The sequence below is a fragment of the Pezoporus flaviventris genome, unplaced genomic scaffold (genome assembly GCF_033815535.1).
Source record: "Pezoporus flaviventris isolate CSIRO_AGI_PZ_B2104156 unplaced genomic scaffold, CSIRO_AGI_Pfla_v1 ptg000002l, whole genome shotgun sequence".
NCBI classification, from domain to species: domain Eukaryota; kingdom Metazoa; phylum Chordata; class Aves; order Psittaciformes; family Psittacidae; genus Pezoporus; species Pezoporus flaviventris.
Window position 1 is genome coordinate 72,882,211 of NW_026892550.1, and position 144,179 is coordinate 73,026,389.

General features: G+C 42.8%; 2 protein-coding genes across 2 annotated transcripts; both read left to right on the forward strand.

Annotated features, from left to right (window-relative positions):
• Positions 1 to 5,107: 5,107 nt before the first annotated feature.
• TNIP3 (TNFAIP3 interacting protein 3) lies at positions 5,108 to 94,761 on the forward strand. Its single transcript, XM_061464543.1, is given in 9 exon segments — positions 5,108 to 5,333; positions 22,313 to 22,398; positions 48,449 to 48,581; positions 70,536 to 70,622; positions 72,042 to 72,242; positions 75,770 to 75,898; positions 80,325 to 80,524; positions 85,872 to 85,981; positions 93,936 to 94,761. Coding segments are annotated over 8 exon segments (900 nt in total). The 5' UTR covers positions 5,108 to 5,333; positions 22,313 to 22,390; the 3' UTR covers positions 93,968 to 94,761.
• A 35,621-nt stretch (positions 94,762 to 130,382) lies between these two features.
• NDNF (neuron derived neurotrophic factor) lies at positions 130,383 to 134,533 on the forward strand. Its single transcript, XM_061443661.1, has 3 exons — positions 130,383 to 130,568; positions 131,589 to 131,713; positions 132,482 to 134,533. Exons 1-3 carry the CDS (start codon positions 130,384 to 130,386, stop codon positions 133,873 to 133,875), a joined length of 1,704 nt encoding a protein of 567 aa, XP_061299645.1. The 5' UTR covers position 130,383; the 3' UTR covers positions 133,876 to 134,533.
• The last annotated feature ends 9,646 nt before the right edge of the window (positions 134,534 to 144,179 follow it).

The following is a 144,179-nucleotide window of genomic DNA, read 5'->3' on the forward strand; positions in this document are numbered from 1 at the left end:
TAGATAGTAGTAGCCTGGGGAACATAAAGAAGGACTACAGAGCCCTAGGGGAGGTGGTTAGGGGCTCTGGAGCGCAGATAGTCTTTTCATCAATTCTTCAGGATACAGGGGAGGACCTAAAAAAAGCTAGGATGATCAGCCAGGTTAATAAATGGTTAAAAGGGTGGTGTCATAGTCAGGGGTTTTGGTGTCTTGAACACGGGGACCCAAGTTTGTAGGCCAGGTCTAGTGGGGGCTGGAGAAGCTGGTCTAATGGTAAAGAAGGGAAAGAGCAGTTTTGGTAGGAAGCTTGTCAGACTGGTCAAGGAGGCTTTAAACTAGATGTGTTGGGGGAGGGGGGCATCATTCCATCCCAACACACCCAGTCAGTTGCCAGCACCTATAATAAATTCTCGGAGCAATGCAGAGATATTCCAGCTGCTCCAGCCAATGAGCCGGCTTCATTTGGAGCTCGGCTCAGATGCCTCTATACAAATGCCCTTAGCATGGGGAACACAAGGGGAATTAGAGATGTGTGCACGTCTACAGGGGTATGATATAATAGGCATTGCAGAAACATGGTGGGATGGCTCCTATGACTGGAGTGTTGGAATAGAAGGTTACAGGCTTCTTAGAAAAGACAGGCCTGGCAGGCGGGGAGGGGAAATTGCCCTTTATATTAGGGATAGGCTGGAGAGTATGGAACTCTGTCTGGGGACAGGTGAGCAGTCCACAGAGAGTTTGTGGGTCAGGGTTAAAGGGAAAACAGCTATGGGAGACATTACTGTTACAGACTGCCTGATCAAGGGAAACCTGCGGATGAAGCACTCTATAGACAGATAGGAAAAGCCTTACGCTCACAGGCCCTTGTTCTCATGGGGGACTTCAATCAGCCTGACATCTGTTGGAAGGATGGTACGGCCTGTCACAAGCAATCCAAGATGTTCCTTGATTGTGTGTAAGACAACTTCCTTCTGCATGTAATAGAGGAGCTGACAAGGAGAGGTGCCATGCTTGACCTGGGGCTCACCAACAGGGAAGGGCTGGTTGGAAACATGACGCTGCAGGGCAGCCTTGGATGCAGCGATCACGAGATGCTCGAATTAGAGATCCTCAGGACAGTGAGAAGAGCATGCAGGAAGCTTACTGCCCTGGACTTCAAAAGAACAGACTTTGGCCTATTCAGGAACCTGCTTAGTAAAGGTCCATGGGATATAGCCCTAGAGGGCAGGGGGGCCCCAGACTCTCGGTTGATATTCAAGGTTCCAATGCCACAAGCTCAGGAGTGTTGCCTCCCAACTAGAAAGAAGTGCAGCAGGAGGGCCAGGAGACCTCCTTGGATGGATAAGAAGCTCCTGAGGAAAATTCAAAATAAAAAAGAAGCTTATAATAAGTGGAAGCAAGGACAGGCAGCCTGAGAAGTGTACAGGGGTGCTGTCCAGGAAGCTAGGGACCAGGTTAGGAAAGCTAAAGCCCAGATAGAATTAAACTTGGCTAGGGATATTAAGGATAACAGGAAGGGATTCTACAGGTACACAGCAAATAAAACCAGACTAGGAAGAACACAGGCCCCCTCAGGAAGCTCTCGGGAGAAGTGACTACATAGGATTTGGAGAAGGCTGAGGTTCTGTATGACTTCTTTGCCTCAGTCTTCACTGGCAAAAGCTGTGACCAAACCACCCAAGTCTTGGAAGGCAGACACAGGGACTGTGAGAATGAAGACCTTGTGCCCACTGTAGGAGAGGATCTGGTTTGAGACCATCTTAAAAATCTGAAAGTGCACAAGTCCATGGGTCCTGATGAAATTCATCTGCGGGTCGTGAAGGAGCTGGCAAATGAAGTTGCTAAGCCACTGGCCATCATATTTGAGAAATCATAGCAGTCAGGTGAAGATTCCCAACGACTAGAAAAAGGGAAATATAACCCCCATTTTCAAGAAGGGGAAAATGGATGACCCAGGGGATTACAGACCAGTCAGTCTCACCTCTGTGCCTGGCAAAATCTTGGAGCAGATTCTCCTGGAAGGCATGCTAGGGCACATGAAAATCAACAACATGCTTGGTGACAGCCAGCATGGCTTCACTAAGGGGAAATCCTGCCTGATGAATTTGGTGGCCTTCTATGATGGGGCTACAGAACTGATGGACGGGGGTAGAGCAGTTGATGTCATTTACCTGGACTTGTGTAAAGTGTTCGACAGTGTCCCACACAGTATCCTTGCCTCTAAATTGGAGAGGCATCAATTTGATGGATGGACCACTCGGTGGATAAAGAACTGGCTGGATGGCTGAACACAAAGAGCTGTTGTCAATGGCTCGATGTCCAGCTGGAGACCAGTAACGAGTGGCGTCCCTCAGAGATTGGTGTTGGGACCGGTCTTGTTTAACATCTTCGTCACTGACATGGACAGTGGGATTGAGTGCGCCCTCAGCAAGTTTGCCGATGACACCAAGCTGTGTGGTTAGGTTGATACGCTGGAGGGAAGGAATGCCATCCAGAGGGACCTGGACACACTTGTGAGGTGGGATGATGCCAACCTTATGAAGTTTAACCATGACAAGTGCAAGGTCCTACACCTGTGTCAGAGCAATCCCAGGCACAGCTACAGGTTGGGCAAAGAAGAGATTCAGAGCAGCCCTGCAGAGAAGGACTTGGGGGTGCTGGTTGATGAAAAAATGAACATGAGCAGGCAGTGTGCTCTTGCAGGCCAGAAAGCCAATGTATCCTGGGCTGCATCAAGAGGAGCATGACCATCAGGTCGAGGGAGGTGATCCTGCCCCTCTACTCTGCTCTTGTGAGACCTCACTTGGAGTATTGTGTGCAGTTCTGGGTCCTCAACATAAAAAGGACATGGAACTGTTGGAAGAAGTCCAGAGAAGGGCCACGAGGATGATCAGGGGACTGGAGCACCTCCTGTATGAAGATAGACTGAGAAAGTTGGGGCTGTTGAGCATGGAGAAGAGAAGGCTGTGTGGAGACCTCATAGCGGCCTTCCAGTATCTGAAGGGGGCGTATAGGGATGCTGGGGAGGGACTCTTCATTAGGGACTGTAGTGATAGGACAAGGGGTAACGGGTTAAAACTTAAACAGGGGAGGTTTAGATTGGATATAAGGAGGAAATTCTTTCCTGTTAGGGTGGTGAGGCACTGGAATAGGTTGCCCAGAGAGGTTGTGAATGCTCCATCCCTGGCAGTGTTCAAGACCAGGTTGGACGAGGCCTTGAGTGATACGGTTTAGTGTGAGATGTCCCTGCCCATGGCAGGGGGGTTGAAACTAGATGATCTTAAGGTCTTTTCCAACCCTAACTATTCTGTGATTCTATGATTCTAATAAGTAGTTGATCACATCAGTCAAGCAGAAATGTAGCAATTCTTAGGACTTTTAGAGATACAGAAATTCCTTTTCTTTATAAGTTACAGGCAAAACATATTAGAGTATTTGGCCTAATCTTAAATGATTTCATTGTTGTTGTTGATAATATCTGTTGTTGTTTCTTGGAATAATCTATGCTCCAACTCAAGCGTAAAGACTCATTTTATACCTTTTAATTGGAGTGCTGGAAGGAGACAGCCATACTGATTTGCTTTTTGGATGTAAACAAAACTAAACTATTTGCATGTTGCTTTCTAATTTTTAACCAGTTCAGCTTAAAGTCTAATGCTGCCTTACCAAGACATCCTTAAATATCAAAGTGATTTCTCCATTTTCCTCAACATATAATATTGCTTAGACCAGAAAGTTCATGTTTCCTCCTACAGTCCAGAAATGGATTTGAGTTTCCTCAAGTACTAATCAGGGCTCTGCAATTTGTTACGCACTGACAATGTACAGACATCTAGGAGCTTACTCCTCCCTTCAATTGTTTGCTCTTGTTCTTGGGCCTTCTGGCAGACAGGTTACCATACTCTGTGGGTGTTCTGGCTAAATTGCATTGTAAGAAATGTTTTGTTGTTCCTACAGAGGCAGTTTGGATGAAGATTCTGTAGCCTGGTAAATAAGACTTTTGCCTTTAATGGTGAAAGTCTGTAGGTGCTCTTCTGGCATGACAACATAATGTCTCAGAGCTCATATGGCCTTTAGCTAGCTTTTGCTGTGGATGTTGCTTAATAGGTAGGCAATTTTTTATTCCTCACATATGTGCACTGTGCTCTACAAAAACTACTTATATAAGTATCAGAATCTATATTTAATCATTTAATGAAGGGTAACCCTTTATCTGAGTTAAGGCTGGGGTCAACTGTGTTGTAATTTAAATCTTGTAGCTAACTAGGAGAGAACTGTCTGTGTCAGAAAAACATAAATATAACCCAGCGTTATGACGTCATAATATCATAACATCATAATAACATCAGAGGTATAACATCAGCGAAGAACTTGGGATGCTAATGATAAGCGGCTGTACCCTCCTGGTGTTTCAGCATGGAGATGGCTGCTGCTGCTGCCCCCTTCAGGACTCAGAGGGATAGTGAGAGTGAGTATAATGCTAGACCGGAAAAAAAAGAAGTACTAGGAAGCTCGTATATGTAGATTTTTAAAGGTATTATTAACCATAAGTGTAAATGGACTAATAACAATATGTGTTTTACTTAGATTGCCAAGGTTTTAATTAGATTAACTGTTTCCCAGGAACAAAGCCTCCTGGCTTTGGGTTTTTGACACTGATTTTATTTATTTTTTTTCCCCCTCACCCATCCTTAAGGTGAAAGGATAAAGTCATTTGAAACAACTGTGCAATGGACCCAGCTACTAATTCAAGAAGACTTCATATTAGGTCTTTTCTTCTTCATGAAGAGGTAACGCATCTGAAATAAGTGAGTCCTGTGGACTGACACAAGCTTATATTTGACCTGAAACACTAAGCAAAATACAGGCCAGCACAAAAAAAAAATAGATGAAGACACATTTTACTGTTCAAAGCACTTTGGCATGCTGCTTCAGTCTTTGTTTCTTTGTATTCTGCTGCACTAAGGAAGAGTAATTTCCTTTCAACTTCTTCAGCTATGAAAACCTGGCAACTTCAAAAGTAGCAACTATCACAGCTTCATCTTCACTGGCTATGTGCCACTGAAGTTCTAGATTTGAGGACTACCTGTAGTTATAGATCATAACAAGACTGTAAATTGGAAGTTGCCGTTTTCCTCTGTAGGGGTATGTGAGTGATATGAAAAATAACTTAAAGATTGTTTCCACTCCAAGGAGGGTAATAGTGAACTCTACCTCTCAGTTCAGTGGTTTCAGGACTACGCTGTAGATGCAGGACAGATGAAGAGAGCTGGAGAAGACTATTCCCAAAGGTGCTCAAAATCCAAGTGCTCACAGCTGATGAGGCAAACCTGGGCAGTGGAGAGAACAATGTGGGTAGTAAAACCAATTGTTGTTTCTTCTGCAGGATAATATTTGAGAAAACATTTTGCTGGGCCAAGTCTGTTTCAGCCAGTCCTACGTGCATGTGGCATACATGCACACAAGAATAAGATATCTATTATAAGCCCCTAATAATAACTGTCAGTAAGCAATAAGATTACTTGTGGTAATAAAATAACCATTTGACAGTTTTCTGTTTCCATGTCTTTTCTTTTGATGCAAGCATTGGGCCATCTGAGCTTGAGAAAAGTGAAAAGGGGGTCTCTGAATTTAGGGGACCTGTTCTATTAAATAGCCACCCACAAAACTCTGGTGTAAAAGAATAACTGTTTTACAAAGGGGTGAGTTTGACCTCTTATAATTTGTATTGTTATTGAGATTGCACAAACAAGTTCGTGGGGATTGGCCAGATCTCCTATAGGAGCTGCTGTGGAGAAATGAAGCTGTTTGATACCCCTCATATTGCTTTCCTTTTCTCTGTAGTGAAAAAGTAGAACTTATGTAGCTGAAATCAGTACAAAGATGGTATCTAAATATGGCTATACTCAGTCAGCAATAATATCTTTGGTTGGAGGACAGAGTGTAGTACAAACATGAAGCTCTGTGACTTATTCCTCCTGGACAGAAGTAGACAGATGGTTTGGCTTGATGAGGTAACATAGTGGCAGAACAATCTCTGATTTCATTCTCTACCTGCTGATCTTCCCCCTGAAAACATGACACCACTGTGAATGTGCTGCCACCAATGCTCTGTGTGAACCTCACTGACTAGGCAGTCACCTAGTTACTAAAAATTCACACTGCTGGCATTTGTATTCAAGGCAGAAGATACGCCCTCTTTGTACAGCCTACGTGAGAAATATCCCACGTTGTTTGTAACCATCCTGCTTTCACCGTGTGTGGGAGTTTGTCTTTTACTAGAAACAGTAATTGTAAAAATGACCTTCATACCTACTGAAAGCAGCAGGCTGCTCCATTCTGACTCATGGAATGAGCCCAGGTATTGGGTAATGGCTTGCTGCTTGATAACAGGTTTCTCTATTGTCTTATGCAATAGTTACACTGAAGTCTAGTTCTGCGTCAAATACAATATTACATGTAAGCAATGAGTGTGACGGGTCTGTTTTTGCTGGAATCTAGAATGAAGGCAAAACTACAGAATCGCCGCAGACTGATGAAAGCAACCTTGTGTTGGCTCAGCTGGGTTTCAGAGTGAAGGGTCATAGTATTTCTTACAGTTTCGGTTTTAGAATAACAAATCCAGCTTGGATCATGCACCTCCAGCTGAAATAAAAACCTTGACTACTTTTTTTCTATATTTGTGTTGCAGTGGATCTTTGAGCTCCCTCTTTGCTGTCCTCTCACCTGATATTTTGTTTTCTCATATTCATATGTGTTTTAATTGAGTAGGAAATTCCCCTTATAAATACCTTATAAATGTGTCACTCCTGTGGTTTGCTTCAAACGGAAGGGGATTCCAACAATAAAATTGTATTATTACTAAAATATAATCCTGTTCCATTGTGCAGGTTGTATTTTCAAGCAGAGAAAGGCTTCTTGAGGGAGTTGTAGGGTAAGCAAGAGATGTTTTGTTTATTAAGTTGGGGGTTAATGCCAATTCTAGTAAGAAGTAAGCAGCTTAGAAGTTCAGAAGATCAAGACCAATCTCAAACTGAAAATATTATTCAGCAGTTACATATCTCAAGTTCTGTTAAAAAACAAAACAAACCCCAAAACCCAACCCCAAAAAACAACTCCAAACCGTAATAGTTTGTGTGTTTCTTGCAATGAGTATTAGGATCTGTTCATTTTGGTTTGGCCTTTTATTTGTGTGCATGCTCATTATGGATTCAAAACAGAATTGCTTTAAAAATGTTTGTTTCAGGCATTGAAGATGGCTTTGTATTTCCTTTCCTATAAATTTGACTAGCCTAAAATGCTACTGTTGGTTGAGCCTCTGTTGCTTTAAACTTCAGTCTTCTGAAACCATTGTCTATCAATTTCTTTTATCTGGAGTAACTGCTACAACAATCTGTCATGCTGGATTTCTGATCACATTTCAAATCTCCGTGTGTGCACTCAGGAGATGGAAATTCAATTTGCTTTTGGTCCTGCCTTCTCATGTCCTCAGAGATACACAGACAATCCAAGTGCATTCTCTGAACACTTACTTTGCTCCCCATTTCATCTCTGGATTTCCTTGCTTATTTTCAGAGTTTTCCTGAGAGCTTCACAGGCAATAATCCAGATTCCCCCATTCTGCTCGTAACAGCCACCTCTTTATTCAGCACTAGTTCTGAGCTGCTTTTGGATGTGGAAAGCCCTCCTGGAAATAATTTTTTTTTTCTCATCCTTTTCTGGTTCTAACAGTTCTTTAAACAGAACTCAGCAGTACCAATTTTATTCTAGGCTGTCCAGGAATGCAATAAAAAAACCAAACCCCAAACAACCACAAAAGGCACAATTTAAAAGCAAATTCTATCAATGTTTTGAATGTTAAGGTATGAAAGATGGTGGTTATATATTGAGGTATGGTGGTTATTGAGCCTTGAAAAGGACTGTGAGTTTGCTGAAGGACTCACAGTAACACTTGAGTTTTAAAAAGAGTCTCACTACTGGTTTTACAGCATACTGCTGTAGAGGAAATAATAAAAGCCACAAAGATGTGCAATTTCTTATGGCCTTTAACTAATACTGTAAGACAGAACATTTGAAAAAATACTCTTGACTGAAGGTGAGGGGATTTCCTTTGGAAGAATGCTTTTAAGGGGCCTTGCTCTGAACTGGTGACTTGGGAGGTAGTTGTTTCCTGGCAGCATGAAAAGTATGTTGATAAGTGGGAGGATATACACACCTCTATCCCTCAACCTGCAAAATGCTTTTGGGTTTACCTCTCCTCAAACGCCTTTAAGTGCTAACGACTCAGAATCTTATACCAATGCCCTATATAGTCTAATTTGATTAGGGGCCATCCTCCTAGGGTAGCAGGACCTGGGAGCTGGGCTGCCCCACAGATTCTGCCAGCCAGGGTGGTGTGGTGTGGAGGTGCTCAGGTGGCGACACTCTGGGTCTGGAATCTGATGGCGGCTTGGCTCACGTTATGCTGAGAAGAAACTGTTGACCCTCATCAAAGTGCAACACCCACATGGATCTGGGGGGGGTCAAGGCCAGGTTTGGGTGGAGTGATTTGTTTGATGTCTTCAGGGACCAGAGGCCTGTCTGTGGATCTCAGATGTTTGTGTGAACTGGCAGTGTGGTGGCTCAAGCTGGGTTTCTCATCTGACTTCTGTTAGGAATGTGTAGCTGTGGTCTGGCTTGAACTCAAGCTTGGATAAAATGTGGCTACTGGGAGCTGACTGGTTGAGTGTAATCTTGACAGTTTCATATAGTGCTTAGGTGCATAGCACAGAGTATGGTGTTTTTGGAAATTTGGACCTGGATGCTTTTGTCACTTCTGAAAAGTGAAAAGATTCCATGCATAGCATAGAAGCTTATGCACCCTATTTACATAGTGGGATCTATACATAGGCTATTAAGGGCACTGTGACATTTGGATTAGGCTGTAAACTGCTAATTGTCAAATATTTTCATTTCTATGATCATTCTTATTTTTCTCCCGTGGTAGAATGCCTCATCTGAATAATCCTCTCATGTATTCAATTGCTTTTCAATGTCCATCTTGGGTTTGCAAATGCTGAATATGTTTTTTTAGGGAAATGAAGTGGAACTGCGCTTGAATGCTTGCAAATGCTTGAAGGACAGGTATAAATGGGGTATTTACCAGATTCATTGGCTGTGATGCAATGCTTCCTTAAAAGTAGGATGAACAGAGAGATACTGCGAAAGTTTAGAGTAATGTTGTAATTAATAGGAAACTATGTATTTCTTACTTTATAAAATGATCTTCAGTACTTAATCTCTTTTCCTAGCCTGTAATTGCTGGGAAAGTACATAAGGGAAGTAAAACTATGTTTGCTACTGCATCCTAGCACTTGCCTTTCCCCTCCTCCCTTTCTTTTTAAGGGAGAACAATAAAGAAAAAAAGAACTTTATCTCCACTACAGCAAATGGCTTTTCCTTCCATTATTTATAAAAATTGTTTTAACAACATTTTTCTTTACTGTTCAAAGAATTTTTGCATTTTTCTCGATTGTTCCCCAGTGCCTATATACTGCTGCTGCCTATGTTTTATGAGTAAAACCTGAATTGCACAAAGATTCAGTTTCCATAAGATTAAGGTCATGTGAGGTGGAAATAGTCTAAGGTCAGCAGTCCCTTCATTTTTATTCCTTTCTTTTGGTCACAGGAAACAGCTCTAAGGCAGTTTTCTTGTAGGACAACATATAGGAATGTTTGTCTTTATGGATTCATTTTTGTGTGTGTGTAGGTGAGTTGGCATGCCTGCGTGATGGAGAGCTGCACTAGGAATATTTGGATCTGGCATCTAACAACAAGAAAGCTCTGTCCAATGTGGTAATTAGCTCTACCACACACTTGTATGTCTTGCACACCATGTAGTAAAATTATAAGCAGATATTCTTGATCTCACAGAAAAGGAAAATTAGATTCATACACTGGGGAGGGGGGGCATAAGGGGACGAAGCTGGTGGGAGGAATATGAGACAGGAAGGGAACTTCTGCTTCAGTGTTTTGAGGAGTATTACTGGTGTGGAAAGGTCATCAGATCCTCCAGAGAAGCTAAGTAAGACTACAAGTCTCAACTGAAGTGGTCACCAGCAGCCAAGATACCTCCTACAAGACCTTAATTTTCCCTTGGTCAGCAGCAAACCCAGGTGAAGGCATCTTCCTCTATTCAGCCACCTGTAGTGAGGGCAAAATTGAGCTTTCACTGGGTACATCAGGCCTTACTTCATTTTTCCGTTGATTTTTAACCCAGACTCTTGTAGCTTCTGTGCTCAGCTGAAAATTTACAGCCTGTAAGACTGGTGGTAGCTGACAAAAGCAGGCTAAGCTTACTTTTCAAACTTTTGTGTACTATACAGTTACGTATTACCATGCATTACCTTATTCAGTATCACCCTAGTGTTTCCTTACCATGATCGTCAACTTCCAATGATGCTTTAGTTAATGTGACCAAAAAGTGCTGTGCTTGAGTTTCACAGAGCTCTATACCGGGGGACAACCAAGGACAGTGAAGAGAGTGGTTAGTTTTAGTGTTTTTTTGACATACTTTGAAGCAGACATTTTTGTACAGTCTATCTTAGAAAGACGGGTTAGTGTCAAGAGAATGCGTCTTACAATTAGTGTGGGCAGCAACGGTGTTTATGGTAATCCTCCATTCTTTCCATGTACTCATGTGCTCAGCTTTGAACATCTTGAAGTCAGAGACCAAGAACTCATTTCGTGCTAGATCATCTTGTGGAGGAAACTCTCTGTACTATTTGGTAGTAGTTTAATGTGTGTACGTCCTCTGGACTCTTTGCCTGATCTTGTTGTAGCTCAGTCAAGAGAAAGCAAAAGCAGAGAAGTGTCTGCAACTTGCAGTTTTTAGCAGTCCCTGAATCTGGGTGAAAATCCTTAGCCTCATCTGAAAATACCATTTATCCATGAGGTAAAGGTCACATTTGTGTCAAACCATTAGATGTTGCTTTAAAATTTCACTGATGTACAGAGTAGGAAACTTAGTATGGCTTCAGAGTTGACTTTTCTGCCTTGTTTATTGGTGAGCAGGCTAAGCTATGTATAGATAGGAGACAAGTCTTTCTGAAGCTTATGCAGATAAAGAAATCCTTTTCATGGAGGATTGAGACATTGCCTAAAATTAATTGCATTCCAGTTTGGACCAGAGCTGGAACACTGCAGTATTTCATTAAAAAAAAGTGGTAGAAACCAATGGATGGGCAAGCAGCAGGAAGCAAGGTGACCTTATTGTCCAGAAAAAAGGTTTGTATTCAAACCTTCATGACACTATCTGTGTGCTTAAGATTTTGATCTTCACAAACATGATGGAAGTGATACACTGCTGGAACCAGCTGCTGGCATGCTGTAAAACCTGTTTTTATGCTTGCTATAATGTTAATTTCATTAATATCTTCAAGAAAATCTAGTGAAAAATCTAGCAAGAGAATGTATTTGAGTAATAATAAGGAATTGATTGAACTACCATCTAAGGAGTCATAAAGGGACTGTGACGTTTCCATTTTTTCTGTAAGGAAGGAAGAATTTGTTGTGGGTGGTCTTTAATTTGTGGCTAAGCATTTAGCTACACGGGGCGCAGGAACAAGATGGGTGGGAAATGCCTTGAGGTTTAGTGTATCTCGGGCAAATACTGCTTGAGTCCAAACTAAAAATCAAAGCAGTTCATTAAAATTTAGGGTATAACTGGGTTGCAGTATTTTCTTCCCTGGGAAAGTCACTGCTGTGAGCACAAAAATGTATTTCAGTTCTCTATCAAATGTGAATAAGAGGTACCATCACCTTTAACTGTTTGGTTTACCCCAAAAATTTGACAGCTGTGACTGACTCTCATACTGCTATTTCTTGATCTGGGGCATATGAACCTGTTTAAGAAACAAAAAAAAAAGAGGATAGCAATCAACCTATTTCTGACAGAAGCAGAAGAGAGTTTTTTTGCCTGATAGAAATGTAAGTGTGTGGGAGCAGTTCTCATTGGTGTACCTAAAGGAGGGGGACAGCTGTAGACAGCCAGTCAGTAGTGCTTGTGTTGAGAACAGCAAGCCATCTTGTTTCAGGAGGATGAATTCCAAATGCCAAAGCATAGTATCAAACTATAAACTTAAAACTAAATCTCAGTAACTTCCTGGACAGCAAATCTCTTTTCAGCTTCCTCCACAGAATACTGAAGTCCCAAAAATTTTGAGCACTTGGAATTTGCTTTTTTTCCTGTCTCCTTTCTTCCTCATAGCTGTCTTTTCTCTCCTGAATAACACTTACATGGCAATTAAGACCTTTACAAATCACCTAGGATCTCATACTTTAAGTTGCCGTCTTTGCATTATATTAAATTTTCTCTAACTCATTTCCTTATTTTTCCCCTATGGCAAGCAGTTCTTCAGTGGACAATAAAATAATTGAACAGCAGCCATCCAATCTGAACTTTAGATAAGTGGCTTGGGTATGCATAAGAAGCAATGAAGTTTTTATTATTCAGTTATGTATGGTGTAGCCAAAGGGGTTTTCCTCTCCTGTATGGGGGGAGTGGGGAGGTCAGATAAAAAGACGTTCATGTGGTTTCTGCTGTACCCCCTCAGTTTTCCACTGGAGGTAAAGAGAAAGTGTTCCCCTTTCAATTTTTCCATTGACTACTTTCTCTGCCTCCACAAAACATCCTGCTTTGCTGTGATGAAAATGTCATTACTTTCATATCACTAACATTTACAGAAGTTAAAAATGAAACAATAAAATTGTTTGAGCCAAGGTGGCTGTTAAGCTGGTGTTAACAGGATAGGAAGAGCCCACATTTTCACCTCCTTCTCTGGAAGCAACAATGAAGGGGAAGTTTGGGTAAGATACAAGGAAGAAGCTACTGTGAGGGTGGTGAGGCACTGGAACAGGTTGCCCAAAACAGCTGTGAATGCTCCATCCCTGGCAGTGTTCAAGGCCAGGTTGGACAAAGCCTTGGGAGACATGGTCTAGTGTGAGGCATCCGTGCCCACGGTGGTGGCGGTTGGAACTGGGTGATCTTAAGGCCCTATTCAGCCCTAGCAGTTGTTCTTCTGTGTTAGTATCTGCAGAAGGCAGCTGTTGCTGCAGCTGACAGAACACCTCATCCCTCCCCACATATGTTTTGGGCATGGCTGGTGAGAGGTGCTACAAGTAGGCCAGCGAGAGAGTAAACATATGGTGCTTGGAGTAAGTCCAGTTAAAATGTTTGTAAACACTTTGCATTTTATTCAGGGAATGCTTCCCAAAATAAATTGGTGCCTTGGTCACTTAACTCATGGAATGGTAGGCAGCCTTTCAGGTGAGAAGGCACCTGACCTTAAGGGCTTAACAGTCCTGGCTTTGCCTGGTCCTGGACGAGGAGAAACCTGATTGTTCCTGGTCTTCTAGCAGAAACCACAGTGGTTCATTTGAACAGGTGATGGATATTAAACCCACAAAAAGCACACATTGCAAGTTTCCATTTTAGTCCCATCATTGTCACTGAGGTGACAGATGATGACAAAATGACAATAACCCCTCAAACTACTTTTCCAGTCCTATAAAAATTAAGCTTGTTGGTCAGTTCACAGTTGGAAGCTGTGTTTGAGTGTAGTGAAAGCCAAAGCCATAAAAGGCTAAATTCACCATACTCTGAGTGAATGCGTCACCGAGGAAGAAGTAATGCTATTCCCTTGTTAGTCAGTCATCCAGTGGGAAAAAAAAAAAAAAGAAAAAGGCATTTCACCTCAGACATGTATCTCTTGGCTTTGATTTCTTTTGCTCCTTGGAAGGATTTGAGTACATGCCACTTACCTCCTGAGACAGTGCTCTAGAGAACTGCTACTGAGCTTTTGCTGTTGGATTGCTTTCAAACCTCCCTTGTGGAGGCTGTTATACTTTTTATAAATGCTTAAGTAAAACTAAATTAGAGATCAGAGTAAGAAAAAGAGACTGATGTGGAGCTGAGTGAATAGGATACTGCTCTGAGAAGTGGAAGTTGCCGGTACCATTGGGTTTTGGTGGAGTTTTTAAAATACTTTTTTTGTCTTCACTGTCAGACAGTAAATCTGAACTCTTGTTAAATGTCTGAACCATCAAACTGAAGTCATTAATGTTTTGTTTTTTTTTTAATATGTCGTAAACCTCCCCAAAACAGAAAAGCTTAAATCTTCCCAGTTCCTGAACTCATCACCTTTTAATAATTAGAGGTTGGCAGTTTTTTCTTTTAAATTTTGTGGCCTCTGGTGATTTTAGAGAGAGGGTGACTACAGGAATCCAGAGAAGCACTGAGGGTGTTTGGAGGTATGCTGTGCATGGCTTTGATGGCTTGATAATTTAAAGCTTCCTCTGGTCACTTCTTATGTGACTCTTATGAGTGTTGGAAGTATAGTCATGATATTTTTTATACTGAACTCATGTTTTGTAGCCTTTCAAATTAGCTTGTATGCTTTAAACTCGTCTGTGCGAATGACCATGTGGAATGACTGGTATAGTAAGTTCAAATGCAGGTCTGTGTCACGCGAGCCCTGGGCATGACTGTGGTTATTTTTTGATAACATTTATGCCACTAATTCCTGCTTGAAGAAGTGATTTATACTCGTTGGGGAGTAAGTTTCTCACTTTTAGATGATGGTTCTTGACAGCTTAAATACAAATGTGTTTTTCTGTCTGTTTCAACTTAGTAAAAAAAAGTAGTATATTGATTTTTAACAAGACTGTCTAGTTTAAAGAAGTGTTTTGTACCTGCTACTTCAACTAGTTTGTGTGTGTCAACAGAAGTGTTTTCACACAGCCATTGGTACAGGCCCACCACTGATAGAACTGAAGAGCTGTAAAGCAGACACTGTCTCTCTATGCAGTCACCCTGCTACATCCAGTACAACAAAGCAAATACAGAGATTACATTGCACATTTTCCTTCCCTGGACTGACTCCAGGGAACCCACAGTGCAGAGCTGCTCTGGAGTCCCATCTGCTCTATGCTGAAAGCCAGGCATTCAGTTCTGGATAGAAATAGTGTGTAGCAGTTAACAGTTCCTCTGTCTGGTCCACTTCAAGGGATTTCTCTTATCTTGAGTTTTAATTTACTTCGGTTGCTGCATAGTAACTCAAGAAACATAAATAGACTCCTTATGCAGCTGTGGACATCACAGCTTCATGGGAAGGCATCTGCGAATTAAGTTCCTTGGGGCAGTTGCTGTTCTGAACCTGCTGTTACCCTAACCAAGGGGAAGTGTACTTATTAGTGAGATCAGTTTTATGTATTTGACATTAAATCTTCCTGCATCACATAGGGCAGGTACAGTTTCATTTTATCTGAACAAAATAGGGTAAGGCAAAACTGAGCAACCTAACCACTCTTTATTTCTGGCGAAAATCAAGCTTTGGATATTAAATTTTGGTTATAGACTGCCTAATATTGAGGTTTCAGCACTTCATTAGGAAATAACAGGGGAAGGAGAGAACTGGCCAATCTTGCTGTATTTGTGGCTTTTGCTCATGCTGCATTTATATGACTGAAGCTGCATTTTCAACAAAGAGCACTGAATGCAAAAGCAGAAAGCCATGGAATGCAGTGGGTGTTTCAAAGTTGGCTTCACTGCTCAGTAGTGCTATTAGAGTATCAAACCTGGGAATATCTAGGTAGGAGGAGGTCACAGAGATGTTACAAGGTTTTATTTCTTAAGAGAAAAAAAAATCTTCAAGGCTTTATTCTTCTTTCAGACTAGCTTCAGTGAGTGGTGTTTAGGATCTCTTTTATCAAATGTTATTTCTTCAGTAGTTCTTCAATTTTGATCACGTTTACAGTAATAATCTGTTTCTTCCTCCCACTCCTCCTACACAACACCCACACACAATTAATGTATAACCTACTGGCTTGTTTTTCAACAGCATTTATGATTATATACGTTCCACTTTGTTTCAGGGGTATTTTGCAATATGGGTAGTACTTAAATGAGGTAAGTTTACTCAGTCTGGCTGTGACATGCTCTGGATATTTTGCAATACAAAAATGGGTATCACTGAAAGGCTAACTTGTTAATGGGTTTATTCTTTATGTATAATTTGCTGGTATATGCTTCCATTTATTAAATGTATTAGCTGTTTTCTGCTCTCTCCACTGTGACAGTATGTCCCTTTATGGTGCTGGTCTGTAAAATTGAATCATTGAGCTGATTTAGGTAGGAAAAGGCACATCAAAAATATCCTTTTCTTTCTCTGCCTCTGGCTGGCTTATTTCTGACACTTGTTTTATGTTGCATTCCAACAAAATATTGCTTTGGTACAGGTGAATAACAGGTAAATTACAGAGTGGGGCTGGGGAAATGAGCAAAGCTTTAGGAAAACAGAATGCTCTTAAGCTAGAACTGGACTTGGAGAAAGCAAAAGAGAATGGGTCAAGAGCGGTGCAGGATTTAACATTTCCAGTATGGATGTCTGTGAAATGCATTTTGCATAACATGCTGAAACTCCAGTGTGATGAGTGCCTGTCTGGCTGTGATTGCCTTTAGAATTAAGATTTCATTAGAATTCATGAGTCATCTAGTCATTCTTGAGCCATGTATTTTTATTCTTTTGAAATGTGTCTTTTATATGTGTAAGACCTGATCATTTTTAATGCAAGTTAATACACTAACCAAAAAGTGCTTTTTTTTGGCCTATTTGGGTATATATGTAGGAAGTACTTAGGGCTTGCACCACTGATAAAGTTAGTGGATGAGCACCAAGGAAATCTTGCACACTTTTTACTGAACCTTTTCAATTATTGTGAAACCCCATAAATATGTGAGCAAAACTGATACTGTTTTACTTCAGGTTGTTCATGTTCATAAAACCCTTGACAGAAAGCAGAAAATTTATGTAATGCTGATCAATCATTTACATGACCATTATAACCCCTTTCTTTTAGAGTCTTAATCTTTGAGGTAACTCAGTTTTATCCATCATGGTTTTAATTTGTCTGATCTAATAAAAACCTACAGCATTACATTGCATATTATAGTCTTGGTAACAAACACTTGCACATGTGTCCTTGGTTCAGCTGTAGCAGTCATTTTTCTCCTTCTTAGTAGCTGGTGCAGCGCTATGTTTTGACTTTCAGCCTGAGAATAGAGCCCGTAACAGTGATGTTTTAGTCTGACCAAGGACTTTCTGAGCCTCACGCTCTGCCAGGAAGGAGGGGAAGCCGGGAGGAAGCAGAGACAGGACACCTGACCCAAGCTAGCCAAATAAGTGTTCCATACCAAAGCACGTCATGCCCAGGATGTAACTGTTACCCGGAAGGGCGAGGGACTGCAGGGTTGGATGAGGTATGGGTCGGTGCTCATTTGGGAGGGGGTGGGGCGAGTTATCGGTCGGCTGGTGCTGAGGTGTTGTATTCCCTTCCCTTGTTATTTCCCTTATCATTATTATTATTGGTGGTAGCAGTAGTGATTTGTGTTATACCGTAGTTACTAAACTGTTCTTAACCCGTGGGAGTTGCATTCTTTTCAATTCTCCTCTCCATCCCTCCAGGAGTAGGGGCAGGACACGGGGAGGGGGGGGGAGTGGAGGAGCTGCGTGGCTGAGTTTAAACCACTACAGCACTACAGTTCTTTTTGGCACCCAACGTGGGGCACAAAGGGTTGAGAAAACGACAGATCTGACCAGATTAATAGTCATTCATCATAATGCTGATTTATTGGCTTTCAAAGTTCTTTCTCTTGATCTCACAGTTTCAGAATGTTGTAACTTACTTAGAGCCAGTATTTGCTGTGTTAGTGTTCATCAGGTGTTGGGCTTCGGCTAAGGTTCTTGTCTCACTGTACTTTATGGCAATGACTTGTAATACAGGCAGGCTCCAGCAGCAGGGCGGGACGACTGTGGCCGTGGACTTGTACCTGGCCGTCCCGATGTTCTTCACCATCCTGGCCCTCGTCCTTGCCCCCGTCTTCGTGAGGCTGCGGGGAGCCGAGGGGAAGCGGCACCGGGAGCAAGTGGCAGCCAAAGCGGCCCGCGAGAGCGGACCCTGGGACCAAGGAGGCTGGAGGCCGGCAGGGAGCGGCTGCAGGTGGAGGAGGTCGGGGCAGTCGAGGAGCAGAAGGAGGCGGCTGCCGAGCAGCGGGAGAAGGCGGCAGAGGAGCTGAGCCCTGCAGAGGAGCCGATCCCCGAGGCCGAGCACAGTCCCACGACAGCCGAGAGCATTCCCCGGAAGCCGTCTGCCGAGCGCCAGGAGGATGCAAGAGACCACACAGCATTTACCGGCAAGGCAGAGGAGGAAGATCTGGACTCCGAAAAAAGGAAGCTGGTGGTGGGAGAGCCGGCAAGCACAGCAGCTACACCAGCCCCAGTGACAAGTACAGCAGCATCGTTTGAGAGTTCTGAGGTTTTGAATGGCCTTTGGGTACCCTTGGGACCTTCCTGCTGATTGTGATGGGGATCAGCGTGTTGGCACACATACAAACTGTGTTTTACCCATGACCATTTTGTCTGATCTCAAAAGTTAAGCAGAGTCAGGTTTGGGTCTTGTCTAGGGTTAGATGACGATATAGGAGGACCAGGAGATTTTCCCCAAGGCTGGACAGTCATGAGTGGCAGGGTGTGTGGGACAGTGTGGGCGAGTATCTAGTCCGCTGGGCTCCTCCAGTGCTTTGGAAGCATCGGAGAAGGAAGGCAACTGTATAGAGTCCCCAGCAACAAGCTGCAAAAACTCCTGAAGGGGACAGTGAATTATTTTGAGTGGTGGGCCCATGGCACTTCAGGCCAGCAGAGCAGAGATGCAACATAGGGATGGACTCATGATCGAGGGGTGGACTTAGCAATGGACACTATTGCCCGGATGATTCACGAGTGTGAACACTGCACACAGCCTCTCCTGCTCTGAAAGACTGTTACAAGAGATGGAGCCTGACATCATGGACCAGATGGACTCAGCAGCTTTATAGGGACTGGTCCATGCACTAAGATAAGAGCGCACTGAGATAAGAGTAATGGTATATTGAAAATGTGGGATCTGAGCATGACGTGAATGGTATGGAGTAAGGGGTGGATACTGTCCTGGGTTCAGCAGTAGCAGTCATTTTTCTCCTTCTTAGTAGCTGGTGCAGCGCTGTGTTTTGACTTTCGGCCTGGGACCAGAGCTGATAACACTGATATTTTAGTCTGACCAAGGACTTTGTGAGCCTCATGCTCTGCCAGGGAGGAGGGGAAGCCGGGAGGAAGCAGAAACAGGACACCTGACCTAAGCTAGCCAAAGAGGTATTCCATACCAAAGCACGTCATGCCCAGATGTAACTGAGTGTTACCTGAAAGGGTGAGGGACTGCAGGGTTGGATGAGGTATCGGTCGGTGCTCGGCTAGGGGGAGTGGGGTGAGTTATTGGTCAGCTGGTGCTGAGGTGTTGTATTCCCTTCCCTTGTTATTTCCTTTATCATTATTATTATTGGTGGTAGCAGCAGTGATCTGTGTTATACCTTAGTTACTAAACTGTTCTTATCTCAACCCGTGGGAGTTGCATTCTTTTCGATTCTCCTCTCCGTCCCTCCGGGAGTAGGGGGAGGGCAAGAAGGGGGTGTGGGTGAGTGAATAAGCTGCGTGGCTGAGTTTAAACCACTACAACATGGTATGATAACCTGATTGCATCTCTTTCACTCAATTTCATAAGTGTAGATTTAGATTTAGCACAACCTGTGCTACCAACACAGGTCAGACTCATTGCGGAGAATTTTTTCTGTTGTGAAGAATTAGAAATTATTAAAAAAAAAAAGGCTCTTCAGAATTGGCATACTTTACCAAAAAGCCCATCAGAAAGGAAAGGCAAAGCCGTTACTCTCCAGTAGCACGCCCTTGTGCATCAGTTTGGGAAACAGTAAAGGCAAATCGAAGTGAGTGACAATGATGTTGAGCTGGCATTAGCCTGGCCATACTCCGCTGGGCCGATCTTGCTGGCTTTCAGTACAGACACTTTTTTACTACTTTGCCCCATATCTTAGGCTGGGTAGGAGAGGGTGGATGTACTCCCATGCTCTGACCATCTAATAGCTTCTGATAGCTGCGCTGGCTTGTATAGGCATGCATTAAATCAAGGTGCCCAGCACTGAGGGACACGCTGCAACATCTGCATATGACTAAGAGTCAGAAGATGTACAGCATTCTTTGTCAAGCAGCAGGGGCAGAGGGGATAACCCCACCCCAGCAGATGTTAGCGACAGGACTTCTGGAGAGCAGCTTGTTTGTGCTGGTTGGGTGTGCAGCTGGACCACAGAGAGATTTGGGAATTGCTGGCTTTAGCAGCTTCTTTCTGTGTGTTTTCCCAGCTCTGCAGAGCTGTGCCATGGAAAACCTGGAGTACGCACTACAGGTTTCCAGCAGGGGAGTGTGCAGCAATCTCACAGACCTGGTTCACCAGTCAGTGAACAGGAACAGACATATTTGATAAATAGCTTTCTCTGTATTCTTCACTACTTTCTTTTTTTTTTTCTTCCCTTTCAGTTTTCCAGAAGTTTCCTTGCTTCTTGCATGAATTTTAACAATACAGGTGTTGTCTTTTCAGCAACTGCTAACCTGTATCCCTTTCACATGACCTGTTTTCCAGCACATGGGCTGCAATGCTAGGTGTAACTTGTCAAATGCAGCTGAGACTGCCAAAATGTCTAAGCCCAGTGGGATGAATTAGAGGTGGGGGGCATTCTGAAATATGAAGGATTTTTGTTGTTTTTTTAATTCCGACAAGCATGGTCGGATTTCATTTAGTAATTTTATTTGTTCTTGTTTCAGTGGCTGCAGGGGGTGTTCGTTCTAGGTCAATGTTTTACAAATTTTGTTCTTCAGTTAGACACCTAAAACCCAAATTTAGGCACCAAGATAAGGCTTAATTCTCATTAGTACCCAGTATGTGCAGCTCCCATTGAAAGCAAACTAACACAGCTTTCCATACTTCAGCATGTTTTTGTTATGATTAAACAGACACTCATAAAACTTAGGCAAGATGGAGTCAAGTTTCACATGAAACTGAATTGACTTTTTTTGTTAATGGGATCCTTGTAATTAGTGATTACCAGATACATGTGAAATCTGTGAAATGCCTGCAGGAATGGGAGTTAGGAGGGGGGAGTGATGCCAAACACCTCAGTTCTTCTCCTGGCGACCTTTCATTTTAAATTTCTGCTCTGCCCATAGATGAAGCAGCATGGTTTCTATAAAATGTTCAGCTGTGTTTTCACATTAAGTTGATGTTACCAATAAAGACAGTGACTTGTAAGTGAACACTTACTTGCTTATAAATAGCAGGTTTCACTCTTTATGGCTCCCCACTTTTTTCCAGTGGTCACAATTGTAAGTATCCTTACAGTAGATCTTATGAAACCTGCCAGTCTTCTAATTCCAGCAACTATCATATGATACAGTTTGTAATTTTGATCTGAAGAGGAGAATAAGGCTTCTGGGCTCTTTTTCTATTGAGCTAGAGATGTCCCCCATAGCCTGCAGAAGCATACCCAGGGCTGTTACCCACCTGCAGCACAGGAGGATAATGATTCCTCTGCATGAGGGGGCATTGGCTCATTCATTCTGCCATCTGTTCTCCCACTTGTGATGGAGAGTGGGTGGTGCCTCATAAAATTAAAAACAAAACAACTAAACATTACTGTTTTCCCTGTTGGATTTTTCATCCAAAAAGGAATATCTGAATGTGGACTGCTTATTTTTTCCCTGGTGTGTGTCCTGTTCTCTGGGAGGGGTGTTTTATTTTCTTGTATCCTTTCTTTTTGGAAATGCAGTGCTAGACACTAAGTGGCTCTGACCAGAGGAAAGGTTATTAGGAGATTTTATCATTCTTGAGCAACATGCTTGTGCACAACAACTCCTTTTCTCTCCAAGTGATCTTAATCAGACATATTACTCAAATCCTTTTAGATTTGGAGCAGTAATTTTACTGGATGCTTTGATGAAGCATATGAATTTTCTCATTAGCATGAAAACACACTTAAACTCCAGAGCATGTAAGATAGTTGATTCTTGTAGGATAAATAATAAAAGTCCTTTTTTGCAAGACTTCCAATGTTCCTCTGACTGCTGACAGCTTTGTTCCTTGGGTAGACTCTTGCCACTGCACCCAGAGTTACTGTTCCTACCCTTGCAAGACTGTCCCTGACAGAGTGGTAGACTTGAGAAAGGATGACGCTGGGAAGTAGACTCTTGGCTTGCTTATCAGCCATTTATAATATATGAATAGAAAAACAGAAATGCAAGCAAGATACAGTTCTCTCTTCTTGTTGTAATCATGTACTTAAATTTTTCTTCCTAGACTGTTAGTCTTTTTTTTCTTGAAGTCTGATTTTTTTTTTTTCTCTCCCTGTTTTTAATAGGTTCCCTGTGAGCAGCTCAAGGGGAAGAATAAAGATGCAGAGGATTGACTAGAACTGTGCCCCCATCAGTGTATTGAGATGGAAAGGTATTAACTATCTTAATTTTACATAGACAAACTTTTATTTTTTAAAAAGTAATTTACATTGCATTACTAGAAATATATAGTTGTGTTTTGTGCATATGTCAATTATTTTCTCTTCCAGAGATCCAGGTTAGTACATTTTTTTTTTCTCATTCCTCTCCCCCCCTGGAGATCTGTATCAGTTCTGTTTAGATAAATGAAAGATGGAACTATACTGAGAAGAGCAAAATCATAGAGAATAGTGCAGGTTGGAAGGGATCTCTGGACATAATCTGGAATGACCACCTGCTCAAAACAGGGCGAGAGAATACAGGGCCTGTCTAGTTGACTTGTCAACATCTCCTAGTATGGAGATTGCACAACCTCTTTGAGCACCTGCATCTTTATGAACTAGTATCGGTTCTAATGGTAATGGCAATAAAAGAGATTGTTTGTGGTTCTACTGATAATGGCAGTAAAAGAGATTGTACTGTAGGATATAGAGATAAAGAGGTCACATTATGGTTGCAGCCTCTAATGAGGCTGGGATGATGGCAATGCCTTTCTAAGACTGTCAGTGACTAATAAGGAGCTTTAAGAAAAGTGATGGTGCCAAGTGTTTCCATGAATGCTGAATTCTGCAAGATGACCTCTGGCCAAAAACAAGTAAGTATTTTTGAGGTAGCTGAGAAGGATTAAAAAGCATTAAGTATAGTGTGTGGGTTTGAGAGAGAGATAAAAAGAGAAATTGTTTTAAGGTAACTGTAAATTGTTTGGGCAAGCCTAAGAAATAATACCTTAACCTCCTTTCTTCCTGTAAGAAGCATATTTCCCAGGTTAGTTTATTGTGAAATAACTGGATTTGACATCCCTTGTGGGCTGGGATTTCCCATTTATTTAGGACATTGTGAACTGCTGCCAGTGTAGTTTGACTCCAACCTGTGAAGAGAAGGAGGCCTCAGGTTCCCATCTGGCAATGGCACCCCTGGTGAAACTGTATGCCAGTTGCTGGCAGTTCAAGCCCCAGACCTATGCTGCAAACAGCTGTGCAGCAAGCTTTCTCTGCCTTTCAGCTCTGTTGCCTAACAGCTACCACCAGCAAGAAGTTGGCTTGACTTGACAGTCTTCCATCAGCTACTGTACATTAAATTTCTTGGCTGCATTTCCCAATGGTGTTCATCTGTTGATTTTGCTAGCATTGTTAGTACATCACTGAAAATACCTCAGGCCTGTGTGGGAGACAGACCCAAATGAATCATGGACTTGCTTTCCTCCAAGGGTGCAGCCCAGCTGTGAGCCCAGGTTGGAAAGGTGTTGGTGCTGCATCCAGATCCTGGCTGAGGCTGAACTAGGGGGTAAATGGGATTAGCATAAGTCTTGTTCTATTTGTGGTGATGCCCAATTCAGGAGAAGAAAGAATAGTAGTGGAAAGTAAAAACATCAGCCATGTAATTACATCAGAATCATAGCTTCCCACAGAAATCATTATATGTAAGACCTGAATCGACTCATCATGCTCAAGCTATATCTGCAGGGCAAGCATCTAGTCAGAAAGGGCTGTGGAAGGGAATCCTTTCAACAAGGTCCCTACTGAGGCTAAGAAAATGTCCTAGAAGGCATACCAGCTTTTCTGGTTATTTGACTTCATAGAAAAAGAGCAAGCACTGGGAAAAAAACAAAAACAAAAACAAACCCCAAAACAAATAAACAAGCAAACAAACAAAAACACACACCAAAAAAAAAAAAAAACAGCCAAACCCAGATTTGTCACTATTCTTGTTTTTTAAACTCTTAGTTTTCAGTTCTTTCAGTGCTTTCCTGCCGTCTCCCACCAACTTCCTGCATGTATGCGTTTCAGTGGGAGAATTCATCTGCTCAGAAAGCACCTGCTTGCTCTGCTTGTCTGAGCTTTCCATTTGATTGATTTTCATGACAACACTTCCCTTTCTGTTAGTGATCCACACGCAACTATGTGAGTCCTGGGTGATGAGTCTGGGTGACAGTGCTCCATTTACTTCTTCTTTAGAGAGACAGACATCTGTAACTTGCTCATGGCTCATGTAAAGCCTGAGAAAGTTGGTAAAAAAAAATTTAATTGGCTTTCCTGAGGTTGGAACTCAGCCTAACAGCAGTCCATCAGGAAGAAATTTGATTATGGTCTTGGTAGTATAATTAAGCAGAAGATCCCAATGAAGGGGAATGATACATTCCTGATGTACAGCCTGTATAGGGTACAGGAGTGATGTGGCAACATTGAAACCCTGTCCCAGAGAATAGGAACCTCCCAGCTCAGAGGGAAACAGCACCATGTGATAAGGAATGTGGCGTTTAATGTGAACCAGTTAGTTGTTGTCTTTTTACATGTTGCATATTTGTTGAGAGAAATAGTCAAAGGCTGGGAGACACTAAGTGCCTGTGTATCAGTTAGCTTTACTTCTCTACTGAGACGGGATGGATTAGGTGCGGCTTCACTTAACCACTGCCCTCCCCCGCTCCCCCTCTCCCCCCCGCCCCCCAATTTTTTATTTTTGCTTATTTTCAAAAAAACCAGATGTGTTTCCATTAAAAACACTCACCTCTTCTGTTGTTGTGATTTGTGTAATTCCTGAAATTAAGCAAAACTGTTAAATTGTTTCTGTTCACATTAACAGCACACAGCTTCTCCAGATGTGGCATTTGACAGCCAAACACCTGCTAGCTATTAAATGTGCCTTAAATGTACCTTCATTCCTTTGTTGTAAAGGGAACAGAAGTGTAGGGACGTTTATGAGGTGATAGGCAGATGTTTTGGCCACATCAGATTCGAGCAAAAGTTTAACTGGTTTCTCTGCTATAGTTGCAGTACGTACATGATTTAACCCCTATCATACACCTTGCCTTATGGAGCTCTCCTCTTGGGAATGGAGTAAGATTATTTCTAATCTTGCACCTCCCAAGCAACAGTACCAGCACTTTTTTTGCAAAATCTGGGACATCTCGCTCCAAGGGCGATGCAGTCCTTTTGCTAGGTGGCTGCTGCTGCTAGTGGCTGGCTTTCCAGCTCCCTCTCCCTTTGAAATACTGGATGAAATTTTTTGTTTTGTGAAACTTAAGTGAAAAATTAAGTTGGAAATAACTTGAAAAGATATATTGTTATTTTTTAAAAAGCTTGCTTTTAAAGTACTTTTTCCTAGTGGCAAAAGGCAGGTGTTCTTTTCTGTTTGTACCAATACGTTACACTTTTTGCCCAATAAAGTGTTTTTTATAGTGGTACATGTGAGGTGGGATGTAGAATGAATGGAGCTCAATTTCAAGAGATAGGGCTCAAATTCCTAAGCCTGAACTCTGAGTGGAGATATGCTTGCTGGGTGTTGACTATTGTAATAGCACCACTGATCCTTGGGGAGAAGCACCACACTGCAACTATTCTCTATCAGCTCAGAATCTACTAAACTTGTAAGAGCAAGTTTGTAAGATGCAAGTTTTTTTTCCTCTAACAAAAGTATTTTGTTTTCTTGGCAAAATTTTGTTCTTCACATTGCTTGTTGGACTGGAAATTCTTTGCTGTTTAGTCTTAACTGGATAAGATAATAATATAAAAATCCTAATGTTTACTTGAAGAAAATCTAGGAGTTCTACAAAAGTGGATTAAAAGAGAGTAAAAATCCTGTAAAATAATATGGAACATAAAAGAATAGACTTGTTCTACAGATAAACTGTTATTTTTAAGACTTATATGCCTAATTTTATTCTTAATTTAACTCTTTCTAGTACAAATTAGATTAAATATTATGTAATCCAGGTCTCATTCTCTCCCATATTCTAAAGGCTTCATTTCTGCAATGGAATGAATTGTTATAAATAAGGGGGGATACTACCTGGAATGGTTTGCCTTGAAATTTGCCATGTTTTTAAATCTATCCAAACGAGCTCATCCTCCATAATTCAAATGCAGAAACTAATTTCTTTTTGTGGATCTGCTCCTTAGGCTTAACCAGGCAAGAATCTGATGTCACAAATATCCACTCTCAGAGCTGAAACATGTGTTTAACCCCTAGACTCTGGAATTAATTTCCTGTCAAAACATGACTCTGTGGTATTGGCATCTGGCTGTAAATCTTGGTTTAAAACTTCTTTTTTTTTTTTTTCACAATTGTTTATGGTGTGTATTTGTGCTTTCACCAAACACAGAAGAATGACCCCAGCACACCAATGTTGAAACTATTTCAAATAGGATTGTATGTCTTCAGTATTAATATTTTGCAATAAATGCCTTGGGACAAGTTGTCAGTACATCCATTGTTGTCACATAACTGCTGTTAGTAACTAATAATACCAGTTCCCAATGAAAACCAGGGAGAGCCAAGGTCTCACAAATGGTACCAGCTGCAGACCTGGGACTCTTCATGGGGCTTTTTAGTTCCTGGCTATTTGATAAACATGAAACATATAAAAGCATGTATTAGTGGGAGTTGTTCTGTCTTCTGCTGCTTCTCCTGAGTGAAAAAGGTGGACTGCAAGGATGCCCTTGACATTACCAGAATCCGCTGGTGACCACACCTCACACTTTCTTTCTGGTGCCATCACATTCTGGCTTTAGTTTTGGACCAAATATAGTTTTTTGAATCAGTCACATGCCTTATTTAATAAAATTCCCTCTGCATGTACAATCAGCACTTCACTGCCTAACCCTCTGAGGACAGCACGGTTTATTTAGCTGGGTGGCATTGACCTATGTAGGAATTTAAGTCCCATTCACATAACAAAGCATGTGCTAGGCACAATTATTCTTATAGGTCCCAGCTGAAACACTGACTTTCTGTAAAAACTATGCAGCCATTGATAATTAATTACAAAAAGCCGATAGAGCCTATCGGTGAAAATGGTGAAAAGATGTACCAGAGAATAAAAAGTAAAAACAATTTTAAAGGCAGCTAAGTGAAAACATGGGAGAAATGAAAATATCTTTGATGTGGTGCAGTTAGTCTCTAGCAGTGAAAACTGCCCTGTTCTCTTTGATGATGAAAGAGAATAATAAGAAAATTCTTGGAGGATGTGACTAGAAGGATATTGGCTACTACTTTTCAGATATGACATGGAAATTATGAGCAAGCTGCTAAAAGTTATGCTGAGAGACCATCTTTCTTCATTACAGCTGTAGGTTCTGCTTCCCTGTGAAATGTCTTGATTTTCCCAAAAATGAAATTTAGCAACCAACTCAAAGTTTACGAAAAGCAGATTATATTCTAATGTTTTACTGGTTTCTACATTAATCATAGCATGCTAGGATGAATTGTGCATCTGCCTTCATATACTTTAGAGAGCTTTTGCATGTAGAAAGCAAATACTTTGTCCCCTATTATCACATGAAAATGCTTTTAACATTCTTTGAGGATTGATTTTACAAAGCAAATTAACTTCCAAATTTGAATGGATTTAATTTTTCTGATTGTTTTTAAAGATTACCTATTTGCATAATTTAATTATTAAAATCCAAACCATCTAAGTTTAGAAAATGTTGGCAACAGCACAGAGGTGTAATGGTATTAATGATGCAGAAATGTACCTGTGAACATCACAAAACCAAAAGCAGTTTTGAAAAAACTGCTTTCTGCAGAAGCTCAGTACTGTGTGCCCTCTAGAGCTCAACAGGGGAAGTTAGGGTAATCCTCAAGAATGTCTTCTTCTGGTATAACTCCTTACCACCAGCGTCTTGAAGACATATTCAAGCATTCATATCATCTCCATGCTCTGAAAGTCCAGGCTGTAAAATGGGTCTATACGCCAGATAAGTGTTTTGTATCTCAATAAATATATTCTTCCAGGTATGAGAGTGACTAATATTAAAATACAGATACTGTTACTCTGTAGTAAGTTTCTGGTCAGAAGACCTTAGTCTAGAAACTGAGGGGAAAATCTATGTACCAAATGCATGTACAATTGGAGAAATTCAGTCAGTTAAGGGAATTTTTTTACATTCATGATACCATTGAAACACATGGATATTGTGGAGCACCAATCAGTTTGTAGGTATTTGAGTCTTTTGTTTCTCCCTTGCTTTTAGAAGGCCCAGTGTCCTGGGTTCAGCAGTAGCAGTCATTTTCTCCTTCGTGGTAGCTGGTGCAGTGCTGTGTTTTGACTTCCAGCCTAGGAACCGTGTTGGTGATACCGATGTTTTCGGTTGTTGCTAAGTGATGTTTACCCTGAACAAGGTTTGTGAGGCTCATGCTCTGCCAGGGAGGAGGGGAAGCAGGAGGAAGCAGAGACATTGTACCTGACCCAGGCTAGCCAAAGAGGTATTCCATACCACAGCACGTCATGCCCGGGGTGGGGGGTAACTGGGAGTTACCCGGAAGGACAAAAGCTTCTGGGTCGGACTCGTTTCTTGGCCGGTGGTATTGCATTCTCTTCCCTTGTTATTTTCTCTTATCACTGTTGTCATTGGTGGTAGCAGTGGTGACTTGTGTTGTACACTGGTTGCTGGACTGTTCTTGTCTCAACCCATGGGAGTTGCACTCTTTCGATCCTCCTCCCCGTTCCTCTGGGAGTGGGGAAGGGGAGAGCCCCGGGGGGGGAACCTCGATTGCTTCCAGCCCGGCACCACTCACTGGGAGTGAGTGAACAAGCTGTCTGGCTATGGTTTAAACCATGACAGTTCTTTTGGCACCCAACGTGGGGCACGAGGGGTTGAGATAACGACAGATCTGTCCGGATTAGTAGTCACTCGTCACAATGCTGATTTATTGGCTCTCAAGTTTGTTCCTCTTGGTCTCGCAGTTTCAGTATATTGTATCTTACTTCCATCCGGTATTTGCTGTGTTAGTGTTTTTCAAGTGTGGGGCTTGGGCTAAGGTTTTTGTCTCATTGTACTTTATGGTAATGACTTGATCATGAAACTGATCTGGCTTATGTTCCCAGTGTGGTCACCACCTTTATACTTTGGGAGGTATAAAATAGAAGTGCTTAGCAATTACACATCTTTTTTCTCCTTCTCGGGTGGTCAACCTGTGAAGGAGACATTCTTTTACCCTCCCAGTCCTCCCCCCAGACCATTTACATTTGAGAGTTTTGAAGTTTTTGAATGGCCTTTTAATGTTGTTGAGACTTGTTTGCTGATCGTGATGGGGATCATCATGCTGGCACCCATACACAGTGTGTTTTGCCCACGACTGATTTCAAGAGTTAAGCAGAGTCAGGTTTGGGTCTTGTCTGGGGTCAAACGACGATGTAGGAGGACCAAGAGATTTTCCCGAGGCTGGACAGTCATGAGTGGCAGGGTGTGTGGGATAGTATGGGCAAGTATCTAGGTCAGCGGGCCCCTCCAGTACTTTGGAATTTCACCACTGAACAGCTGCAAAATCCAGAAGAATTAGTAAAACACTTAAATGAGGTGTGTGGTCATTCTGACCATACCAGAGACAGACAAATCATGGCAACGTGCTGGGGCTTGGCCTATGCTCACAGAGCCTTGTTCAACACTATCCAGCACCTTCAAAAAGAAAAGAATGTCGGCGGATCTGAGGGCAAAGCAACAGTCAGTGCAGCTACTCCAGCTCCAAGCACAGCAGCTTCACCACCCCAGTGACAAGTACAGTCGCTACGCAAACTTTGGCTGCAATGAACAGCGCAGCTACCCCTGTGGCAAGTACAGCAGCTGCTCAAACTTCGACTGCATCAGACAGCGCGGTTACCCCAGCTCCAAGCACAGCAGCTATACCACCCCCAGCAACAAGTACAGTCGCTACTCGAACCACAGTGATAATCACTGCAGCCAAATCAGAGGACCAATTCGTACCAGTATTGGTTGCCCATGTACCCAAGAGAAAAAGCAAAAAAGAGGCAAGAAGGGTGAAGCAAGATGAAGAAACAATGTATTCACCACCTGGTCTAGCATCTGATCAGGAGTCATCATCACATGATGAAGAAGAAGAAGAGGTAACTTCTCAACCTCGGACCTCAACCAAGCTATGAAAAGATTTTACCCGTCAACCAGGGGAGCACATAGTCACATGGTTGCTCTGATGCTGGGACAGTGGGGCCGATGGTCACGAACTAGAAGGTACAGAAGCCAAGCAGCTGGGATCACTTGCTAGAGAAGGGGGAATTGACAAAGCAATTGCAAGAGAGGAAAAGTCCCTCAGTCTCTGGAGGCGGGTCTTGGCAGCTGTGAAAGAAAGGTTTCCATACAAGGACAATGTTATGAGTCGTTTGGCCTAGTGGACTACTATAGACAACGGCATCCAGTCTCTGATGGAATCAGCCATCGTAGAGATGATCTATCACATCAAGCTGAATAATGGGGATATACCCATAGATCCAGATGAAGTTGAATGTACACGACCCATGTGGTGAAAAGTTACACGGAATGCACCGTCATCATATGCCCATTCATTGGCAACAGTAACCTGGAATGACATAGTACCACTAACAGTGGATGAAATGGTTCATAAACTCCGAGAGTTCGAAGACAATCTCACCCCTTCCATCATCTCAGCTGTGGAAAAACTGTCCCAGGACCTCAGACAATTGAGGGACGATCTATCTGATTTATCCAGCTCCTCACGTGTACCAACACACGTCTCAGCTATTAACAAAAGACGTCCTATTGTTCGAGAGAGGAGATACAGGAGGTATATGCCACGGGCTACCCTATGGTTTTACCTGCAGGACCACGGAGAAGACATGACAAAGTGGGATGGAAAACCTACTTCAGCTTTGGAGGAACAGATGAGTGAATTGAAGAGGGGAGCAAGGGCTAAGACTGATCGTCCCATGAGAGCTACGTCTTCAGTCTCTGGTGAGCAGTTTCCCAGATGGAGTGGAAGAGCTGATTTTACTCCAGCTCCTGTGATAACGGAGAATAATCCCTTTCACCACGACTTAAGTGTCCAACGCTGTGATGACCATTAGAGGGGCCCTGCCTCCAGCCAGGTGGAGGTAGGGGACAATCGGATTTACTGGACTGTGTGGATCAGATGGCCTGGCACATCAGTCCCACAGAAGTATAAGGCTCTAGTAGATACTGGTGCGCAGTGTACCCTGATGCCATCAAACTGTCAAGGGGTGGAACCCATCTATATTTCCGGAGTGACAGGAGGATCCCAAGAGTTGACTGTGCTGGAGGCTGAAATCAGCCTGACTGGGAGGGAATGGCAAAAGCACCCTATTGTGACTGGTCCAGAGGCTCCATGCATCCTCGGCATAGACTACCTCAAGAGAGGGTACTTCAAAGACTCAAAAGGGTACCGATGGGTTTTAGGTATTGCTGCTTTGGAGACTGAGGAAATTGAGCAGCTGTCCACCTTGCCTGGTCTCTCAGAGAATCCTTCTGTTTTGGGTTTGCTGAAAGTCGAAGAACAACAAGTGCCAGTTGCGACCACAACAGTGCACCGGCGGCAATATCGCACCAACCGAGACTCCCTGATTCCCATCCATCGGCTGATCCGTAGACTGGAGAGTCAGGGAGTGATCAGCAGGACCCGCTCGCCTTTTAATAGCCCCATATGGCCAGTGCGAAAGTCTAATGGAGAGTGGAGACTAACAGTAGACTCTCGTGGCCTGAATGAAGTCACACCACCATTGAGTGCTGCTGTTACGGACATGCTAGAACTTCAGTATGAGCTAGAGTCAAAGGCAGCCAAGTGGTATGCCACGATTGATATTGCCAATGCATTTTTCTCAATTCCAGCAGAGTGCAGGCCACAGTTTTCTTTTACTTGGAGGGGTGTCCAGTTCACTTGGAACTGACTGCCCCAGGGGTGGAAACACAGCCCTACCATTTGCCATGGACTGATCCAGACTTCACTGGAACAGGGGCAAGCTCCAGAACACCTGCAATACACTGATGACATTATTGTGTGGGGCGATACAGAGGAAGAAGTCTTTGAGAAAGGGAGGAAAATAATCCAAATCCTGCTGAGAGCTGGTTTTGCCATAAAACGGAGTAAGGTCAAGGGACCTGCACAGGAGATTCAATTTTTGGGAATAAAATGGCAAGATGGATGTAGACAGATCCCCACAGATGTGATCAACAAGATAACAGCAATGTCACCACCAACTAATAAGAAAGAAACACAAGCTTTCTTGGGTGCAGTGGGGTTCTGGAGAATGCACATCCCAAATTACAGTTCGATTGTAAGCCCTCTCTATCATGTGACCCGGAAGAAGAATGATTTTAAATGGGGCCCTGAGCAACAACAAGCCTTTGAGCAAATTAAACGCAAGATAGTTCACACAGTAGCCCTTGGACCTGTTCGGACCAGGTCAGATGTAAAAAAATGTACTGTACGCTGCAGCTGGGGAGAACGGTCCTACCTGGAGCCTCTGGCAGAAAGCTCCAGGGGAGACTCGAGGTCGACCCCTCGGCTTTTGGAGTCGGGCATACAAAGGATCTGAGGCCAGCTATACCCCGAGAAAGAGATACTGGCAGCCTATGAAGGGGTTCGAGCTGCTTCAGAAGTGACTGGCACTGAAGCACAGCTCCTCCTGGCACCCCGGCTTCCCGTGCTGGGCTGGATGTTCAAAGGCAGGGTCTCCTCTACACATCATGCAACTGATGCTCATGGAGTAAATGGGCTGCACTGGACATTGCTGAACGAGAAAAGTGGCCGGTACTTTATCTCTGTACTGACTCATGGATGGTGGCAAATGCCCTGTGGGGGTGGTTGAAGCAATGGAAGCAGAGCAACTGGCAACGCAGAGGTAAACCCATCTGGGCTGCTGCACTGTGGAAAGATATTGCTGCCCGGGTGCACAACCTGGTGGTGAAGGTACGTCATGTAGATGCCCACATACCGAGGAGTCGGGCCACTGAGGAACACCAGAACAACCAACAAGTGGATAAAGCTGCTAAGATTGAAGTGGCTCAGATGGACTTAGATTGGCAACATAAGGGTGAATTATTTTTGGCCCGGTGGGCCCATGACACTTCAGGCCATCAGGGCCGAGATGCAACATACAGATGGGCCCGTGATAGAGGGGTGGACTTAACAATGGACACTATTGTCCAGGTTATTCATGAGTGTGAAACATGTGCTGCAATTAAAGAAGCCAAACGGTTAAAGCCTCTTTGGTATGGAGGATGATGGTTGAAGTATAAATATGGGGAGGCCTGGCAGATTGACTATATCACATTCCCACCAACCCGCCAAGGCAAGCGCCATGTGCTTACCATGGTGGAAGCAACCTCTGGGTGGCTGGAAACATATGCTGTGCCCCATGCCACTGCCTGGAGCACTGTCCTGGGCCTTGAGAAACAGATTTTGTGGTGACACAGCACCCCAGAGAGAACTGAGTCAGACAATGGGACTCATTTCCGGAATAACCTTATAGACATTTGGCCCAAAGAGCATGGCATTGAGTGGGTATATCACATCCCCTACCATGCACCAGCCTCTGGGAAAATCGAACGGTACAATGGGCTGTTAAAAACTACACTGAGAGCAATGGGTGGGGGAACTTTCAAGCATTGGGATACACACTTACCAAAGGCCACCTGGTTGGTCAACACCAGAGGATCTGACAGCAGGGCTGGCCCAGCCCAGTCAGAACTTTTACATATTGTAGAGGGGGACAAAGTTCCTGTGGTGCATATGAAGAATTTGCTGGGGAAGACCGTCTGGGTTATTCCTGCTTCAGGTAAAGGCAAATCCACTGGTGGGATTGCTTTTGCTCAGGGACCTGGATATACTTGGTGGGTAATGCGGGAAGATGGGGAAGTCCGATGTATACCTCAAGGGGATTTGATTTTAGGGGAAAACAGCCAATGAACTTAATTGTATGCTGTTGCCTGCTGTGTAATACTTTTAAAGCCCATCAACTAGATGTCTTCAGGTCACCAGCAACTAGCCCTGACTTCCCTCCAACTATCATCCCAACTGAGAATGAACTTTGATAGAACCGGATGACTTCCGCAGTAAAGGAACGACCAGCATCAGCAGGCAACGATCCAACACTGCACACAGCCTTTCCTGCCCTGAAAGATTGTTACAAGAGATGGAACCTGACATCATGGACCGAATGGACTCGGCAGCATTATAGGGATTGGTCCATGCACTAAGAAAATGATCTCTTTCTCTTGGTCTGTGTGTATATGGATGTATATATGTGGGAGAGCAATGGTGTGTTGAAAATGTGTGATCTGAGCATGATGTGAATGGTATGGAATAAGGGGTGGATAATGTCCTGGGTTCAGCAGTAGCAGTCATGTTTCTCCTTCCTGGTAGCTGATGCAGTGTTGTGTTTTGACTTTCAGCCTAGGAACAGTGTTGGTGATACCGATGTTTTCGGTTGTTGCTAAGTGATGTTTACCCTGACCAAGGACTTTGTGAGGCTCATGCTCTGCCAGGGAGGAGGGGAAGCCAGGAGGAAGCAGGGACGTTGTGCCTCACCCAGGCTAGCCAAAGAGGTATTCCATACCACAGCACGTCATGCCCGGGGTGGGGGGTAACTGGGAGTTACCCGGAAGGACACGGGCTTCTGGGTCAGACTCGTTTCTTGGCCGGTGGTATTGTATTCTCTTCCCTTGTTATTTTCTCTTATCATTGTTGTCATTGGTGGTAGCAGTGGTGACTTGTGTTGTACACTGGTTGCTGGACTGTTCTTGTCTCAACCCATGGGAGTTGCACTCTTTCGATCCTCCTCCCCGTTCCTCTGGGAGTGGGGAAGGGGAGAGCCCCGGGGGGGGGTTGTGGGGGGGTGTGGGCGGGGCTTGATTGCTTCCAGCCCGGCACCTCTCACTGGGAGTGAGTGAACAAGCTGTCTGGCTAGGGTTTAAAGCATGACATCCAGTTGGTTCCTGTTGTTGCCCAGGTATTCCTAAAACCCAGGAAGGGGTATGCAGGGAGATAGCCAGAGTGGCCAGAGGTGAACTTTATTTACAGCCACAATGTCAGACAAACAGCTGGGAACAGAGCAGAGGAATCAACACTTCCTGGCTGAAAAGAAGTATTTAAAGATAACCCACCATCTTTATGGGGTATTTCTCACCTTGATTCACACTGTGATCTCAGGAGGCTGTAGTCACCCACCTCCTTTTGCTGTGGCTAAGCTAGCAACAGAGATGAGTGCAGGCTGCCTAAATAGTTGCTCCTGCACTCCTAATAGAGTTCTCAGGACAGCACCTACACATTGCTCCTTTATTTTAAACAATTGTTTTAGTTTAAGCTGCTTTATCTGATTTCAGAGAATTTAAGAAACCCTGACTACTTTGACAAAGCCTGGAGAGTGGGTTGTGCTGGCAGCTGGGGATGGTAATTTGCAGTAAAGAGGCAGTGAAGGTGGAAAGTTGCTGGGGCTGTAGAGGAGTTAAACCCTGGCTGGTTTTGCTGCAGCTGAAGCAGGATGTGTGACTGCACCCCTCAGCAATGAGTGAAATATCTTTTATTAGAAGCCACTTCTAGGCCAGACCTTTTTCTCTCAGCTAGGCAGTAAGCTGGTTGTGACACGCGGATTGACTCCACAACTTGTTAGAGTTGTAAAGTAGGTATGCTTAATTCAGTGCTGAGGCTCATGGGGGTTGCTCCTCCAAAAGCATGTGCACCCCCTTTTGCCACTCAGTTCGTTTATATTACATATAATGATTACCTAAACATGTCATTGCTTCACACCTAATACATATGTAAAACCTATTCCCGTCTAGTATTAAAATTAGTTTTCTGGCATTTGTCCCATTGGTGCACCTGCGCAGTGCCTCCTGGTGGTGGTCGTTAGGGGGTTGTGAGGATGAAGGCTTGTAGTTCCTCTTCATCACTGCGAGTAACCTCTTGCTTTCACGCAGACCCAATAGGGCTTTGGCTAGTATCCAAACCTCAGGATTGGTACAAGCCGGTTTTATGTATCTTAAAGTAGAAACTTGTCAAGTTTGCAAATCTTGTTACTCTGGCTATCTTTTGTTCCTTTTCTTTCTAAAGATACTATTTAAACAAGAATGTCTTAAATATTAAGCTATGAATCTTATCTACTACAATTCTGCCTAGCAGCTGTAACTCCTACAATTCTGCTTCACCATTCTAGCAACTTTGACTCCTACGGTTCTGCTTCACCAAGCACAGCAACTGCTTAAGCAAGCAGGCACAATGTTTATTTCCCGGTATCAGTTGCTTTACTGATCTCACAAAGGAGTTGTATGGAGCAAGAGAAGAAGAGATCAGCTAGCCTATCTTTTGTTGGCTGCCTAAAGCAGACAAAAACCTGAGGTTTTAAAAACTCAGTTTGAAAATACTGGCTTATACTTGAAAATACTGGTTTAAGCAGCTCTGTCTGATACTCCTCAACACGTGGTGATGTTTCACTTCGCTTTACTTAACCTCTCTCTTCCTCTAGCCATGTTTCTAGGGGCTCTAAGGAGACTGCAGCAAGAATTTTTCCATTAGCATGAAAATATAATTTCATGCACTTTTCCTAAAATTGCATCATGAGCAGCTGCTGCTGTGCTGTGGCTTTTCAGTTCTTCCGAGCATCCTCTGAAGCACTGAGTGCTCTACATAGTGTGCATCTAGTTCTGCTGCACAAAGCAATCTTGGGCTGCATCAGGTGTGGGAATCCAAATGAGCTGAAGGTGCTGTTTTCCAGAGAAGTGCACTTGAGAGAAAAGTGGTGTTGCTACTGGCATTGCAAAGTTTGCCTTATGTAACTGATTAAAAAAGGCTTTAAATTAAGGCTTGGTCATTCTGCTGCCTGAGAACTTATTGTCTGGGAACCTTAGCACAGAATTGCTTTAAAAGAAGACCTACTTAGCTCTTAGCTCTTAGTATATCCAGGATTTTACAATACTTAGCGAGACAGAAAAGGGCTGGATTTCTTTCACAAGGTTTGTTGTTTTCCTCCTGTGGTTTTCTTCCCGAGGTGCCACGTGGTGCCTATGCTGCTGGGCTCACCTGCCACCACGTGTAGCTGAGGCTTTGAAAGCCACTACTAAGTGTTGAGAGCTGCAGCCTGCTGTACCAACTGCCCTGAGGTCCATGAAGATGTGCAGCAGGAAGGTCTTCCTTTTAATTATCATGGCTTTGAGAGGCTGTTATTGCCAGCTAAAATGGTCTAACAAAAGACAATACTCTCTTTTGTTGGGTACTCTTTTTCTTTGAACTTGCACTAGTTGCTATAGTGTTAAAAAAAAAAAAAAAGGAGAGAAAGATGTGAAAGGTTAGTGTGAGGAAATATATTTCTGTAGAGAAGAAACATCATGTGATCTGTTGTAATGCCTCAGGCTGTTCCAGCACTACAAAACTCTAGCCTTGGTTCTTTGTCTAAGAGTCCTATTTCCTTGTGCCATAGGTCTAACTCTTAAATTCATCCAAATGTCCTGTTTCTGCTATGAAACTTGTTTGGTTTTGGTGCAGGCAGGCTTCATGGCAGCTGTGAAACTGCCATGAAATTCCAGCTTGTCCAAAAACTATGAGGCAACTTAAAAAAATTCTTGAGTTTTACGTGTCCTTATTTGCTACTGCTGATACTTTATTGTGGTACCTCTGCAAATGGTTTTGGTTTCATGCTTAATGAAAATACATTTCTGTTATAGTCTGTGGTGTAAATATTGAGAATAAAATGAATCATTTTATGCTACCAGCAAGAAACTTGCCATACTTATTTACTCCTATGATTAGAATTGATGGGTTTGTTTACTGGATGTTATAAAAACTTTGTCTAGCCAATCTGGTTTAATTGATTTTTATTACAATTAATATCGAGAGGCAATAAGCAAGCAGCGCTGGGTGCACCGGGGAGTCTCCGCTCCACCCAAGACGCACGCGGGGAACTTCTGGGGATAGTCTCTTATACTTTTCGGTCTTGGGTTTCAGCCAATCCTGTTGTCTTCTTTTGCTGGGCTTCTTGGGTTTCAGCCAATCCTGTTGTCTTCTTTTCCCGGGCTTCTCCTCCTGTTGCTGGGGTCTTGTCTCCAGGTGAAGAAATATCTTAGAAAGGTTACTAAACGTCTTGGTAATGCATTAACAGGAAGATGTCTATCACGAGTCTGACCGCCATCTTAGCCCCCATAAATTCCACTCCTTATATGTTTATTTGTTCAGCACATAGATTTCACAACGTTCTGTAACAGGACATATCTCTACGTTACCTACCCCCCCCTTTTAAGAACATTCATGCAATTAAACAAAGAACAAAACATTTCCTTGCACAATATTGCGGTTGACCCAGGGGAATTATTCCCTTGTTTCTTCTTCCTCCTCACTGTGGTATTGACAGGAACACTTATCATACCCTTTGCACATAGCACAATGATCACAAGGGATTCCATCTCCACACAAAGTGCAATGATCACTAGGACCCCTGAGTTCCTGACACGAATCACTCTGATGTAGCTCACAATTCCCCCCTTTGTTTTTGTGTAAGTTATTGATTCGTGTCTTGGCCTCCAATTTAATGACTGCTTTGCGAGCCGCAGATAACACTGGAGTCGCTTTAGTTTTTAATGTCATTACCGAGTGGGTTTCCCCCTTGTTCCCTATCTCAGGTTCCAACCGCATGGCAGTGGATTGCATGTTTTGTACAACCGTAACGTATCAGTTTAGTGAAACACGGGATTATACATGGAATAATTAGTAGTCTTCCAAATATTCCCAATATCACTATACCAACTTTAGTTATCCAGTCTCCATTGAAAAGTTGTCCCCAAGATCCTAGTCCTCTGAAATTGATTCCATTCCAAGTTTTTACTGGAACATGGGCTACCTTTTTCATCTCTCTTACAAGCTCACTTATGGCTTTTCCCTCATCATCTATTTCTAAACAGGAATTGCTAAGATTGAATTTTCCACAGACCCCTCCTTCTTGAGCTAGCAAATAATCTAAAGCCAGACGATTTTGGTATATTGCAGTTCTCATTTTAGTGCTTTGCTTTGCAACTAAACCTAATGCATCTCCTGTTTTATTTACTACTATTTCTACCACAGCTTGTAGCCTTATAATCCTATTCAGCATATATATAGGAGTCCTGTATCCCCAGGACCCATCTTCGGCCCAAGTTGCCGGATCATAATAAGAGATTATTCTTTCAGGTGGCCACTCATTGTCCTCCAATTACTGATTTGTAGTTCTCTTTTGTATCGTTTTCTCCTTAGTTCTGTTTCTGTTTATAACTGGACTCCCAAGCGTTCTCCTAGGCTTACAGGTAAGAAAATGAAACTAGGTCTGATTGTTCCTAATATACATGATCCTGCCCAATTTTGAGGTAACAATGCAATGGCTATTTTACCACAGATCCAATAATGTCTGTCTGGAGCGGGCCAGCCGTTTGGTATATTAGTCCCATTAGTCCAGTTACGGAATTGCTGATTCATTTCTATAGGATCTCCCCATTTTTCCCAGTCTCCCTTTGTTTTGTTCCGTATATAACCTCCTTCACAAAGTAAATTCCCTACTGGTTTTCCATTACTTTCTAAGTTTTGCCAACAACTTTTTCCAATTATACTTGTTTGTAATATCCATTGTTGCCTCCTATTGTTCCCTTCTTGGTTTTTCCAGATTGTAGGATCGCTTATGTTGCTTTCCATCGCCTCCCAGGGCCATCTCTCTCCCTGATTAGCTCCCCCACAAGCATAGCAGTTGGTTACATTCAGTGTTTTAGCTATATTCTCAGCGAGATTTACAAAGAGACTTTTAGTAACTGTGGGAATTTCATATTGGACTCCTGTTACCATTTCATGATAGAATGAATTAAATAATAAAGGATGTTGTATTGATTCCTTAACACTTTCCATAATTTTAACTTGGACTATAGCTCCTGGATCTTCTCCAGTGGCCCATATCTTAATTCCAAATTCTTTAATTTTCTTCTCCTTCCATTTTTCAGGGTTCATGATAGTTAGATTGAGTAGGGTACATTCGTGCGGCCCACAATTTGAGTTTACTGGGACATTCTGAATAGAAGCTTTTAGGTCAGGACAACGGTATTCATAACCCCAATTTGTGGTGGCCCAGCATACACAGTCCCATCCGTATCCACAAAGGTAGCCTCCCAATACTGGGGTGCAATCAGGATTTCCATTTGCCATACATATATATTTTGTTAAACTTACACAATATCTTCTCCACCCTATATCTCCACATCCTCTGGTATTTAGATCTCTGTCAATTGCTTTACAGATGTCAAAAATCACAGATATCGGAGACTTAAGGTTAGGGACTCTATTACCACTGCCAAGGGGTACACTCAATTCAGGTTTCTGATTTACAGCACCTCCTCCTGTTTGTAATTCTACCCAATATAGATAAGGGAGTTCTTTTGGATAAAAATATACCATTTTAGTTTCTTCTCTACAAAGTCCGTCTTGGGTTTGGTTATATATGCAGTAGCCGGTTACTGTTCCTTTACATTCATATACAGTGTGATAGATCAGTGTTTGAGAGGTTACTCTCCCTCGTCTAGTTGTGATAATGCATTCACTACAGTTGTTGTGAATGTCCTTAGAAGCCACGGCATTTTCCCAGATGGCTCCTATCAGAACCAACACCAAAAGAGGTCTGGTCAGGATCATAGTGCTCAGAGGTCACAGCCCCAGGGGTTGCAGCCCTTGGCAGACCTCTCCAGCTGCAGCACTGATTCCCTCCGGTCTTGCCCTCTCTGGTAGGTCAGAGGTATATTCCCCGTCGGCTATTATAGCAATAATATTTGACCCACAACAACTCTTCTAATGTTGTTATAGTTTCACACTGAATGCAAAAGAACTGTAATTGGTTCCTCAGAAATTGTTGCAGGTCTCCTCTCTGAGTAATAATATTTTTTGAACAACTGGGACACCTTGTCCTAATATATATAGGTTGCAACGTTTACAGATAGGACATGGACTGGTATTGGCCCTTATTCTATTATTTATGGAAATGTTTTCAGTTACACCTGTTTTTCCCATATAATATCTATAGGAGTCAATATGGATTCCCCCAGTTACCTGTTTAAGTCCTCTTGAAGGTTATCTTGGTGTCCCCAGGTTCAGTCACAACTTTCCATTCCTTTATGGGTCCTTTTACACGTGGCGCGTGTGTCCACCCTTTTTCAGCAGTTCTTATAGCCGTTTCTGTAGTTAGAACAACAAGAAATGGTCCCTCCCAACGAGGGGTTAGACTATCCTCCTTCCAACTTTTTATCAATACCCTGTCCCCTGGTCGGATTTTATGTATTGAAAATTCCAAAGGAGTGCTTTTAGCCAGCATTCCTTTGGCTCTGAGTTCTTGCATGTTTTCATTCAAAATAGTGATATAGCGTTGGATAGTCATATCTTCCAATTTGGGGTGGCTTATTGGTAGCCCTTGAGTGTAGGGCATCCCATATAGCATTTCAAAAGGTGAGATTCCAGTTGTCGAATTTGGTATAGTTCTAATATTTAACAGCACCAAAGGGAGGCATTTTATCCATGTCATTTTAGTTTCAATCATTAATTTTGATAATTGATGTTCTAAGGTTTGGTTCATCCTTTCTGCTCTCCCAGAACTTTGGGGATGCCAAGGAGTGTGATAACCCCATTGGATTCCCAAGGCTGATATAACATTTTTAAGGATTTTAGAGGTAAAATGTGATCCTTGATCTGAATCTATTACTTCGATCATCCCAAATCTAGGAATAATATTCTCAAGGAGTTGTTTTGTCAACACCTGAGCCATAGCCCTTGCAGTGGGAATGGCCTCGACCCAATGTGTTAATTGATCTATTATCACTAAAAGATATTTATATCGTCACACTTTTGGTAGTTCAGTGAAATCAACCTGTATCCTCTCAAAAGGTCGGTGGGCCAAAGGTCTTCCCCCTTTAGGAGCCTGTCTCATCTGTTTCTTATTAACTTTTTGACATGTTAAACATCCTTGTACTTCTTGTTTTGCCATATCAAAAATTCCCATACAACCATAGAATTTTAAAAATTGATCAACAAGTGCTCTTGCTCCCAAATGTGTTTGCTGATGTAACCTACACAATATTCTTCTAGCATAACCCTTAGGTAACATTTCTCTCCCATCTGGTAATACCCATTTATTATTTTCAAATTTGGCTCCTAATTTTTCATATTCCTTTATCTCACTTTGAGAGTATGTTTTGGGTTCGTTCATCTGTTCTCCTCGTTTCTAGGTGTTCACCAGTGGTTAAAACTAAAAGAGCTGCCCGTCTGGCTTCTTCATCTGCCAGGTTGTTTCCTCTGGTTCTGAACTGGAGTCCCTTCTGGTGTCCTCTAACATGAGTTATAGCTATATAGTTAATAGCTATTGCTTCAGGTTCTCTTATTGCTTGCAATATTTGTCTTATTAATTCCTCATGTATTAACCCTTCACCTTGTGAATTTATCAAACCCCTTTCTTCCCATATCTTCCCAAAGGCGTGGACTATACCAAAGGCGTATTTTGAGTCTGTAAATATAGTCCCCTTTTTATTTCTTCGTCTTTTTAACGCTCTCAACAAGGCATATAACTCGCATGCCTGGGCTGACCAACTTGCACTCAGTAGTCGGACTCTGTTACTTTCCATTTTTTCCCATCTACAATTGCATATCCGGATTTTCATTTTCCATCAATTACCCTTGAAGATCCATCCACAAATAATTTTTCTCCCTCTCCTAATTCTTCCTCCTTTAAGTCTGGTCTAATTTTTGTCTGTAATTCTACCATATCTATACAATTGTGAGCAAGAGTTAAAGTTTCCTCCCATTCTCCAAATAAGAACTGTGCTGGATTTTGAGCTGTTGTTGATCTTAATTCCAGATAAGGGGAATGGATTAAAATAGCTTCACATTTTAATAGTCTGTTATCAGTGAGCCATTTATCCGCTTTCTGTTGGAGGACCACCCGGATATCATGTGGGGTATAAACTACTAGGGATCCTCCAAAGGTCACCTTCCTCACTTCCTCAACTAATAAGGCTACTGCTACTACTGCTTGTAGACATGTTGGCCAGCCTCTACTTACAGGATCTAACAATTTCGAGAAATACCCAACAGGCTTTTTACTGCCTGCCCAGTCCTGGGTTAATACCCCGTATGCAGTTTGATTACTCATATCTACAAATAATTGAAATGGTTTATCCAAGTCCAGAAGGCTCAACACAGGAGCTCTCATTAAAGTGTTTTTAACATGTTGAAATTTCTCTTCATCCTCTGGAGACCACTTTATAACATTTAGCGTTAGTTTTTCATATAAAAATTTTACCTTCTCACTAAATCCCTCTATCCATTGTCGACAATAACCTAATAATCCTAACAGCTGTTGAACCTCCCTTTGTGTTCTTGAGGCAGGTAAGGCTATGATTCCTGCCACTCGATCTGGATCTAATTTCTTTCTCCCTTTACTAATCCAGTGTCCCAAGTATTTCACTTCCAGTTCTGTAAATTGCAATTTAGATTTTGAAACTTTCAATCCCTTTTCTCCGAGAAAATTCAATAGACCTATAGTGTTCTCTTGGACTTCCTCTTCCGATTTTCCAGCTATCAACAAATCATCCACATATTGTAGGAGTTTTACATTGCCCTCAGTTTCGAAGGACATTAACAATCCCTCCAAAGCCTGTCCAAACAAATTTGGTGATTCAGTAAAACCCTGGGATAATACTGTCCATCTCAGTTACTGCTTTCTACCTGTCTCCAGATCCTCCCACTCAAAAGAAAAATAATCCCTGCTCTTTTCTGCTAAAGGACAAGCCTAAAAGACATCTTTTAGATCAGTTACACTGTACCAGGTATGTCCTGGTGAGACATGATTCAATAAGGTGTACGGATTTGCCACCACTGGAAACCGGGTAACAGTTCTCTGATTAACTGCCCTTAAATCTTAACTAACCGATAGCTCCCATCTGATTTCCTGACCGGTAAAATTGGAGTGTTATGCAGTGACATACAGGGTTCTAAAGTTCCTTTCTGTACTAATTCTTCAATTATTGGTTTCAATCCTTACCTTCCTTCCAAGGAGATCTGGTATTGTCTGACCCTAATGGGCTCCCTTGGGTTTGTTATTTCTACTTCCAGTGGTTCAATGTCTAACTTTCCTATTTCTCCCTTATTATGCCAGACTTTTAAATGATTTCGCTCTTCATCCTTTTCTGTTGATATAAGTTTACAGTAATCGCTGCCTTTTCCACCTCTAAATTTATTCCTAACTTTATCGTCCTAATAGGTTACTCTCTGCTTCCTCCACTAGCAGAAAATCTCCTATACAAATTTTCTTTTCAGATTCAATTTCTACGTTTTTGATAACAGGGACCCTAAATGGTTCCCCTTTTGCGCCTACTACTAAGGTGGTATCTTTACTTATCTGACGTCCCATAGGAATATGCCAAACCGTAGATCTTTCGGCTCCAGTATCAACTAGAAATATTATTTCTTCTCCCTGGGGACCTATCTTTAAATTTATCAAGGGCTCTGATGATGTTCTTGTCCCCAGAATATATAGACCCTGACACCCCTATTCCTCCTCTTTAAACATCTTCTCATCCTGCATCCGCTTTCTACAATTTCTCTTAAGGTGTTCCTTCTTTCCACAATAATAACATTCTGGTACCTCTTCAGAGAGGGTCCTAGTCTTTTCCCTCTGTTCTGTCTGTTTCCTTTCTGGATACCCAGGTCCTGAAACCTTGGGTATTGATCTTGGCTGTTCTCATTTCTGAGTTTCTCACACTGCCACTACAAATATTTTTGCCTTTGCTTTCTCTTTCTCCTCATCCCTCCGTACATAGACTTTCTGGGCTTCTCTCAGCAATTCCTGCAATCCACAATCTTGCCAATCATCTGATTTCTCTAACTTTCTTCTGATATCCCCCCAAGCTCGTGCTACAAATTGGGTTTTTAAAAGTGCTTCTCCTACCGGGGAAGCCGGATCAACTCCGGAATATATTTGCAACATTTTCCTCCACCTCTCTAACCAATCAGTAGGAGACTCATCTTTCTCCTGATGTTCACTAAAACCTTTATTAATATTCTGTCCTCTCGCAACTGCCTCCCTAGTCCCTTGTATAATAATTTCTCTCAAGTCCGTCATCTTTTGTCTGTCCTGACCATTTTGATTATTCCAATGGGGATTCTGATTAGGCCATTTTTGCTCTCTGGGAGAACCCTGCTGATGTTGTCTCTCTCAATTTCGCATTCCGGCTTGTCTAATCATAGAACTTTCTTCCGCAGTAAATAATATCCCCAATATTGACTGCATCTCTTCCCAGGTATAAATATTAGGACCTAAGAACTGATCTAATCATTCAGAAATCCCCAAAGGGTCATCTAATAACCGACCCATTTCCTTTCTAAAGGATCTTACATCGCCGGTGTTCAGAGGTACTGCTACAAATCCAATCCCTCCTACATTTCCTCCCATTGGAACCTCTCAGAGGGGAAATAAAGTTTCTCTTTCTCCTATTTTCTCTTGTGGATCTTTATCCTCCCGTATTTTTGTCTTACTTCTAGTACGACTGGAGGGAGGGGGAGAAGGGGGAGAAGGGGGAGCCATTGGAGTAGAATCGGGAGATAACGAAGGATAAATACCGTCTCCACTATTTTCCAAGTTCTGTCTTTGATAAGGGGGTGGTAAATTATCCAACGGCTCCCATGATGGTTTATTTGTTTTCTCTGCTTTTCCTTTCTTCTCTCTTAGGGGAAATAGAGAAACTGCTGCAAATGATCCTTTCCATAATGCGGCATAATCACTTTCCTCTTGATTAAAGGGTTCCTTGACATTTACATATGAATTTAAAGCCTGACAAATCCAATCATCAAAAGTCCCAAATATTGGCCAATATAAATGGTCCGGCCAAATTTCCTCTTTAGTCCATACTTCCATACAGTAATGGACCATTCTCTCCTTACTCTTCCCCTCTTGGGATGGCCAAAAGCCCCAGTTTTTAATTACCCCCAAGGGACTGTCTGGGGGTATTTCTGGTAATTTGCTCCCTGCTTTATTCTTGGGACCTCTCCATGGGCCCCTTCCTGGGTTAGAGCTATGACTTTTACTGTAACCCATTTCCCGCTGAGTGTGTCTCCATTCAGTTGATCTCTATCACTTCCCTCCTTCAGTGGCCAAGTCCCTCGTGGGAGATTGGAAACGCGCTTAGAAGAGGTCCACACTCGCTTCACAGATCTCGATGCCCTGGCCTGTATTTCACAGGTCCAGGTACCCAGTCCGTGTCTCAATTGTGCATAAACACAAATCACCAAGCACTCCGTCTCTTCACCAGCCAATTCTCTCGGGGGGGGGTGGGATCACGGTTAGAGGAAAACATCTCAGTCACATGCACACACCGGCTTTCCCACCCAACCGAACAAGACTTACAGTCCGTTGTTCTCGTCCAGGTCTTTGTGCACAAGAATTACAGGTAATTTATACTGCAGTTTTCCAGGGAGCTCGAATTCCTTGGTTACTGCCTCTTTGTTTGTTGATCTCTCGAGACTGCCCAGGGCTACCGCTCCCGAGCCACAAGTTGTGGGGCGCCCCTCATAAGAGCTATAGTCCCAGGCAGCCACACAGAGATCACACTGGGGTCACCAATTTTGTTATAAAAACCTCGTCTAGCCAATCTGGTTTAACTAATTTTTATTATAATTAATATCAAGAGGCAATAAGCAAGCAGTGCTGGGTGCGCCGGGGAGTCTCCACTCCACCAAAGATGCAGGCGGGGAACTTCTGGGGATAGTCTCTTATACTTTTCGGTCTTGGGTTTCAGCCAATCCTGTTGTCTTCTTTTGCTGGGCTTCTTGGGTTTCAACCAATCCTGTTGTCTTCTTTTGCTGGGCTTCTTGGGTTTCAGCCAATCCTGTTGTCTTCTTTTCCCAGGCTTTTCCTCCTGTTGCTGGGGTCTTATCTCCAGGTGAAGAAATATCTTAGAAAGGTTACTAAACGTCTTGGTAATGCATTAACAGGAAGATGTCTGTCACGAGTCTGACCGCCATCTTAGCCCCCATAAATTCCACTCCTTATATGTTTATTTGTTCAGCACATAGATTTCACAACGTTCTGTAACAGGACATATCTCTACATTACCACCCCACCCCCCACCCCCCCTTTTAAGAACATTCATACAATTAAACAAAGAACAAAACATTTCCTTGCACAATATTGCGGTTGACCCAGGGGAATTATTCCCTTGTTTCTTCTTCCTCCTCACTGTGGTATTGACAGGAACACTTATCATACCCTTTGCACATAGCACAATGATCACAAGGGATCTCCACACAAAGTGCAATGATCACTAGGACCCCTGAGTTGCTGACATGAATCACTCTGATGTAGCTCACACAGGATAATTTTTTTTTTTTTTTTTGCCATCTTAAGGGTTGCTTCAGATCCTGTAGTGCAATCCCTGTGGATTGCCTGTCTAAACTGCAAGAATTTATACAATCTTACTACCTTCAGTTTTTCTGGTAGTTCAAATGAAGAATTTAATATGTTTATCTAAATCAAGAAGTAATCTTACCATAACAGGTTGATAATACTTTTGAGTCTTGCAGTTTGCTTTCTGGTCATGCATTACTTAGATTTGTTTCAAGCTGACTAGAAACAAAGGTCTGAGCTTACAAAAGAGGCAAGTATTTCTTGAAAATCTGGGTTGCTCAAGGGCTTTGGGGATTGCTTTTAATTATGCCCTGATCCATATTGTAAAAGTCTCATTCCTCCCATTATAGTGTATGAAGTGAATCAGCCTTGACTGCTAGTTAGCTCTGTGAATTTTGGGCTAGCCCTTAAGTACTGTGTGACCTTAGCAAAGAGACCAAAAGAAAAGAATTTTCCCACCATTTTAGTGTCCACAATAGACCACTTTTACAAGATGGGAATGTTTTTTAAAAGGAACTCTCGGGAGAAAAAATGTCTTGAAAATGCATGTCAGGTATCTGTTACAAATTGTTACAGAAAAGAAAATGTGCCACCAGAAAACTCTATGAACTGAGCGCCTAGTTTTGGGGTTGAAAACTAATTTAGCCATTTTGATGGCAGCACTTGGAGACAACCTGTGTGACACGGCCCTAGCACTCTGCGACTGCATACGAGGAAGGAAGGTAGCAGGAGCGTGGTGCAGGACTAGCTCTGCTGTCTGCATTGTCAGACTGGGAAGACAGCTGGTAAATGTACCTTCTCTGTGCTTCTAGTTTCCATGTGAAGTTTAGCATTGCTATTTCGTTCTAAGCAGGTGTGAAAGCCAAAAGCTTGATATTGAAATAAGGAGTCTGATACAGAAGAGTAACACTTGCCAGCCCGGTGAGGACTCCAAACCTGCTGCCCAAGAGAGTGCAAACCCTCAGGAAACTTAATGTTCACTTAAGGTAAACACAGGCTGCTTTTGCAGTGTTTATCTGCCAGGAAAGAAGATTCAGGGGTTATTCCCTGGGTGACTTGATTTAGATTTTTGAAATGATGCAATGAACTTGCTACACGTTTATTTTTTTCTGATACAGCTTCTTTCTGTTATGAGGAAGACCGAGCGAGAAGGTATGTTTTATAGTGCTTTAAAGTCATCTAAACCCACTGATGATCCAAAGTGTCAGACGCTGTAGCCAGTTGTGCTTTTTGGATTGTGCTTTTTGTCTCTAAATTGGAGAGACATCAGTATGATAGATGGACCACTCAGTGGATAAAAAAACTGGCTGGATGGTTGCACACAAAGAGTTGTGGTCAATGGCTCTATGTCCAGTTGGAGACCAGTAATAAGTGGTATCCCTCAGGGATCGGTGTTGGGACCGGTCTTGTTCAACATCTTTGTCGGTGACATGGACAGTGGGATTGAGTGCGCCCTCAGCAAGTTTGCCGATGACACCAAGCTGTGTGGTTTGGTTCATACCCTGGAGGGAAGGAATGCCATCCAGAGGGACCTTTACACACTTGTGAGGTGGGATGATGCCAACCTTATGAAGTTTAACCATGACAAGTGCGAGGTCCTACACCTGGGTCGGAGCAATCCCAGGCATAGCTACAGGCTGGGCAGAGAAGAGATTCAGAGCAGCCCTGCAGAGAAGGACTTGGGGGTGTTAGTCAATGAGAAACTGAATGTGAGCTGGCAGTGTGCACTCACAGCCCAGAAAGCCAACCGTATCCCGGGCTGCATTAAAAGGAGCATGACCAGCAGGTTGAAGGAGGTGATCCTGCCCCTCTGCTCTTGTGAGACCTCACTTGGAGTATTGTGCACAGTTCCGTTGTCCTCAAGATAAGAAGGACATGGAGCTGTTGGAGCAAGTCCAGAGGAGGCCACGAGAATGATCAGGGGACTGGAGCACCTCCCATATGAAGATAGACTGAGAAAGTTGGGGCTGTTCAGCCTGCAGAAGAGAATACTGCATGGTGACATTATAGCAGCCTTCCAGTATTTGAAGAAGGCCTACAAGGATGCTGGGGAGGGACTTTTCATTAGGGACTCCAGTGATAGGACAAGGGGTAATGGGTTCAAACTTAAACAGGGGAAGTTCAGGTCAGATATAAGGAAGAAGCTCTTTACTGTGAGGGTGGTGAGGCACTGGAATGGGTTGCCCAAGGAAGTTGTGAATGCTCCACCTCTTGCGGTGTTCAAGGCCAGGTTGGACAGAGCCTTGGGTGACATGGTTTAGTGTGAGGTGTCCCTACCCATGGCAGGGGGGTTGGAACTTGATGATCTTAAGGTCCTTTCCAACCCATAGAATACTTATTCTATGATTCTGTAACACAGATTCACAAAAGTGTATACCCTAAGAGTCCTGACATTTCTTTAGGTTGTTGTGTTTGGTAGTTCTGACTTAACTGAGCAGGTGTATGCAGAACAAAGATCTTTGGGAGTTTCAGAAAGGTTCTCGGATAAATAGTAAGAGAGAAGTAAAAAACTGATGATTCAGACCCATGCTTCTGTGGTACTACATACAGAAAACTGTGAGTCACCTGCTAAGACGATAGGTAGTCTTTGCTTGCAGTGTATGAAGACAGGCTGAGGAAGTTGGAGCTGTTCAGCCTGGAGAAGAGAAGGCTGCGTGGAGACCTCATAGCAGCCTTCCAGTATCTGAAGGGGGCCTATAGGGGTGCTGGGGAGGGACTCTTCATTAGGGACTGTAGTGACAAGACAAGGGGTAACTGGTTAAAACTTAAACAGGGGAAGTTTAGGTTGGATATAAGAAGGAAATTCTTTCATGTTAGGGTGGTGAGGCACTGGAATAGGTTGCCCAGGGAGGTTGTGAATGCTCCATCCCTGGCCGTGTTCAAGGCCAGGTTGGACGAGGCCTTGGGTGATATTATATAGCGTGAGGTGTCCCTGCCCATGGCAGGGAGGTTGGAACTGGATGATCTTAAGGTCCTTTCCAACCCTAACAATTCTATGATTCTATGAAGCAGCAGTTAATAAACACGACAGAAACTTCTTCAAGGTTTCCCTCTTAGTTTCCCTCTTCTCCTCTGAAATAGCAAGCTGGGTTTTATCATGCAGTAGAAGGGCAAAAGGAAATTCCCATTTTCTGTAAACTGGGAAAAGGAGGAGAGAGAGGTGTGGAGGAGTGGTTAAGCCATGAATGCCATGTACCTGCAAGAGATGACACTTACTTGCCTATGTGACTCCACTATGGGGCTGGGGAAAGGAAACCTCCGAAGACTGCACCCTGGGGCGAGATGGAGGAAATTAATGAGGAGGTAAAACTGAGATAACTCTCTTCTATGAAATCCAAAATTACATGTAACATTTTTCACATGTAAACTGCCATCTCCAAAGTGACTCATGACTTCAGGGCATGCATCTGAGCTGAGCCTTAGGAGATGCCCCAGAATCAGATTAGTGGGATTAGAAACTGTGAGAGAGAAGTCACAGGAAGGAATGGGGATTCCTGGCTGCAGGGGAGGAATAAGCATGGTGAAACGGAAGTCAGCCCATAATCAAGCAACATTGAGCTATGAAATTTCAGGGCAGAACAGCAAGCCACAAATAACCTGTGGTGTCACCTGATTCCCCATGTTAGCCTCCCACCAATAGAAGGAGATGTGTAGGAAATTATTTGGGGCGTGTGGGGAGGAAAAAGGATGTAGTCACCTCAACTGTTTCTGTGGAGTGCTTCAGCAGTTTGAACACAATACCATGGCAGTATTTAATCTGTAGTGGTTTTGTGCTTTTTGCATTTATAGTACTTGTTTGCTTGTGGAAGGTTTGTGTATGGTTTTCATAGCTTAAAGGAAGAAGGTTTATGATATTCCTGCACTAGAAACATGCCTTTTTTTAATATATATATACTTTTAAGTCAAATAGCTTTTCACTTGGCTGGTTATTGAATTATACTTCAAGTGACAGCTTGACAGTTGTGATAAGCTCGTACAGCCTCAGTGTAAGATGGTAGTTAGTATGTGTGTCAGACTGTGTTGTTTGGAAAAGGAGCTAATGTTTTTCGTGCCTGTTATACTTTCAGTTAGAAGGGCTATAAAATAGTATTTAAAGCAAACAAACAAAAGGCAGAAAATCTCAGTTCATGAAATTAGATACTGATTTAGACTTAAAGGGAAAAATCTATATTTAGGAATTAGGAAAAAGTTAATAATGAAACAAAAGTGTACCCTCCTCTGTAGTGCTGTCCCTCATCAGGAAGTTATTTGTCAGAGCCAGCAAGTAATTTCTATTCTGTAACTTTTTTCTGGAGTGAAGAGTACAAATTGCATGCTGCAAAATGGCATTTCCTTCTGAGCTTACATTGCTTTTGAGCCTGTTATCTGGAAAAGGCTGTAAACAAATTCCCTTTTTCACCAGGATTTTTTTCTATATAAATATACAACGTCATTGTGACTCTAGAGGCAAATAATTTGAGAAAGTGCAGGTCTGCAGAATGAACTAGTTCTTAGCACATATTTCAGCCTATGATTCCTTTATCTATAGTACTTTAACTGCAGCTTGTTTTGATGCTATTTTTCCCACTCTGGGAGAGGGAAATGAGGGAGGAGATTACAAAGAAACATCTGTGCAGGTCACAGCCTGTTGGTGTATTTGTGTCCCTGACATCCACATATGTTCCACTGGTCTAATGTAAGGGACTTGGTGTCTGTCCCTATATGTAGTTTGTCTATGTGGTAAACTGATTTTCAAATGTTAATCTCAAATGAGAGGTGAGACTTAAGAGTGGCGTCATTATTTTACACTGATTAAAGCTCTTCTCAGTTTAATGAAATGTTTTTACTTTTGCTAAAGCCATGGACCAAAAAAAGGGAAGCATATGATGAAATCATCTACTGATTAGAGCAATTCACATCTACTTACCTATTCCCCCTGTTTTATGCAACATCACTTATTGCTGCAGTTTGCAGCAGGAGTGCATGTGAATGAGGACTGCAAGCTCCAGTCTTGCAGAAGCCATAGGCTGTGAAAATACCTGCTCTCAGAACATTCTGTTTTCTGTTGAGGGGGAAGCTGAAGGCCAAAAGGATCAAGCAATTTGTTATTTTAATATATGAAATCAAAGAAACATATTTCTTACCACAAAAAAAAAAGCAGCTTCCTTTTCCAAATGTAAGTATATAAAGCTGATTGCATTCCTGGAAAAAGCTAGGCTCAATATTATGCATAAAAATTCAAATACTGCTAAAAAATATTCCTGCAGAGCGTTTTCATTGTGTTTAGAGCTTCATCAAGATTTTACACACAAGAAGGATGTTTTGGGGGGGAGGTGAGGGTGGATAAAAGTGTCAAATAGGAAGCGAATAATAGCAACTAAAATAATCAGCAGTGTGTCAACATAAATTAACGATAATAATATATTTAATGGGATGACCTGGTTAAAAACCCCAAAACAACCGATGAAGTTTCAATCACCTGAACAGTTCTGGTGTGAAGTGAGAGCTAAACCAAAAATCATTTAAGTGCTATCTGTACTTGTAACAACTCTGCTGTAAAACTAAAAATAGCCTGTTTGCTACAGTTACAAACTATTATCCAATCATCGTTCTATGAAACTGGGATTTCATCATCAGGCCTGAGTTTGCAAATGCTCAGGTACTAGAGTAGCTGTGCCTTGATGGTTAGTCTCATTGGTGATGGTGGAAAACAGTGGATAAAGGAAATCCTGAAGCAGAAGCCTGTCCTGTTTTACTTCCTCTGAAATGGCATCTCATTCCAATTGCATTTGGTTCCCACGTATTGAGGCACACATCTATATCTGCACGTTTCTCTCTCAGAGCAGGTACCTAACTGAACAGCACGAAAGCCTGAAGCTGGCCTACTTAAGGGAAAATCCCTTTTGCTTTTCTGGGTGAAGCATGTGGACTACATTTAGACAGGAAGAAATAGATTGTTATGGTTTAGGAGCTGCTTTTATTCTTCAGCTAAAATCTCGGGTTTTATCATTTCACTGTGTGCACCAGAATGGCAAAAGGGGTGGCAAAGGATAATGTAGCAAGTACTACTGGCAGCGTAAGGGCTTCAGGCATAAAGCCTGAAGCTCAAGCAAAATGTAAGCCAGTAGAAGGCTCCCTGGGGGGTACGAGGCATGGACTCCAGATGTGTTGCAACCAGAGATGTTTATTGAGTGAGCTTACAGGCTTTTATAGTACTCTGCCTAGCCATCATCAGCCAATGGCTTTACTGATCACGTGCCTTTTCAACCAATCGCATTATTGTTCATATGCCTTTGCTTAAGCAACTGTTTTTCCAGATAAGGCAAGTGCTTGCCCAAAGATGCTCCCCCTGCTGCTGCAAACATTACAAGTGCTTGCCCAAACGTGTTCTAAGGCAAGTGCTTGCACAAACATGTTTTTTCTGTGCTGCACTGTTGGTTCCCATTCTCCTTGACCACACATTCTGTGTCCCCTTGGACCACAGCTCCCCAGAAGCCACTGAATTTTAATCCAAGTAATCTCAGAGTAAATCTAGCCTCTACAGCTCTGCAACTGAACAGTGTAATAAATAGGCAAACCCCAACAAATCTCACAGCAGATACCTGATCTACTAGGAAAAAAAAAACCCAACCAACCAAACAACAACAACAACAAATACCATTTTGTCATAATCAAGGAAAGATTCACTTTTACTTGAATTAAGCCTTTTAATGCTTCTTGGTTTCACTGCAGTTACTGAACAGATGGAATTTTCAGAAGTGATAAGTGGCTTTCATTTTCTTGTGAGTGCCTTTTTTTGTAGTACTGTAACAGTGATGCAAAGGGGCGTTAGGGTTAAGCCACTTGCTTAACAATGTTACTGCTTGCTCATGCTTATCCTACTTGCAATGTACAAGGGGATAGGTCAAACTGCTTACTTAACAATGTTCCTGCTTGCTCATGCTTATCAGACTTGCAATGTATAAGGGGGTAGATCTAGCCGCTTGCTTAACAATATCATTGCTCATTCATGATTATGCTAGGACAAGATATAAGGACATAACTATTGTGAAGAAGTAGGGACCGTGACTTGATTCCCGGCCTTTGGATGCCTAGGCTGGCTGAAATTGGCTCTGCGCCTTGGACAATGACCAAGACTCCAGGGAGCATGCACAACAACTAGAAGTGAAAAGTTCAGGCTCGAGGAAGACTCATTCTTCATGTTGAGATCCTCACCCATGACCACTAGGAGGCACTGCGCAGGCCCAAAGGGCTTCTTAACTCATTATAATATGAAGTGGGGATAGGACATGAATATGTATAGGTGTGTTGTGCAACCTCATGCATATGTATAACTTTAGAGGATAAATGTAAAGGGGAAATGATGCTGAGGTGCGCATGATTTTAGAGGAGTTATCCCCCATGCACCTCAGAGCTGAATAAAAACCATACCTACTTTACAACTTTAACGAGTTGGGGAGTCTATCTGCTCATCAACAGGAGGTTTTCCCATAATAATGATCCAGCACTCTGAAAATGAGAACTTTTATCTTCTTGTGGTATGAACGCTTGCAAGAGGATTCAGTGTTGACCACAGCTTCAAGGCTTTGATTTTTCTCCTATTGCAAGCTTCCCAAAAAATGGCTAAAAGATTTTTATACTCAGAAGGGTTGGGTCTTTCTAGGATAGAAACTAAGACAATTTTCATTTTTAAACAAGGAAATAAAACCCAACCTCAAAGCAGCTACTATTAGAAATTAAAGAATATCATTGAAGTAGAACAGTAATGAATAAAAATTACCTTTAAGCAGGTCAGCCCCCTTTGTCCTTGCAGGCAGGGTTGTATGGTGCCCCTTGTGAGTTAACCTGAAGAGCTTCAGGGGCAGCAAATCCTGCCTGGTCCCATTTGCTTCCTGGGAAGCTTTTTCCATTGCTTTTTCCTGGACTGGCTTATTCCTGCTCCTCACAGCAGTCTCTTCCCAGGAGCTTCTGGCATCCAGCTGCCTGCCAGGCAGCTGCACTCCAAAGTATCTGAAGCCTTCTTCCCTGAGTGTATTCAGACCGATTGCCAAAAAGAGGATGCTTCCCCCTTCTCCCCACTGTCCTGGGTTCAGCAGTAGCAGTCATGTTTTTTTTCCTTTATGTTAACTGGTGCAGTGCTGTGTTTTGACTTCTAGTTTTGAGAACAGCGTTGGTGAAGCCGATGTTGTCGGTTGTTGCTAAGTGATGTTTACCCTGACCAAGGACTCTGTGAGGCTCATGCTCTGCCAGGGAAGAGGGGAAGCTGTGAGGAAGCAGAGACGGGGCGCCTGACCTGGGCTAGCCGGGGAGGTATTCCATACCACAGCACGTCATGCCCGGGGTGGGGGGTAACTGGGAGTTACCCGGAAGGACAGGGGCTTCCGGGTGGAACTCGTTTTCTTGGCCGGTGGTATCGTATTCTCTTCCCTTGTTATTTTCCCTTATCATTGTTTTTAGCTGATAGTAGCGGTGGTGATTTCTTGCTGGACTGTTCTTGTCTCAACCCGTAGGAGTTGCACTCTCTCGATCCTCCTCCCCGTTCCTCCGGGAGCGGGGAAGGGGAGAGCCCCGGTGCAGGGAGGGGGGGGAGACGAACACGGACCTTGATTGTTGTCAGCTCGGCACCACTCACTGGGAGTGAGTGAACAAGTTACCTGACTGGGTTTAAACCACGACAGTTCTTTTTTGGCGCCCAACGTGGGGCCCGAGGGGTTGAGATAAGAACAGATCTGACTGGATTGATAGTCACTCGTCACAATGCTGATTTATTGGCTCTCAAGGTTTTTTCTCTTGATCTCACAGTTTCAGTATACCATATCTTACGTCCATCCGGTATTGGCTGTATTAGTGTTTTTCAAGTGTGGGGCTTGGGCTAAGGTTTTTATCCCATTGTACTTTATGGTAATGACTTGTAATACAATAGAATCATTGATCATGAAACTGATCTGGCTTATGTTCCCAGTGTGGTCACCACCTTTATACTTTGGGAGGTATATGATGGAGGTGCTTAGCAATTACACATCTTTTTTCTCCTTCTCAGGTGCTCAACCTGTGAAGGAGACATCCTTTTACCCTCCTAGTCGTCCCCCCAGACCATTTACATTTGAGAGTTTTGAATTTTTTAAATGGCCTTTTAATGCTCTTGAGACTTGTTTGCTGATGGTGATGGGAATCACCATGCTAACACGCATACAGAGTGTGTTTTGCCCACTACTGATTTCAAGAGTTAAGCAGATTCAGGTTTGGGTCTTGTCTGGGGTCAAACGACGATGTAGGAGGACCGAGAGATTTTCCCAGAGGCTGGACAGCCATGAGTGGCAGGGTGTGTGGGATAGTATGGGCAAGTATCTAGGTCAGTGGGCCCCTCCAGTATTTTGGAATTTCACTACCGAACAACTGCAAAATCCAGAAGAATTAGTAAAACACTTAAATGAGGTGTGTGGTCATTCTGGCCATACCAGAGATGGACAAATCACGGCAACGTGCTGGGGCTTGGCCTATGCTTACAGGGCCTTGTTCAACACTATCCAGCACCTTCAAAAGGAAAAGAATGTAGGCGGATTTGAGGGCAAAGTGACAGTCGCTACTCAAACTTTGGCTGCAATGAACTGCGCAGCTACCCCAGTGGCAAGTACAGCAGCTGCTCAAACTTCAACTGCAACAGACAGCGCGGTTACCCCAGCTCCAAGCACGGTAGCTACACCACCCCCAGCAACAAGTACAGTCGCTACTCAAACCACAGTGATAATCACTGCAGCCAAACCAGAGGACCAATTCGTACCAATATCAGTTGCCCCTGTACGCAAGAGAACAAGCAAAAAGGAGGCAAAAAGGGTGAAGCGAGATGAAGAACCAATGAATTCACCACCCGGTCCAGAATCTGATCAGGAGTCATCCTCACATGACGAAGAAGAAGAAGAAGAGGTAACTTCTCGACCTCGGACCTCAACCGAGCTGCGGAATATGCGAAAAGATTTTACCCGTCAACCAGGGGAGCACATCATCACTTGGTTACTCCGATGCTGGGACAATGGGGCCGATGGTCACGAACTAGAAGGTACAGAAGCCAAGCAGCTGGGATCACTTGCTAGAGAAGGGGGAATTGACAAAGCAATTGCAAGAGAGAAAAAGTCCCTCAGCCTTTGGAGGAGGCTCTTGGCAGCTGTGAAAGAAAGGTTTCCGTACAAGGATGATGTTACGAGTCGTTCGGCCAAGTGGACTACTATAGACAAAGGCATCCAGTCTCTGAGGGAATCGGCCATCGTAGAGATGATCTATCACATCAAGCCGAATAAGGGGGATACACCTATAGATCCAGATGAAGTTGAATGTACACGACCCATGTGGCGGAAACTTACACGGAATGCACCGTCATCATATGCCCATTCATTTGCAACAGTGACCTGGAATGACATAGTACCACTAACAGTGGATGAAATGGTTCATAAACTCCGAGAGTTCGAAGACAATCTCATTCCTTCCATCATCTCAGCTGTGAAAAAACTGTCCCAGGACCTCGACAAATTGAGGGACGATGTATCTGATTTATCCAGCTCCTCACGTGTACCAACACACGTCTCAGCTATTAACAAAAGACGTCCTATTATTCAAGAGAGGAGATACAGAAGGTATACGCCACGGGCTACCCTATGGTTTTACCTGCTGGATCACGGAGAAGACATGACAAAGTGGGATGGAAAACCTACTTCAGCTTTGGAGGAACGGGTGAGTGAACTGAAGAGGGGAGCAAGGGCCAAGACTGATCGTCCCATGAGAGCTACGTCTTCAGTCTCTGGTGAGCAGTTTCCCAGATGGAGTGGAAGAGCTGATTTTACTCCAGCTCCTGTGATAACGAAGAATAATCCCTTTCAACACGACTTAAGTGTCCAATGCTGTGACGACCATTAGAGGGGCCCTGCCTCCAGCCAGGTGGAGGTAGGGGACAATCGGATTTACTGGACTGTGTGGATCAGATGGCCTGGCACATCAGTCCCACAGAAGTATAAGGCTCTAGTAGATACCGGTGCACAGTGTACCCTGATGCCATCAAGCTGTCAAGGGGTGGAACCCATCTATATTTCTGGAGTAACAGGAGGATCCCAAGAGTTGACTGTGCTGGAGGCTGAAATCAGCCTGACTGGGAGGGAGTGGCAAAAGCACCCTATTGTGACTGGTCCAGAGGCTCCATGCATCCTCGGCATAGACTACCTCAAGAGAGGGTACTTCAAAGACCCAAAAGGGTACCGGTGGGCTTTTGGTATTGCTGCTTTGGAGACTGAGGAAATTGAGCAGCTGTCCACCTTGCCTGGTCTCTCAGAAGATCCCTCTGCTGTGGGGTTGCTGAAAGTTGAAGAACAACAAGTGCCAATTGCGACCACAACAGTGCACCGGCGGCAATATCGCACCAACCGAGACTCCCTGATTCCCATCCATCAGCTGATCCGTAGACTGGAGAGTCAGGGGGTGATCAGCAGGACCCGCTCACCCTTCAATAGCCCCATATGGCCAGTGCGAAAGTCTAATGGAGAATGGAGACTAACAGTAGACTATCGTGGCCTGAATGAAGTCACACCACCATTGAGTGCTGCTGTTACGGACATGCTAGAACTTCAGTATGAACTAGAGTCAAAAGCAGCCAAGTGGTATGCCACGATTGATATTGCCAATGCATTTTTCTCCATTCCTTTGGCAGCAGAGTGCAGGCCACAGTTTGCTTTTACTTGGAGGGGTGTCCAGTTCACTTGGAACCGACTGCCCCAGGGGTGGAAACACAGCCCTACCATTTGCCATGGACTGATCCAGACTGCACTGGAACAGGGGCAAGCTCCAGAACACCTGCAATACACTGATGACATTATTGTGTGGGGCGATACAGCGGAAGAAGTCTTTGAGAAAGGGAGGAAAATAATCCAAATCCTGCTGAAAGCCGGTTTTGCCATAAAACGGAGTAAGGTCAAGGGACCTGCACAGGAGATTCAATTTTTGGGAATAAAATGGCAAGATGGACGTAGACAGATCCCCACAGATGTGATCAACAAGATAACAGCAATGTCTCCACCAACTAATAAGAAAGAAACGCAAGTTTTCTTGGGTGCAGTGGGGTTCTGGAGAATGCACATCCCAAATTACAGTTCGATTGTAAGCCCTCTCTATCATGTGACACGGAAGAAGAATGATTTTAAATGGGGCCCTGAGCAGCAACAAGCCTTTGAGCAAATTAAACGCGAGATAGTTCATGCAGTAGCCCTTGGACCAGTCCGGACCGGGCCAGATGTAAAAAATGTGCTGTACACTGCAGCTGGGGAGAACGGTCCTACCTGGAGCCTCTGGCAGAAAGCTCCAGGGGAGACTCGAGGTCGACCCCTTGGCTTTTGGAGTCGGGGATACAAAGGATCTGAGGCCAGCTATACCCCAACTGAGAAAGAGATACTGGCAGCCTATGAAGGGGTTCGAGCTGCTTCGGAAGTGATTGGCACTGAAGCACAGCTCCTCCTGGCACCCCGGCTGCCCGTGCTGGGCTGGATGTTCAAAAGCAGGGTCTCCTCTACACATCATGCAACTGATGCTACATGGAGTAAATGGGCTGCACTAATTACACAACGAACTCGAATAGGAAATCCCAGTCGTCCAGGCATTCTAGAAGTCATCATGGACTGGCCAGAGGGCAAAGATTTCGGAATGTCACCAGAGGAGGAGGTGGTGCGTGCTGAAGAGGCCCCACCATATAATAAACTGTCAGAAAGTGAAAAGCAGTATGCCTTGTTTACTGATGGCTCTTGCCGTATTGTGGGAAAGCATCGGAGATGGAAGGCAGCTGTATGGAGTCCTGGACGACAAGTTGCAGAAACTGCTGAAGGAGAGGGTGAATCGAGTCAATTTGCCGAGGTGAAAGCCATCCAGCTGGCCCTGGACATTGCTGAACGAGAAAAGTGGCCAGTACTTTATCTCTATACTGACTCATGGATGGTGGCAAATGCCCTGTGGGGGTGGTTGAAGCAATGGAAGCAGAGCAACTGGCAACGCAGAGGTAAACCCATCTGGGCTGCTGCACTGTGGAAAGATATTGCTGCCCGGGTGCAGAACCTGGTGGTGAAGGTACGTCATGTAGATGCCCATGTACCCAAGAGTCGGGCCACTGAGGAACACCAGAACAACCAACAAGTGGATAAAGCGGCTAAGATTGAAGTGGCTCAGATGGACTTAGATTGGCAACATAAAGGTGAATTATTTTTGGCCCGGTGGGCCCATGACACTTCAGGCCATCAGGGCAGAGATGCAACATATAGATGGGCCCGTGACCGAGGGGTGGACTTAACAATGGACACTATTGCCCAGGTTATTCATGAGTGTGAAACATGTGCTGCAATTAAACAAGCCAAGCGGTTAAAGCCTCTTTGGTATGGAGGACGATGGTTGAAGTATAAATATGGGGAGGCCTGGCAGATTGACTATATCACACTGCCACCAACCCGCCAAGGCAAGCGCCATGTGCTTACCATGGTGGAAGCAACCACCGGGTGGCTGGAAACATACGCTGTGCCCCATGCCACTGCCCGGAACACCATCCTGGGCCTTGAGAAACAGATTTTGTGGCGACACGGCACCCCAGAGAGAATTGAGTCAGACAATGGGACTCATTTCCGGAATAACCTTATAGATATTTGGGCCAAAGAGCATGGCATTGAGTGGGTATATCACATCCCCTACCATGCACCAGCCTCTGGGAAAATCGAACGGTACAATGGGCTGTTAAAAACTACACTGAGAGCGATGGGTGGGGGAACTTTCAAGCATTGGGATACACATTTACCAAAGGCCACCTGGTTGGTCAACACCAGAGGATCTGCCAACAGGGCTGGCCCAGCCCAGTCAGAACTTTTACATATTGTAGAGGGGGACAAAGTTCCCGTGGTGCATATGAAGAATTTGCTGGGGAAGACAGTCTGGGTTATTCCTGCTTCAGGTAAAGGCAAACCCACTCGTGGGATTGCTTTTGCTCAGGGACCTGGATATACTTGGTGGGTAATGCGGGAAGATGGGGAAGTCCGATGTATACCTCAAGGGGATTTGATTTTAGGGGAAAACAGCCAGTGAACTCAATTGTATGCTGTTGCCTGCTGTGTAATGCTTTTATAGCCCATCAACTAGATGTCTCCAGGTCACCAGCGACTGGCCCTGACTTCCCTCCAGCCATCATCCCAACAGAGAATGAACTTGGAACATCATGGACCGGATGGACTCGGCAGCATTATAGGGATTGGTCCATGCACTAAGAAAATGATTTTTTTCCTCTTGGTCTGTATGTATATGGATGTATATATGTGGGAGAGCGATGGTGTATTGAAAATGTGGGATCTGAGCACGACGTGAATGGTATGGAATAAGGGGTGGATAATGTCCTGGGTTCAGCAGTAGCAGTCATGTTTTTTTTCCTTTATGTTAACTGGTGCAGTGCTGTGTTTTGACTTCTAGTTTTGAGAACAGCGTTGGTGAAGCCGATGTTGTCGGTTGTTGCTAAGTGATGTTTACCCTGACCAAGGACTCTGTGAGGCTCATGCTCTGCCAGGGAAGAGGGGAAGCTGTGAGGAAGCAGAGACGGGGCGCCTGACCCGGGCTAGCCGGGGAGGTATTCCATACCACAGCACGTCATGCCCGGGGTGGGGGGTAACTGGGAGTTACCCGGAAGGACAGGGGCTTCCGGGTGGAACTCGTTTTCTTGGCCGGTGGTATCGTATTCTCTTCCCTTGTTATTTTCCCTTATCATTGTTTTTAGCTGATAGTAGCGGTGGTGATTTGTTGCTGGACTGTTCTTGTCTCAACCCGTAGGAGTTGCACTCTCTCGATCCTCCTCCCCGTTCCTCCGGGAGCGGGGAAGGGGAGAGCCCCGGTGCAGGGAGGGGGGGGAGACGAACACGGACCTTGATTGTTGTCAGCTCGGCACCACTCACTGGGAGTGAGTGAACAAGTTACCTGACTGGGTTTAAACCACGACACCCACTCTTTGAAGTAAGACAAGGCAGTCCGTTCTTTTCTGTCACCACTGCCTGCAGCACTGGCAGCAATCATAAATACTTCATAGGCCAAGTATGTGAGTATGAATGGGGAGAAAAGAGGAGTGTGAAGAGTGGGAGAAAGTTGGGTAAAGGTCTTACTAAGAATTTATGTTGATTAAGAAAATTAAAATGATTTATATTACGATTCATAGACATTACAGAAGATTTCAGACAATTAGTCAAACTTGCAGATGCAGGTTTGCTCATTATAATATTTTCTTCATATATTTAATCATGATTGATCAGTCACTGTAATAGAGAACAGTGGGAGCTAAGGAACAGAAGCTCTCAACTGGACATTAAGGAAGCATTTTTGTAATAAATATAGGCGAGAAATTATGAACCACTTTTCTAGAAGGAGCCAGATCTGACCAGCTCTAAAGGCAGAAAGTGATCATTCTTGTTGTATTAACTTCAGTTTCTTAAACTACTGAACTTCACTTGCTCATCTGGAGATCTCTGCTCCATTTCTCTGCTTTGTTTTCCATGTTTACTCAAACTGTGCTAAAATGTAAAGAAAAGTTCATTTATATTCTATAATTCTATATTCAGTGGTGGCTGATGCTACAATTGCATGTCACAGCCCAGCAGCAGGAATTATAAGGTTTTGTTCCCTCGTTTTGGATGGATAGAAGGAACATGTGAAGGAAGTGTCTATCTGGAGAGAGTGGAAGGAGAAGTAAAGGATTAAAAATAGGTGAAGGAGAATGTGAGTTACTTATGCTTGCTCTAAAATGTATGATGGACTCCAGCTAGAGGCCTGTATAGCTGTGTATTTTAAGGTGGCTATAGAAAGTAACACGACTCTGTCCATGGCAGACTACAATGTGGTTTTATATGTGTTTCTGGAGAAGCTGGAGGCAGCTGTAGTGTAAGAGGTTGCAAAGTTTGTATTTCTCCACTCACAGACTGCCCTGCAGTCTGCTTCTCATGATTTTTTCTGTGTAAACAGTAAATGCCATGACACAGACTGACTTGTTCGTTTAAAGAGGAAGAGATGAAATAATCAGGGAAATGAAGGTTCATGTGATTTACAAAACTTGCTGACCAGCTTGTGATAGCCGATACATCACATTTAGCAAATCTTGACTTTGCATGGTAACAGGTATGATTTCACCACAGTAAAATCTGATTTTCAGTTGTCTATGGCAAAAGAGTGTTCTCTGCTATTCCTTACTCATTGACATTTTTTCCACTGAACAGTACTGTTCTTGAACAGCACATTGTTGCCCTGGAGATGGTATTTCCTACGAAGTCTCTTAAAAGACATTTGACTTCAGGCACTGTGCAAAGGGCCACTGGTGTTATCCATATGAATGCTAAGCTTGCCTATGTAGACAAAGAAAAGTACCTCATGTTGGTTGTATTCTATCATATTTTGTAAAAAAACATTTGTAGTGAAGAGTAACAGTTAAAATGGTGCAAGAAAGTTTAGAATTTTTAATGTGTAAACATAGAGTAAGAGGACAGTAACAAAGCAAATAGCTTCCACAGAGGCATGCCTGGCTCAGAGCTTATTGATTGTTAGCAGAGAGAAATACATCTTTCAAAACAAGATGGTAATGTTATGCAAACTAATGAGGCCAGTATAAATTGCATTCACTGGTAGTGCCGAACTGCACGCAAACAAGCTATTTCTGCAAACAGCAACACAACTCAAAACTCTCATTCATTTCTCTGTCGTGGGAAAGGATGATGTCTGTTGCTGCTCAGTCACTGTGGTAGGCGCACAAAGAGTGAAAATGGACAAATGTGCAGGTCATTTTGCCATGGAAAAGGGGAAATGTGGAGGTGCTTTTGCTGTTCTAGCCTCTTCCAATAGATTCACGTCACCCCAGGTCTCCCCAGCTCTCTCACAGCATCATGGGGTGAACAGAAAGGAGCAGTGCTGCAACTTGTCAAAATCACTATAAGCGGCACCTTCAAATCCTCCAGTATAAGAGAGAGTCATTCACTTTCAATAGTTGTTATTACAGTCATTAAGATACCAGTAACAAAGGAGTTGGTATCTAAATGCCCACCTAGCTCTCCAGGAAACCACTCAGCTTTCCGAGAGACCATTTTGAACTAAATAACGGTAACTGTTTTCACTCCAGGGTCTTAGCCTCATGCTCTCTTTAAAGTAATTTGAGCACTACTGTCTTTTAAGTGGGAGCTGTGATTCGCAGGTAGGGCTGTGCCCTGGCTTTGCCCTTGTGCGCCTGCCTTGGGGATAGCTCAGCACCTCACTCAGCTTATCACAATATGCTGTTAAGAGGAAATCAGAAACTAGGGCTGGTTTACCTTAGCAGGCCAGACCATAATGTATCATTTCACAGTATCACACACAGTATCACAGTATGTTAGAGATTGGAAGGGACCTCGAAAGATCATCTAGTCCAATCCCCCTGCCGGAGCAGGAACACCTAGATAATGTTACACAGGAATGCGTCCAGGCGGGTTTTGAATGTCTCCAGGGAAGGAGACTCCACAACCTCCCTGGGCAGCCTGTTCCAGTGTTCCGTCACCCTCACCGAGAAGAAGTTTCTTCTCAAGTTTAAGTGGAACCTCTTGTGTTCCAGTTTGTACCCATTACCCCTTGTCCTATCATTGTTTGCCACTGAGTAGAGCCTGGCTCCGTCCTTGTGACACTCCCCCTTTATATATTTATAGACACTGATAAGGTCACCCCTCAGTCTCCTCTTCTCCAAACTATAGAGACCCAGCTCCCTCAGTCTTTCCTCATAAGGGAGATGTTCCACTCCCTTAATCATCTTTGTTGCCCTGCGCTGGACTCTCTCCAGCAGCTCCCTGTCCTTCTTGAACTGAGGGGCCCAGAACTGGACACAATACTCCAGATGCGGTCTCACCAGGGCAGAGTAGAGGGGAAGGAGGACCTCTCTCGACCTACTAACCACCGCCCTTCTAATACACCCCAGGATGCCATTGGCCTTCTTAGCCACAAGGGCACAGTGTTGGCTCATGGTCATCCTGTTGTCCACTAGGACCCCCAGGTCCCTCTCCCCTACACTGCTCTCTAACAGGTCGTTCCCCAACCTATACTGGAACCTGGGGTTGTTCCTGCCCAGATGCAGGACTCTACACTTTCCCTTGTTATATTTCATCAAGTTACTCCCTGCCCAACTCTCCAGCCTATCCAGGTCTCGCTGGATGGCAGCACAGCCTTCTGGCGTATCAGCCACTCCTCCCAGCTTAGTGTCATCAGCAAACTTGCTGATAGTACACTCAATTCCCTCATCTAAATCATTGATGAATATATTAAATAATACCGGTCCCAGTACTGACCCTTGAGGCACTCCACTAGTTACAGGCCTCCAACTAGACTCAGCCCCATAGACTACAACTCTCTGGCTTCTCTCCTTCAGCCAGTTCGCAGTCCACCTCACTACCTGATCATCCAGTCCACACTTCCTCATTTTAGCCGTGAGGATGCTGTGGGAGACTGTGTCAAATGCTTTGCTGAGGTCAAGGTAGACCACATCCACCGCTCTGCCATCATCCATCCACCGTGTTATTTCCTCATAAAAGGCTAAGAGATTGGTCAAACATGATTTCCCCCTGGTGAAGCCATGTTGACTGCCCCTCATAACCTTCTTATCCTTGATATGCCTTAAGATGGTACCAAGGATAAGGTGTTCCATCACTTTCCCAGGGATGGAGGTGAGGCTGACCGGTCTGTAGTTAGCCGGGTCCTCCTTCTTGCCCTTTTTGAAGACTGGAGTGACATTTGCTTTCCTCCAGTCCTCAGGCACCTCTCCCGTTTCCCAAGACTTGGTAAAGATGATGGAGAGTGGTCTAGCAATGACTTCCGCCAGTTCCCTCAGCACCCGCGGGTGCATCCCATCTGGACCCATGGATTTATGGATGTCCAGATTGCTCAACTGGTCTCTAACCCATTCCTCATCGACTAAGGCAAACCGCTCCGTCGACCTGACTTCATCTAAGGTCTCAGGGGTACAGGGCTCTTCAGGACTGCCCGCAGCAGAGTAGACAGAGACAAAGAAGGCATTCAGTAACTCTGCCATCTCTTTATCTTCTGTCACCAGGGCACCCATCTCGTTCATCAGTGGGCCTACATTGCCTCTGGTGTTAGTTTTGTCTACCATGTATTTGAAAAAGCTCTTTTGGCTGTCCTTGACCCTTCTCACCAGGTTTAATTCTAAGGATGCCTTAGTCCTCCTAGCTGCCTTCCTACATCCTCTAGCAGCAGCCTTATATTCCTCCCAAGTGGCCAGCCCCTCCTTCCATGACCTGTAAACTCTCCTCTTCCACTTGAGCATACCCAGCAATTCCCTATTTAGCCACGCAGGTCTCTTGGCCCTCTTCCTTGACTTCCTACGTGTCGGGATGCTCCGATCTTGAGCACGGAAAAAGCAGTCCTTGAATGTCAACCAACTATCTTGGGCCCCTTTACCTTCAAGCAGCCCTGCCCATGGGATTTCCCCTAGCAATTGCTTGAAAAGGCCAAAGTTTGCCCTGCTAAAGTCCAGGGTTGCAATTCTACTTGGTATTCTACTAGTCCTGCCACACAAGATCCTGAACTCCACCATCTCGTGGTCGCTGCAACCAAGGCAGCCCTCAACCCTTACTGCTTCGACCAGATCCTCCTTGCTAGTGAGGATGAGATCCAGCAGCGCTCCTCTCCTGGTCGGCTCATCCACCATTTGCAGGAGGAAGTTATCATCCATACACTGGAGGAACCTCCTGGACTGTGGCTGGGTTGCCGAGTGGTCCTTCCAGCAAACATCAGGGAAGTTAAAATCCCCCACGACGACCACGGCCTGTGACTGTGAGGCTGCTCTCAGCTGCCTGTAGAAGGCCTCGTCAACTTCCTCACCCTGATCTGGTGGTCTGTAACAGACACCTACAACAGTATCCCCCCTGCCAGCCTGCCCCTTAATTCTCACCCACAGACTCTCAACTCGCTCATCATCTGTCCCTGGACAGAACTCGGTGCACTGTAGTTCCTCCCGCACATAAAGAGCAACCCCACCACCCCGCCTGGCTGGCCTGTCTTTCCTGAAAAGGACATAGCCTTCCATGACTATATTCCAGTCATGTGAGCTGTCCCACCACGTCTCTGTAATTGCCACCAGATCATAATCTCCTGACTTAACACAGGTTTCCAACTCCTCCTGCTTATTTCCCATGCTGCGCGCATTGGTGTACAGGCATTTCAGGGAGCGAGCTGAGCACACCGATTTCACCCTAGGATTGTAGGGGGCCTCCCAGTCTTCATTAATTCTGGAGCGCTGCCCCACTGGGGCAAGCCCAGCTACAAGCCCATCCCCCTTCGAATCTAGTTTAAAGCTCTCCAAATGAGCCCTGCTAATTCGTGCCCCAGCATCCTTTTCCCTCTGTGAGACAAACCTTTCTCACTTGTCATTGTCCAGACTGGTGCCCTATAAAACCAGCCGTTATCAAAGAATCCAAAGCCCTGCCTGTAGCACCAGTCTCGAAGCCAATTGTTCATGAACTGAATCTTCCCATTCCTTCCCACATCAGTGGAAGATGGAAGGAGAGAGGAGAAGATCACTTGAGCCCCAGACTCTTTCACCATCCGCCCCAAGGCCCTGTAGTCTTTCTTCATCCCCCTCAGACTGCGGGAAGCAGCTTCCTCCCCACCTGTCTGGAAGACCAGCAGCGGGTAATAGTCTGTCGGGTGCACCAGGTTGGGGAGCGCCCTGGTGATATCCCTGATCCGGGCTCCAGGCAGACTACACACTTCCCTATGATGAGGGTCAACTCTGCATATCGGGCCCTCTGTTCCTCTCAGAAGGGAATCCCCTACTACAATGACCCTTCTTTCTTTCTTAACAGAGGCAGTCTTGAGGTGCAAAGTCGACTCCCTTTTCCTATGTGGCCTTGTGGGCTGGCCTTGCCCCACCTTCTCACCTACCTCTCCTTCAAGATCCAGGGCCTCGAACCTATTACGGAGGGACACTTGGGGAAGCAGGGCAGGAAGGGGGGAGGGTTTCCCACGACGTCGAACTGGAACTCGCTTCCAACCCTCGTCGTCTTTTTGGTCCCCTACCTCTGCGCAACAGCTACAGGGCAGGGGCTGCCTCGGGCCATCCCCCTCTGTGTGAGGGGGCAGGGGGTCCTTCCCCTTTTGGGGGGTATCTCCCTGGAACCGTTTCGACTGGCCCGCCAGGGAGTTACTCCACCAGTTGATCTCCCTTTCACACTCCCTGATGGTCCTCAGCGTCTCAACCTCCTCCTTAAGTCTTGCCACCAGGCTAAGCAGATCTTCTACCTGCTCACACCTCACGCAGGTGGAATGCTGTCCTCCCTCCCCCGGCAGCAGCAGGCTCTGGCACTCCCTGCACCCAGAGACCTGAACAGCCACGGTCTGGGACGGGGTCTCTGTCTGAGTTGCTGTAGTCACCTTACTGCAAGCTCTCTTTCTGGAGGCAACCATATTGGTGCGCAGTCTGGGACACCAGCTACACGACCTGCTTGTTCCTCCCTGTGCCCGGTGGGCAGCGACCGGTCGCTGCCCTCTCAAAGGCTTTTTCAAGGCAAGCAGCAGGGGAGTGGTCGCCGTCACCGTGGGAACGCCCCCCGCCACGTCAGCCTCTCTCTCGCAAGGGCTGCTGGGGCTTCGGGGATCGGGAGATGTCGGGAATCGCGATGTCTCTGCGCTATCCCCTCTGATTTTCCTAATCTCCGTTGACCCTCGCGTCGCTGAAGCGTGCCGGCTGTGGCTCTAGCTAGGCTAGCTCCGATCAGCTGTTTTTTAATTTCTCTTTTTGTACACTGCGAGTTTTTCAGCTGCTCCATAAACCAGGAAAAAACTAAAATACCCCATCAGGTGAGGGAGGATATATTTCATATGCATATACCGTAAAGTAATAGTTTTCTTCCAGAGGGGGTTCTGAATCTTGCAAATGAGGAGCTGCTTCGTCACACATTATGAACTGGAATGCTGCTGTTGAATCCCAGCATTTCACAGGATTACTTTACTTTATCTAAATCCTTTTTTTGGGGAAATTAAAAGAACTCCCACCAATTTATATTATTTTATTTCAAATTTCAAAGGCTAGCTTCCATTCCTTGTGAAGGAAATAAGCAACCTCTGCCCCCACTGAAAAAGCTTCAGACCCAGGGAGCTTTCCACGATAAGGATTTTTTTTTTTTTTCCACACTTCCTTCTCAAATCTGTCATTATGCACAATTCCAAGAGTGAAGATGACAGTAGTTGGCACTTTTCTATTTTGTTATTTGTAAGTGCGGTCTATGGACATATCTTCTTTGTTAATCTTTCCTATTAGCTTAAGGTTAACCTCTTTTCCCAAATGGGAAAGTAAGACTCAAGTTTGAAGTGTTGGGTACCTTGAGTACTCAAGCAAAGACTTGAAGAGCTTGAAGCTAGAGCCATGCTTAGATAAGATAAGTACTAGAACAGTAAACACGATGTCTTTAGGAGAAGAATAATTCTGCCTGTCATTCTTCATCTTAGTGCAGCTTTTCTTCAGGGAAAGTAAATAGATTTTCTAATTATGGTTTTCCAGCTTTTTTTTTTTTTTTTTGACAGCTGGAAACAGGGAAAGAAAACCCTGTCTTCTTATTTACATATTTACAGAAAAAACATACCCTTCCTTCCCTTATACATGCGACTTCCTCTCTCCTTTCAGGGTGAACTGGTCAGTCGATTGTGGTTTACATGCACAGTAAGCAGAGTACTGCCTTGCCTGGCATATTAGTCATAGGCAGTTGTCATGGTTCAACCCTTCTGGGAAGCCCCAGCCTGGAAGGAGGAAAATGTTAAAATCAAAATTCCCCCACTTATTTCTGAACCTCGGCTGCTTCCACAGGCAGCACTCGTGGATCTCCAGGGTCTTAATGAAATTTTCCTGCTCATTTAGCGAACATAAAATATCTTGTTTCATTGCTTTTCTTCCAAAGATCCATAGTGAAGCAAATGCTCAAGGCCGTCTTGGATGCGGATGGGCAGGTGTGAGTGACATGGAAGTCCCAGCAAACCCACTAGAAGTAAGTGACTGTTTTGATTGTTCTCTGAAATGCCACCTGATTAATAGGAACAGCTTGAACAGATATCATACATGTCGCTTTCTAAACTGACAATTATGGGCTCAGGTTTTGTTCCAGTCGATTTGTCTGAATGCTTTATGTTGTTTAATAGTAGAAGGAAGTGTTAGAAATATTTTTGTATATAGCATTCTCAGGAAGAAAACCTTCCCTAGCAGTTCCCTTCTACCCCCAAAAGGTATCTACCTGGTCACTCTAATCTGTTGTTATGCAAAGGCTAGAAAGTGATTCATTTTAGTGACCTAACAACTTCTGTGCCCCGTATCTGGGCCATTTTGCACCAAGTGTACATAAAGCTGTTATGTATGCCAGCTGGATATAGTTAATTCTGTGCTTAAATATCAACCAGCCATAGCTATAGTAAATATCTTAGGGCGGAAGGTATCATATATATTTTGTCTTTTAGCTCACAAATTAAAAAGGCTTCATCACATAAAAGTGAAGCTAATGTGCACAATCTTCAGTAGGACAAAGCAGCCAGAAAAGTAGGGCTTCCCTAAAATAGTCAGGACTAGGGAGGACATGAAAGCAGAAATCTTCATGACTTCCACGATTTTTTTAATCATTGATCCACATCACCACAGATCTGTTGGTTCTTGTCCCATCACTTGTAGTTGGATTATGAAGCCTGGAAGTTCACTGGGGCTCCCTGTAATGAGGGAGCGCTCAGATAAATCTTTCATGAATGCTGGCTCCTATAGGCAGAGAGACTATTTTTTTTTTTTTTTTACTTCTTGGTTGTGTGGTATCTATCTTCACTTTTTTTTGCAGGTGCGTGGTGAACCTGGCCACTTACAATTTTGCCCAGTATTCAAAAAATCAACTTTTTGGAATACCAAATCATTGACTGACTCTTCCCATCTCCTGTTTCTTTCTATGAAAAGGAAGTTTGCAGAATGACCTCATGTGCTTATCAGGAAAATTTTCTCTCTTAATATTTTCCAGTAAGCTTTAAGGAGATCTGGATCATTTATTGGATTTTTTTTTTTTTTCCCAAAGAGAAGAGGAATTTAAATGGCTCTTCCTTCTTTAATACAGGACTGTGTATGCCTCTGGCTAGATCATTTGGATGTGCACCACTGCAGAGGGAATCCAAACTGCAAAAGGGAAAATAGAAACATCAAAATGGAAAATTCATTCAGAGGGACAGACCCATGGTAACTGTCCTTTGGCAACCAAACAGTGAGAGACCCAACTGAGTTAACACTAATAGAGAGTTTGCCCAGGATCAGTAAGAGTTTCCACTGCAGTCACAGCAGTGAAGCTTGGAGGTGGGAAGGGGTAAGTCAGTGGTGGGAGACTTTACATGCAACCAGATCCACTCCTTTATGCTCATCTGCTGAGAGCTGAAAGCATTTGAAGGCAACTTCAAGGTGCTGTACCTTTCGGGATCCTTTGTTGGCTTGCCATAGTCTGTTACTTGCTTTTCAGCTAGTTGAAATGAAATCAAGACTGGATGTGTCAGAGAAGAAAGTCACTGAACTGGAGGAAAAGAGGCACCAACAGCATCCAGAAGATGAGAGACTGCAAGCCCTGGGCAGAGAGCAGTCACTGCAGGAAATGGTAGGAGGGTGCAGTCTGTCACCCCATTTGTGCAGAGTGTTGGAATCTGTCTTGACTTTCCTCTTTCTCGTGAGGTTGGAATCTGTCTTGACTTTCCTCTTTCTCGTGAGTGACAAGACGTGGGTTGTCGCACAGCTGTAATGATGAGATTGTGGTATTGTGTGTTCTTCAGTACTGTACCCAAGGCGGTGACTGATCTTCTGTCTGATCAACGAACTATGTATAGAGTCATTTACATAGAAACTGGCGGAGAGGACAGCTGTGGGCAGGGTGGGGGGAGGAGGAATAAAGAGCACATTTTTATGAATACTCCAGAGACTTCCTTCCTAGCTGCTCAGTTTGGGGTGAATATCTTTGTGAATGAAAACACTACAGTGATTTCAAACGGAATAGGAGCATCATTACAGATGTTACAGCAAGCGCTTGGGAATAAATATTTGAAGGAATGAATTCAGCTCCAGACAACCACATTTTGGTATTACAATGTACATTTTTATACATGTGCTAGTTATCTCAGCTCCCTGTAAATATTACTGAGGTAGTTAATGCCGTTATTAGAGCTAAAAGTGCCTTGGCTGATCTGCTGCTCTAGAACAGCATTCACCTCACCCTGAGTGGTTGGGCAACTCTCTCAGGACTCCTTTGGCATTGGCTTTTGTGTAAGAATTCATGTATAAATTAGATCCCTAAGCTGAATTTCCCACCACAGTAAAACCACCAACCTGAGTGATTGGTATATATGTGCCCAACATATATGCAAAATGTTATGCACTGTTTTACAAGCACCAAAGAGTGGTGTTTCTTAATCTCATTCTCCTTCGTGGTATCACACACGTATAACCTTTTGTAAAGGCTTCTGTATGGTACTCTGACAGCTGAAGTCATGCTTCTTTATTCACTTGATAATATGAAACAAACCCGAAAAGAAGTGGCAATCATGTTGCTTCCAAACTCAGATAAGATGCAAGTTAGCTAATATAGGAAAGCAAATGCAAAGCCCTTAGCTTTTATCTTCATAAGCAGGACATTCATCTTACTTGCTTATCACTTATGGTATGGTCTTAGCTAAGCACTTGATTTCCAACCAGTTGGACTGTTTACATGTTTTAAAGCAAACTATGCTGTTTTGCACTTACTGAATCACTGTCTGTATTTTTTCAGAGTGTGGATTCACTGAGAGATAACATCTTCCTGTTCTTATTACTAAGTTTTTTACTGCTTTTATGAAAAGGAGCAGTACTTCCCCAAGTTTTTTACCACATAATGAACTAAATGACAATATAATCCAAAAATCTCTTACAGGGACAGATTTACTTGCATGGAACTTCAGCCATAGATTAACAATTTCTTAAATAAATTATATACTCATCAAGTAATTGCTTCTATTTGTTCTGAATTTCTTTACTTTTTGATTGTCATGCAGGAGATATACACCTTTTCAAAGGTAGGTGCTAAAAGTAGAGATTGTTGAATGAGCAGCAACTAACATTCTTCATACCCGCATTTGATTTTTTACATATATATGTGTATATATATATATTTTTTTTTATTATTATTATTTTCTTGAGAGGTAATAACCCTTTCTTCTTCAAAGAGCTGTAGCCACAGAGCTGGAATGGGCTGTACAGGGCAATTGCCAGAGCAAAGTAATGTTTGTTCTCTACTTGCTTATCTAGTTGAGCAGCCTGACAGTACCTTTTAGATCTGTTTACTCAGTGGCAGTTCTCTGGATGCTCTGCTGAGCCATTTAGGAAAAACAGCAGCACCAAACAACCCTGAGACAGATTACATGAAGCTGGCTTACAGAGCTATCTTGTTTTTTTTAATGCACCCAGAGGTATGTCTCTTAGAATGATAATGTGAATTTTGTCTGTCCCCATGTCCTTCGTGGCCCACAGAGGAAAACTGACTTTTCTGGAGGTTTAATTTATTCCTCCCCCCCCCCCCCCCCCCCCTCCCGAGCATGAAATACTACCCATAGAGAGGAATCAGACCAACCTTATCACTGGAAAGTCTAAGTGCCGTAACACCTAAGATTCAGTGTCAGCTAAGAAGCAATAGGATGTAAGAATTCAGATGGTGCAAAAACCTGAACAAACTGGAAATCTTCAGTTATAAAAGAGGCCATGCACCTGGAAGTGTCAGCCTCTGAGAAGGAAAATATGTGCTAGGAGCTAGGAAAAGAGCAAGGCAAAATTGAAGAGAAGAACATATCTAAAAGCCTGTATGGGTTTTAGTGTTTTGCTTTTCTTTATTATCTTGAAACGCACATGCAAATGCCAGTTCGAGCTAGCTCTTGGGGGAGTTCTTAAAGTAGAGATATCCTGCTTATCTTGCCCAGTTTTTGGAGAAAATGAAGTGTTCCAAGTAACTTAGACCAAAGGAAACCAAAGGTACCTCATGTGCGAGCAGCAGTGTGTTTTTCACTGACTAAATTAGCACATGGTCATGAACTTCTCATGAGCTCAACCTGTAAATGCCTAGTAGCTGACTGCACAGAGGTATGCCTGTTACATAGAAAAAGAAGCATTCCTATGGTGTCCTGTGCATGTGATTGTTCGATCTCTTTTTGTTTGCTTTTTTTTCTTTTCCATCATATAAAGCTGCTGCAGAAGAGTACTTCAAATACTTTCTTGTTTTGTAGAAAAGGCCATTCTGTTTCGTACGTCTGAATAGCTTTTGTCTAAGGCAGTCTGCCTAAAGTGGGCTAGTGAGGAATGCATTACCCTGTGAGAGTTTATACAATGCTGTTTGCTTCAGGGTCTGATTCAGATCTTAGCTCCCTTCAATGTAAAATGAAAATAGCCATGCTAAAAGTGATAGAAGAGAACAAAAGTCTTCCAGATCTGTCCTAGTAACTCCTATAAATTTCTATAATACCATCTTGAAAGACTAGTGTGTAAGTCCTGCTGCACCTGTACTTTGCTGGGGTGGCAACAGTGTAGGCACAAACACTAGTAAGGGTCAACAACTGTGATGGGGTCAAATAAAGTGGACTTTGAAGTCTTCCTTGGTAACTTGGTAATCCTTGAGTGAACTGAGACCTGCCTCAGTCTCTTGTGTAGTGTGAAAAATCCTCAGACTATGTGATACTAAGGTCTGGTTTCATCTTCAGTGTTGTATAACAGTGGGAACTGGTGGGACTTTACCAGTGCTTAGGCCTGGCCTTAACACTGTAAGTAAATAAGAATAATACAGGTCTGGGATAATCATTGCAAACTGTTACTGATCCGGTTGGTCTGCCAGCTTCCTTATGCCTTTGTGTAACTGCAGGCTGTAGAGAGCAGGGATTTAGTCTAGTATGTTACCTCTGTCTTATCATAAGGTGAGTGGTCAAAACAATTATAACAAACTTTACCATATATGGTCTTTACTAATGGTCCTTATTCCTTTGACTTCCTTCCCTGCTGTGTTTGGGACAACAAAAATGCAGCATATCTGCCATACAGCAGATATTCTGAAAATCGCTCTTGAGAAACGGTTCCATCTGCATTTCAGCAGCATCTCTCTGTATTTTTGCATTCCAGAAAGAAACAAAAGTCCGTAGTGAAGCTCTCCATGAAATGAAGGAAGAGAACAGGCTCCTGAAGCAGAAGAATGCCTCAATAATGAGAAAGAAAGAACACTATGAGTGTGAAGTAAGTCGTCTCAATAAGGTATGAATATGGGTGAGCTGCTGACCAGGAACTTTACCTTTAATATAGGGTCCCAGTTGTCAACCAGTGACACTACCAGATGCCCATCTTTTCAATCATGAGTTAACAACCTGTTCATGGTAGTGAGCTCATGATCACTGTTTGGGATCTGGGGAAACAAGAACTTACTTTGGCTAATACCTGTGCATGCTGTTCTTGGCAAGTAGTAGGGTTGTATTGTAAAGAAGAAAGTTAAAAAATCCTTGGCTTCTCCTGTGAAACCTCTCTACGTGTCATATCTAAGCTCTTTCTATGTTCTACCTCCTTAGAAAAAAAGGGAAATGGCACAAAGATGCTTTCATATGCATCCAGTGAAACACTGTGATTAAAAAATGATTTCAGACTGTTTAAAATCTGTTGTTTTACATATATTCCATTTTTAAGAATAATGGCTTCTCTTCATAAGACATGCTCCTGTCTTCTTTTTTATATACATACACAGAAGTATTATGTGTATATATCTCATTGAGGAGATTGCCATAAAATATCTAAATGGGATTGCTATTTTTTTTAACTGAAGGAAAGTAATAAATGTAACTTTGTTAAATCAAAAGATCACATAGATTAGTGGGTGTTTTCTAATAATTTATATTTCGTGGTGAACCACATACACTTCCTGAGGAAATGCACTGCAGTAACCATTGCTATGTAACTTTGTGGTACATGAGGGTGTACAAAAGTCGAGGCAAAAATGTCATGTTACCATATTAAAACATCAGACAGAACATATGACCTCTAGGTCTTTTGGAAATGAACTGACAGGACTTGCTCAAAGCCTCAGTATAACTTTCATTTGAGGTCTTGTTTGTAAAACAACTTATTTCAGTGTTTTATTTTGCTGTCTTATGGTTGGATCTAAGACAGATGGGTAAATAGACCATTCTTTGAAATGGAACAGCAATTTCATGTAACACACATTCCCACGAGTAATTTACTGATTTTCTGTTTATTTGCATCCTTCAAATCTCATGTCATGGGTGTAAATACGACTGGAAGGGACCCTCTGTACCCTTTTAAGTCTAGTCCCCTGCTATCACAGGTTCAGTGAATATAAATTCTTATAAATTCTCTGAAATCAATCAACTTTTTTCTTAAAAATACTTAAGCTCTTTCTACTGTGCTTGTATTGGAAGGCTGTTTTGGAACTGTAACCCTTCTTTCATTTGATGCTTTCTTCTGTTTCAGTTGGGCTGATATTTTTCTTCCTAGGTGATATTCATTTGTTTTTCTGGTGGTAGTAGTGTCACACAGATCTCCTTCATTCCTTGTGCAAAGCAGATGTGTCCTTTCTGTGAAACAGAACTGTCCCCTAGTAAAAATACGATTGGTCTCAGGGGCACTTGCTCTTTCCCTATAGCTACAGAGAGCAATTGAATTTTCACTGGAGGACAGTTTAGATAAGCTGACCCAGCTCTTTTGTTCTTTTAAAATACAACTGTGCCTGATAATATGAATGTCATTCACCTCAGTCATTTTGAACTGCTTATCTCTCAGTTTATGGAAGACACTGCTACTTGTTTCTAAGTATGTGAACGTTTGTACTTCAGGTACTTTGACCTTTCTATCTTTGGCTTCACGAAACTTTAATCCAGTCATCCAGAGTATTAAGAGCTTTCTAGGTGCATGGAACACTTACCCTTCTTGTATCTTTGGAAACCAAGGTAGTTACTTTTCATTCATACAGTTCCATTTCTGATATTGAAAAAATCAGAAAACCTCTGTGCTGCTTGCCTTGCAATTTCAGGTTTCAGTTCTCAGTACTTCTGAATGAATATTATTTAACACCACATTAAGTTAAGCTCAATTTAACTCAACGTGCTGTGAGTTCTTTCTCACTGGTACATCTTCCTTATTATTAGCCACTGCCACACTGCTCTGCTTTTATCCTTCTCATTAGAAATACTGTTTCTAGTCTTGCTTTCCTGTGTAATGCCTTCATTCTTGAGCTCATTTTTATAGTGAGAAAAAAATCAGCATTTTATAGTTTAATTTCTTTTGCAACACACAGTTCAGTGTGACTGTCTCTCTTACCACTTTTATCTGAAAGGTACCAAAAACGGTAGCTTTTATTGGGATTCAATCTTTTTTCCAGTCCCTGAAGACATTTTATTTCTATTTCTTGAAATTATTCATCCAGCTGTCCCTCAGGCATTTTTCTACACAATTCTTTTCAGCTTCTTTGATGTATGATTTTCTAGGGGCTAGGGAAGTGGTTGGTTTGGTTGGGCTTTTTTATACTTTGACTTTTAGTGAAGTAGGTATAGCCAAATGATCTGAAAAAAAATTGCATAGAGGACCAGTTCTAGAAGGTGCTTAGAAGTTCATTGTCATTCTTTAGATTTCCTAATTTGAAATTTCAAGTCTTAGTTAAATATTTAAAATAGCTTATTTACTTTTCATTTCAAGTATCTCATCATAATTTTATTCAGCATTGTTGTTTGTTTTTTTTTAAACCAGTGGAACAATAATATCTTTATTTCTTCCATAAATTATTCTAAACCAGCCCCACCTTTTGTCAGTTCAAAGTGATGGGAATTTTGAAAGAAACATATTCCAATTACATCTTTGAATATTATCTTTAGTAGTGTTTAGTCTCCATTTTATACATGGGAAACCAAATCTCCGATGACATAATCATCAATAATTTGCTAGTGACCTAATAACAGCATTACAAAAGTTTACGTACACACACAGAGCATTTCTCAATCTTCTTACAACCTGTCATTAAAGACTTTGCTCTGGGTTTATTATGAACTTAGGGACCAGTTCAGCTTTATTCATGCTCCAGTTTTGTATTTTATTTGAAATGATAAAATAGGGTCTTGCAATATTGCTTCCAAATGTAGGTTTAAAAAACTCCACACCTTATTTTTTGCTACTGTTAACTTTTAGAAGTTCAAATATTCTGGATTTTTCTGTGAGTTTTTTGTTGTGTTTTTTTTTTTCTTCCCATAATTCTAAGATGTAGAATCCCCCCCACCAAAAAAAAAAAACAACAAAAAAGAAACTAATAAATCCTGAAGAATTTCCCAAATACCTAATACATCTATATGATGGTATGACGCTACAAAATGAGCTGCAAGAAATATAGTCAATATAGTGACAACATATTGAACAGTAGGGCAAAAGGAGAATTAATCATTAAGCTTTCTGTATCTTCATCCTCCCATGTTTATGTTCAACACATATATTGACATGGCATACAAACTTGGCCACTACTAGACCAATTTCTCTTTTGCACAATTCATAGGGACAGTAGCTCAGAAAAGGCCTCCCTTTTCTGTGCTCTCCATGGGAAATGCTAATGTTTTGGGGTTGGTTTTTTTTTAATACATTATTTTTTTGTTGGCCTTAGGATAATACTAATCCTTGGTTTACTTTGAATACTGGTTCTCCTGCTTGGCCACTGTCCCCACTGCCTCTTCCCACTCCAAATTATCTTCCCGCCTTCCCTTATGGCACGAATGCAATGTGGCTAACAAGAGAGAGCTGGGGATCATTAGCAGGAATTGAACTTTCAAAGATGTGTGAAGTTAGCCGAGTCCACATTTTGTGCAAGAGACATTGAACAGTACTGAATAGTGAGTATTTGTCCTAGAGTAAAAAAAATATGTATGTGTGTATAGTGTGTGGTTATAGGCAGAGAGGGGTAAGAGCAATTTACAAACAATTCCAGACCAAGGGAGTTCTATGTAATAATGCTGAAATTAAAAGAGACCTGCAATGAACAATGGCAGAATTTGAGTGAAAAATAGTGCATTACCAATGTAATGTGTGTATTCATAACACCATCTAGTGACAAGCTGTAGAGACTACATAACTTTGTCTCAGTCTGGGTTTCCTTTGGTTCCAGTTGAAGAAATTTATACTCTTACTGAAAAAAATGTTTCAGTCAGACTTCACTGTAGTTACATTTCAGGGCATCTTTAAATGTTTCTTTAATCTTCTTGGGGTTTTTGTTTGCTTGTTTTTTGGCCTCAGCTGAATTTAGAAACCTGCCTTTGTTTTCCCAAATTCTGACTTGTACAGAAAGATGGTCTTTATGAGTGAGATTTGCAGCTATGATTTCCATAGGTAAATGATGGTTACAGTTAAAAGTAAAAGAACAGTCCCTTAAACTGTCTCAAATTCACAGATGTAATCCATGTGCTTTGAAATTTGGACTTAGTCATGCAAATATTTTGTGTTGTTTATATTCAATGTATATAGTTGAAGCAACTGTAAGTGAAGGAAAAAACCCAGAAGTTTGTGACTCACTCTAATGTGTTTATTTAGAGAGCATTCTAATAATTTAAAAGGAATGGGTTTGGTGGGTTTGGTTTTTGTTGTTTTTTTTTTAATATAGTAGTGAATGTCTGATTAGTAATTTTGCTGTTTGACGTTTCAGGCCATTCTGGGTGTGTTGAAAAAGCAGGACACACCTGTACCTGGGACTCCTTCTGAGATGGGTGGCAGAAACAGCCTTGAGGACATGAGAATCCAACTTGAAGTTCTCAGACACCAGGTAAGGGTGGCTGGAAGTAAGCCTAGACAGATTTCAGACAGCATATTTTTGCCTTTTCTCCCAAGAACTGTGCCGGGTGGACTCACTAGATAGAGCTTTTGAAAGGAAGAACCAGTTCAGCCATAGTGTTGTCTAAGATGCTGTTGCCACAACATGTCTACAAAGTGCAACTAAGTCCTTGCAAAAGACGGAACAAGGACTTTTGCAGGATTCAAAGCAGCAGAATGATTCTTCTGAATCTCAGAGACCTCCTGCCAGCTCTCTGTTAGGGGCTGAATTTCATCTAGAGGGAATGCTAAACTTCATTGGTTACTGATTGTGTTCCTTTTTTTTTTTCAGAAGTTTAGTGAATTATCTAAGAATCCTGGTCTTGTAAAACTAGAGTGTTTGCATTGCAGTTTTTCAAAGTGTAAGGCAAAGTATTTGCATCTGTAGCCTGCATACCAATCACTATAGAGAAGAGTATTTTTTTTAATCTTTGTTTGGAGCAATTCAAGTCCTTAGTGCACTCTTTTTGTTTCCATATGAAAGAATCTGTTTAAAAACATGAGATTTTAAAGATAATTTTACATTTTAGGTCTGTCATCCTGGACAGTGTTAGGGTTAACATTATTGACACACAAATGGATGTGATGAGAATGGGGAATTTTATTCAATGGGAATAAAATACTTGTTTCTGTCACGTTTGACAGCAGAGCCAGATTTTGCTCTCTAATGTAATGCTTGCCACATGCTGGAGGATAAAATCCTGCACTTGATTGTACAGTAATGAATGATTTCATTCTACACAATAAAAATAGAGTAAATAATTTTTTTTTTTTTCAGAATTCTCAAGGGGTATCCATTTTATGAATGTGTTTTTCTAGTTGTATAAATCATTGTAGTGACTGCAGACTTCCTCCTACAGAAGATGAAGCAGGATGCTCTAACTGTGCAGAGGAGGGACTCTTGGGACAAACAGTGATGTGACAGAGCATCGCTAGACCTTGGTTGTTATCAGCCTATCCCTGACTACAACAGAAGAGGTGAAGGCATTCATTCTTTGGGAGGTGTCCTCCTCTTTCTCAGGGCAACAGCATATATAGCAAAACTGTGACAAAGTGGTTCCCTTGCAGCTTCAGCAAGTCATAAACCTGGGGAGCGGGAGGGAGGTGGGCAAGGGGGGAAATTGGGAGAGAAGAAATGAAGAAATACTGAGGAGAGAAGCATGTACATAGACGGGGGATCCAAGAGACCTAGAATCATAGAATCATAGAACAGTTAGGGTTGGAAAGGACCTTAAGATCATCTAGTTCCAACCCCCCTGCCAGGAGCAGGGACACCTCACGCTATATCATATCACCCAAGGCCTCGTCCACCCTGGTCTTGAACACTGCCAGGGATGGAGCATTCACAACCTCCCTGGGCAACCTATTCCAGTGCCTCACCACCCTAACAGGAAAGAATTTCCTCCTTATATCCAATCTAAACCTCCCCTGTTTAAGTTTTAACCTGTTACCCCTCATCCTATCACTACAGTCTCTAACGAAGAGTCCCTCCCCAGCATCCTTATAGGCCCCCTTCAGATACTGGAAGGCTGCTATGAGGTCTCCATGCAACCTTCTCTTCTCCAGGCTGAACAGCCCCAACTTCCTCAGCCTGTCTTCATACAGGAGGTGCTTCAGTTCCCTGATCATCCTCGTGGCCCTTCTCTGGACTTGTTCCAACAGCTCCATGTGCTTTTTATGTTGAGGACACCAGAACTGCACAGAATACTCCAAGTGAGGTCTCACAAGAGCAGAGTAAAGGGGCAGGATCACCTCTTTTGACCTGCTGGTCATGCTCCTTTTGATGCAGCCCGGGATATGGTTGGCTTTCTAGGCTGTGAGTGCACACTGCCAGCTCACATTCAGTTTCTCATTGACCAGCACCCCCAAGTATTTCTCTGCAGGGCTGCTCTGAATCTCTTCTTTGTCCAACCTGTAGCTGTGCCTGGGATTGCTCTGACACAGGTGTAGGACCTTACACTTGTCATGGTTAAACTTCATAAAGTTGGCATCAGCCCACCTCACAAGTGTGTCCAGGTCCCTCTGGATGGCATTCCTTCCCTCCAGCATATCAACCGAACCACACAGCTTGGTATCATCAGCACACTTGCTGAGGGCACACTCAATCCCACTGTCCATGTCAGTGATGAAGATGTTAAACAAGACCAGTCCCAACACCGATCTCTGAGGGACACCACTTGTTACTGGTCTCCAGCTGGACATTGAGCCATTGATGACAACTCTTTGTGTGCGGCCATCCAGCCAGTTCTTTATCCACCTAGTGGTCCATCCATCAAATTGATGTCTCTCCAATTTAGAGACAAGGATGTCACGTGGGACAATGTCAAATGCTTTGCACAAGTCCAGGTAGATGACATCAACTGCTCTACCCCCGTCCATCAGTTCTGTAACCCCATCACAGAAGGCCACCAAATTCATCAGGCAGGATTTCCCCTTAGTGAAGCCATGCTAGCTGTCACCAAGCATGTTGTTGATTTTCATGTGCCTTAGCATGCCTTTCAGGAGAACCTGCTGAACCTGCTCCAAGATTTTGCCAGGCACAGAGGTGAGACTGACTGGTCTGTAATCCCCTGGGTCATCCATTTTTCCCTTCTTGAAAATGGGGGTTATATTTCCTTTTTCTAGTCGTTGGGGATCTTCACCTGACTGCCATGATGGCCTGTGGCTCAGCAACTTCATTTGCCAGCTCCTTCACGACCCGCAGATGAATTTCATCAGGACCCATGGACTTGTGCACTTTCAGATTTTTAAGATGGTCTCAAACCAGATCCTCTCCTACAGTGGGCACAAGGTCTTCATTCTCACAGTCCCTTTGTCTGCCTTCCAAGACTTGGGTGGTGTGGTCAGAGCCTTTGCCAGTGAAGACTGAGGCAAAGAAGTCATTCAGAACCTCAGCCTTCTCCAAATCCTGTGTACCCAGTTCTCCCAAGAGCTTCCTGAGGGGGCCTACGCACTCCCTACTCTGGTTTTTATTTGCTATGTACCTGTAGAATCCCTTCCTGTTATCCTTAATATCCCTAGCCAAGTTTAATTCTATCTGGGCTTTAGCTTTCCTAACCTGGTCCCTAACTTCCCAAACAACATCCCTGTACTCTTCCCAGGCTGCCTGTCCTTGCTTCCACTCTTTATAAGCCTCTTTTTTCATTTGAATTTTCCTCAGGAGCTTCTTATCCATCCAAGGAGGTCTCCTGGCCCTCCTGCTGCACTTCCTTCTAGTGGGGATGCAACACTCCTGAGCTTAGAGCAGATGATCCTTGAATGTCAACCAAAAGTCTTGGGCCCCCCTGCCCTCTAAGGCTATATCCCATGGAAGAATAGGTTTGCACTAGGACAGCTTATGTAAGGGGGATTTATATATTTCAGGGAAAATCCTGCTTCAAAGGATGATACTTTTTAGGTGCTTTGAGTTATCTAAGTGGACTGCATTTGTTCAAATGTAGTGAGAAGGCATGTAAACATGGTGAATGTCATTTGAAATACACAGGATCTGGTTCTGGCAATAAAGCTGTCACATCAGAAATTATAGCTGAATTTTTGCAACACATACATAAGGCTTTCAGACTGAGAAAGCCAGTGGAAAAGCTGTGGTCAACCAAGTCATAGCTGTGCTTCAGGAGTGCGCTTATTGCCCTGTTTATCAGAGTTGGAAGTATTGCAGAATATTTTTCACTGCAATTTGACACTGTCCCAAATTATTTTGGTTCTTCTCCCTCAGTTTTTATCATCTGGATTTCTAATTCTTCGAGGGATTGCTGGGTTTACAACTTTGCCATTCCTGCTGGAGTGCTGGGGTCAGTTTGGTTGCTTTGTAACTCCCAGTTTCATTCCAGGTTTTCTTTGAGGTTCTTTGTATGTGTGACTGCAGCTTTTCTGCTCTGGGCTCTTGGTACCTCCCTGAGCAATTTGTTAGCAATGAAGAAAGGTGTTAGAATTTAATGTGTCCTGAGTTAACGTATGTAATCCTGTGTGTTTAGTCTGTGCTTTTGCTTTTTCTTTCTTTTCATATCTTGCACCTTTTGATTATTTTTATATTGTTAGTGGAAGTGTTTTGTTCAATCTGGCTTGAAACACCTCTTGTTTCTGAAACTCATTCAAATTTGCGTAGTGTAAATAGTTATGAAGGAGATGAATAGATCAGAGAACAGAAAATTCAACAGAAACTCAAAACAAAAGCAACGCAAGTAAGTGTATTTTGAGCAATTAGTGGAAAAACTATCTGTGCTTAAAGAAAAACAATCTTGCTTTGTATGACAGCCTATTTTGGTTGTCAACAAGCACAGAATTAGTTAATAATGGATTATAGTTATAATTAATAAATTATACCATGGATGGGATAATTTAAGTGAAAATAGGATAGCTCCTTTTTTCCTGACAGAGGAAAAGTATGAGAGCAATTACTGCTGTGTAACTACGAGTTGACAGTATACGGAAAAGGTAAACCTGTTTTCTTTATGTAGAGCTTCATCCTGCCGTCTTAATTTAGGCAAAACTTCTTTAGAGGTCTATGAGATTTCCTCCCTATACGTCGAAATCTGTAAGAGTCTCCTTGTTATCACTCAGGATTTTATCAGGGCAATTTCTGCAAAACAGGGCTTGTTTTCCCTGTTTAACTAATTTCAAGCAGTAATTATGTGAAATTTGAGAAGTTTGCATATACTACTTAAACTAGATAGACAGTTTAATACAACTGAAATGTCTGGTCCCAAAACTGTTTTCTCTAGTAATTTGCTATTCATTTACCACAGTGTGTGGTATGAACTAAAATGCAGTAATTCTTTTTTCCAAGATTTCCCTAGACAAAACTATGTTTGCCTGGATATAACCTTCCCAATATTTCCTTTTATAAGGCAGGAATTTTTCCCACCCCACAGTATTTTCAAGAAGTTATTTGATAACAGCCAATGTTACAGTAAGACTAATGCTAACCTGTGGGGAAGGGAGAAGGAGAGTGAACTTTATTAAATGGGTTATTCCTGTCACACTGAAACATGTTACAGATGTTACACATACTCAGACTAGAACAGCTTCACCTGTCAGGTCGATGTGTACCAGGTTTCTCCAGGGGTTCTTTAGTACAGATAATGTGATGCCTACTAGTATCTTCTGGTGCACTTTTTTCTTTAGCCCTTTTAAAATCTGATTTGGTTCTGTTAACATTTCTTTTGATTTGTGGGATCTAGAAAGGTTTACACCAATATTTCAAATGAGTGCAGCATCTAAGCCACATGTCATAAAAAAACCAAGCAAGCTGAAAGACTCAGAGCAGTGGAAATATAAAGCTAAATATAAGATTCTTTTTTTGTAAACTATTTTTGTATGACTAACAAAAAAAACTTCACAGCACAATTATATTTTTATCATGTCACTATTATTTTGTTTGAAGTGTCTATGAAGTCCATATTGCTGTAATAATGTTTTATTGTTCTGTGCAGCCAGACTATCAGTGGTATGTTACTGACCAGTTTCCGCCAGATGTGCAGTGCAAGGCAAATGGTAAGACAACAGCTGTACAGAACATATTTTATAAGTACTTTTTTAAAATGGGGGTCTTTGAGGGGTGTAGAGTAGATTTTCTTATTAATCTATCGAGTGTATATGTGACAGCTTTGCATTAGGGAGCTGAGGTTGGTGTAGGTGGAACACAGGTGGAGGTTTATAATGTAATACCATCTACATGTCTGCTTTCAGCTTTGTTGTGATTTGTAAAATGTCTCTATTACACATTATAGGATCACACATTTGCCCATTAGACATCCTGTAACTATCCTAAAGAAAAGATATCCCCAAAGTTGTCCTCAGAGCTTCTGTTGCTCCAGCTTAGATGAAATTTGATGATGTGCTGAAACTGGGGGGGCATGATGGGGCAGATTTTAGAAGTCCTTGGTAATAAAGTTCAGGCTTTAGGATGTTATTTCACCTTAAAGGCAAAATGCCTATTTGTATTCTTGGTCTGATCTGATAGTTCAAGGTGCCGAGTCTGAAAGCTAAAAGCACGTAAATGGAAAAAGTTAATTAGCTTTCAAGGTGCTGGTGAAAATTACCTTTTGGAAACCAGGAGTATTTAGTATTTGTACCTGGACTTAAAATCATGCCAAGTTCCTGGGTGTTTTGAAGTACTTGTTTTAGATTACTCAAAAGATGGATGCCAGAGAATACAAGGAAGAAGTGACATTGTTCTGTCTAGGAATCTGTCCTTCCAGATCTTCTCCTTCAGAAACTTCCTTAAAATGCCCCTTTTCTGTCAAAAGTGATTGAGAATTGTGGCACCTAAGGTTTCATGGTTAGTTCTGTTCTCACTTCTGGACCTTTTGTAGAGATACTATCTCAGGTGATCATCCTGTGCTGCAGGAGGATCAGTCAAGTTTGCAGGTGTGCACTGCAGGAACGTGTGCTTCATGTGTCTGACACTTTACAGTGTGAGTGGGTATGGGATGACAGGGACTCACAGAATCATAGAATCATAGAATAGTTAGGGTTGGAAAGGACCTTAAGATCATCTAGTTCCAACCCCCCTGCCAGGAGCAGGGACACCTCACACTAAACGATGTCACTCAAGACTCTGTCCAACCTGGCCTTGAACACCACCAGGGATGGAGCATTCACAACTTCCCTGAGCAGCCCATTCCAGTGCCTCACCACCCTTACAGTAAAGAACTTCTTCCTTATATTCAAGTTAAACTTCCCCTGTTTAAGTTTTAACCCGTTACCCCTTGTCCTATCACTACAGTCCCTAATGAAGAGTCCCACCCCAGCATCCTTATAGGCCCCCTTCAGATACTGGAAGGCTGCTATGAGGTCTCCACACAGCCTTCTCTTCTCCAGGATGAACAGCCCCAACTTTCTCAGTCTGTCTTCATATGGGAAGTGCTTCAGTCCCTCGTGGCCTCCTCTGGGCTTATTCCAACAGTTCCATGTCCTTTTTATGTTGAGGACACCAGAACTGCACACAATACTCCAAGTGAGGTGTCATGAGAGCAGAGGAGAGGGGCAGAAATTCCTCCTTCAACCTGCTGGTCATGCTCCTTTTGATGCAGCCCGGGATACAGTTGGCTTTCTGGGCTGCGAGCGCACACTGCTGGCTCATGTTCATTTTCTCATTGATAGTAATGATTCTGGAAATTCTAATACTGAGAGCTTCCATACTGAGTGTCAGTTGGCATCTCTGAAAGTAAAGCTGTGAATGAAGTAATGCTTGAAAGTGCTCTACCAAAAGCTTTTTTGCAACATCTGGAAGAAGGTGATGGCTACAGAAGAACTATTACATTATTTATTGCTGTCCACATTTGCACTGAAGAGAGGGTAGGGTGGAAACATAACTTGCTGAAATGGGGAACGAGCTTCCCATAATTACATGGTGACTGGAGGATTCTGATGTGGTTGTAGGGAAAGTAGTGCTGTGACTGTGAGACAGGAGAGGAGATTAATTTTATAGTTGCTCACGCTTAAAGTGATTTATTGCACCTGAGAATACAGGGAGGATGTTTACAACACTGAATGAAACAAGTCCGGCCACCAGCTGCAGCTGTGGTCCAGGGCAATGCACACTTAGGGGATCTGAAGAGAGCTCTTTTACCCTGCTTTATTATATGAATTCTTTTTTTTTTTTCTTCAAATTCTGCTCTTTCTGTTGCTGTTCCTTGTCTAGAACACCTGAACACCTCCTCTCAATGGGGCAGTGGGTAGGACACTTGGAGGCTTTCCTTTCCTTTTTTCTTCAGTCCCCATAAAAAAGAATTCTCAATGAGTCCCATCACAGCACTGTGTAGGTTGTCTGCTTTAACACCTTCAAGTCTCTTTGCTGATAAAACAAAGATTATTTTATTAACCATTGGTCATAAAGAATTCCAAGTTCTACCATCAGTTAAAAAGCACGAGCCTGGGTTTATATATTTTATATAGTCACATATATTAAATCCACATTGAAGTATTGTGAGAAAGGTTTCAAAGATAGAAACTCCAGAATACACGATGAAAGTATTCTTGATGTTCCAATTTCTTTGTTCTGTTTTGTACAAGTACTAATTACATTGGTGGGTTTAAATGAGCTACTATGTGCAGCAGTGTTCCAGAGTCTCATTTCTCATGTTTCATTTCCTCTTTAGGTGATAAGCTGGCCAATAAATCTTATCGCTTCTGAGATAGGCCTTCATTACAGAAAAACAAAACAGCAGTGCAGCAACTTTTAAGCATGAGGCAGTTTCCTGTAGGAATGCTGTTTCAGTAGATTGATGTTCCTAGGGAAACCCCTTGCATTTTCCTTAACAAATTTTCCTTTGACACTGGTTATTTTTTCTTGAAGAATAATTACAAAATACAGATGGTAACTTCAGGGCTGAGCACAAGTGAAATGAATCAGGAAACTGATCTTTTTTACAATATACCATCAAAAAAAGCCTATTCTAAAGATATCTGAAATCTGTAAGAGCCTCTGTGTCAACTCTAACTAGTCTGTTATAACGTCACTGGGACTGCAAAGGCATATTGACTCCAAGGAGGAATTACTATTTTTTTTTTCTGTATTTTTGTGTAGATATATCTAGATTGTGTTTTCTTCCTTCTCTGCCCTCCTTTGTTAGGAAGTTATTTGCACCCAGGTGCCAAAGTATCATTTGATTTAAGTTCTTCAGGTCCTTCTGTAACCAGGTCCTTCTGTAATCTCATGCTTTCTACTGCTTGTGGAACTCTATCTGTATGATGTCTTATGAGTGACACCACTTTTTTTAGCTGCACCTGTGATCTGAAAAAGGCCGTCTTAAAGGACTGCTGTCTCTGTGAAGCCTGGTTTGTCTATTTTCTGTAAGAAACCTCTCTTTGCCTGTATCTACAAAAATAGAATAATCACTGATTTATTTTTTTTAACTGCTACAGAAATTTGATCTATCTTAATTTCTAAAGTTTCTACTTCAGTCTACTGTTTTTCCACAGTTCTGCGTTTTGGTAGTTGGAAGATGATCACTTATGCTCAAGTCTGAGGAGCAAAGTGTGGTGGTTTGCATCTGGCACTTTTTGATTTGAGCCCTCTCTAATTAGCCTGGAAGTAGCTTCATCAGAATACAAGAAGGATGAGAGGAATAGGGGGGCAAAATGAAGAAAAAAAAGGCACCTCAAAAAACCTCTCTTCTTTTATCCATTTAGCCTTTCCTTCCAAAATCCGAAAGGCAAAGAGATGTTCCACAGTTGATGATTCCCCCCGAGCCCAAGCCACTCAACTTGTTTTTAAAAGCATGTCTCTGGCTTTAGAGAGTTTACTTAAAAGTTAACAAAGAACTGTTTAAGCCCCTCTGGCTTTGGGACCCTAGAAATGGTTTCAGTAGTCTTCATAGGTTAAAAACCTCAGCCTGCAGTGCACTCTATCAGTAAGAATGGAGACCACTTTGACCTGCCAGGGGTTGCATGGGACAGTGAAGAATTACTTACCATGTAAAATACAATTCTCCGATTGTATTTTGGATGGGGGAGAAAAAAAATCTGTCCTTGAAAATGTGTTTAGTGAGTTGGTGTATTCCCTACCCTTGTATATTCACAGTGCAGAAGTGATTAGAGGCATGCCCATAGTTTGGGGTGGCTTTCACGCTAGGCAGCATATAGTTGCCTGTCATCTGTATGTCTGCATGGCCACGGGAAGATAAGGGTTTAACCCAGTTCCTGTCCTGCTTTTCATGCTGCAGTCTCATTAAGAGCTCAGTTTTCCACACCGCCACTGGTTGCTGAACTGAATCCAAAAATATTGAGCAGGCGGTTTGCAAGCAGGAGGGTGTGGGCCATGTTCAGGTTTATTGGTCTGACTTTACTAGCATTTTCTTCCCATTTGTTTCCACAAAGTTTCATGTTACACCTCTTATTAAACTGCTTAAAACCTCAGATAAATCATACTAGAATTCAACTTGTCTGTCATAAGTATTTCTTCATATTTTCCCAAGCATGAAACTCTCCAGCTGAAAGCAGCAGGGTGAAGAGATGGGTAGGAACATTTTGTGTCCAGCCATGTTCCATAGGTGGGCTGCAATGAAGAACAGGCTGCCAGGGAAAGACCACTCAGGTAGTCTTCAAAGGGCAACTGCCTGTCTGCAAAGCATGACTAGAGGAAATCAGGAGGCTTCCAAAAACAGAAAAGGTGTTTCCTTGAAGATCACAATAGAGAGAGGCAAAGTGGAAAGGTAAGCTATCGGAGACAGGTAGAGGTTAAGGAAGAAGATGATAAGATGAGAGGCTGTATTACTGTAGCAAGATACTTCTTCCTGCCAGCCTCTAGGGTGGTCCCTCCCCAGGTACTTTGCTGTGCAAAAAGCCTAGTCCTAAACTCTGTTTAAATTCCTCTAGCTTAGCCTTGTTTGACCAGCAACACTGCCTTCAGAGGGACATTAGCTCCTAAGTCTCTTCATGCTCTGTCACTCAACATTCCTGGAACCGGTTTCTGATCTTTTTGTTCTTGGTTGGGGGGGGTTTGGTGATTTTGTTGTTTGTTTTGGTTTGTGTTTTTTCTGTTTCCTGTTTTCTTTTTAAGAAGCAAGGCAGATAGATTTCCAGCAAATGTGCTTAATGTCACTTTATTTGACAAGCAGTGTTGACTTCCTTCCTTATCCAACTGTGCACAATTGAAAAGACAGTTGAAAAGAAGATTAATTTTGGAAATTTTCCCTCAACCCAGATTTTTAATAAAAAATTCTCTGCAAAAAAAGGTTTATTGCTCAAAGCCTACTAGGAGCAAGAAGCATTTTGCATACCACAACTGCTGGCATGTGTTGCCTTTTTCATTTCCAAAATGAATTTTAGTGTATTTGTTTTCTTGGCAGAGAGATTCTTGGTATATGTATTTGAGAGCCCCAGGTACTCTGTCAGAAATACCGTATTTTCTTGTCCTAAACTCTATGGTTTTATTTTGGATCCAGTTATGCCAGGCTGGCATATGCTTTAAAGGCATATGCTTAAGAGGCAGAAGGAGAAGCTGAAATGCGGCCTTTCTCCTACCTCTCAGTTCAAGGGGTAGCTCTGGAGGGCTGTGAGGGAGACGAGCAGCTGGTCACCACCCTTCTTGGTATGCCTAGGGAAAACCTGCAAAGCCCTAAGGATGCCCAGATGAGCACATGAAACAGCAGAATGTGTCCACTTGCTTTCATTATAACAGCATCTCTTGTTTTTTTCCACACTCTGCTGCTTTCCAGATTTTTGCCCTCAAGGTACCTACTTTGCTGTTAATGTTGTTACAATTAGAGGTAATTGGAAGAAGAGGAGGGGGAAGTGTGGGGTTTTACACTGAAAATAATGACATCTGTAGGGAGCCCGGGGTGGGGGGGGGGGAGGAAATGAAAAACTGAAAAATGTTTGTGGAGGTCCTCAATGCAAACCAGACAGAAAAAAAACCCAAACACCTGACATCTTAATTTTCCTGGAAAAACTCCCAGGCTTTAAACATTTTTGATATTAACCTGTCCTCAGTGCATATATTACATTAGAAATTATCAGTGCTCCCAACTTGTCAAGCCAGACTTAATTAGCAGCTTGCCATCCCCACTGGGAATGAAAATGTGATGAGTTTCAAGTTTTTTACTGATACAACTTAATTTCTCTTACTGCCGTGTAACAAAAGGAACATTAGCACACCTTTAATTTTTGACTCCAGAAATGAGAAGTTGCCTTTTTTACAAAGGTATTGCTTTTAGAAGTCAACCTGAGCTAAAGCTCACAGAGTATGCTGTCATTTTTCAGAGTACTAGGCAGAAAAGTCTCTTGTGAAAAGGAATATTAAAAATAATTTAAACAGACATATGATTTGATAAATTTATTTCTATGAAGCAACATTTCAGGTTTTATCATTCAGTACCTGTTAGATTTTAAACAGCTTCATGCACACTGGCATTTTTTTCCTTTGGGCATGAAACATAGGAAGAATCGGCATTTAAGAGAACTTGCTTGAAACGGGTTGTCAGTGGTGGTCTTCTGGTGGTAGGTGATGTGGTAGCTGTTTTCATTAAATCATTCTCTTTCCTGGTGACTTGATGAAACATCCGTCTGCTAGCTGGCAATATCCTTAGCTCCTCATTGATCATTTAAGGAAGTGATGCAAAAATTCATGCTATGCCATTTCCACCTTCCTTTGCATGTTTTTTGTGTTTTAAGTGTAAAAGTACTCTGTGCTGGGCTCTGAAGCCTGATTATGGTGCAAATATCCAAGTTTTCTGAATGGTTAACGCTGTCCTAGGCGAGAGAAACTCTTTGGTTTTGGGAGCTGTGTGTTCTCTGATGTTTGCTTTTCTTCTCTGGCAGATGGTGCCTGTAGTGCTGCAGTATCTACAAATTTGTACCAGCTGGGCAAGAACTTTAGGAGCCAAAAGCATCTTGGCATAAGCAGGGAGACCTCGGTGTGTCCCACTGGGACTTGAGAGGAACAAAAACAATTGAACAAAATCCACACTGTGTAGCTGCCTGAGGTGTTTGCATATCAGAGTCCTCTCTTTTCCAAATTGTATTTTTATATGAATACCAACATTAGATGTGAAGCTTGGAATCACGTTTCTTGCAAGAGAAGTTTTGTTCCACCATCTTTGTTGTTACATAGGCAAATAGCATGCAGTAGAATGAACACAAAAATATCTGTATTTATCTACTTTACACAAAGAACTAGTCTGCTAATTGTTGCTCTGCTTGGCTTTTTGAACAAATAACACCAATGCTGTTAATACCAGCAAAGAAAAAGTGTCATCAAAATCAGTGATTCACAATACAAATGTGGATCTTTTGGATCAAGTTTTCTTTCATGTACATTTGGATATCATCAGCACTGTGGGTTTGGAAGTGAATGATGGGGTTACTTTGTAGCAGCTGCAGAGCAAATCTCCTTGGCTAATTCAAAACCCTGCTGGAAATATTTCACTCTTCATGTTTCTCTTGTAAGTGAAATACTGTGTGCACTTGCATGTGTGCTACTAGGGATGTTACAGAATTTTTAGAATCTTTCAAAACTTCAGGAAGTATGTGTTACACTAGCAATAGAATATTTCCTTCTAGCTCAAGTTACTATCAAACACATCTTTGAACCACAGACACCTACTTAGCTATAGATACGGCCACCTAATTTTTCCCTCTGTTGTACTTACCTACTCTCTTGTGCACACGTAGTGCTAATGTATAAGCACTGCTGAAGGTCAGCTACTCTCCTTAGAGGTCTAGAAAGATTTTACATGGGGACTTCAGGTTATTAGACCCTGCTGTTTGATCTTTATCAACAGTCAGGACTAGCTGGAAGTTGATAGGCATTGTGTGATATCCCTACTCTTCTGCTTCTTCACACTGCCATTTGTATTGGATTGATTACAGACTTGTAATGATGTACAGTACTGGCTTTGGGGAAGGGGGAGGGAAGTGTATGCATGAGGAATAGAGGGAAATGAATCATAAGAGAGTTGTGTTTCTCCATGTCAAAATAATTTGCATTGATTTACTTTTGCAGATTCATCCTTGGAGAAGGGAGGCCATCAGTGACAGCCTATGACCTGGAGAAGTGTAGACCAAAGGCTGCGAGCTAATCTTGCAGCTTAATTATTCTGTTTTGTTTTGGTTTTTTTTGTCACTAGCTCCTTATCCCTTCAGTGCATGTTATTTATGACAGGTGAAATCCCTGCAAGGACAATAGAAAAGCAGATCATAAAGGCTTGTGATATTCAGGATCCAGTAATACTCTGCTGGCAAGTGTTACTGCCCTTTGTTCTGAAGATGCTGTTTGTGCTGTCTATGAGAATCTGTTAAAAACCCTTATGAGAAAATATGTGGCTGTTGCTGGGGATTCAGAGACTGTCAAATATGGTTTGAATTCAAGAGCTTGTAAGCCAAATAATAGTGTTGTGATACTTTTTTGTTTGTGAATTAGTCTTTTTTTATTGGATTCCAGGGAATGATTTGTTGACATACCATCTTGAATTCTGTGTCCTTTTTCTTAGTTGTTTAGTAAAAAGGAAATCTACCTCACTGTTTTAATATGTTTTTGTGATTATCAGCAAGGTAGCACCGATGGCAGGCCAGGTTGAAAGTGCCTGCTCCCCTTTTCCAGTCAAGCCCAGCTCTCCTTTTGTTTTGGATCCACAATGACATGAAAAATGTGTTCAGGTTTTTTTTGTGTGTGTGTTCTTATTTATATCAGAAGAATTTTAGTAGAAATATTTAATGGGTTTATCCTCTCAGTGAAAGTGGCTTTGTATTTCTAAATGATTCTTGTAATGAATCTGAACATTGCTGTGTAACCTCTAACTTGAGAATGAAACCTGGCTTTTAAAATTAAATTGTATTTAGGCAATGGAACTTTTCCAGAAAATTGTGGTGAGTGAGTGGTCAGCAAACATTACTTTATAATCTACTTGCAAGATTGTCTCTTCCCTTCAGACTTATATGAGGGTAACTGTTACGAGACAGGTACCTGAACCTGCTGGAATCCCCTCTGAAAGAAGGAACTGAGATTTTTGCACCATAAGGCTACATGAGATGTTCTGTGTACTTTCCTTATCACTCAGAAGTAGTTAATATGAATTGAAGTTCCCACACAAACTTCTATTGGAGCTGTGCAAAGATGGAGTCATCAGTTATGAGACTGTCTGCATCATTTTTGCTTTTAGAACAGGTATTTCCATTCCCATCAATATACAAAGGCCTACAAATGAAAATAAAAACCTTACAGGATTAAATACATTCAGCATTTGATTTTGGACACGATGGGGAACAGTCCATGAGAAAGGATTTTTCTGTTATATTTTACAGCGGTGCTGCTTTTGCCTACACTGATCAAAGAAATGACACTCCTCACTTTATAATATAGACTAAGAAAGAACACAAGCAAAGCAGTGAGTGAAGCGGCCCCTGGAAAGAGTTTGTTTTTTCATGAACTATTGAAAATTATAGTCTGACTGCAACATCAGCTGCCGAATAGACTCCCAAGTCTCTGTTAGAGAGGAGTTTTTATCTCTGCATGAATTCAGAGCTGGCTTGCAGACGCTATAGCAGCAGATAGTTTAACCAGCAGACAATGTAAGTGTGCTATTCCTGATTAGTGATTTGGCTAATAAGGGTGAGATCATGGAAAATGCTAATGTGGTGCCTTCAGAAAATCCAATTATAATGTAACCTAATTCAGTATGAGCTCTCAGCAGGTGATCAATGCTGTGGACAGAGCACCCTGCACTCAAGTATGTCATGAACCCTCAAAACAGACGAGCTTCTGTGTGGTTGGTGTGGGAGGCAACAAATCCCCCTCTCATTCATTTCCACTGTTTTCCACAACTGGCTGCAAAGGTTGGCGCCTTCCATTTGTGGTGCTTAATTCATTATCTGTCAACTTGTGCAAGCATTATTTGGCCCAAGCAGATGATTTAACATGAGTCTTTCACAGTAAGAAAATAGAGTTTACAGGTTTATCTTTCTTTTTCTCTGTTTAGTCACAGGCTTTTAACATTTAGCTGGCTTAGGCACAGGACCATACACCCTGACACACACAAATCCTAATCCTGCTAAGTGTGGGGTATGCTTTGTCTTATATGATAGAGAATTTTTATCTTTTAAAATGCATATAAAACACCTGTACAGTAGATTTTCCTCTTGATTTTCTTGCAATGATGCATGTTTCCCAAATGCAGGTGCTCTCATCTATTTGAATTAACATTGTCAGACTCAAACCCCCCCAAAGGATATGCCCTCTGCAGTGACCCAGACAAGTTTGAGGGGGTGAGTTATTTTAGTTAAATTTAAACAAAGGACTCATATCAGGCATTTTTCCTTCCTTGAGCTTAGCCAAAACTGGTTATTTGAACTACCAGGTCTTCCTCTGACCTGTTAAAGAAGCTGTCTGGCATTTCCCAGTCTTTGCTACATATTTTATTTTCCAGATTCTTTCTATGTAGCTTTTTCTGATATTTTCGTGTATCAGTGGTGAGTGGATCGATTTCACAGTAAGGGCTAATGTGTCTGTGAAAGACCTTCTCTTTTTTTTCTTTCTTTTCTGATACGAACCAGTCAGGGTTTGGGAATATTGGAATTCATATGAATGTTATAAGAGGAGCAATTAATACACAGAGAGTAACTTTCTTTTCATACCAGAACAGGCATTTATTTGAATACCCAAACTTGTAACAGCAGTAATGAGCTGCACTCGTGGTTTGCGTCCCTGCTATTTCCTCACTCACAGCGGCTTGGGAAACAAGGCAAGCATAAAGCGTTTCTCTATCAAAACTTTTCAACAGTTTAGGTGGATGTTTTCACTTATCTAGCAGAAAGACTTACATGTCCTCTGTGCTGGCCAGTCTGCCATCTGGTAAGATGTGTAAGGAGTGCTTGACTTGTATCCGTATGTGACTATGCTCTAAGTACTTTACTGTCATAGTAAAAATGCTTACAAGGTGACAAACTTTTAGGAATGTGATAAGGAACTGGCCAATAATAAAGGTGATTACTCAGATGGGGGTCCAGGCATGGCTTGCAACCAGCTCTTGGAAAACCTTTTATTATTTCTGGTGGGAGTACACGTGTTGATACAAGTTTGTACATATTCTGAATGGTGAGTTGTGAAATCTGATAAACGGACAAAATGATATTAAATAACAGATTCTAGAGAACTTATTATGTATGTTTTGGCTTGTGTTTCTCTTTCTGTAGACTTTTCTTCCGAACTGAACTTTTTCCATTTGGTTGCAGTGTTACATCCAAACATGCTGTGGAGAAATGTTCATTTCTGTGAATGAGAGCAAGTTTTCATCATGGTAAATTATCTGCTTACAATATTATTTTACGTTATTTTCAACACACCATGCTGGGTTGACTAAATGATGTTTTGATTACCGTAACAATAATTATCCAACATTAAAATAAGAGCACATTTGAATTCATGGAGTCATTAACACAAAGAGGTATTCAAAAGCTTGGGGTCTTTTGGTGAATTTTTGTCCCATACTTTCTTCCTTCCCCCCCCCCCCCCCTTTTTTTTTTTTGTGGAGCTAGCAGATATGACATGAACATTTTGATGACATGAACATTTTGATGACATGAAGCTTTCTGTTTTGATTCACCACTGTTTTACTTCTCAGGTATTTTAAGCCCTGTGCCTTGTTAAAAATGTATCTTGTTTTAAAACTGTCTTTCTCTGAAGACATGAAGTGCTATTGTTGAATTATACCAATACTTATTACATTCTATTCCTATGGATTTTTTTTATACTCTAATACTTATATAATGTGTGTCATGGTATAAAGATTTCATTGGTGGTAAGTGGTCTGCCTTTATAAATCACTAAACAGTTCCTCTTCTTAGTCTCAGGCTGTCATTTGTTTTCGGAAGGAGAAATTGTTGCTTTGAAATTGCTGGTCAAAGTTGGGAGCTGTTATAATTGCCTCAGAAACTCTCTATACAGGAAGAAGTGGATTCATGATAATGCCATAAGCAAAGCCCATAAGGTGCCCCAAATACACACCTGCACTATCCTATGAAAAAAAGGCTAGGTATCACAGCTAAGGAAGATTTACTAGATTACAAACAAAATCCTGGATCATATTAGTTCCCACCTTGGAACCTTTCACTAGTTTTGTATCTTTTACTGTATCAACATTAGATTTCTTGTCCAGATACTAAACCTTCATCTCTCATTTGTTTCCCACATAACATTTCACTCTCTCAGGCTCTCCAAGTTTCTTATCTTTCCTCTTGCCTTTTGGAGCATGCCTTTTGTGTCTTATATAAGATGATGCTGCTATTACAGAGTCTTCAGCTTCTGCCTGCCAGAAACACTTCTGTTTTCCTTCAGATCTCGCCTGTAACCACACAACCCAACCTCTTCTGTGCATAATTGATTTCTAAACCTTCTTACCTTGCAATGGCCTTTCTAATTCTGATATACTGTCCTTGTCTTTAAATAGTGTCTAGGAGAAGGTCAGGGCTTTGTTTTCTAGACCCACTGGCAAGGAATGCCATTCTACAGTCCCTTAAGAAGGATTAATGTGTTATCCGCTGCAATGCAGTGTGCTGTTATATATAGTCTCATGATTCATAGTAAGAACACATCATCAATGAAAATATTTTCTTCTGAGTTGAAATGAATTATGTAAATAGTAGAACTAGAAATTCTTGGTGAATGCTGTGGAGGGAAAGAATGCTCTATACCTTTTGGTTCTGGTTCCACACACTCAAAGACTTTCACTTCATTGACTCCACGTCATACTCCCAACCTCCTACCAGTCACTGTTCTGTCAGTATTTCACTTTCCATGACAACATGTTTTGGGATAATTAGGATTATGAGATGCCCCAAACTTCTGGTCTTCACCCCTCTCTCCCTTTCTATAGTCTAGAATAGAATGAGAAAAAGCTGGTGGCATATGACAATACCTTTTGGCCAAGCAAGATCAGGTGCTCCAGCTCCCCCTGTTCTTCCCTCTATATTAGACTGGCAATGCGGCCTTGCCTTAAGGAGCTGAAAAATTCTGCTTTGCCCATACCCCTCAGTGCTGAGTTGAGAGTATTTCTAATCAGGTTGAAGTTCTCTCTCTTGTTAGGAAAAGAAAAATCCTCAAGTATTGAAAATGGTTTCTGTATTTTAACTTTGTTGTGAGAATGACTGAAGAATTTCTCTGATTTTTGCAGATGCAAGTTTAAAGGTCTGCAAGACACCAGAGGGAGGAAAGTATTTTTTGATTAATAAAACACTTTCCCACCAGGAGCCAGGATGCTGGTTACTGCTGTGTTTTCACTTATTGCAGCAACAGCATTGCTTCCACCTGCCCTATAAACTGGTAACACCCATGTGCTTCCTGTTCAAGAGCTGCTTGTGTGAAAGCCAAAGGTCCGCACTGGCCACTGACTGTGAATGGGCTTGTGGTGGTCAGAGCAGGGCTTCAGTGCAAGCTGATAGGGCATGTGATGGGGCACAGTTCCTGATGCAATCTGGTGTTGCAGGTCAGGTGTTAAGGTCTTGCAAGACTAAGACTGTATTTTGCAACATTGTTGGTCTAATGGGGGTATCAGACCTAGGAGGATCTGCAGCTCTTCCCGCTTTCAAAAGAAAGGATTGTGAGAAGGGAAATCTCATGGAGCGAAATCAGGATGTGTGCTGCTAATGCTTGTATTGCATGACCTGACTAAGAGCGAAGTTAGCGCTCTGATGACGGGTAAAGATCCTTTGTTGGCATTTTCATCATCAGGTTGGTTATTCTCAATTATTTGGTTTAGATGAGAGGAGAGAGGGAGATATTTTGATTTTCTTGGAGGAAGCTTTCATTTTGTGCCTTCCTGTGTTCAAGCATCCTGTATTTTAGCTCTTAGTCATGTAAATGCCAAGTTAATCCATTTAAGGCAATGGCATTACCCTGTAGTGCTGACGCATGTGTAGGTCCTTTGGAAATGTCACAAAACCAGCTATCTCTGACTAAATATAGCAGTCACTTAAAACTGTTTCTTAATTCTAGGCATAAGGCACTAGCCAGATTATTTCCCTATACTAAAACTTGGGAAAGAGCTGCATGTTTGTAAAGGCTGAAATAAGAGCTGGTCTTTTTGTAATTCTTTATTCATCTTTCTCCGCAATGCCAGATTTACAGCCTATCCTTTGTAGTCAGAATCCTGCATAGAAACTGTAGAAATAAAGTGTCAGAAGTAACAATCCGTGTTGTGTAGCTATGATACCAAAAATCTATGGTCATCAACACCAAAGAGCAGGATATTTCAATTAAAATTCTTTCTGCATAAATGACCTGTTTAGACACCAAAACAGCTTGGGGGGGCAGTTAATCTCCACATATTTTCAGCCTTCTTTCAGGAAGGAACATTATGACTGTACAGAAGAAAAGATGATCACTTACAAGCTGATAGAACAGTGCTTTCTTACATTGGCAGTAGCAAGGGAGGGATTACTTTATTCCCAGTTATAATTTTCCTGTTGTCAAGAGTTAGTAAGGATGGGGATACCAAACAAGGAACTTGGATCTTCTGGTGATGTACATGCTCTAGAAGGGAAAGGAACTCACTAAAATCAGGTTTGAGACATGAATATTGCATTATGGTTAACTAAAAGCAAGCTTGAGTCTGGCTCAGTAATGCCAGCAAAACTCTTTGCTCACAGGGATTGTTCCTAAACTTTAATAGCGACAATTAAAATTCAAAGTATGTGTGTGATGTTGTTATCTCCCTGTTTATGACTTCTGAAGAGATAGCTGACTTCCCTGAGGATTTGGGTGTGTTTGGGTCAGAGCACTGCAGCTGCTTTTCTGTTTCTGCTTGATAAATTAGTAGCTTAGGACTTTGAAACACAGCTAAGAAAAAGATGCAAAACCAGAAACCCTACCACCAAATCAAACCCACTGCTTTACAGGCTGACCTCTGTGAACCACAGTTCTACATTACAAGGTACCTGGTGGACAACTGGGGTAGAAAAAAAAAACACAACAACAACAAAAAAAAAAAAAAAGAAAAAAAAGGGCAATTAATTTGAATGTGCTGTTAATTAATTAATAGTGTTCCCACGGGGAGCCTTAGACAGTGCTACTATTCAAAAGCTTGCGGTAACTTCCTACTGTTCCACAGATGCTTGTCACAGGCTCAGCTTTTCACGCTCATTCCTCTGAAGTCCTTTACTTTGGAGTCACAGCAAGCCACCTATTTGTGTTTTTTTGAGTCAATGAAGGTTTGTGGAAAGTAACATGCCCTTTGGAGAAGTTAGAAAAGTGGTGCAAGAAACTTTACTAAATAACTGAATTCCTATTAATAGAAATTTTCACTTTGATGGCTGCAAACATTCAAGCTGTAGTATGTTGTGAGGCTCTTTGTATCTGAAAGCACAGATGTGGGAAAGGCAAATGAACAAAAATGTCCGAGTAGCACCAGGGAGGGAGAGGATATTAATAAAGAAGGAACATTCCTTATGGTTTTCTTGTTTGTTCTGAGTCATTCAGCCTATTATGCCAAATTTTATTTATTTTCTGTATGAAACATCACTACTATTTATAAGCACTATTCATTTTTATTTTAGAATAGCTTAATCTTACAAAGACTGTAAACCTTTCCTCATCTGAGAAGAAAACGATATAGACATTGCACCTTGATTTATGTATGCTCATAGGGTGTAACACTGACATGTTTCATGACTACTAAGACGATGCCATACATCTTGGTCAATTGTTGTTAGAAATATTACATTTCAGTTGCAGGCGTCTAAAATTCCATTAAATTCTTCAGGCTACTTTAAACTTCTACAGATTAGTCTATGAAATTCTGCAAGCTTTCTGCCTCTGCAGTTCCCAGAAACCTTGTGGGGCTCTGCAGAGCCAGGCTGATTCTGCTTGGGTTCTTCCAGGTGATCTAAGGACTGTACATGCAGGTGGTGACATTCATGTGCATGTGAACACATCCCAGAGCATGCTCGTGTGTGTACTTGCATATTTATATTGTACACATAGAAAATAAGTGTTCAGTTATGAAGGTTTGAGTGTTAGAGATAAATATATAAATATATGTGCTCTTTCGTCTTTGAAAGATCTTGCAGGATTGATGGCCCTTAAATCTGGCCACATAACAAGAATCAGTATGCTGTGTCCTGAGGGGAGAATGTTGTTGTAAAGGAAAATGAAGATTTCTTTTTAACCTGGACTTCAAGCTTTCCCAGCTCTAATTTTAAAGTCTTCCCGGGCTAAGAACTTTGCCTGTGCCTTGTATTCAGGACTGGCAGTCTTCTTCCTGCCACCACGCTTGCTTTCGTAGTGCCAGCTTTCTGTTTATACCCTGGTGAGGGAAAACAGTATTTCCATTGATGTTTATTCACTCTTTTATAAGAGTACTTTGAGTTTACTGGAACAGCTTATTTGGGCTCCAAAGCAGTCTATCCTGCTCATAAAAGTGCACTGTTGTTCCACTTCTGTTTCTTGAGGATAAGAGGCCTCCAGAACCACCTTCTGCTCTCCCCCCTCAGGCTGCAGAAAGGCTCGTGGTGCACCTCTGTGAAGGGGAATGATGGATAGTGGGCAACACCTTTCCTCTCTTTGGCCTTCTTTATCCTGCAACATGTGGTGTTTCAGCAGGAGGAAGAAGGTTGGTGCCTCTCCAGCAGAGCTGTACTTGCAGCCAAGAGGAAGGATGGGTTTATCTGAAATGACATAATTTTAAACAAGCCTGAAAAAAATCCCGCTCCTGGCGATTTAAACACCTTTCCTTTGTAGTGAGAAAGTACAGTATAAAAACTAACTTCTTCAAAGGCTTTCTGGGCCATTCCCTCACCTCACAGAGCTGTTTTCTGTTGCTCAAGGCGCAGGCTCTAAGTTACAGGGAGTGGATTACTTTTAGGAGTTCCCAAACACAGGTATGACCCTGCCTTACCATTGCACAGAGGGGAAGGGACCCAGGTGGAACAGGTCCATGCTCTTTCACTGGTTTTCTCCAGAGCTGTAATTGCGAAGCTGTGCTGGCTGTGTACATGTGTCTGCCAGGCCTTCCCAGTGACTTTGTAACATCCCCATATGACCATGTCACATTTGCCAGCTTCAGGCAGATTTGATAGAAAGCCAGCAGGTCTCGAGGGTGTTAGCTTTGTAGAGGTGTGGAGGTAGAAGATAATTATGGAGTCAGGATGATGTTTTTCAGGCTGAATGATCTGAATCTGGCAGAGCTAGGCATGCGAGGTTATACTGTGAAGTTATACTGTGAGGTTATACTGCAGACCACACAGACATTTTTCTGATACATGTATTGTTTCTGTAAGAGTATTATGTTTCATATTCTTCACTTAGAATAGGAAACAGTCTTTCAAAAGTCTGTCTGATAAAGCCATAAAAGGCAGATAGGAGGGTAAGAGTGATCAATCTTTATTTCCATTACGGTCATGTAACACAAGGCAGGGTTACCTGAGGTTACACTTACGTAACATGATAGGTTTGTTTTCAGTGTTTCCAGTTGACTAATGTATCTGTGAAAGAACACTCCATTCAGTGCTCTGAAGGTGTATCACAAGGGGAATGCATACAAAAATAGTGTAACCTCATACAAATTAAGCCTCTATTTAGGGAACTGAGGCTTTATTATTTTTGGTAGTCGTTCATTGATGAAATCGTTTGTCAACAGAACAGTGAAATAAGAACATAAAATGTCAGTAATATATGTGCCCATTCATGTATGTATGCATAAAATCCAGGGCATGTATCAGAAGATGGAGCCCAACCTGTCCTTATCAGTGGGAATTTTGTCTGACCCTTGTGGGTCACTTCTGTACAGACTCATCTCTGCTTTGTTGATCATAAAATTCTTCAAACAATTGCATGTGTGATGTTATGCTGGCAAGGAGCTTTACTGACTCTAGAGTAGACAAGCGCATAAAATGTAGAAAACTCATAATCCAGATCTAGGTCGATTTGGAGGAAATTGGTAAGGTTATCAGTGAAGTAGGAGAACATTATATATTAGTGCATGATAAGTGAGCTGATGGCCTTGCAGCTAATTTATGGAATAAATTGAAATGTTGTTATTGATGCCAGGCTGAAGTTGGTGCAGTTGAAATGCTTTGATGCCAGGTAGAGAATGTCCTTATTTTGGGGAACTTGTCCTTGATACATGATACCATCAACTGTTAGTTGTACGTGAAGGCTTTGCATGACTTTGCCATCTCTGCCTGTGTTAGGTGGTTAGCACTGTACAAATAAAATGTGATGGAGCACTTTCTTCTCCTAGGGAGTGCATGTTTGCCAAAAGGACCTATTTTTCCAAGTTTGAATTCCGATTGTCCCCAGAAACATTAGCAAAAGAGGAAGAAAGAAAGAAGGGCTTCCCATGGGCAAGGGTTTCCCATGGGCCCAGAAAGAAGTAGATTCCAGTAAGAAATTTGGGGCTTGTGAAACTTTTGCCTGCATGAATCTTATATTCAGTATAAGAGTTTTTAAAGCACTGATCTTAGTAATGCTCCTCAGAGCCTTCCAGCAGAGAAGGTTGTGGTGTTTACAAACAATAAATGCTGGTTCTGTGTAGAGGGATGGGAGAAGAAATTGGGCTTGTACAAAACACCTTAAAGCTGGTGCTGAGAAAAAAAAAAAAAATCTTTAAGTGAACAATTCAATTTGGAGTAGTAATACCCCTAAAGTATTTCTGGCCATTAAGTTCAGGGGTGCTCTTTCCACTGTGACTCTCTGCTTTAGTTTACTCACTGCATTCCTCCAGCTGGTAGTGTAAAAGTAGAGGAAAGATTCAATAAATGCATCCTGTGAATTCCTCCTTGGCCCTTAAGGTTTTGGTGGTAAGCTCATCTGCACAGAGTCCTCAACATCTTGAGGCAAGCCGTCCCATACGTAGGCTTTCCTGAGGACCACACACAGACATTAATTTCTCTTCTGGCACTATTCTGTTAATTACCCATCTTCTAACAAGCAGTCCTTGCACTTCTCAGGAGTCCCAAATAACTTCTTTTCAATAGCTGTGATGTGTTTAGCTACAAGGAAACCATACAAGGGTCTCTGTTGTGCCTTTTGCTCCTCTCAAGATATGAATACTATGAAAAAACAAACTAGTTGGGCTTGTTGACGACACGGCACATCTGAGGCTGTGTGCAAGCCATTCACATAGCCATATGAATACTGCTACCCTGCCTCATTTGTGAAGGCTTTTACCAGAGACAACATAGTGAGTGTTCTGAAAGCAGACAAGTTACGTAAGTTCCCACATACTGTATTTAGTCAGAGAGAAATTTCTGCTGTTATATAAGATACTGGGTTTTAAGCTTTGTAAATTGTGCTCCGTATCATTTTGATCTTTTGTGTTTTTAAATTTTGATATCCTGGCTAATGCAATTTATTACAATTAACTTCAGATCTTCTGTATTGGTCTTTATCGTCTATTCACTGGTGATGGAAAACAATTTGAAATAGATGTCCTACTTAGCAAAATATCTTTAACAGGATCCAATGTTTAAATAAGAGAGGATTAAAACCTGCGGTAACATCCTAAAGTGCAAACTTGGGAACTTTGTTGTTCCTGAGCTCTGCTGTCTGCCATTGATGCAGCCAGGTGCAGCAGCTGGAGAAGGTGCTGAGGGATCAGAGCTCCTGTCACTGGTTTGTCATGTGACAAGAAGAAAGTCACACCTGGCTCAGTTTGTTGTCTAAAGACAGTCACCCAGCGCCATTTGAGATGCCACTGGCTATCCAAAACATCTGCAGATGCAATACTCGGCAATGGAAGGTTTAGACCCTTCAGTACAGGCAGCCATGGTCAAATAGAACCCTTGGAGGGTTCTAACTCAGAGGTGTTAGGTTCCTCTTTTCAGGAAACCAAAGTAGCTTTTAGTCTCCTGGTGTTTCTTGTTTACTCTGTCAGTAAAGACTGATACTGGTTCCACTGGGGTGCTGTAGGGCTTGGCATGGGAAAATGCATTTAAGACAATTCCATAGATTATGGTTAGAGCATAGAAAGTCAAGAGTCTCTCTCTGACACAGCCGGTCCTGTCAGTTCTCGTTGGAGGGGTTTGTAACTCCGAGTTTGATCCTGAGGATCAGAATCAATCCTTTGATCCTTTAAAGTAAGGTATGAGTGAAATTCCTGGAGTTGTGGCACCTGAATTTGGCCCGGGAGGGCTAGATGGATGCTTCGGCGTTTCGGGAAAGCCCACCAGATGGAGCTCTCGGTTGAGGGAGAAAGCTGCGGCAGGATGCCGCAGAAGCTGAGAAAATAGGACTTGGACCTCGTTTTTATTGGATTGCTTCAAGTAACGGGGTTGACTAGAGCAAGCCTGGCTTCCCAAGCACTTGGCTTTTAAAAGGAAACGTTCGATGCTAAAGGTGAAGAAAAAGGAAATGTACTTTTGCAGTTAGACGTGCTTGAAACTTTCACTGATGTTTTAATTATCTTGTTTTAGCACTCATTTCCTCAAATCTTTCTGTCCCTTAGTATGCTTCTCATATTTAATTATGCTAATTACACCCCTTAGCTATTAAGCCCATATAAAATCAAAGCACTGAAAAACTTGTTTAGTGGTTTAGACGGAAAAAATATACAAGTGGGGTGTGAGAAGTAAAAGTTTTCAATCTTCAACTTAATTACCTAAAAGAGAGCTAATAAAAGTTTAGAGTGTGGCAAAGAAAGCAGAATTAAGCATGTCTTAGTCTGTAAAGTTTTCTGAAAGATGTAATCCATGAACTCAGAAGCCCAGCTATGTGCTATTGCCAGCACTAGTTTGGTATGCACTTCACCTTGCAGATTGGTGCTTCAAAAGCTTTTAAAAACACATTTTTAGAAGCATGTTTGTTATTTATGTAATCAAACTACTACAGTAATACATCAGAGAGCAATGTAAACACTCCAGCTATGAGGACGTTATGCTTCAACATGGGTGGTATGAGTTGTGGCTCCTGTTCTGTGCAGCATAAGGGAGTTATAAGCCACGTTCTTCATGGAAAGCAGAATGAAATAATATCACTAATTTCACCTTTTGATGAGCCAGACAAATCATGGAAACCCACCTGTGTTCTCCATAATGCAGTGTAGCCATCCCGGTGGCACCAGGGTTGTCCTGGGGGTAATGTAAAACTGAATTTGACACTCTTGCTATCAGATTTACATTAAGCTCCACCAACCAACCAGAAAATGCATTCAAACTGAATGGCCTCTAGTTTCAGACCACATGAAGTAGGTCTGCCACCTTGTACTATGGGATTTCATGGTTTGTATGATGAAAAACAGTCAGATGATCTCTTATTCTAAGTCATGTAGGGGGAGTTTCCCTTCAATAATGCCTTTAGAAGAACTATTATATAGCTTGCCATGCCACTGTTGTTGCCTGAAGTTCTCCTCTACTCTATGTAAGTAAATGCCAGCACACAAAACACCACTGCGAATTGCTGGATGCTGTTCAATATGCTTGAATAAGAAAAAAGGGGTTAATGTAGCTGGATACTTTAAGTGCTATGTGGTGCCTAGTTGTAGTTTTACAGTAGCGAGACGTTGTACCGCATTTAATTTAACCCCTTTTTGTATTGTTACAACCTGCAGTGCTGTCTTTGAAAACTGATAATGTTGAAATCTGGGGCTAGTCCTTACCAGTGATTATGGAGAATAAAATCTTAGCTGTCCAATATATTTCAGATTCTCCTAGCGATGGTGTCATCTGGTCAATGACTGGCAATTTCCCTTTTGCTCTTTCTTTCTCAGTGTTTTCTGTTTATTAAGTAAAGTGCATATTCTGATTTCCTAGGAATCATGGGTGTCTGCTGATTAAATGCACTCAGAAACATGAGTCAACACTTACTCAGGGCTACTGTATCAAGAGAACACCTTGCCCACTGCATGCAGCAACGCTTTGTGTCGTAGATGTATAAAAATGCTAAGAATTCTGAGCATCTTCATGTAACACTCAGCTTGCAATCTTCCAGAAAAAATGTTGTCATGAGGGTGATTTGGGTGTTTCTGCTGCATAGAGTTTGTAATTTTTTTTTCTTCTTGTCACTGTTAACCAAGAGAGAAGAAGTCTCAGTCTTGCAATGGGAGCTGAGGACACTGAAGTCTGGTCTTCACCTTGAGGGAGGAAGGAGAAGTAGACATCATGATTTTTCAGTGGCCTGGAAGAAATTAGGATGCTACAGACTCCCCTTGCCTGTCCTGTGCGAAGGCAAATCCTTCTCTGTCAGTTGTCATCAGATAAACCCAAAATCAGTTATTCAAAACGCTTTGCGTTTCCTGCCACATAAGTTACAATCTCCTGTATTTCACAGAAAAATACTGAGTCCTCAAATGGGCCCAAAAATTGTAATTGCTGCTTTTGCACTAGGTTTTATCAGGAGTAGAATGTCCTAATTGTCCACATGGGTGCAGAAACTGTATATGTAGCTGAAGCTTGGGAAAGCACTAAATGCAAAAGGGAAAATAAAAGTGTTTAGTTTCAAGTACCATTTCTGAACAGCTGATTTGTGTTGCCAAGGAAAGCATTCATGTGAGTGTACAATACTGGGGTCAAAATAGTGACTTGGATAAACACTTTGCAGTAGCATGTCTAAAATAATCATTCTTTGAAGACAGGAATATAGCAAGAACTTAGGTCTGGGCTATGTCTGTGGGAACACCTAGTCACAAAAGAATTAAAGGGTGCATGTTCTAGATCAAAGTGGCCTATATTTCGTAATGCATCTAATTATCATACCATTGTCCTTTGTAAATTAATTTAATTAGAGGAATAGATCTATTGCATCAGAGTTTAAGGGGGTCTATTGGGCACTTGAGATGAAATCAGTGGTTTGTTAAAAATTTATCTGGAAAGTAGATTAGATTATTTAAATTATGTGAAATAGAATTGTTTTTCTTAGTAGAATGAGGTTATGATTAATTAAGAAATAGTGCTTGGAGCATGAGAGCTTTGCTTGACATTATTTTTTACATGCAGATTTGGGATTTTACACTGAAATTGTTCATCTTTATTCTGGTTTTATAATATTATATTGAAATTGGCAAAATCAAATAAGTGCTACAATAACATCTAACAGCAGGCTCTTTCCAATGATTATATGGGAAATGCCAGTGCTGGCTACTCAATTCAATAGGACCATAATTTAGCTTTGTGTTTTTATTTTTGTCCTGTTGGAGCAAAAAGTCTTGTTAATCGGTTCATAATACAGTATGATTAAAAAGCGTGCACTGGAGGTGTAAAACAGTCAACACCAAGAATGTTTAAAGATTATCTTAATAAATAAACCATAATTGGATAAAATGTGCAAGTAATGAGTTAAGGGCAGCCCAAATGTGTGATTTCCTGGGCCCTGCAGCAATGTGCCAGTTTACACCTCAGCTGGGTAAAGCCTAGATGGCATGTAACAGGGTGTCATAAAGTTGTATTAACCACATTCTGCTCTTGAGGTGTCTTGTTGTATCCTTCTCCTACCAGCACTCAAGTGATGTAGGAGACACACTGAGGCAAATCACAACCTGCACACCAACTGCTGCACGTACTTCTGATTTTTCTCAAGATAGAAAATGTCTCTTATTAGAACAAGAGGCCATAATTGATGCTAGAAGGGAGCCAGTAGGGTGCTTGCAGGATGCCCACACCACCCTGCACTGGTTGTGGTAACTCTGGGTTTTTGGTGGAAGTGTGTTGAGCACAGTATTCTCTGCCTGCATGCATGCCTGCCTGGGCTGTGCTTGGCCAAGCAGCAGTACACTGGAGCAAGACGTTCTCATAGGCTCACACTTTACACTGTGAAGCCATTACTTCCCATACAGGTCACTCTCCTTCAAGCCGCACCTGCTTGCTGCCTAACAGGCAGAAGGAAAACTTGACCTCTTACTCAGATGAAACCTGTGGCTGAGCATCAGGCAAGCAAAATCAGGGTTTCTACTAAAAGTAGAAGCATCATCTTTATGCTTACAGAAATTATTTCAGTTTTATTGCTTACCTGCTTGCTGTTGCTGCTCAGACTCTACCTGGGCATTCAGCCTTGCTCTGCTAGGGAAGGCAGTGGCAGCCACTGAGCCAGCTGCTTCCTAGGTGCCTCTGGAGGCCCCTGCTGCACAGTCTGTTCCTCTTCTGAGAGAGTGAGCACTGTGTGATGCTGCATAACTAAAACCCATCGTGGCCTGTGAGGCATAATTGATTGATAAGTCTGGGTTAGTATCTCTGTTTCTGAGGTTATTAAGTAATGACACTTTCCCAGCAACAAATGCTAACTGATGGATTACTGATAGCAGATCTTCAGTTCTGCATCACAATGAGAACAACATAATTGGGCGAAAAAGTTATATATACAAGCAATTAAACACACGCATGCAAGCACACAGTGTCATCTGTCCTCCATACCAAATGCACAGCAGCACTGGGTGCTAAAATTTGCAATGAATTATTTATATGATGAATTATCCCTCTTTGTCTCCTCCTAGAATATCCAATTGCCCATTTCCATTTTTGTTTTGGAAAGATGTATTATTCAGATTTATTTGCTGGTTAGCTTATTAAACATTTCCCCCTCTTTTTCTCCATAATACATAGCATACAGCGTATTTTCTGGTAGCACCTATCCATCTATTCTAGTAGGGTCTCTCAGCATGGTGAAACCATGAAGAGCGCAGTTGTTACCCAGTTTACAGTCGCCTTTGTGAACCAGTTACAGATGTTCCAAATTTTGGATATTTATTTGCTTCACTTGAGTCAAAACAGTTTCATCCCTCAAATAAATGATCCACAGCTACAGACAAGGATGGCGACTGCATGTGAATGAATAATTTGGTTCTCATCAATATTTAGCATGCAGCTTTTGAAATTGCCCCCGCTTTTGCTGGTAGAACTCAGTTCCCTGGAAGCGTTGGAGAGGGCAGAAGGAGAAAATGAATGCCCAGAGCCAAGTCATTTAGAGATTTGCTGATCTTCTTCCCCTTTAGTTTCTCAGTTTTGCCACACTGGCTTCAGGAACAGCGTTTTGCAGTCAAAGACTTCTCTTCCTGCGTGTTGTCCTTGCCATGCCTGGGACCTGTTCCTGTAAAGACTGTACAAACATGAAGCATCTCTGGATTCATGGGGTAGCACCTCAGTACCAGTTTCCTTTGGGTTAGCAGCTGGGACAGTTGAAAGGAATCAGCCACCCACAGGAATTTTCTGTATTTTGGGTTCTCATTGGTTTCCATTTAAATGGCTGCCCTACTGCCTCTCATGCATTCACATAATTTTCAGCATTTAAATCCCAAACCAGCCTTCCATATGTGTGTTTAATATTTCTGTACCTTGTAAATTCTGAGAATGGAGGAACTTGTTCTGGAAGGGCTTTAACTGCTATGCTTTAAATCACAACAGAACTTTACTGTTGTGATAGAGGTGAAATTGCAAGCATCCAAAAAAAGTTATCTGTGCACGGAGGAGTCGGTCTTCACATACCTCAGTAAATAATATCCCAGGGATGTCATCTTGCTTCCCCTGAAATCACAAACAGTAATACCCTCTAAGAACAATAGCACTAAAACTGTCCTCAGGATAAAAATAATCGGTTTGCCTGTGTGTGGAGTGCAGAATTTCAAGAGCTCTTCAGCTGGGTAGCAATATTTTACCTCTAATGACCTCAAACCAGAGCCAGCCTTTTTTGCAGGCTCTGCAGAAGGCTGTTGTGCCACGAATCGTACCCGAAGGTAGCTACCTGCCTCCACCTCAGCACATCCCCCTCAGCTGGCTCCAGCGCACTCCAAGGGCTGGGGGAAAAACTAAGCAGTATGCATTGAAGTTTCTTTACTAATTTTGGCTCTCTTATTTAGTCAGTCTCACACTTTTTGGATGATTGAAGCTGCGTCTTCTGCAGCGGAAGAGGAGAACATGTAGTTTGCTGGGATTTTTTTTTTTTTTTAACCGAGGTGTTGCAGTTGGAGGCAAAAAACACTCTAGAAAGGCAGAAGTTGGGATGCTGTGTACAAATACCAGGTATTTTTAGGTTTTCCTTAAACATGCAGAAATTCATGCATTCTGTGTCTTTCCTCCCTTCCCCAAACTCTTACCTTTGAACCTATTTGAAAAGGATCAACATGGTTGTGAAATATGTAAGGATATGGGTGTGAAAACAGAAGGATAACTGTCTGGGGGCACCCAGGGGGCTCTTTTTCTTAATCCTGGGTTTCTTTTGGTGAACTTGTATTTTCGAGCAGCCCCTGGGGCAGGTTGCTTGCTGGCTTGCTGTGAAAAACCTGTCTGCTCTTTGAGTTGACATAGTGGGAGGTAAGTGGCAGTAACTAATGGCAGTCAGTGGAGGTTTGGACAGTTATGTGTCCCCAGAGACATGAGCTCTTTTGGGGATTGCGGCTTCATAAGGTGAAGCTGATTGTCACCCCACAGAACATGACAATTCGCATCCCTCCTCTGAGGCTTTGCCATCAAATGTGTTCAGGAGCCTTTTGAAAAAATGAGGGTTTATTTTATTTTTGCTGCCCAAATCCTTTGAAGTAGTAGAGAAGGAATGATTGCCTTCAGGGAAATTACCAATCAGCTGCTGTCGGTAATAATTGTCTAATGCTTCTGTAGCACTTGATGGTGTTAGGACTGATGTGCAAAAAAGAAACAAAAAGAGAGGTTTGGTTTTAAACGGCCAAGGATACTTTCTATCTTCTCGTTGCAGCTCCCAGGTAATAGTAAGAAAAATGTCCCTAGATCCCAGATCCTGAAAGCTGCCTCTGACAGAAACATAACGAGGGAGAGGTTGCAGCTGGTAAACTGCAGGCGTGTTTACTAAATCCCATTTCTCACGCATCCTTGGCCACCTCTCCCGTATCCATCGCTGTTGGGATATTCCCCAGCATTCCCTCAACCCCAATCCCTTAAAGCAGTGGCTGCGTGAAAAGGAGAAGCGGGAGCGCTGTCCTCCCCCAGTTTTCTCCCACACTGTGTCCTGTCCCACAGAGCTGCCAGTCCCGACTTTCGGGCAGGATAACGCTTCCAAGATGGATGTTCAGTTCCTTCTCACAAACCCGGCCGGCTCTGCCCCTGCGCGGCTCTGCCCGGGGGATGGTGGTGGTGGGGACCCCCGGGTCGGGGCTCCTCGGGAGCCCGCCCCTCCGCGGAGCGGAGCGGTGGCGGGGCGGAGCGGCCGCGCCCGAGGGGCACCCCTGCCCGCCCCGGGCGGCAGCAGCGAGAAGCGCCGGACGCCGCCGCTCTGTGCCCCTCCGCGCCGCTCCTGCAAAGTTTTGCCAGCGCTCGGGTGCCCCGCAGCTCCTCCCGGGAGGCGAAACCGGGGCCGTGCCCTCGCCCCGGGAGGCGGCGGGTGCCTTGGGGGGTCCCGGCTCCTTTTCCCGGGGTTGGATTGTTTTTCTTCCGTTTTTTAATTCTTTTTTTTTTTGTTTGGTTTTTTGTTTGTTTGTTTGTTTTTTGTTGTTTTTTTTTTTTCTGCCGCGGGGAGGGGTGGGCAAGGGAAGAGGCTACAAAGCGCAAAGGGACGTGAGGGACAGAGTCCCCGTTGCAGCCCTTCCTCGCCGGAGCCTTAGGTAGACACCCGCACCCCTAAAAAAAAGAGCCTCCTCCCCCACGAGAGGACACGACGGAACGTGACGGGACGGAACAGGATCGGACGTCGCAAGGTAAGCCACCGGCCCCTGGGCGGGGGAGCGGGGCCTTCTGAGTAGCCTCTCCCCCCGACTGCCGCCGGGGCAGCGCCTTCGGGAGGCGGGTGCCGGGTGCTCCCCTCCAGCTGCAGGACACCTCGGCCAAAGCGGGGCTGGCGTGGAATGCGGCCACACCGGCGTGGCTCGGTCCCTCCAGCCGCAGCTGCAGCGCAGAGCTCCTCGCCCTGGCACTGCTCCGCTGCGGGCTCGCCGCGATGCTGCCGTGGGACCTCGGCGCCCCTTCGATCCTCCTCTCCTCTTTGAGGTTTGGGTTTTTTGCTCTCCGGTTTTGCTCTCTGTCATCCCGCGGTGACCAGTGCGCCGCAGCCTGCGCTGCCGCCGGAGCCCCAGTTGGACCTCCGGCAACCGGGCGCCTCCGCTGAGAGGGTGTGTGCCAGGCAGGCAACGGCTCCGGCTTTATCCACCATCGTACGTTGCTCTTGGGGGAAAGAAAAAGGGAGGAGGGAAAGCGTCTACCAAAAAAGTAGACAGAAAACTCAGCGGTGACTGAGTCGTGATTTTATTTCGACAGCGTGGAGACAATGGCTACAAAGTGTTTTTTAATCACTTGCAGATATAACTTTTATGTGTTTAAACCTTCATAGTTAAACGCTAGCGCAGAGTTTTGATTTTCTGAGTGTTTTTATTCTGGACGTGTTTAACATTTGAGTGGTAACGTTCCCCGATTCTCCAGAGCCATTACCTTGATGCCAGGGGTGAGAGGGGTCTAGTCCGTGCTGCGCTGCACAGGCCTGCTCAGGGAATCATCCCGGCAGACACCTACCTGTGTGAGGGAGCCGCTGCAAGGCTGGTTGCAGAGAGCAGGCTGCAAAGGTTGTAGTGTCCCTTGGACTTTCTCTCCCCACCGAAGGGTCTGGTTAGCGTCTTGTTGCAATCTGTAATTAAAACGCTTAAGCAGTATTGCTGTTCTTGTGGCTTGACTGTGTCGGAGGAGGCAAGCTCAGAGGGGAGGCAGGTCCCCAGTGTAAATACACAGCTCTCTCTGGAGCGGCTGGCTGTTTGCAAGCAGACAGCAGATGATGTTCAATGACACAAGTGTGACACTGGCTCTCCATTGGAGCATCCTACAGTCAGGCTGCACTGGCAGCCCCATCGAGCACCATCTTCAGATGGGCTTCTAGCCTAGTTGTACCAATTTCATGCTTGATTGAGCTGGTGGAGTTTTATGTGTGTAAAACTGAAAGATACGAGCGATTTGAGGGTGAATTCCTCCCTGGGCAGTTGGTGGCAAGTGATTTACACACTAGTCACCCTGGTGGGGCACTGCTGGCTTGCCCAGAACCTGCTTGGGTGTTAGACATTGGCAACATCCTTGGCCATGCTGTAATAGAGCAGGGAGAAAAACTTTGTGATTCATTTCAGCCTACTCTGAAGATCTCTGATTCTTAGCTATTTTAGGAATGGCATCTTAGATTGCTTCTTGTCAGGAATGCTTCACCCTCCCAGCCTCACTCTCCTACCTTGTAGCAAACCACATACCTGCAAGAGGAGAGCTGTTGAGGTTAGCCTTCTAGTACTACTAAAAGTCCCTGTGAGTACTTAGTGTCTAGAATTTAAAACTTGTTAATATTTGAAGGAGGAGAGGACTTTTAAAACACTGAGAGATTTTTGTGTTATAGTTCAACCACTGAAAGTGTGTTGAAGCAGAAATGTGCAGTAGTGTGGGTACTGTATGGACGTATTTGGGGTCCCCGGCTGTGTTTCATCCTGCTGTGAGGAGAATGATACCTGCTCCTTGTGGGCTTTCTGTGTCAGCAGAAATGAGCTTGCTTAATTTGAAAGAGCTTTATGATACCTCTGAAAAATTCCTTCAGCCTTGTCACATTCCCATGATGAGGACTGTAGGTACACCATGCTGTCCCTGTGGATCGTGGGCACTGCAGCGTGTCATCACAGCCCTGCATGTCCTGCACCTGCCCTGGGATGTGCCGTGCTCTGCAGCACCTGAGCGAGGAGCCAGCTCCTCCTTGACACCAGCCACCCCTCGCAGATGGGTGGCACACGGGTGACATGGTGTCACTGGCCAGCATGTTACCGCCCCATCCCCCTGGGGGAGTTTGGTGGCAGTTGGAGAGGGAATGTGAGTGTTGCGTGGGATGCTGATACCACAGACATACGGACAGCATTTTTTGATTTTTTTAAGGAGGTTGTCACAAAGGTGAGGCAGAACCACGTAGGATCGCCCCGCGTGAATGTTTTGTTGTAGATGACTGCTTTGGAAATGCCAAGGCAAAGCATTTAGGTTTCCCCAATGTTTATAAATACAATATGGTGCAAACTGTCAAGCAAGCTGTTCAAAATCACGTAACGCCTGTGCTGCCTTCCTAGTTCAGCTGGAATGCCTTCACCACATATTCGGCATTCGGCTGACGTTTAAAGTTCCCAGCACGCAGCTCCGGCCCATCTGCCACAGGTTTTCCAGCATGCCTCTCCTCCTCCCGTGAGCTGGGCTGGGGATGCAGGGCTGTGAGCACAGTCAGTGCTGCAGCTCCACTTTCACCACAACCTGCTCATTGGGTTGGTGCTGCACTGATCCCAGCCAGCTTGGTGAGAGCCTGGGCTGCTCTGAAAGGTCTCAGCTTGTATGCCAAAACCATGTTTAGGGGCAGAAATGATATCTTCAAATCCACTTTGTCCTCCCTAGAAGGTTTTTCCACCTAAGGTTTCTCCACCTTAGAGTCCCCTGGAAATGAAGGGATAAATCCCTTCCTGGGAGGTGGTCTGAGAGCTCAATCTAACGATGGGTGGTTTAATGGTGCCTGGGGATTAGGGGCTCATCTTGGCTGCAGTGTGGTTTTGAGCTTCCACCCATGCAGTGGCCTTCAGCTTCCCATCTCACAGCTTCAGTAGGGCTGGATGGCTCTCTTTGCTGGGTGTTTTGCTGTGGAGCATGCCAGGGTCTTCTGCTTTAATATATGTAAAAAGATGAGATGTTTATTACACTCAGACCCTGCCTTCTCTTGTACAGTTTATGTTCTGAAAGGCTGGTGATAAACAGTTTATTAAAAAGAAATCCTGATTTATTTCTGCAAACAGTTACATTTCAAGCTGGTACCAACTGTTTTTTTGGGAGACCACCTTTTATGCTTCCCATGGCAGTTTAAAAGATTGCTAGAAAAATAATCCAGAATTTAAGTAGGTTTGGATAAAGGCAAGCCAGGACTGCACGTCAGGGTCTGTGACGCTTTTATGCAGCAAAGCAGCAGATTTTACCACAGAACATCTGTGTACTGGCTTCAGTTACAGCACAGATTTTAGTGGGATAACAAGTCTTGTTTGGCTTTGCCTTCATTTTGAAGTCACTAAACTTTATATGAATAATAAAACTGTAAGCCCATTACTTCACTATTTTCCAGGGTCTATTTCAGTCCTCCTTCAGGGTCTTGCCTATTTCTAGAGCTGGTTTTATTTTGTTTTATGAAGCGTGTATTTATCTTTTCAGTTCCCGCTTGCATTTGCAGGAGGCAGATGCACTAATTTGTAGCAATGGACACACCAGAGATGTCAGGTTTCCATTCAACCTTGCCGAACATACATCTTTTCTGCATTAAGGGCAGTCTAATGAAAACTGCATGTTTCTCAGTCAGTGCATCCAAAGGGGTTGATGTTATTAGTGTGGAAGACTATCTAGCTGCTCTGGGCTATCAGTTCAACCACCAGTGAGAGTTAAAGTAATGGGGGAAATTTTGCTTTCTGTCCTATTAGAAAATGCAGAGAAGGGTAGACTTGACAGAAGGAGGGAAGGGCTGCCTCCTTTGTGTGAGAAAACAAGTTTACAAGCCATTATAAAAGGGTGCACATACGGGTGGGAATGCACAGCAGCGTCAAGGATTATAATCTTGACTAATTATATATCAAAAAATCTGTGTTTTGAATATAAGGCTTGTGTGAGAGTGTATAGACAGCCCGTAAGACTAATATTTACTGTGCTTGTGGAGAACCCAGGGTGATACTGAATGCTGACAAGCTCTGTATTTTGGTGCCATTGACTGTAACTACAGTGAAGGGAGAATAAATCAGAATTATGTTAAGGGAAAGAGAGTATCTTAGGTAAGACCAGTGAGAAGGGACACAAGTACTGCCTGAGCTCTGCTAAATTCGGAGTGATGCAGTCAGTGAGCATTGCCTAGGAGAAAAGGCAGAGTGTAGAAGCTGTGTTCCCTGATCTTTGTTTTACACCGTGACTGAGAATATGCTACTTCTATGACAAAAATCTGCATTATATCAAACAGAGATAGATAGTTTCTGCCTAAAAGAAAATGACTCAGATAAGCTAATGCTCATGGATGGGTGGAACGAGCTTTGAAGGGTTAGATGTTATGTTTGAAAACTTTAACAAGATGTCATTAGGAGAGGAAGTATTTGACCTTGGATCTGGAAATAGGTCAGGGTAATAAATCATAACTCCAGGAGTATGTGCTTGAAGCTGGAAATAAGAGGGAGAAAGAAAGTAAATATTAAAAATAAGTTTGTTCTTTCAGAATTAATTATCTAATTTGTAATACGCAAGGACACACACTGAACAAGAGAAAGGTAAATGTTAACACAGGTTTATAACAGGAACCAGCCAAAAACCTCATGACTGCGTAGATGGCTTTGTTTGCACCCTGGGGAAGCACGTTAGTTGCGCAGGACATGTCAGAAGCAGGCAAAGTGTGATCTTTTTCAGTTCATGTCTGAGATACCTGATATTATAACCTCACCAAAACCATGATGAGCTTCTGGGAGACATTTTTCAGGATGGGTTTTAAAATGTCATTCAAGTAATCAGCAACACAAGCGGCCTGAGAAACCAGCCCCCAGTCCATGACTGCTTCAGTAAACAAAAATATACCCGAGTTACCAGGGGATGCAGGTGAGTCTTTTGCTGACCATCTTTCATGGGCATGACCTTCTTCCTGGGCAGGGGCGAGCCCCCAGGTGACCAAAGCATTTTCACCATTTTTCATGTATTGCTCCAGAGCATGCAGAGCTTTTCAGGTTTTGGCTCTAATCAGGACCACTCTGGTTTTAATGTAATGAGATTCAGTAGTTGGAAAGATGTTTGTTGCTTGTGTGACAGCTGAGATAAGAAGTAGTGGGTCCTTACTGCGAGCACCCGGAAATCTGAAAAACAAAAGGCAATAATTTATCTTTCCCACTTCATTCCCCCCTTCATGGGTTCGGATATGAGTGCCCCTCCAGCATGACCCTCCCTTGCTTGGAACGTGACACACCACCAAGGGCCAACACTTACCCTGTGATTTACAGGGGAAAAGCACTGTTCCCCTAATTGAGTGTATTGCTTTCTGGTAGGGTTTTGGGGGTTTCTTTTTCCTTTTTTGATTTAAGGAAAAGTAACTTTAAAGGGGTTGAAACTTTATTAGGGTGTGAGAAAAATGATACTTTTCATCTTTCTCACTTCTAACTTTCTCAGTGCCAAACCAGAGCAGTGGTCGACCAGCCACCGCTCCTGCTGCAGAGGCTGCAGGGGGAAGCCGGCGGGAGGTGCGATGGGATAACGTGTTCTCCTTACACGCCCGCAGGGATTATTAAACAGGAGAGGTGATTTCTGCAAAGCAAACAGAACACCATGGAGAAGTGAGCGTGCTCTCTCTCTCTCTCCTGTTACTTTGTTTAGGTGCAACAGATTTACTGCTAATTTGTTTATAGTCAAACAGTCTAAATGTGTCTCAGCATTTTGAAATCCAGAAACCTGATGCAAATTAAGCCATTTACAGATTGGGATGATGATGGTGCGGGAAAGCCAAGTGTCTCGGAGCTGCCAGATGGTCTCTGGATGTGAAGGAAAACATCAGTGAGCAATGTTAAGGGTTCCTAATCCCCATTCTTTCTCTTCCTTTGGCTACTAAATCTGCATTTAATTCCCCATGAGCTTTTTCTCCTGGGTAAGAATTACTTACTTGAGTATGACTTGTAGGACTAATAGAATCTTATCCTTATTTGAGGAAGACCCTAGGAGCTCTCAAACTGATTTTTCTGTAATGAGAATTAATGAATAAAAATTTAACAGTCCTAGGGGGTATTAAAGCTATAGTTTTGTAGGAAAGATTTAATGTCAGTCAATTAAAACTTCTATTATCCTGTTACAACACAATAGTTGAAAAAACATTTGCACTAGGAAAACTAAATAGGTTTATGTGAACAAATCTAACTTAACATTTGATATAAGAAGGTATTTAAGCAAGGGTATAAGACATCTCTTGCAAGAATGTGATAGCAGGGCAGCAGGCTCAGGGACAAAAATGTACTATGTTAATTTATGGAGTGTGTTCTAATTTCCACTCATTCAAGACAAAGCAATTGCAAAATGTTTATAAGAAAATCCAGGCAATGAGGGCTTTAACACAAAAATGCAGAATTCATGCACATCAGCAAGATGTACTTGCAATAGGTCAAAACACACTTCTGGCTCAGTCTTTTGCTCCCTTGGTTCATGGCCATACCCGCTTGGTACTATGGGCTTGGTGTGGTTCGTTCATCCAGGGACTGTGTGGACCCCGGTTTATGACCCTCAGTGAAATGTGCATGTGGGGCGATAAAGCAGAACCAGGGGGCATTGTCCCCACAGGCAGAGCTCCCTGCCCAGCTCCAGCCCAAATCCCTTGGGCCTGCTGAAATGCCTTGAAGGGGACAAAGCACCAAAGAGCAGATATTTTTTTTTTAATTTCACCTTTTTGTTTTTTACAATGCAACATTAATTGTGATGATGAAATGGCACTTTGTCCTTTAGCAGATCCTCATCCAATGATCTTGCAGCCATTTTCAGTTGCTGGTCAAGAGACATTCCCAGAAGGCAACACTGGATCCCATGCCAGAGCTCTCACCTTTCTCTTTGGGAAAGGAAATGCTCTTGGCATGCCTTTCAGCCATCTCTGAGTACACAAATTCCTTTTCTTCTCTTCCCTTCCTTTCTCCCCTTCCTCTCTCCCCTTCCTCTCTCCCCTTCTTCTCTCCCCTGCTGTCAGCCAAGGATGTATGGTTGCCATAAGAAGGCTTTGGATGTTCATTCACCCGTGACAGTCTGACCTATCTGCCTTTATGAGTCTCCTCTGCTTTTGTTTGCAGTAACTAGAAAAAGGACTAACCTTTTGCCTGCCAGCCTGGACAAATAAACACTAGCCCAGTGGTAGAGTGGAGCTGAAACTGACCCTTTCAATTATCTGATTTCTGAGATCCCTTACCACAGCTCTGTAGTTGCCTCTGGCATATTTGAAACTCTTTCAGCACATCCCTTTAGAGCATCCATCTTTTTGCACTTGGGAAAAGACTTTTCAGCAGAAGTCCACTGTTTAGAGAACCCAGAAAATGTTAGAAAGCCACCCTGAAGACTGGCAGCTCCTGAACCCACTCTATCCTGCTTTGATATGATGAACTGGAGAGCAGTGGTTGGACTTGAGGTGTCTCGTAAACTCTTCAGACAGATGCACGTGTCAGCTCTGATCATAGGCCCACCTGTGGCAGCAGTCTCCATGGCTGTGCCACGTCTCTCTGGGTATGAACTGTTCTGCCCCTTGGAGGTGAGCTCTTTCTCTGCTGTATGGCTCCTTAGCCCTGGAGATGTCCAGTGGCACTGGGTGAGCAGCTCAGGGCAGGGATGTGGGCTGCAAGCATCCATAACTCCTCCAACATGTGGCCACACTTGTCCCAGTTTTTTTGTCTGCTTCTGCAACAACCTAGAGTAACCTTGGGAGACATCCTTGCACCATATAGTTGCTCTCCTCCTGTGAGGGTCCCTTCTCCCTCATGAGCATTGAGTGTGCTCACTGCTGTCATTTGTCCCAGTGGCTAGTAGAAGATTAGGAAAGGGGGGATATAGCTAACAACTTTCACTAATTTGCTGTGTTACTCTCCACAGGAATCTGAGTCTTATTTAAAGCAGGGTACTAAGCAAGTAAATTCCAGTAAACTAAATTTAGCCAGCCTAAGCATTCCTGCTTTTTCTTGTCCCTACCCAGAGAACATACAGAAGCGAGCATGCAAAAGAGTCAATTTTCTAACTGACACCAAGGAGAAGTGGTGAGGCTGTCCTCCGTGAGATGACACCCACTTGCAATGGGCTTTGCTCTCAGCCTCGGAGAGGGTCACCAGAGCTAATGGTGTGACCTGGAAATTATGTGTGCTGCTTTCTAGGGATGGTGGAGATCATCTGGGGGGGCAATACCCATGCTGAGTCTTGGAAGGTCTTTGCTGCTGTAACCATGGCTGAGGTCTGGCAGCTTTAACGTTGAGCCTGCTGCTAGAAATATGTAAATATAAATACCTTTAGCACTACATTTGATACTTTCCATTTTCAAGCACTTGATAAATGTTTACATATTTTCAGCAACCCTTTTCCAACTAGGAAGAAATGAAACACAACATCTGTGAATTACCATGATGCATACAAATCATTCTGAGAAAGCACCTTACGGGTTCATTAAGGATTTGTAGGGCATAAGATTTCCTCTGCATGCCTTTAAAGTTGAAGGCAGATAATATAAAAACTGAATACAGTTTTGGACAGTAGGTTCCATTAGAAAAATTTGGATTCTGATGATAATTAAAGAATTGTAAAGTTTTGCGGATCACCTGTAAGCACAACATGTATTAGTGTGGTTGTAAGTAATAAGGGCTAGACCTTTGATTTGGTAGAAGTTATAGTTTCTTTGAAGTCAGCTGAGGATCTGGACTACATGATTCAGGTGCAGTTAAAGGCAACACAGGGACAAGATTGAAAAAATACAGGAAAAACATAACAAAATAGAAATAACTTTTCTCCTCTGTTCCTATAAATTGTATTTTCTCCTTTGAAGGCAGCTATGCTCACCACTATATCCTTGTCCCATATCTAGTTAACTATGAGTGTCCCTGTATCGAAAAAAAACTAGAATCCAACTTTACAATTGCATTTGGTGCCAGATGCCTGCTACAGTTTCTATTTGAGTTCCCATCGTTGTATCTTTGCTCCGAGATACCACTGCAAACTAATGTGGGGTCAGAGAATCGCCTCTTGGGCATGAGCACTGTAATAGGGTTTTTTATTGGAGCTACTCTCTTGTTTGCTCTTCCAGCTGCCAGAGAGCGGCTCTTCCAGCTTCCTGGAGAGCTGCTGCTGTTACTGTCCATGCTATTGCAGCCATTACTGGTCATTGCTGCTTAGCCTGGAAGCGCCAAGAAAGCCTCGGCAGTAAAAACGAAGACATGGTAAAATTGTAAACGGGAATTTTTGTGTAGCTGTTTCAGGAAGACTGTGTGTGTGGAGCTACGGAAGTGGGCAGGAATACTAACGTACTTTGACTGGCTGTGGTTTGTAATCCTATGTACATTTGTGGTGGTGTTCTTGATGCCAAAGAAAGCTGCATGTCTGATGGAAGCTGAGGGAATCAGCCTCTGTGCACTTAGGAGGGTTTTGAAGTAGTCAGTCATTTTTCCCTTTTTCAATCATCCACCAAAAAGCAGAAGGGAAGAAGCAGGGAAGCAATTTCAGTGTGCTTACGACACAGCTTCCCACAGACTGGGAGTGCTTCAGCTGTTACTGGAGCTGCTGAAAGCTCAGCTTCCCCCTACTCCTGCCCTGCAAGTTGCCCTGATGACTTGCAGCCCCTTGCCTGTCACTGCCTCTCCCACAGCTCCCTGCTCTGCTCCAGCCCCTTGTTTTCTCCCCTTTAACAAACACGTTGTTGGCTGTGGGCAGCTCCCAGGCCAGCTGTATTCTCCAGACCCTAGGAATGGCTCAAGCAACTTTAACTCCTTCAGTGGTTAATGCAGTTAATGACTTTAGGTTTATATTTTAACACTTTCCAAACTTCTTTCTGACCTTCAGCCATAAGCTCCAGTGGTTCGAGGATGCAACAGCAGGCTGTACAGACACCAGTTCTGTTCCTGCTCTTTATCATACCATGACACTTCAGTCATCCCTGCCTCTGGTGGGTTTTGGCAAGGGCACTTGCTCATAATGTCATTCAGAAGTATTCCAGAGAAACAGTGGGAAACTCCGTACCAAATACCAACCTACTTGTGTTGGTTGTAATTTGTAAGTGTTCATATGTTCCTCCCCATTAATCCTCTTGCTGAAATTCATTATGGAGTCAGTAACGTGCACACAGATGGCTGTGCTGAAGGCAGAATGACTTGGCCGAGGAAATTAGCTATTGTTTTATATTAAAGGAATTATATTTGGATTTCCTTGAACAAGGAAGGTAGCTGCCCCACTTTTATTGCTTGTAACAAGGGAATAACAATTACTTTCCATTATAAAACACCTCCAGATCTTCTGCTGAAAGGTTTGTGGTAGAGCTGCATGGCATTCGGGGTTGGTTATCTTAAATGGCCTGGAGTTGTACAAACTAAGATTTCTCTGCCTTCTCTTATTTCTCCTACTGGGGCTCAACCCCTACAGAGACTATGGAAGAAATTCCCCTTCTCTGAGTTGGGTGTGTGACGTGAACTTTTCCTCTGGAAGAACTGGTACCATCACCTGTCCCATGATGCTTGCCCTGTCTGGGAACAGTGTCCGGCTGCCTGGTGATTTTGTATGGGTTTGGGAGGATAAGAAGGCAGAATGGTAAGGACATCCAGCAGCCCGTGCTGGAATGGCCAAGGGAAGTGGAGCTCGACATGGGGGCAAGTCACCATCTGGCTGACACCCAGTGCTCCAGCACATCACTTCTTCCCATGCCTCTGCCATCCTCTGGCAAGGAGAGCTAGGAGGAACAACAGAACATTATAACAGGGGCCACTGGGGACACACTGTTTGGTTTTGACACTCGGTGATGAGCTGTGTTGGTCAAAATGGCTGTGAGGGAGGGAAGTTCTGGTATGTGGTCTCTGATGAAAACAAGAAAAACTAGAATGCATTTCCTCAAGTCTCCCAAATGCATCTCCTGGCTCAGCTGTTTTCTGAAGCATCCAGCTACCACCAGCTCCAGGATGGCAAATTCAGTGTAATCAGAGTTGAATTTGTTTCCACTTAAAGTGGAAAAATAAATAAGGCTCAGTTTGGAAACAAAATATTCCATGTAAAATTTGATATTTTGATGCTGTATCTCCCTGAGTTTGTTTGCTTTTCAACATGTCTGATTTGATACAGATCTGCATTTTACAATGTTATCCCTTTGGAGTTAACCTCACTCCTAAATTTTAATATTTGTAATTTGTTGCCACTGTTGTTCATTAAGATTTGGTAGGAATGTACTCTTATTTCTTCATACCTTCTTATTTTTACATAGCTTAATATTTTTCCTATGCTACTGTGGTTTGCTTTGCTAAAATAATACTCCCAGCAAAGGAGAATTGTGGGTTGAACTGGAGTTTCAAGAGGCTGGTTAATCCACGGATTACTGACACGGTGGACTCTAAATGCTTCAAAGGCACTATTACAATACATCATGTTTGTGTGTTCTTGAGGAGCTTTAATCCATGGATTACAGGACTGTAAATGTTACTGCCCTACCCGTTGCAGCCGTTCCTGTCAACAGGAGCTGCCAAGTCAAGCCAGATATTTCGCTTTAAAAGCCATACAGTGCTACACCCCTGCATCCCTGTCGGTGCTGTCCTCCTCATCCCACCCTGTTCCTTAGGGAAAGGCATTAGGCTAGTGCTTGCCACCGGCAGACGGGCTGGCTGGGGCTGCACTGTCCAAGATCCTGGTGAGGCTCCCATAGCCCTGCGTGGCCCATGCTTTTCCCCAGGCCTGAGGCAGGACCAGACAATAAGTTTTCAAGAATGCTGCTTTTAAAAAATAAACCAACCCCAAAACCCAAATGAAAAGCATACCAAACATTTTCCAGATCCTTTAGGGAATAGTAAGTATTAAATACCAGGCCTTCCGTTTTCCTCCTCTGGTCTCCCCCTAAACAAACAAGGCAAGCAGCTCTCAGTAAGTACTTAAAATTCAAAGGCATTGTTTTGCCTTGTTTGCACATCAAAAATAACTATATTACAGTTGGAATTGGTAGGCGCTTTTAAACTCCTCTGTTGCTGAGGTGATAACTCTGTGTGCTGAGGTGCATTTGTTTGTGTTATATATCTCTGGAAATGAGGTGTATAATGGAAAAGCTCACAGCCCTTTTACTTGCAGCATTCCTCTAATAAGTCAAAGAAGTCACACAATGCCCTTTTATTTCTGAAGCTGCACTTAAATCACATCAATAAATCTACAGATTTATTACGAGAAGAAGCGTGGGTAATGTAAATAACAGAAAAAAAAATAAAATCCCAACACACAAAAATAGGATGTAAGGAGGGAAAAATTGAACCATCCATATACTAAGAAGGCAAGAAACACAAAGCAAAAGCACTGTGGCGGGCAGTACCATGAAATTATCCTTGCTAAATTACAGTCCTGCATTTTTCATTCTGTGTAATTAAACCTTAGGGTTTATTTCTTCCAGATGCATTTGCTTCAGGTAAACCCTAATCTTTTTGTTTTGTTATTCCATATCCTTTACAAGTCTCTGACCTGCAGACAGTGAAGAAGTAAGGCAAATGATTTCCCGAGATTGAGGCGCTTGAATCTGACTTGCTACTAGCACTGGCACTGCACATGGTGAAGCCAGTGCTCTTGCAGCCTTTTGGTGGAGTGTAGGTGTACCTGATGACATTGAGCCTTCCTGGCAATAAATACACAGTGAAGTCTAAACAAGAGGACGCAGCTGCTCTGATCCAAACAGCCAAACCAAAGGGATTTTCGGCTTCTTGGGTGAGTTCTATGGTGGGATGTAAGAAGGGAGCCTCTGATACTTCCTGTGGTACATCCTGCACAACTGCTATGTTTTGCTGGAAAGAAAAGTCTTGCTTGGGGCAGACAGAAAATACTGTAGGCTTGCTCTGTGAAATCAAAAATGAGATGATTTATCTGCCCCTGGGGCCACCTGGTTTTGGCTTCGGTTGAGGGTTATGCCTGTCCTGCTGATCCCAGAGCCTGCGGCGAGAGCCTGTGAGGTGCTGCCGCAGCTCCAGCCAATCTGTCACAGACTTGGAACATAAGTCAGGTACAAATCCCATTATCCTCTCTGCTTCTGCTTATAATTGCAGTTTACCTAGATATTACCAGTGAGCCTTTTGTAGAGATGAAGTTTGTTATGCAAAGGTCTTATAGGCTGGGCAGAAGGCTTGTGTACATGGGATTTTGGAAAGGCCGGGTAAGGCTCACTGCCCGCATGGAAACCATTTGAAAGATATGAATGAACTGTAATCATCATCATCAAATCTGTGATCTGATTTAATGATAATTTTCATGTATGTGCTTATATCTTAGTTGTATAGTATGTCCAGACTGCTGCTTTTGTTTGTTTATACTTTCTGAAGGGACAAAAGACCAAACCCAAACATCTGGCAAGGTGGTAAATCCTGAGGTGTTTAAAATAATTTATATCCCACCCCAAATGTACAGCATGCTTTTCTCATCTGTTGGTCTATTTAGATCAATGCATAGAAGTTCATTAAGTACCTTCCAAGTATTTTTCTAAGAAGTAGCTGGTGCTACTGGAGTGTGTGTGCAGGCTGGGATCTTCTCACCTGGGGACAGGATTGCCACCTTCTAGGTCAAAATAAAGGGAACTCTGGCCACCTGCCACACTCAGTTTAGGCAGAATTTGGGGAAAAAGTGAGAAGTAAAGCTGGGCCATTAGAGGGCAGTTTTGCAGTCCTGGAGAAGGAAAACGATGCTTATTATTTCACTTAGGACTGTTTATCTTGGCACTCACTTAAATTCAGTGATAAACAGCAGGCAAATCCTTCAGTCAGCAGGAATATATCAATAAAATATTGACTCAGAGTTTAGAAGAAAAGAAAACAAGATGAACTTGTAGAAAAGGGAACAAACAACATTTAGGAGGTGGCACAGGCTGGGGAACAAAAAAAATCACACAACGTATTTCATGTAATTTGTATGGCTTCACAGTGCAGCACTTTGGCCTGAGCTTGTACCTGGCTTCTAAAAATGAAGAGTCTCAGGGAATGGCAGACAGAGACAAGAAAACTGTTGGAAGTTTGAAGGCTGGGTGGGAGAGCAGGAATTCATGTGCTCACATGCAGCAAGTGCATTTTCTGAACGACTGTGTTGAAGTAACTGCTCAGCGCTGAACTTGCCCAGAAAGAAACATGGGATGAATAGATGAGTTTTTTGCTTGTTTTGTGTTAGTGAGCTATAGAGGATTTAGCTTAAAACTAACAGATTATAATGACTGTGCTGCAAAAAATAAATCTGTTTATTAACTGGTGTGAAAGGGTGGTGTAGCACTGACGGCACGTTTCCCAGAAACTGAGTGCTTTTTGGATGGTATCTCACTTTTGGAAGTGTCGTGCATGAAAACTGGGGCTATATAAAGCCTCCAATATTTGGATATATGAAAATGGAAGCACTCAAAAACATATTCACTTGTAAAGGAACAAGGATTATTAAAGTTTTCCTTTTCAGGAACAGCTGTCAACTTTGCAAGTGATTTCATGTATGAGATGGGCCAATGTAGTCTGCCCAGGCCGGGCAGGGATCACAAAACTAACTTTAGTGAGTCTTTTATACTTACTTTTAAGCCAAAATGCTTTTACAATTAGATGAAGAAACTGGGGACAAATCTTGTTTCTGTGCTGTGGCTGTTATCAGGGACGGAAACGCTGTCTACAGGAGTTTTTCGAGTGAATTAGCTAGTGGAATTATTGAATAATTGAAGCCCAGCCTGGGTAGTCCTATAATCAAAAATCATTTATTTTAATAGAGGTTACATTGCACTGGAACTGTCTGTGGGAATACACAAGGCTGCAATTTCAAGGGGTTCATGCAGAGGACACTGTCTGCAGAGAGTGTCAGAGTTTCTCACCTAACCAAATAATCTGCTGTAACTGTAGTGATTAAGTTGGAAAGAATTTCTTCCCTGTCAGCAAACAATAATGCTTGAAAAATCAATAAACAGTGTGTTAGAGCACACGGAACTTGTCCTGTGTTGTGTGAAAGGAGGTTTCTGATGACTTTGGTGACTCAAATCAGCAAGTATTTTGACCTATGATCTTTGCTCCCAAGGGCCAGAAGTCAGCAACTTTGCCGATAAGTATCAACACTTCAGTCTGAATTTGAGGAAATATGTCTGTTGTCATCAAAAGCTAAGTTAGGATGTGCTTGGGATAAATTTTGACAAATGCTGGGAATGTTAAATCAAGATTTAACTAGAAGTAGCAACTGCATGTCTTAAGTAAAGCCCTTTTCTCCTTTCGCTTCTGTAGGGCAGAGCACTGCAGTGACCTGTTATTAAAATATCCCAAACAGTAACGAAGAGCACAGTTTGAGACCTGTGAGTGCCAGAGATGAAGCATTACAAGCCCTGCAAACAGGGAACTGTGGCCATGTGTTACTGTCATGAGGTTATTGCTGAATAAATAAGGGTGCAGCCTTCTCCAACTGCAAAACAACTTCTGGCAGCTGTGGCAGAGGCAGGGCTTCCCTGCAAGACAGTGGGGCCATCGATCAGCAAGCTCATAGCAGGGCTCCCTGGCATGCTTGCCGCTCACTGTCTTGCAGAGGTCATGGAGCTCCTCCACAGCCTCCATGCTGATGTGGGATGTGACCGCAGGGCAAACTCTGCCAGATGAACGTCAAGCTTTTGCTTTCATTTTTCCCTTGGTTTTCCACTCAGGAAGGGGAGGATCTGGCTGCAAATATAGGAATATGTGGTGCGCTGGGGAGGGAGAAAGCTGAGGGAGGCACAGCAGTCCTTGGTGTGAGCAACAGCATGAGTGAAAGGAGGTGAAGATAAAATTGCATCCTGGCAAGGGAGTTTTCAGTATGTCTCACTTATGGCTTACAGTTACTTAGGGTTTTCATCATGCTTCTCCAGAAAGCCAGTGGCTAACACAGTTTAGGTAATGCTCTAACCTATTTTTTTTTTTTCCAATTTTAATAAATGTTATCATTTAGCAATTTAAACTCACTGTACTTGTACTAGAAATGGGCTTTGTTTCCCCTTTACCACCCTCCCCTATAGCAGAGCTATTATATATGAGATCATCTACTGTATTGAAAGGAGATTTCCAAGCTGTCCCACTATATATGTTAGAGTAGTCATTACTGACCTAGTTGTAGACATACTAATGAAAGGCTGAGATTATGAATTATTATGCCTAATTTGTAAGGGATTCTCTGCTTTTGTGTTTTGCAATTACCATCAGGCTTGAGGATTAAGCCCTGCTGAACTGCATGCTAATACCAGTGTGCTTTGAATATGTCTGGGTTTATATCACATGTTTTCCTATTCACTGTTTTATAAAGAACAGTTTCACTGGAAATACTTACTTTTCAAAGGACTGTTGGAAGCCTGACCAAAAATTCCTGAGGAAAGTGGAGCTGATACACTCTCCATCTGCTCTGTGCTTACTCCTGCTCCCATGTCCCGTGAGCTCTGTTTCTGCTATGGCAAAACATTGAACTGTAGTGCTACCAAAGTATGTGGAAGGCTTTTGTTCTTTGTTAAGGAGAGGGAGTGATACAGATATGAAAGCTGTGTGCAGGCTTGCGTTTGGTTACAGCTCAAGGTGAAAGAATCTTATTTACATAGTTGATCCAAGTGCTGTGACAATGCAAGCTTAGTTCTTACAATCTTGTGTTCCTAATGCTTGTATGGCTCTACAGGGAAGGTTCCTGCAAAACATAAAGCACATACGTTGTTGTTACAGGTTTCAGCACTAAATCAGCCCACATGAGCCACACCACTGTGCAGCTAGCCAAGTCAGCAGCTGCAGGCCTCAAATAACCCCATGTTTCACCATGGTCTCACCCACTGGTGTAGGACAAGCTGGCAGAAGCTCCTGCCACACACAGTGCAGCACTTCTCAGGTGGGATTCCCTGTCGTTGCTGTAGGATGCTCCTGCTGTGCTGGCCACTGCTCCTGCTGCTGCCGCTCAGTTCCAGGCCCCAGAAGTTACCTACCAGAGATGAGGAGCTCTTCCAAATGCAAATTTGGAACAAGGCATTTTTCCATGATTCGTCCGTCATCCCAGATGGAGCTGAAATTAGCAGTTACCTCTTCCGAGACACCCCTAAAAGGTATTTCTGTCTGGTCCAAGTGAGGAAGTTGTACTTTGAAGATACTAGCTTTAGTTGCTGGGTGTTTTGTGATAAAAATTGGATCCAAACCAGAAACCCACAAATGCCAGTCTTCTGTCTGGTGAAATAACTATGCAAGTTTCCATCCCAATCTGTCCTCCACAGCTGAGGGTCTATCCAATTTATTTGATTTCTGGGATAAGCCCAGAGCTTCCACAGACCACAGAAATTCCCTGAAGTGGGGCCACTAACCATGTCTGGAGGCAAAGGGAGCAGGAAAGAAATTAGAAACTACAGGCTTACCTCACCACACTTGTCTTTCTTCATTATTTCATATTGTGCTTTAAAGAAGCAATGTAAGCCTGGTCTGAACTCCCTACTTCCCAGCCTTGACCCTAACAGTCAGAAAATACTGAGGTTAGACTGGGAAGGAACCTGAGGCTCCAAAGACTTCAGGGAAGACCAGCATTGTCACCTTCCTGCTGATGTCACATACATCCTTCAGCCTTCATCGGTGAGAAACACCTTACAATAATTGACGGTTAGTGCTTGAGGGGATGCAGGAGGATAGTGGAATGCATATATCTGCATATGCTTCTAGGGCCCTTACCTGGACATAGCATAAAATGCGTGTCCTGCTTGGAACAGCATATCCCTAAATTCCAGTACCGATCCTGTTTCCCTCATTTCTAGCTTTGTGACCATTTGTATGGTATATATTTAGCGTAGGTGTAAAACATGAAGCTGACAGAGGGGAAGACAGGAGGCCAGAAACCCTTCTGCTGTGTCTTCACAAGCAGAGCATGGTCTCTGTACCAACATGTTCATGGGGATACACCCCTCACCTCCTTAGCACTTGCCCACCAGCCTGTTCACATTCCTTCTGCACATGCTTGCCTGTAAGTAACACTTTTGTCTCTGTTGCCCTATTAAGATCAAACTCAGTCGTATCAAGTCGGTCCCTAACAGTTGGCTGCCTTCAGGATTTACTGACATATGGGTCTGTTACCCTTCCTCTAGGTATTTCTTTGTGGTTGAAGAGGACAACACTCCCTTAGCAGTGACAGTAACACCATGCGATGCCCCTCTGGAATGGAAACTGAGTGTGCAAGAGCTCCCTGAGGAAGCTAGTGGAGAAGGTTCAGGTAACAAACCACTGACAGCTTCCCTTGCACACTGGAGACCTGCTTTTCTCAAGGATTTGAAGCCCCTCAAACCTGACAAGGAAAAGAGCTGTAGAAGTAAAAGCTGAGATTACCGTTACAGAGTGCACTGGATGCTGCCACAACAAACTGTGTTTGCTCAGAGTAACCTGGTTTCTTTGGGGCTTTGCTGTGAGCTGTATACACAAGATAAGAGCTGGATAGACATTGCAGCAGGGCTGAGCTCACCTCTTGGAGGGCACTTGTCTGTAGACATGGAGCTTATATGGAAATGGCCATGTAAAACTGCTACTCAAGAGAGAAAATGTCTTTGGTTTCCAGATCCTGTCACACAAGTACTGAAATGTTCTACACACCATGTTGTATGGTGTGCACACCTTTGGCCTCTGCTGTATTCAGGAACAAAATTTTAGCAAGTCCAGAAACAGGCAGCGGAGCTAGTTCCCCCTGGGAACTGCACGTTGGATGCTTGAAGATAGTGGTACTCTAGTGGAAGGTATTAGCTACTATTCGCAAGACTCTGTTACTCTGTTAGTAGTGGTCAGGTGCAATTTCTATGGTGTTTGGCTTCAACCTGAGTGCCAAACCAATTCCCTCTCTTATTTGACAGAAGTATTGATTATATCTTACTCAGAAGATAAAACTTCATTTTTTCATCTTACTTTTGTATTTTATGAAGTGTCTGTTAGAGTTTTATTTTCTCATATTCACAGGCTGTGTCTCTACTGTTTTTCTTTGCTTCTAATTTAGGTGAACCAGAGCCTCTTGAGCAACAGAAACAGCAGATTACTAATGAGGAAGGCACAGAGCTGTTCTCTTACAAAGGCAATGATGTTGAGTACTTTGTGTCCTCTAGCTCCCCATCTGGTTTATACCAACTAGATCTGCTGTCGACAGAGAAAGATACACATTTTAAAGTGTATGCAACCACTACTCCGGAATCAGACCAACCTTATCCTGAATTACCTTACGATCCCAGAATCGATGTCACTTCTCTGGGACGTACAACAGTGACACTGGCATGGAAACCAAGTCCTACCGCCTCCTTACTGAAACAGCCCATTCAGTACTGCATAGTCGTCAATAAAGAACACAACTTCAAAAGCTTCTGTGCTGTTGAAGCCAAGCTCAGTTCTGATGATGCCTTTATGATGGCTCCAAAACCAGGTCTGGATTTCAGTCCATTTGACTTTGCCCATTTTGGCTTCCCCTCAGACAACAACTCTGGCAAAGAACGCAATTTCCTAAAACCATCATCAAAGTTTGGGCGCCAAACATCCTTAAAGCCGAGAGCTGACCTCCATAAAGTTTGTATCGGGAACAAGAACATCTTCACAGTGTCTGACCTAAAGCCTGACACGCAGTACTACTTTGACATGTTTGCAGTAAATACCAACACTAACACAAGCACTGCATACATAGGCACCTTTGCCAGAACAAAGGAGGAGGCTAAACAGAAAACAGTTGAACTGAAGGATGGCAGAGTTACAGATGTGTTCATCAAGAGGAAGGGAGCCAAATTTCTACGGTTTGCTCCCGTTTCATCTCACCAGAAAGTCATCTTCTCCATTCATTCGTGCCTGGATGCTGTTCAGGTCCAGGTTAGAAGAGATGGAAAACTTCTCTTGTCTCAGAATGTGGAAGGTGTGCGGCAGTTCCAGCTTCAGGGAAGAGCAAAAGCCAAATATCTGATTAGGCTGAAAGGAAGCAAAAACGGTGCTTCTATGCTGAAGGTCCTGGCTACAACAAGGCCTAACAAGCAGTTGTTTCCTTCTCTTCCTGAAGATACACGAGTCAAAGCCTTTGACAAACTCCGCACGTGTTCTTCGGTCACAGTGGCGTGGCTGGGCACGCAAGAGAGAAACAAGTTCTGCATCTACAAAAGGGAAGTGGATGACAGTTACAATGAAAAGCAGAAGAAAAGAGAGCAGAACCAGTGCTTGGGCCCAGATATGAGGAAGAAATTTGAAAAGGTCCTCTGTAAATACTTCCACAGCCAGAACATCCAGAAAGCAGTAACCACAGAGACAATAAGAGGCCTGCAGCCTGGCAAGTCCTACCTGCTGGATGTTTATGTGATAGGGCATGGTGGGCACTCCGTGAAATACCAGAGCAAACTGGTGAAAACGAGGAAGTTCTGTTAGTGCCCCTGTACATAGAAATATGTGGAACTCTGGTCTGAACATTATCCTACTTCCAAGTATATGGATTGACTACTTGCACAGCTGAGAAGTTGTGACCTGTATTTGTACTGTGTAGAAAAGATATCAACTTGTGTATTTATGTTTACATAAGTAATTGTTTGGAGGAACTGAGGCTGGGGGTCTCCAGTAGCATCTGGCAATGGTATTATCATGTGTCCAGTGATCCACATGTGATGCTGAGTAGATGTCCAAGGTAGCAGGAAACCTTGAAGGAAGTGGCACTCCTTTGCTTCCATATTGCATGAACTGCTTCTAAATTATTTTATACTTCAAAGGCTGAAATACATCATTCATCCACCTTGTTCCTCACAGAGCTCACAGATGTACACCCTTTCTCTCAGTGTAGGTGGTAGGATTTCTGTAAATTATTTTATAGTCTTGTTTTAAATGTTTATGTTTCTATGATTGTAAACAAATAAAATCTCTCCCCAATAAAGTACAAATCTAAACTATTAACTGGGCTGCATATGAAGCAGTTTCATTGCTAACGTAAATTCTTACCTAGCTGATTTTCATGTTTAAATACTGTATGTATTTCATGTACAAAGTTGCCATAATGTTATATTCCTGTACATAAAATTAAAAATACTAGATTATATATTATTTTGCTTTTCTTGACATTTGAAGGGGGCAAACAGACTTGTGGACAAGAAGAGGTATGTTGAAACTTGAACTCAGCTAGGATGTGCCTCCTTCTTTTTATTGAGTTTTTTTGGGCAAAGTGACTCAAGTCCAGTAGAATTACTGATGTTACTGAGTCAGTTAAAATCTGCAAAAGAGCACAGGCCATTGAGGAAGGGGTATTTGTGGCATACTCTGAGTCTACAGTGACACAAGCTCTAAAGGAGCAGGGCAGCATGGAGGATCTTTGCTTGTCCTAGGTAAGAATGGATCCTGTTCTTTCATGCTTGTGAGTGCCACCAGCACTTGGCAAGGAGTGCACAGTCTGAGTTAGAGAGAGCGTGCTGTCCAAACAACACACCAGAGAACCAGTTGTTATTTTTGTTGGATTATCATTGAAAACATTTGCTTTCTGGATGCTGCTGGGTTTGACCGCAGTAATAATAAGCTGAGAGGATTATTTTTTCCATTTACAAGAATGGTAGTGCTACGAAAAAAAACATCCACTTTCATTTAAGTTGCAGTTATTTCCATTGTGTAGGTTTCTTTAAAATACTGAATGTCTGGATCTCATCTTTTCTAAATTTTCTTTTTTTCCACATCAACTTCATGACTCAAAAACTCATGTAGAGCTGCTTAATGGAAAACACACTTCTGAGCAGCAACTAAGACCAGCCCATTTGAAGCAGCTAAGAGCAGGATGCATGCTGCCTCAGGACCAGTATTACAGTATAGTCAGGGCCCCAGGACAGGCAACTGAGACCCTTTTCCTTGGTCCCATCATATGTCTCAGCCCACAGCACTCAGGCAGTGGATGTCGGGGCTTATTCAAAGACAGTCTCTGTCTCTTCCTTAGGTGCCTGTACACAAAACATCTCACTGCTGTGACTTTGGCACTTACAGCCCCCTTGGGGCTCTGAAGATACGTGTGGAGAGACCAGGGCATGAGGGAAAGGGTCCAAAATCCAGTTAAAGGCCAAAAGCAGATTCCTTTTAGGCTGGTCACAGGGGAGATGAGAACACTCCATCCCTGCAGAGGTGAGCTCCAGCTTTCCTTGTCCCTGTAGTGCTGAGCTGCTCAGGTGTTTCTTTCTGTGTCCCCAGCATATTTCATTTTGCAGGCTGGTGGGTAGCAGTGGAGGATTTTGTGGCTGCAGAGGCTCCCACACCATTCCACATCCGAGTTTGTTGTGATGAATCTCCAGGAAAGGGGCAGATGATACCAAATGGAGACTGATAAGAAGATGCCTTCTGTGTTTAATATATCATAAACCTAAGAATTGAAATTTAAGTTTCTCCAGAGATGATCTTTCCTGATCTGAAAACATCCCTCTGATTTCTCAAAGGCTTCAGTAACACACACCTGCTAGATCACTGTGGCAGCCGATGCGTGAGCAGTAGGTGACTGCAGCTGGGAATCCCTCAAGAAAGGGGACTGCAGTACCAGTGTTAGCTCACCAATTGCCAGGGAGGTATCTTGCCTACATCTCACTGTCTAAGAAGCAGCTAATGAATCCTTCAGTTAAAGGCAGCACTTGACATTCTTAAGCATTTCTCTGTTTCCCCATTTTTGTCGGGAATGATGCCCCTTCCACTGGCCTATTTCGATGTTTACTTGAAAACATGTGTCATCACCATCCCAGTTCTGTTTGTTTCCTGTAGCTAGATTTCTCTGTTTGGATATTCATCCAGCTCACTTGGCTTTTCTGCCTGCTAACCTTATGTTTGCAGTATGTCACAAAATGAAAATGTTCCCCAAGATGCATGCATCTTCTGTTTCTGAACACATTTTTGAAAATGTCACAATATTTGCCTTTACTCCCACTGGAATTCTTCTTTTCCCAAACAACTAGCTCTATTTATTCTTCAGGATAAAAATGAGACCATGCTAGTATCACGTTTACTAATCCTGTTATTATTCAGGTTTTCATGGAGTCAAGAGGGCCTGAGAAAGGCAGTTCTTATTTTGAAGGATGGAGTAAAAATAAGGGCAGCAGTCTTTATACAGTGCAAATATAAGTAACTCCTAAGCGTGAAGTGACTGAAGGTGGGTATTAAAGTAATAGGTATCACCTACTGAGAAAGCTCCAGCCAAGTCTAGAGACTCCTTTCACAAAGGCCATAGAACAACGGTCACTTTGAACTGCTGCTGCCCCTACATTGAGTCTGACTTAGTCACAGATCTGGATCCTGTTATTAATCCACTGTCACTTCTGTATCCCTAGTTTCACATCAAAACGTAGATGGAAAACTTCTCAAAGACTATAATAGGTGGATACCTGGCATAAAAGGCCCCCAAAAGCCAGTATATCAAATAGACACATTCTATATGTTATAATAGATATATGTATATATGTTTTTTAAGCAAAAGGCTGGAGAGGTAATTAAAATAGAAACACAAGCTTAAAAATAGAAGGTTAAATGGAGTTCAGCATTCATATTTCACTTTAGGAAAAGTAATGCCCTGTAGAATAGCCAGTTGAGGAACATGCAGGGCTAGGGGATACTAGTATACATTGGTCCACCCTGGTGGCTGTGCTTCATTAACATGTATGTACTGCAGGACTGTGTAACAAAGCAATCCTCCATAGACTGTTGTTGTTGTTTCAAAACAAGTATCACAGTATCACAGTATGCTAGAGATTGGAAGGGACCTCGAAAGATCATCTAGTCCAATCCCCCTGCTGGAGCAGGAACACCTAGATAATGTTACACAGGAATGTGTCCACGCGGGTTTTGAATGTCTCCAGGGAAGGAGACTCCACAACCTCCCTGGGCAGCCTGTTCCAGTGTTCCGTCACCCTCACCGAGAAGAAGTTTCTTCTCAAGTTTAAGTGGAACCTCTTGTGTTCCAGTTTGTACCCATTACCCCTTGTCCTATCATTGTTTGCCACTGAGTAGAGCCTGGCTCCATCCTCGTGACACTCCCCCTTTATATATTTATAGACACTTATAAGGTCACCCCTCAGCCTCCTCTTCTCCAAACTATAGAGACCCAGCTCCCTCAGTCTTTCCTCATAAGGGAGATGCTCCACTCCCTTAATCATCTTCGTTGCCCTGCGCTGGACTCTCTCCAGCAGCTCCCTGTCCTTCTTGAACTGAGTTATTGAGCCATGGTATACCACAGCAAGATAAAATCTTTAACATCTTCCTCAATCAAAGTGGAGCTTATCTAATTTTATCAATTTACTTGTTGACAAATTTGGCAGCATCCTTACAATGTAAGCTGCAAAAAGCCCAAAGGACAATACAGTCTGTGAGTTACGGAACGCAAGTTAAAGTTACGATGAAATAAAACTGCAGAATAAATCTGTATACACACAGTCCTTAATACACACAGATACACAGTTTCATTTCAAGAACTCCATTTGTAAAAACAACACATGTGGCTCACTTATTTGGGTTCTAAGTAGCAATTTTAAGACTGATCTTATACCAGGGTGAAAGAAAATTCTTATTTTGAACAGCAAACATACTTTTACCTTAGCACTTGGCAATAAAAAAAAACCAAACAAACAAACAATAGCTGTGGTTGCTCAAAGTCCTTTGAATATTTACCTTCATGTTTGAACACATTCAGTTAAATGGGATGCACATTATCTAATTCAGTACCTAAACAATGATGAGCAACCGTATAGCAGGAACCTTGAACTCTTCTTTCTCTCCCTCTCTCTGATTGGAAACCTATTTACAAATCTTTGTGATAGCAGAGATCAGCCCACAAGTGTTGTGACGATGCACACATCTTTGGTCTCACCACACAGAGACTCTTTCAGATCTGCACAGCACAGCCAGGAATTTGGGTTCTCAATACTACATCTATTAATTCAAATTAACATTTTCTTCTATATCCTCTCCCATGTCATAATTTTTGCTATTACTAAAGAGGTCTCATGGCATTCTAGTGACGCTAGAATGAGACTAGAGGAATGTGAATGTTTTTCTCTGTTTTTACTCACTACTTCTCGTTGCTGGATTTCACTCAAACACAGCTGCTTAGAGGTGCAGCAAAATAAGATACACAGTTTTGCCCAACAAACAGATTCAGAGAAGTTTTACTTCCTCTTCTGGGAGGCATTTAACAATGATCATGTTAAAAAACACAGGTCTGTGATGTATCAGTAAAGCCACCTACTGATGCCATAGAAACCTGAAGAAAACCCTATAAAAATGCCTTTCTCCACTGGCCTTCCCTCTTACATGGACTTTTAATGGTGATACAGGTTCAAAATAAAACTACATTGAAGATTATTTTTTTCCATTTGCTTCTACCTCTCTTTCACTGATTTGAGCAGCAACACAAAGTGCGGGCCAGGCCCAAAGAGAACTCTCAGCTTGCTTTCCAGAGTGGGTGACTCCCCAGCACTCTACAGAGCCTGAAAAGATGCAGCCGAGCATCTTTACCAGCCCCAGCACTGGGCCCAAGTGACCCTGCTTCCTTTAGCAAGTCCTCTAACACAACCTATAAAAGAGGCCTGTCCAAGTTTAGGAGGAGGGAAGATGGGAGTTAGTTATTAGAGGTGGGTGAGGCAGTGTCTTTTTGCCTTTTTTAAGTTTGTATTGTAAGTAAAAGGTAAGTTTTTGGATCTGTTGGGGTTGTGTTTTTTAGCTCTGCCAGGGAATTTTGTTCTGTTTTTTTTCTTATTGTGGCACTGGGATTTTGGGCAGGTTTTTGAGTGATTTTGTGAGTGGCCCTATTTAAAAAACATTTTTCTCTTTTTCCCTTCTTTTGTCTGAAAAGCATATGTACTTCTTACCTGTGTTAGCTCTCCTGAGGCAGCTGACCTCATACATTAGAGTTTTAACATACGCCTCAGAAAGTAAACAAACAAAAGAATTCTAGAAGTCTTTCTCTGCTCTCTGAGTAAACAATGACTAAATAATTTGTATCATAAATATGAATTAATATAATAGCAATGCTATTAAAAGGCTGATAGGAAATGATTAATTGCTATTTTGGGGAGTATTAATGCTATGTTGATATATGCATTGATTCGCATTGTTAATGCTGTTTTGTCCACCCCTTCTATGACTTTTTTAATGCCAAGTTCAGGCTTCTTGTATGTGATAGTAAGGTTAGGCACTAGGCTGCTTAAGGCTGCAGGTACTCAGAGGCTTAATGTGTTTTGATCTCAATGGAAGCTAAATACCTCCGTATAAATCTGCATATATGTGTTTGTATTGCTTGGTTGTTTAATTACAATGCTAGCAATGTACTTAAGTGCTTGAAATAAGATGGAAAATTCTGTAGTTTCTTAAAAACATAAAACTTGGCTTTTGCTGTATCAGGTAGAGGGGTGTGAGCCTTTTCTCTGATGTTGCTGCAGTCCCTAAGCATTACTGGGAAACAGTCTCTTGATCCAGCCAGCTGAAGTGAAATCTTCATCCTTTGGGAGTCAGTGGATTGCTTTCTTGAGTACACTTTGTACTTCTATAAAAGGTTTCCATGTCAGCAATCTAAAAAGGCCATATCATAGATTCAGCAGATGCTAATGCATCTTTCCACCACAGTCAATCATGGCTAGTATGTGTGGACTAGTCTTATGTGAGGCTTTACCAGAAGGTGACTGTTCTCTTCAAACTTCCTCCTGCTAATTTTGATGACTGGAGTGTCCAGACATCACTGCACCTTCTTGATAAACCTGCCCTAGGTTCTCTGGATGCCCAGTAAGTGGTGGCAGATACAGAATTTGAGGCTGGTTTAGACAGGAGAGGTTACATGCTCTTTGTCATGTTGCAAATGAAAGCTCCCAGTTATTGGTAATATCTGGTATAACACCTGCTAGAAGTAAGCAGGAATGCGCTTAGTTGTTTCTCTTTATTAAGAGAAATATGCTTTTATAGCAACAGGCAGCTGAAATAACTGTAAATTCCTGCTCCAATGGCTTAGCTTAAGTAAATGTTGACAGGATTACTAACTATTAATCTTATAATGAATACCTTCATAAAGGACCTGAATTCTCATTTTAATTATGTCAAAGTTCTTTTTCTATGTATAGCAAGCATGGTAGTGAAGGGTCTGAATGACCGTGTGAAATCTGGTTGTAGGACTGTTGCTTCATTAAATCACAAATGGGAAACACTGCTTTAGCTTACTTTGCCTCTAGGATGAGAGATGAGAAATTGTCCTCCTTACTCTTAAAGTAAAAGAGTATGGGGGGTTTGGATGGGGGAAAAGATCAGAGAGTCTATACTAGAAAATGATTTGATGTTGGCTCTCAGCGGTTTAACTTGGTTCCTAGTTCACAGTTGTTTTGTTACCTGTGCTGTTCCCCACCTGGGATTGCACAGTATTTGTGGTGAAAAAGGGGTATAGGACCCTGAGACTTGAATGTTTTGTACAGTAAAAGATTTCAATGTCCACTGTGTTGTGTGTGTCCCCCCGATTTCTGTAAGTGTTAATGTTTGCAGCACTCTCATTTCTACTTGTCTTCCTCACCCCCCAGCTTTTCAAGCTCCTATTTTATAAAAGTTGCATTTTCCGGTTGAGCTGCAGCAGCTGTTTCAGGCTGTGCAATTTAAACTTGCATGTAGAGGAGAAGCTGGGATTTTTTCATGTAATTTTGCATTAAACCTTTTCCCGAGTAGCTCCATGTTACTGTGGAGAGCCGCTCGTTTCTTGTCTTTGGGTGCTCTACGGATTTTAGTCTGTTTAGCATTTCAGTGAATCTGTGAAAGGCTACAATAGCAACTGATACAATTCAGAAATGGTTTAGTCTTCTAAATAAGTGTTCAGACTGGTTTGTAAGCTTGTGGCATTAATCCTGTCAGAGATGTAAGTTCTTACTTAATTTCATCTTTCCAATTTTTAAGACATTTCTCTTAAAGAGAAATGTTTATAAATGCAAATGTAAGTGATAACACTGGTGACAGGTTTTGAATTCAGCTAGTTATTGCTTTCAAGCACAACTTGCTCTTTAATGATAGGTATCAGTCTGCTTAACAAAAAAGGGAGATACCTATCATAATAGGCATGAGGGAATAATGAATGTATAGCTGACATTCTGTCCTTGCAGCCATTGTGTATCTTGGAAAGTCCACTGATTTACAATTTGCTTTTTGTCTGCTGAAAAGCGTAGTCTTGACGTATCTTTTGATGAACTGTTACATAAATGTTTATCATTCATTTCAGAAAAGAAAATCTCTCCTCCTCTGAAGACTGTCCTTACTGATCCTATCTTCAGTGAGGAAAACTGAAAAAGAACAGGTAGAATGTTATTACTTGAATACTTGCTGTTTACAGACACGAAGTAGTATGCCTATTAAAAAGGATGTTACATCTCAAAGCCAGATAATTTGTCATCAGGGAGGGATGATATAGGTGGGAGTGTGTTTCAGGCAGTTAAGCATGGTTCTTACTTTGCTCTTTGGTGGAATGAGGACTTGCTCATCCCCTGTGTCCTGAGGAATTAATTAATTCCTTGAGGACACCAGGATGCAGACCCTGCTGCATCTAGGCAGGGATTGAGCACAGGCTGTGGGCACTACTGGTGATCTTCTTCCCACACAGCTGGCATATGACAGCTGCAATCTGGCCCCATTATTATTGCTGTGTTTATTCTCCTTATTTTCCCATCACACAACTGGGAAGTTGAATCTGAAATAAACGCAAACAAATTTACTTCAGGTTTTTTTTTTGCATAGAGTTAGAAGCTGGAGACAACTCTCCCTGTTTGTCTTTCAACACCAAGGCATTGTTCTTCCTCTTGGCTTTTCTTTTCCCAAGTGCTGTCTCTTCATAGCCATTCTTCCACAGACAAAACGTTTTGGGTTTCTTTTCAATGTTTGGCACATTTAATGGGCAGGTATGTTAAGCTAATACATATATTGTGCTGTTTTAGAGAACTGGTTTAGTTTGCCTTTAGAGCAGGAGCAGCTGCAGGCTGCCTGCAGATGTTGGCTGGATAGGCAGCTGCTCATGAGTGATTCCGTTATGCTCCTCAGATCTCTCTTTAAGTCATGTTGGGCAACTGCTCCTAACCTCTAATGGCTTCCTTATGTTCTCCCACCATCTCGTGTTCAAACTGTGCAGCTCACTGCTGGGGAGGACAGCTCAGTGACAATGGCTGGTGCAACACAGGTTGCAGGCAGATGATGCGTGACAGTGTATAGACAATACTGTGGTTCTGTTTCCCCTGTAATTAGTGTCTGCTGAGTGCTGGGTAATTCGTCTTATCCCATATTCAGGCCCAAAGTACATGCAGAAAAGGCAATGCCGGCTGCTTTGGCTTGAGCAGTGGGTTAAAGAAAGTTAGAATTCTTTCTAGATCTAGATCTTTTTAATTGTAGTTTCCCTGTTGGTATTGAGAAAGCCCCTTTTCTTGTGTTTTGGAGGTGTTGGATCACTTTCCACTGGCCTTGCTCCAGTGGCATTACACTTCACTCTCCAATAATTCAGTCTAGCATTTGTAGCATGTTTTGTAGGAGGCTCTGCCCAGACATTTTGGTCAGTAGATCCTAGTTCAGATGGAGCACGGGGGAAGTGGAGAAAGACTAGAAAATTTATGGAAGTTTTCTTACTAGAGCCTCATGCTGACCTTATATCCAAGTGTGAAGGAATTGCTTCTGACATCATAGTTCTTTCTGAGCTAAAATTGTGCCTTTGTGCACAGCTTGTGATGCTGTCACTCGTTCACCCTTCTCTAGGAGGTACAGCTTAACAAAGCCACTCCTTACATATTGCACATAGTAGCTGCTGAGTTTGTAATTGAATTAAACAACAGCAAAATATGTCATTAAAAAAATAACTAAAAAAAATAAATTGAAAAACTCTGACCAGATCTTTGAGGTAGGCCTGTCCAGACCTCTTCCCTCAAAGAGCTTTTAAACTCAAACCTCAGTTTTTCTTTGAACAAAGCCTACATCAGACAAACATCTTACAACAGAGATGAGAGAGAAAAGACAGACTAGACATGGGGAAGGGTTTATAAACAAATCTCCTGCTGTTTACTTTGTCCCTGCTTCCAGTCTTGGATTCAGAATGCTCTGTGGCTTTCAGGGTTGAAGCAGACTGTGAGTTCACTATGGTCCCTAGCAAGTCTTTTCCATTGTCATTGGAGCGTGTTTCTAGCTTCTGCTGTGGCTCTTGGCTATCTCCTGAGCCTCAACTGCATGCTCGTATCTCCTTGCTGTTTGTTCCTCCCAATCTTAAGCATACTCAGTAGCTCTCAAATGAAGCGACTGCATCCTTTCCTCTGCAGAGAGGCCCACTTGACTCCTCAGTCTCTTGAAAGAGAGATAATATACTAAGAGAAACAAATATATAGATCCAACCTGTAATGTGTGGGGTTTGTTCATCAAGAAGTTTGGGGGGAGGGAGGCTCTCTGTGGCTGTCCTTATGTGAAACAATACTCCTTTTGACTCTGTAACTGTTGTACTCTGTAAGTAATGGGGGGGAGGTCAGTTGTATTGTTGCACAGGATTGTGAGAGAGAAAAAGGGGCTGGGTGGCTCGAAGTGGTGTCTTGTTGCAACGCTTGAGGGGAGGGGGCTGCGACAGTGAGGAGGCTGGCAGTGGAGGCTTCTCGAAACTTCCTGAAACTTCCCGGTAATGAGACCCCCTACAACAAAGGGAACCAATAGGGAAGAGCCATGTCAACATCCGAGTGAGGAGGGGCAACAGG

Excerpts from the sequence above, each read along its gene's own strand:
- NDNF (XM_061443661.1), top strand. The coding sequence starts at position 130,384 with ATGCTCCTGCTGTGCTGGCCACTGCTCCTGCTGCTGCCGCTCAGTTCC. Across the intron at positions 130,569-131,588 it reads TTCCGAGACACCCCTAAAAG|GTATTTCTTTGTGGTTGAAG; the intron begins GTATTTCTGTCT and ends CCCTTCCTCTAG. Across the intron at positions 131,714-132,481 it reads AGCTAGTGGAGAAGGTTCAG|GTGAACCAGAGCCTCTTGAG; the intron begins GTAACAAACCAC and ends CTTCTAATTTAG.